The sequence below is a fragment of the Aquila chrysaetos genome, chromosome 8 (genome assembly GCF_900496995.4).
Source record: "Aquila chrysaetos chrysaetos chromosome 8, bAquChr1.4, whole genome shotgun sequence".
In the NCBI taxonomy this organism is placed as follows: Eukaryota; Metazoa; Chordata; class Aves; order Accipitriformes; family Accipitridae; genus Aquila; species Aquila chrysaetos.
Window position 1 is genome coordinate 3,141,863 of NC_044011.1, and position 133,762 is coordinate 3,275,624.

Genomic DNA, 133,762 nt, shown 5'->3' on the forward strand with positions numbered 1-133,762 from the left:
TAAATAAAGCCCTGAGCAAGCTTGCCAGATCTCATAGGTGACCCTGTTTTGAGCAGGTTGGACTAGATGATGTCCTGAAGTCCCAACCCAAATTACCCTGTGATCCTAAGATCTCATCTATGTATGGGTCTTCTCTTCTAATTTGTAATGGTTTGCAACCAGAGCAAAATTTTCATTGTTAGTAGTCCTTAATTACTCGAATGTTTGTAGAGAAGTTTATCCAGAACTAGCCTTTCTTTCCTGCCGGTTTCAGTCTCATCTTAGAGTGAATTAATACAATTACACACAAAGCACCCCAATAACCAAATTAGCTAGGTTACATGATACATATCACAGCTACACTTACTGAAATGAAAGATGCAAAGTCTTTTTATCTCATATCTCATTCTCTCACATGAAAAATGCTGCATCTCATAGCACAATTGGTCCTGTACACTAGGCTGCCACATTCATCCACTACTGACTCGGAGAATATTCCCTGTTTTATTGCTAACATTTTCTGCAGTGTCCTGGGTTTTCCTGGCAAGTATCTCATCCAAGTCATGACCAATTCTTGGACCCTGCTTCATTCCTTCATTTCACAAACTGCTGCCTATGGTGACAAAACAGCAGGTAATGCTGCATTGATAATGAAGAAATGCCATAAAACTGCCTCTTGGGAAGTACAGAATTGGTATCAGCATTCCTATTCTGGCTACACGTTTCTCCTAGAAACTTATTTTCATACCCTATCCATTATCCTGGATTTTATATTCTCAATACAAACTGTGGATTTTTACTGATGTATTTATCCTCTCACAGTTGAAATACAAAAGGAAATTACAGCACCAGTTTTAGAGAAAACAGAGAGATTTCCCCCCTCCCCTCCTGCATTAGAGCACTTAGGCTGCAGACTTTTGATACAAGGGCTTTCTAGATAGAACAAACAGAAACGTCTCCTTTAATTCAACACTGGCCATGTGTCACTTAGCGGTAGGGAGGTCAACCTCTTTTGCAGTTTATGACGTTCTCCTGATCAAAATTCTCTTGTTCCCAGGAAGTAGAAAATTAAATCGTGTATCTGTGAAAATGAAGGATCGAATTTCACTCTCCCTCATATGAAAAAGTTATTTAGGGTCAATTCTGCCCTCATAAGTGACAGATAGAAGTGAAATGCTGTCACTTACTCTTCACAAACACTACCACCTTCTATCTTTAATACAATTCTGTAATAAAATTACTGGACAATTCCTAGGTGCAGGTACTGCTTGAACCTTGAAAACTTGCATGGGGATACGCTGATGTGTGTGTGTTTTGACACTACTGTCCACGTAAGAGTACCAAATTATCAAATGCATTCATTTGGGGGATAATTCTCAGTATCATCTGAGTGATACAAGACAGGTTGTTTTTTCTGCATGAAAAGAACCAGTAAATGCTAATGTACATATAGGTTTGTAGGTGTTACTTTTGTGTATATGTAAGTTTGATTTTTATGTGAAGCTGATTAAACTGATGTCCATGAAAGTCGTGTGCAAGAATTTTAAATAGCTCCTGCTTTTTAATATTCACTTCCTCTTTGGTTTTAATTATTTTGTTCCTACGTTTTCCCTTTCAATTTACTAAAAATCTAGAAATGTAATTAGAGAGAGGCTGAACTCAGAGAAAGCTGCCAGCATTTCTACATCATGATTAAATATATCAGCCATCCCTTTAGTGAGAAACTGAAAAACAGGATTCTCATAATTATCTCCCTGTTATCCAGGAAAGAATCTGCAACACGTACGGATACAGAGTTATTGAAAATGCAGCACTAATTAAAATCTCATATAGGCTCCTGATGATTGGGAGAGTATGAAAACACAGTTATTTAATTATTTCCTGTATTTGCTATCTTTGTTACAAAAACAAACAAAACCATTCTAAACAAAACCCATCTCCAATCACTGGGGAGACTTAATGAAGCTTTTATATATGCAACAGTCACACAGACATGGCAAGTTGCTTGATTCACCTCTCCTTGCACCAGTGAGACATCTATGTAACTCATTTTCCATATGTAACGCAAAAGGAATGCTGTGGTATATTCACAAACAGTAATGCAATTGTTGCTTGGTTTGAGGATATGGTTACTGTTTGTTTGTTTGTTTGAAATTTAAGACATAAAAAGAATCTTGGTATTATAGGCTTTTATGGTTTCATTGTGAAATAGTAATATTTGTGTCATAGCCAATTAAAAATCTAGTATCTAATAGGTTATCCTTGCGGTCTGACTTCTGCTAGGGTATCTCCATCCTCTTGAAAATGTCATGCTCTCACCTAGCCCAGTACAAAGCCTACATTATTATTTATCTTGTCGAAGGAGTCTAAGCTTTGGCACTAGCAGAGCACACTAGAGGACAGTTAAGTGCCGATATGGTTTGTGATGAAAGGAAAAGCTTCTGAGATACTGGCTGCTTTGAACTATGTAAGTCTGAGCATCCTCCAGGGAAAGGAAACTGGTGAGTTTTTTCTTTTGCAACCCTTTTCCTCAAAATTTAATTTGCAACAGAATAGCAAGTACTGAGCTAGATAGCGTCCAGTATCCTCACATTTCCTTCACTATAAATTAAGTCATCTTCAGTGTTGGATGGAGTAGGAGGGTAAGTTGAATGTTACCCATCTTTTAAAACTTTTAAAAGTGTAAAGAAGTTAAGCAGCTTACTCATATTAAAAAAAAAAAAAAGACAAAATTGGAAAACCAGTTGCTTCCAGTTTCAAAGCAGAAATCCAGAAGAGTATAGGAATTAGGTGGGTTTTAGGCATCCAGATTCAAAACTATGACTAAAACCAGTTCTTCTTCAACAGGTGTATAAAATCACAGGTACCTAAATTTTTCAGGTACTGCCCTTTCTTACCTGAAAGTTCACTTAAGTGTTGTCAGTTTCTGGTTATGCATGTGCTCAAAACCATCATTGCCTGAGCATTTAAGCAATTAGCTTCTACTTTCATTACATTCGGATCCAGTAGCACCTATGTCCCTTGGAGCATGAAAGGATAAATTTGCTCTAGCACAGCCACCACATACATACAGCGTTAAATTCAGTAGAAAATACAATAGTGATCAGCACTTCTATGAGAAAGTGCCTGCTGGTAGTGGTGGGATACTCTCCTTTTTCACATACAAACCATTCTGAGTTTCCTGCTATGCATATTTCTTGTCCAAATTTGCTTTCCTGACTTCAAAATACTGTAAGATAACTTAGTCATTGTTGCTGTGATTAAAAACTACTTTTATTTGTGAGAAAACAAACATTGTTTAACAAAATCTTGACCTCCTTTGGAAAAACTCTGACTTAGAGATTTTAATTGCAGGGAATCTATTCATGGTGCTATTTTTGCATGTATTGGAAAAGTATCAAAGCTAATTTTTTAGAAGAGGAAATTATACTTTAAAATGCACTATTGTGAGAAAGTGACTCCCTAACGTCTTTGAGTTGGTGCTTTGTTTCTCGTTAGAAGCATCTCCTGTCTTCCCTGATGAGCCTGCTCTTGTTTTCAGTGCTGGTTTGCTTTAAGATGCTTTTGATCCTGTATTCATTAAAACCTGATCCTGCTGCTTCCCACCAGCCCTAATGGTCTGTGAAATTATTTTCCTTTCTCCAAGATGCTGTTAACTCTGCTAGCACCTGCAGAGTAGAGGAGCTCAGAACATTGTCAAAAGTCCTCCGATTTATTCAAACCAGCTTTTCTCCACAAACAAGAATTAATCTTCAATGTTATCACAGCAATCTTCCTTAGTGGAGAAGTGGGAACGGACTGTAAGAGAGTCTGAAGGTTTTTTATCACTGCTGTTTTCCCCTTCTAGAGGTACAGAGAGATAATTGGACAAAAGAGTTGAAAATCGAGGATAAGATTCACTCTGTATAACAGAGCATGAAAGTATGAATGAGCATAAAGGGCTCAAACAGCTGAAGGGGGGGAAAAAAAGAAAAAGAGAAAGAGAGGAAGTAAATCCAGTATGAAAAAAGTAGGGAACAATGAAGAGAAGTGATGTAGTAAAGGGAGAATGTAAAAGTGCATATGCAGCCTGGACCTTGCAGGGAATAACACCAGTTAAGGGAAAAGCAGCATTTTTAAGGTATCCACAAACTAAGAATTTTTCAATTACTCAGCATCAGGATTCATAACTAGATGACAGTTTAGTCTTGTTCTGTTTTTTTAATGCTGGTGGAAGAGAGCTCTCTAAGTTTGTGCTTTCAACACAATGATAAATATTAGCTGTCAATATGCACTTTATTACACAAATTCTAGCAAGTATTGTGACTTAAATATTGCTACTCTAGAACATCCTTACAGAACTCAAGAGCTTAATGTGGAGCTAATCAGTTCTTTGTTTTTGCCTTCTCATTAGCAATGCCCTGCAATGACTATTATGGCATTAAGTTACTGCAACCAAAATGGCAGTAATGAGTATTCAGATGTTTAATTTCATTTGAAGATGCATTCAGTTATTGCATAGAAAATTGTTTTCTAGAACAGTGATTTCAAAACCAAGCATTCAGAAGCCATAAAGATCAGCCAAAAGTAAGGTTGTCCATGCAATATTTTGGTCTTATTGTAGAGATCTGTATGCTGTAGTCTTTAATTGCACGAACACATTATCTTTAACCTGATTTCCTAAGAAGACAAAGCTTAGGTTGTTCCTATCTTTCTACCCCATCCCTCAATAACTTCTAATTCAGCAGTGTTTTCCAACCAAATTAAAAAAAAAAAGAAGTAGAGGTCTCAAAGATCATTGCATTCTACCACATTCCATCAAAGTAAGGGTTGGGTAGAGAAAAGGGACCTCCCCAAGCGCTCTAAGACATTACACTACAGTTTAATAACCACTAGTGTGTCCGCATGGGGGAGAAACTCTGAATATGCTGCATATGGAGAAAGCTTAAATGGGAGCCACAATCAACCACAAACCTCAAATCTGTAGGAAACTAGGTGTTGCTAATTCCAGTATTTACAGAACTACTTTTTTCACTGGACTGTGCTATCCCTTTCTGTGACTGGGTAAGTTTATAGATAATGAAATGAAATGTTGCATCCTGTATGGGTTCCCAAGATTTATGTAACTCACACTTCCTAAAATATTTACTGACTGCAAAAATAATTGATTTCTTCCTGGGCATTTCCTGAATTATCAGCTAATGGTGTCTTGCTGCTTAGGAATATTAATGAAGTTATCTTAACCAGTACCTCTGTGATTTTAAGTGATAATATGCTTCATGCAATATAGACAGAAGGGAAAAAAAAAAAGACATCTTAGAATTTATCAAACCAGAGAAAATAAGGCTTATGTCAAAACTATGGACTAATTTGAAGTGCCCAACTTGATACATCTCAGGCCTTGTTATTTAAAGAAGTTGGTAATTCAGTTGTGCTTAGTGTGTTCAGATCCGAATTTTACACCTCTCCAGATGTGGCTGGGAACACTCCCTTTTTGCAGATCTAGTCTAGTTGTTCATACAAAAATAACAAACTTCGTAATCATTGGAACACTTTAGGTTATTGGAGTGCCACACAGGTCCTAAGGCAGGGGCAGAATCTGCTAATCCAAAATGGTGGTGTTTTTTAATCCCAAGACAAGGATTTTGTTTTTCTTGCCACATTCACTGTAAAACTAATTAACAAATTATAGCCTATCACGTTCACTGAATGAGATCTCTCAAGACCTTGGGAGAAAGTGACACTACAATTCTGAGAATAAACTAAATCAGAGCAGGCTTCAAATTTGTCTGGAAAGCAGACTCCACTCCTCAAAGCTGATAAGGAATAAGAGAGGCAGCCTTTGCCTGGAAAACAGTTTGCATTGTTCTGAGAAGTGATTTTTAGAAGTTTAGCTAATGAATGTCAGGCAGTCATGCTGCCAGAGGACACACACTCAACTGTCTACTTTTTCCACTACCACAGAAACTGGAGACAATGATCCCTACTGTGTGAGTGTACTTGAGAGGGCTGAGATTGTTATTGCCTTATAATGTTTAATTTTAGGTGGGAAATAGTCCTTTGGAGGACAGTTTTCTGCTGTTGATGGGAAAAGGCCATTACAGATGGGCCTTGTATGCCCTCTATTCTTGTTCCAGGGCCACTGCAAGATTCCTTTGTGTTGTCTTTAAACTGGCTATTGTAAAGGGGAAATTACAACAACATTGGATTAAAAAGTGGGGGGTGCTAGTCCCACCTGCAGAAAACCAAATCACTATGTACAAGCACCATTATGGAAATCTTTCCTTGCTGTCCCCAAAATTATGTATGCCTATTAAAATATTTCACTCCATTCATTCCCATTTTCAAGTTTCAGTCAAGCAAAAGACTTAGTCCTCATTCCAAGTAATGGAAGGTTTCCATGACTGACCTGGCTGGATTTTAACTTTTATGGATTCTTCAGCAACTGGTCGGTGCTAATAGAACTGCTCTTGGGAATGCCTAATGCTGCACATTTGTGCTGCTCTTGGAGTAACTGAAGACCGAGTAAAGGACCCGAACCTACTTCCAGGAAAAAACACACCACCATCCCTGACTCTGGCAGTCTTTTTTTGCATTCTTATAGCAAAACACCTCTAATGAATGAGTCAGTATTTCAACAAGTACTGTGTATGAAAACCATGCTGTCTTCTGAACAATTTTTTCCTTTAGAACAGGTTAATTGCTGATAAAAACTTTGAAAATAGGCTGTGAGCTTGCCAAAGTAACTCAACTGTGATGACAAAGGTGGTATTAAGTGTTCAGGATCCTATACGTGCATAAATATACAAAAAGAATGAAAATGACATTGCAAGCACTGCAGAAAAGCATAGCAAGAAAAAGGAAAAAAGCCATATGACCATTTTTGCTAATTTAATTCTGAAGCTTTAAATGCACTTTTCATCTTATTTTTTTCCTTAAAATATTTAGAGCCTTAAATACCTCATTCCAGTGTGACATCCAGCTCAGTTTCAGTCTGAGGCAAATATTGTTTTTCCTGTTCATTAGATGCATCCCTGGATCACTGTTGCTGAAATTCTGTTAGGTATGAACTGTAAATCTAAGTATGAAACTGTTTATTATAAGAGTATATATTTCAAATGCATATCTCATCCCTATTGGCCTTACAAACTTCTTCCTACTACTAGTGAGCATAAACTTACTATATGCTAAAGTGGGACTCTAAAGCTAGCATGTGTTTTCCCCGATGGGTGCTATTCTGATTCTCATGTGCTTTTTGGTCCATGAAATCTGATAGGAATTCCCATTTCCTTTGCAAGACTGTGTGGAATCCAGTAGATTAAGCTCACATAATCACCGACTCTTAACTGAGTGGCACAGCATAAATCCTAGTTGTTCTTAAGAACGACTGTTAGGGTTGGGGTTTTTAACTGGTATCTTCAAGATTGCCAATTTATTGATTTCAAAGCAGTAATGGCAACGTCCTTATCCCTTAAGCTGTTGTCATTTGAGCATCAGTCTTTACTATGCTGTGACCAGAAAATGATCACTGTTATACAATTATATCCACCTCTACAAGATATACACGCATACAGTATCATCTACCTTATTCTATGTGTTCTCTAAACATTTGGGGTTTTTTAAACAGCTGCTGATGGAGTTGCAGAAGGAGCTCTTAAAAACAAGGAGGATGAAAGGAAAAGGAATGCAGCTGCCAAATTCTCCCCCCTGTGGATGCCATGTCTCAGTTAGCTATGAAATAAAACTTCACCTTTCTTAGCTGATACATCAGCGAGTTCCTCCTGGAGGGACAACAGGCACAAACACTGCAGCAATGTAATCTGCTGTTTATTCTCAGTACGTGCGTGACTCTTCTCATCTCCCTGGAACCACCAAGAACTGACAAGGTTCCTAGGAGAATTCTGGCAGAAATGTTTTCAAAAACATCGACTTTGATGCCAATGGCTGCTGCTGTGCAGGAAGCCAGCTCTTTGTGTTACACGAGGACAAGAGGACATGCAGGTGTGCACATACTTATTTATACCCATGCTATCTGTACTGAAGGCCATTCTGCAGAAGAGATGGTGATTGTCCTAAAGCTTCTAACGACTTAGCTTCAATGTAGTCTCTGCTGATGGTCAAAAAGAATTAAGCAGAATAAAAATGGAAGACCTTGATTTCCACATTATGTTTTTACTGTAAGCACAAAGACTCGAAGTACAGTTATATCACTAATTAAAGAGGAACTGCTTTTTTGTTGTTTTTCTCCTTGTATTTCTAGAAAATGATTGAAATAAGAGTTCCCCCTGCTGGTAACTAGCTGAGTCATAAATGGACTCAGAGTTGGGACTCCGGAGCCAACAAAAAGCAGAGGAGAGGAAGGTGGAATCTCTTCCTAACTTCTCAGTCTGACCTTCATGTTTTGCACTTGCAGGGCTTTGTCTAAGGCACTTAATAAACTAATCTCCTACTCAACTGATTTCCCTTCCTCTTCTACTCAGAGAAAGACCAGTCACATCCGCTAAGGAAGGAGCAAACCACAAGCATTCCGTTTAGTAACTCCTTGGCAAGTCAGCCCAAACTCAAAACATTACACAGTGAGTGTTCAAAGCACCTACCATCTTGGCTGCAGAGGGTGATTGCACTTTACTAAAACTCTTCATTTTGGAAAATATGGCATTTTCACAAAACTATTGCTTGCTTACAGCTAGGGAAAGAAAGACAGATCAAGCACACAAGACTAAAAAGAACAAGGTAGTCTTTTTTTATTTAACTAGATTTGCGCCCTTCTAATAAACTGGAGAATGTCTAAAAAAAAAAAGCAGAGATGAACTGAGTCATAGCAGAACCAGTGAAGCCCAGACTGTTGGTAGAGAACCTGGGCACTGTGCTTTGATTCCTTGAAACCTCTGAGCTGCTTATAGGTACACATGCTACAACAGAACACTTCCTTCTTTGAATAAACAAAATATAACTTGCCAGCAGTAGTTAGAGATTCCTTTGCACAGCCATACCCTAGATGTTATGCAGTAAGTTCTGTCAACACATTGTATGTCACTAATCTCTTACTTGAAGACAGAAAGCCTTTCCTGATACTTCACGAAAAATTCAAACATTGCCTCTGAAGACACTTGCGCTGTTTATAAAAAAAAGAACAAAGCCAAAAAATTATTAAACATAATTATCACACTGCAAAAGGTGCCTCGAAGAAGAGCTACCATTTCTAATAGGAAAAAGTAACACGGAGGATGAAAATGTTACTGGATCCTAACCCAGTTCCCTTGGAGTTTACCTGTCTTTATTTAAAGGGACAGGTGAACTCAAGCAGGAACATACACCAAAAGCCACCAGGCAGGCTTCTCAAAATGTGGCAACCAGTCTGTCACTGGGGAGAGGTATTAGAGCAATCCTCCCAGCAGCTCAAAGCTGGGGACCTGTTTTGTGGCAGTGTTGTTAGAACTGTCCAAGAAGAAAAGGCAGTGCCAATTTGAAAATAGCTTCTTGAATTGCTTTTGTAGCCTCCTCGGGGATCTAGCAGTACGTGAGGTCTGGAGAGAAGACAGCAAGCTGTCCAAGGAAATCCAAAGGATTCAGGCTCAAGGTAGGTACAAGAGCTGCCTTTGTTTTAAGAAATTCTTACCAAGAGTCAGAGGTGCAGCAAGAACCAAGCTGGAGCAATACCAGGAATAGACTTTAGAGCTAAAGTGGGTCAAGGGAGCCTGCAGCAATCAGGAGAGAGAAAATCTCCTTTATTTTCTTTCTTTTTGGCAGACTGATCTTTAAATCTGTGCTCTGAATACAGACAAGTTGGAGATATTGGTAAAGACAGATCTTGGCTTAGAAAATAGATTCTAGGAAGCTCTCAGCTTCTTTCTTTCTGCTGGTCGTCTAGGCTGCTGCAGTGTGGGGAAGGGGGCAGACCTTTGGCTTTGGGCAAGAGCTCGCTTGAAACTATATTGGCTTCTTTTCAGTGGTTAAGAAAAGAATTAACAAAGTCTTTTTTTTTTTTTTTTTTTAAGACACAGTATCTCCTAGAGCTACTAGGGGGAGAAGAGTTCAGGAAGAGCAGTCTCTGTACACAGAAGAGGCAATTTGGTTTGAGATGCTGTAAATAAAAAGGAAATCACCAATAACAGACTGACAACATGGTGGAAAAAGGTTGCTGCTATCTCACTCCCTCAATTTCTGATCATATACTTTCCCAAGAGTTTTAGTGAGTATTGAATTATTGCTAATAAGCAATTCTGCTTCTGTGGAATCAAAATAGAGTGATTTCCCTTTGATTTGTAGCACACAATTTGTAGCTCTAGAATAGAGTAGTGGTTTGTAACAGCAATGACTCAAATATTCTTAACAGGCGACATGTTTGAACAGAAATTCCAAGATTATCACAAGGAAGTGGATGGTTGAGGGAGTAAGTGATTTATAATGCATTTTTCAGGTGTTTGTATTTGCACACCAACAGGGGAGCTGGGTCTACTCCTACATTAGATGACTAATTTCATAGAAGGGAAAACAAGTCTGCAAAACTAACAGAATGGAGAGTTTGCCTAGAATCTTTTTGCTGCTTTTTGTTGCCGAGTTTGAGAATTGGTTAAATTTAAGATAGTGCTAAGAGATAGAGGAGTGCAAGTCACATAAACACAGAGAAAAGATAGTTTTATGATTAAATCACACAAAAGATAATTAATTAATTCTTATCTCTGCCACAGTGTTCATGAACAAGTCATGCCATTTCTCTGCTCCCTTTTATAAAATGGAAATAGTATTCATTACCTTAGAGATACTGGAAAGCGTAACTGTCTTCAGGGAAGCCAGAATCTCCATACAGTACCAGATGCCAGCACACGGTGTTCACCAGGCAGTATTCATGGAGTTAAGTCACAGAAACTTTTACTTCAGGATTCTCTACTACTGAGAGCATGTTTGTTTGCTACTTATCACTTGACCTTTAAGACAATGTAAGTTAGCCAAGAGGCGAAGGTGGCAAAGAAAAATCTTTTAATACCCTGGGGTTTAATTTTCCACAAAATGTGTTGTTTGAGCAGAACTATAGGATAGTAAGACAGATTAAATGAAAACGAAATCTGAGGCCAAAAAAGTTGTAAGAAACTCTGGAGGGGTGGGGGAAGCAGGGGATGGAGAGAGAAAGACTGACAACAGCCGCTCAGGAAAGAGATCAAGATCCCATCTGGAGGGGCAAAAGGCCAAAGCCACAGAACAGATGGAGACCAAGTGACAGCTGGTAGAAACATGCTTTCATGTGTAAAGTTTGCTCTTCAGAGAATTTTGCTCCCCAACTCTGAAGGCATCATTATGATAATAACTCCTCCCCATACAACACTGGGGAGCTAGCCTGTGCTCAGGAGCGGGTGTTCGAAAGCTCACCATGATGGTGGGTAATTAACAAGGGCCCTTTCAACATTTAGAAGCTGTTGTCACACAACCTTGGCACGGTTTTAGCAGCAGAGGGTCCTGTTCCTTCATCAGCAGGGGGGATGAAAAGAATTAATTTGGGCCCCACTGGTTAAACAGGTTTCCTGTAAACTTTTACAGATGCCAAGAGTTGCTTCTGTTTTAGAAGGGCTCAGCTGAAGGATATAATGCATCTCGGTGTTTACACATATTGTCTTAATGGAAGAATGTCCAACTGGCTGCTCCACCAACTCAGTTATGGAAAAATCATACAATCAATCAGAAGAGGGGGTTGTCTTCAACAACAGGCATTTAATCCAGGGATCCTGCCAGGCTGCACCAAAGAACTAACATAATTCTAAGACGAGCCCTCTCCTTGGAGAGAGGTGTGCTGTTTCTCCCCAAGATCAGCCAACGATACTGAAATTAAAGTTGTGGAAAAGTGGCCATTGTCACTTTTTCTTTAATAAAGATATGAAGGTTTTTTTTCCTGTTAAGGCAAGAATTTCATCCTGCTGCTAGGATCTAGTAATGCAGCCTTGATTACAGAAGAAAAAAAAAAAAAAAAGCTTAATTACAATTAAAACTAAAGTATTACACTTTTAAGACAATTCAGAATTAAAAAACTAAACCAAAAAAAATCCAAACACTCTCCTTCTGATTACCTATCCTGAGTCCAGTTTCATAACAGATTTTGAGGTACAAGACAATAAATTAAAAGTTCATTCCAACTGCGGAGATCAACCATTTCCTCAATGCGATGTCTTCTTTACTCCCTTTCCAAATTTGGCATCGAGTCCAAGGCCTGCAAAGAGATAAAATAATCCATGTGCATAGAAAGTTTCTTCACATTCTTCAAACAAACATAACACAAGGAACTTTGTGAAAAATCAGCTTAACAGCAGCGATTTACTAACGGGCACTCAGAGGCAGTGACTCACCCAGTGTGGGGTTGAGGAAAGACCTAATAGATCTGCTAGAAGTCACACTCCTCTTTCCGTGCACTGGTAAGGCTACTAACTCAGTATTCCATCCAGACTGTTCTAGTACTATTAGATTTTTTTTGACCAGTGTCTTTTTTTAGCTCTCCCCTCGCTATACATCACCTCTATTTAAGTTAACAGGGGAAAGGCCTCAGGTGTTTGCTTCCCAGACTTACCCAAGAACACCAGGACTGTCCCCACCCACTGCATTGTACTGATGGGATTGGCAAATAGAATGACGGATGCTAAAATGGTGAAGAACTTGCGGGTCGTGGTGATGATGGAACAAGTCAGAGGTCCGAAGTATACCACAGTCATGAAAATAAAACTCTGTAAAAAACAAACAGACACCTTTTGTCAGTCTGACTGGAAAAAGTACAACACGGATCCTCTTTTCAGATGAAAAGCCATTGAGCCAGAGCCGAAAGAATCTTATTTCAAATCCTGACTATTTGCATACAAACTTAAACCTGTTTCAGTCTGAAGGTAGCCTGTACAGAAAGCAAGCAACAGCCAAAGCAACAGAAAGTGAAGCAGCCTTACTTTGCTCTCTCTGAACTGGCCAAACACATCCCCATGAAGACTGCAGAACACGGGAAGTGTATTTACCTGACCCAGTGCGCTTGTCAGGCCAAACAGTAAGATGTTGTAAATGATGCTGGGGTAGCGTTCTGTAAAACTCAAGAACTCCCAGAGCTCTCCAGTGAACAGTATCCCTGGAAGAAAGATCAAGATGAAAAGCATGAACTACGAGCCGAGGCAGCCCGAGCAGTAGTGTTAATTTCAGTTTACGCATAATTTCAGTTTACGTTTGTAACCCAACAGCAGCTACTAAAAGCAAAGACTAAATTCCACACAGTGGAAAACAAAAAGAACAGGAGAAAATGTGATCACCTTCCTAGTTAATTAATGAAAAAAGCAATCATTAACTGCAGATCCAATTCTGACAAAACAGTCCCCAGCAATCAATTAGATGCGCTACTCCCTAATTGGAGCCAAAAGCTACACTGGTACGGTTTGCTTCTCTGCCAGCATGAGAGAGCCATCAGGTAGAAACCCGGGAGCACAGAGCTAGCCTGACTTCTCACAAGTGAGCAAGCGTTGGGCAGCTGCACTCTGCGTGAAGCGGTGTCCTCTAGTGGGCATGAGCAGAGCTACACTGGACAACCCCGGCTTTTTATATACAAAGAAAAACAAACAAACAAACAAAAAAAAACCACAAAGGAAATTGCAAAAAGTGTTCTAGGCCCATTTTTGGAGCTTGACGCAACACCTCTTCCCACAGGGTGTCTGTCCCAGGGCGGTCTCTGGGCGCGGTGGCTGTGGTTTTTGCAGGGTGTTCCTTACCAGCCCCCAGGAACAAGGTGGACCATAGATTAACGTTCAGCATCATGTGATTGGAACCCGTTTGGTAGTGAGCTCTCATGTGGTCCTGAGATACACCAGTCAGCCCATCCAAGGTCAGGGACAGCAGCTAAGAAAAGACGAGACAGAGATAAGAGACAGCAAAGAAAACCTTCATTCTTTATTTCCTCTCTATGGGGAAGATCTTGAACATTCATTCTCCCTCTTTTTTAAACACCCCAATCACCTATCAAATGGCGATTCTGTGGCCTCAAAACACATGCTAAGAGGGATGCGTGTGTATTCGTGCACTGATCTCATACCACAGCTTAAGAGCGCACCCCTCAAACCCAGGCGTCCTTCTGCAGAAGTGTTTCCACATCAGCTTTAGGGTACGCTTGAGGTACAAAGGACGCGGCCTTATCGGTGTTGCAACTGTTTGTTCCTCCTCACCCCTGCCAGGGTTGTCTGTGCCTTGGCAGTGCTCACCAGAAGGAGTTCTCCGTAGCCAAAGACGTGGTCATCGCTCCCAGCCCCCTTTTTAGGTTTGTACAGAAACAGGGCCACGCCTGCGACTATCAAGAGGACGCAGAGATACTTGGCCGGTGGATACTTCTTCCGCAGCAAAGTCACTCCTAAAAGCATGACTGTAAAGAAGCAACGTCACAAACCACTCCCAGAACCCTCGCATGGGAATTTGACTTGGCCCAACAGAACGACACACAGATAAAGCACCACTTGCTTTTCCCATGGCGGAGCAGACAGGAGGGGAGATGCACTATTTTGACAACAACCGAGGTCCTCGTTGAGGGCATGAGTAATGCACACAAACGCATGAGAAGAAATGTGAAATTTGCTTACCTGGAATGGGCTTACAAGATTTACCTAGGACCTGCAAAAGAAAAATTGTAGTAACTATTCACATATCATCGCGTGCTGGCGATGAAAGAGATCACAGCAATACAGGGGTGACCCTACGGGATCAGACCACCCTGCTGCACCCTTCCAACAAAACATACCCAATACTTCAAAAAAGGACATGCAAAAAAAAAAAAACCCCAACCCCACCACACAGCAACTGCTAAATGAATGGTGAAGGTTTCAGAAATCGTTTCAAGCCCTCCAACGTTAGTGCCGACTCCCAGTTAGCAAATTCCCATCATCTCTAGGGATTGTTATTCTCTTTCTGTAACAGTCGGAGCTCTCTTAACCCCTCTCTACACACCCAGTGCTGACTGAAACACGGCGCTACAGCCCCACAGATGCGGCTACAGGAAAATAAGTCAAAATCACAGTTTCCCTCCACATCATTTCACCAGCCGGTTCTTCCACAGCATTAGCTTCCCCTGCACGGTGCCTGTTTTTGGGGTACCCCCAGCATTAGGGGGTAACGGAATGCTAAGCCGTACACACGAACACCCTCCGCCCCCCTCCCCGGCCCCGCTCCACCTGAGTGGGGTAGCTGACGAACTGCAGAGCCGAATTGCTGGAAACCATGGCGCCCAGGTAGGAGAGCGAGCAGGCGGCGTAGAGCCAGCTCCGGGTGCGATCCGCTTTGACGGCGTCGAAAAACCGGATCACTGCAAGGACAACGACGAAGAAGAAAGTCAGGAGAAGCTGCCACAACGGCCAAACCTCTAGGAGAACGTCACCGGGGACGCGAGGGATGCTTGATGCTGATGCTCTGCCCGAAGAGCGGCCGCGACCGTCCCCTCCGGGGCAGGGCGCGGGGGGAGAACCCCGGACTAGTGACCCAGAGCGGAGCCCACCCCCGGGGGGTGTCAAGTCCCGGTTGGCCGCTCCCGAGACCCGACTTACGGAGCTTGGCGAAGGCGGCGTTGATGACGCACTGGATGAAGACCAGGGTCAGGGCGTACTTGAACTTCTCCTGCTCGGCGCCTTCCCCGTACCGTCCCCGTGTGCTGAAAGAACGCGACACGGTCAAGACAGCGGCGGGTGCCCGGCCCGGAGCCGCCTCCCTCCCTCCCTCTCCCGGGGACGCGCCGAGACACCGGGCGGGACTCAGCCCGGGGCAGGCTCCCCCGGGGCCGGGACCCGGAGCGAAGACGGCCGCCCCCGGGGCTCCCTCTCCCCGGCGCTCACATGCTCTCCTGCAGGATGCCGTAGTAGAAGTAGCAGGCGAAGACGCCCAGGAAGCAGACGGGTAGGCGGAGGCGCTCGGGCAGAGCGGTACCGTTCGCGTTCGCTCCCATGGCGGCGGCTCGGCCGCTCAGCGCCGGGGCCACGTCCAGCGCCACATCCCGCAGCGCGGCCGGCGGCTGCGGCGGCGGCGGAGCGGGCTGCCTCATACGCCCGGCCTGCGCCCGCCGGTCGATCAGGACCCGCCCGGTCTCGGCCGCGATCGCCCGCCTCCCTGCCGGGCTCGCCGCCGGGGGGAGCGGGAAGCGGGCGGCGCTGGGCGCCGGGCGGGGACGGTCCGGGGGGGAAGCACCGAGACCCCCCCCCGAGGTCTCCCCCGCCGCGGCTGGGCCGCGGTCCGGTCACGGCCGCGGGGTGCCCCCGCCGGGGCAGGCGGCGCCCGGGGCACCCCCGGCCTGGGGACCTTCGCTGAGCGCGGCCCTTGCGGTGACGCAACCCGATGTGGAGCGCGGGGATTGGCTGCACCAGCGGGGGCGGAGCTAACGGGCGGGACCTGGTTGGCGTTCCCGCCGTCGCCTGAGCGACTCGGCGAGGGGAAGAAGGCGCGCGCGTGCCCCACCCTCCGGCAACGCCGCGCCCCGCGGGTGGGCGGGGCCTGGGAAGCTCCTCCCCTCCGCGCCTCGCCCCGCCCACCCTCAGGCTTTTACTCTGCCGGCCCGGTCGACGCTCCAGCATCTCTCTTACTGAACTCTCCCCCCAGTTTAAACTCGATATCCATTAAATCCCAAAGAAGTACTGCGGATGCCCGAAATATTTATTTTGTTTCCTTTTAACTGGCAATACCAGCATCTGCAAACAACCCCTCTAAACGCAAGACAAGAACTCCAAAGCTAACATTCCTCCTTTAAGCTTCGCACTACGTACATAAAATACAAACTTCAAAACAGCTGCAAAAATAGTGTCTTTGGAAGAAAATAGAGTTTCTACATCAGATACAAGAAAATAGGCTTCTTTAGTACAACCCCCAGCCTTTGCAACAAACACAAAATCAAATACTTTTGTTGTCAGGAGGCTTTACAATCAACGTTCCCGTGTTATCGCTTCACTTTCTAAGGCATCACGTCGGGACAGCGCTGCTGGAGGCGGCCGTGCTTCAGACTCCTGCCCAGCTGCAGCTCCCTACACAAATTCTAGCCCCTCAGTGAGGCGGGGGGGGGGGCGAAAATCCACCCCAGGGAGCCAGCCCCAGCCAGGCTGCCCAGGCTCGTGGCTGGAAAGCAGCAGGTAGTTTCTCTACAGCAGCAACAACACCCCCCCCACACACAGCAGGGACCTTTGTGTCAATGCCAGTTTTCACTTCCCTCCCTGCTTCCCACGGCACGGCCAAGGCACCTGAGAGACTTCTGCCCACACGCAGGGAAACCAGACAGGCAGCTCGCATCTCAGGTGCCTCCTTCACCCTCGGTCACGCGAGCTTTCCAGAGCACAGATCCGTGGAAGCCTGCCGTCAGTCACCTGCGCTCTCCCCATTTGCACAGCATCCTTAAAGCTCCAGCCGTGTTCCGAGGCGGGGGTAGAGGTGTCCAGGGGAGGCATGGTCAGGGATCCACTGCTCTCCAGCCCGCTCTGAGGGAGATGAGCTGTCTTCACAGTGCAGGTACACAACATTTTCTGCTCCAATACATCCCAGGGCAGCTGTCCTACAGACCCCTCTTCCCCCATCCCACTCCCCGCGGTTCAGCAGTCCCAGACAGCCGCAGGGCTGAGGGGATGCCGAGGAATCCCTAACCTGAATTCTCCCAGCTCAACCTCGCTCACAGAGCCACAGAGCCTGAGTTTGCCTCGGCTCCCCGCAGCACTGCCCGGCTGCTCTTCACCAGCAAAACAATCACACAGGAAACAAAAGACAATTAGAACACAGGAAAGTGCTTTGAACAGGGGAGGCTCAGAGAAACAAGCCTCTCCAGCAGTGCGGAGTCCCGTGGCACACTGAACTTCACAGTTTCTATCATCCTCGGGAGGAAGCCTGTTGTCATTCTCAATCCCAGGGCTGCCTCTTAGCCGTCACATCCCACCTTCAAGGCACACGTCTCCACAGGCTGGCAGAGACACACTGAGGAGCCAGAGCTGCTGTTGCTGGCTAAGCTTTCCCAAAGGCTTCACACCACGAGAGAGCTGTGGAAGACGACGTTCTCCTCTGGCTGGCCGCGCTTCCAGTGTTCGTAATTCAGTGAAGGAGACTTGGACACCTCGCTGAAGCTATCTACTGCAGCGTCCTTCCGCACCCCGAGGAAGGGGCTGGGGGCTGTGGGCTGGCAGGATGTAAATGTGCCCGTGCCAGGGCTGGAAGAAGCTGGAAAGCCCCTGAAGAGGAGGCCCACGTTTGGGAAGAGAGGCTTCACCAGGCTGACGGGGCAGAAGGCAGAACCGGTGGGGTTGAAGTGCACTTTGTTCTTATCTGGGCAGGAAGGCTGAAAAGGCTGATCAGGGCTGGGAGAGCTGAAGGAGAGAGACAGAGTGGACATGATTAGGAACAGACACTCACGAGGGCACCGAGCAGCCACTGGGAAACCACCTGGAGTTGTGCACTCTTCAAAGAGCCTGACTAAAACCCAAACTGCCTCTGTGAGCTGGACAGCTCTTCAAGTACAGAGCAGCATGAAGAGCCTGTTCTGTTTTGAAAGCACACTTATTCATAGGAGAACCACCCCTTCTCCTCCACAGGCTCTGCTGGCCGAGAAAAACCTACTGCCTGGGAAGGGCAAGGACTCACAAGATCCTTCCGAGCATGTCCGAGGGTTAGCAATTCAGCTTTCAACTCTTCTCACCAGGGCCTGAACAGCCATGTTTTTGTTGGGAGTTTCTCCTAGAGGCTGCTCCCTACTTTTAGAACAGGGCAGGGCTGGCAATTGCAGCAACAGAACTCTCTCCTGCCCCTACCCCAGCATCCTCCCGTAAGGCCAACCTCACACGAGTTCTCTTCTGCCAACAACTCCTCATACTTACGAAGCTTCTTCAAAGGCCCGGACCTTCTCGCATCCCTCGGGAGGTTCCCGTTTAAACATGTAGCTGTGGTTGGGTCGAGGAGAAGAAGCAAAGGCCAGGACTGGTGAAGGGCTGCCCTCGTCTAGCAGGGAAAAGATACTTTTTGAGAAATTTTTAAAAGAATCCAACAGCACTCTAACTCAACACCAGACATGCTTTTAGATCCTGGGGCTGCAGGCTACAATACCCCAAAGCTGCAGCATTTTATCTGTGTAGCTCCCAGCTCACATCCTCCATCTAGTACTGAAAACCACCCACCTGGAAGGGTAGTTACTGGAGCTTTAAAAGTCCACTCCAATTTAGCCAAATTGGCCGAGACTCTCTCTCCCATCTCAGCTGCAGCTTCCAACCCAGCACACAGACAGGGAGGAGCCATTGCACCGAGGTTTTCGTAGCGCTGGCCCCCTTTGTCCCCCCTGACCTACCAGCCCCTCCGCTTTCAGTGTTTACCTTTCTCCTTTGGATCTGGCTGCACCTCGTCCGCCGCAGAGGAGGGCTCTTCTGCTGCCAGCCTCACCGGGGTGTGTGGAGAAAGACGGAGAGGCACGGAAGGGGAAGGAGAAAGAGAGAGGCTGCTGCAGCTGCCACTGCTGGGCTCCAGAGTCAGGGACGCATCTCCAGAGCCTCTCTGGGCAGGCGCTGGCGCCCTGTGGCCGTCTGGGACATCCAGTATCTAGGGAGGAAGCAAAGTCTTAGAGGAGCAAGAAACCCCTGTCACCGGTGAAGAGGTTTAACAGCAGTTGCGCCTACAGAGCAGCTACTTGGGGTGCTGGATCCAGATAGAGGTAGAGCCTCCACTTCAGGGAGCGAGGCAGCCTTCTGCAACCGGGAGAACATCGGGTTCTGCACCCCGTAATGCACTTCAGTTCATAAGCTGCCTGGGATCACTTCTCCCACAACTGCACAGCACGAAGTAGCCTTTGGATGCCAGTCTAAGTGTCTTAAAGCTGTCAGTGAGATGTCATCTATCCTGAGATTACTACTGGCTGATCTCTCATAGCACCAGCAAGTTTTAAGGAGGGAAGCCAGCAGCCACTTGACCCAATTTAGACAGTTACATGCCTAGAACAAGCTAAAACTAGACACAGAGACCATCCCCATGGCCAAGAAACAGATATGGGCAGTGTCTTTAGAGGAAAGGATTTCCAAAACCACTCAGAAGTTTCAGGGCAATCCTGTGACCTTCGCTTACCCGCAAAAGCTCTTCATCTCCCTGTTCCTTCACAAACGCTTCCTCCAGTTCCTGGTTTAGCCCCTCCAGGCTCCTATGCAAGCAGGGGCTGAGCCTCAAAATGGGAGATGGAGAAAGGAAGCCTGAAGGAGAGTCCTGTAACAATCCAGAATCGATGAAATTAGAGTTCTATCTGCACAAACTCAGCAGTTACACCCTGTTCCCACAGCTCTCCAGGGCTCACCCAAAGCCTTCCACGAGGCTGACGGGAGAAGACTTGACAGCAGAGTCATGCAGACTCACTAACTGCAGATCAAAGCAGAGGGACATGTGGAAGAGGTGGGAGAAGAAGAGAAAAAAAAAAAAGATTCTCCCTTCTCAGGCATGAGAGCAGAAGTCTGAGAACAGCTTGGACACCTGCCCAAAGGGTTTGCTCTCCACCTCACTAGGACACACGATGACAGCAGAGCAGGGGGAGACATGAACGTACCCTGAGCGATCCAAGGACAGCATGGTCCCCCTGGAGCGGGGAGCTCTTCTCCTTTTCTTTGCCACTTCTGCCATTTAGCTTTGTTCGCTGGAGCTGCTGCTTCAGTTTGGCAATCTAGCAAACAAAGTTTCAGCTACAGAACCAGACAAGCCAACACACCTCCACCAAAAAGGATCATGCCTTGTCTCTCTCCTCCCCCGCTTTTCCAACCCACAAGGAAGTACCAAAATAGCAACGGTTTCAATCACACAAGCAGCAGCTCCGGCCACCTCTCAAAGGGTGGACCAGAAGTACTTGCAAGGCCTCATCACAAACTCCCCCGCTGCGAAGTGGCCAGTGCCTTTCCTCTAGTAGATCTGGGTTATCCTCCACCTACAGAGCATTAGGAACCAGGCCCCGCCGGAACCCCCATACGCCTCGACACCGACGAGCAACACACTGGGTTTCAGTGGAGCTACTTTACAATAGCTGCCTGCTAGAGGAAGCCAACAAAATCAGTCTTTAGTTGAATCACAGAGCGTCAGAGATGAGAACAAGGGCTAAAGTCTCATCTTCAGTAGTATCCTGTCCTCCCACTCCCCTCCCATGCAAGCAGGAGCCTCCTGTACATTACTACCACAGATCTTGCTCAAGCATTGGGAGTGGTCTATTTTACCTCTCTGCGGTGATCTGTGCTACCCCAAGAAGCAGAACGCTTGTGAGCACTGGAGCTGGCTTTCCCCACTTCTGCGTCATGCCAGGACACTGGAGTCTGAAGTGATGAGAAACACGGCTGAGGATAATCACAACATTTACCACCAGTCTCTAAACCAGTAGAGTCCTAAGAATAAGTGATCAACTACTGCCTGTTCACAGTCCTATTCCACTCTACCCCCATTAATACAATACTCTGTAATGTGCATCAGGAGATAGCCATTGTTTGCCAAAACAAAGTCGTTTTGGCCAGATTTGTGCCTATCTGGAAACTGGACCTCATAGACCTACATGGCAAGTGACTTCTGGGAAGTCAGTGGCTTAATCACCACAAGTACCTGACGAGATAAAGGGCACCAAGCTGTTACTGCAGAGAAACAACCACAACCGCCCCTGTACTGCTTGCACAGGCTCCCGTCTGATGAACAGTGACGTAGGGTTTCAGGCACTCATTGTACGAAGAAGCATTACCGAGAGGAAAAGCCTCACCCAACTGTGAGAACACACAACTTGCTTCTGAGACCTCAGGCTCCCGTATCGGAGTTCAAAGGCGTAACCAAAACCAGAGTTTGGCCTGCAGACTGACTGCTGCTGCTGCTGGAGCACTGGAAGAACCCAGCTGCCTCTCCAGCTCACATCCCTCCATCTGCAGGGCTGGCAGTTCTCAGCTGACTCTCTTCATGCAGAAAAACAGCCTCAGCACCACATTACACAGCTGTTTTCCAAGCAACAGCTACATTTTGAATATCAATGGAAATCAGAAAGGGCTGTTAATCTGATCAGCAAAGGGTGTGAACTTCCTTCCACTGAACTCAGCCATCTCAGCAGACACTCCAGGATCTTAACACTCCCAAGGCACACCATTTTCAAGACCAGCCATCATTTTTTCCCAACATCACATTTCAGTGCCTCTCAAAACACTCACCCTGTGTCACTGTTGCCTGCCATTTCTGTGGGAGGCTTTGGATGATACTTCTCTCCTCCATCCTCAGCAACAGGCTGCCAGAAGGTGCAAGGGCCTGAGAACAGTTACTCTCCAAGCAGCTTAACTGATCTCCCCAGAGGCTACTGCAAGAACAGCAGCTGTTCTAAACAACCCTGTTGAGTCACAGGGATGACAGAAGCCTCTTCTCTCAAAACAGGTTTTAAAATCTATTTAAACCAAAGGAACAAGGCAAGTTACCTAGAGAGGTACCAGGTTTCCCTTCTGTAAAGGGATACAGGTGATTTCTAGGCAGAAATCCAAGCCTCTCCTGACTTAACAGGCTCTGAATGAAACCCCTCCTTACACACACCACTGTAAGCAGAGCACACCGCGTTCCCTACAGCTAAAACCATTTGTTGTCTAGATCTTCGTTTTGCAACGCCTGTAAGCAGCAGACATCCTGGCACAGTTCTTTTCAACTTAGTGTTCAGTTTGGTTTGAGAGAAGAAATCCATTCAGTGTGAACCATTGCTCTGAAGTCCTGCTAAGCTCAGAGCAGTTGGTCGCAGCCATCCCCGTGCCACCCCTGAACCGTGCCAGACAGAGCTGAGGAACAGACCAATGCGATAGGAAATCCTACGGCAAAGACCAACCTTGCAGTTTCACACATGGCACATCTGATCTCATTTCCTACCTCAAATATTCTCTCCTAAACAACTCAAACATCATTATTTGGCCGTTATCCCAAAACATTGTGTCATTTTATATCCCAGTAGATCACACATAAGAACACTAAGGAGAAGAGGCAAAGGTCTAAAAGACAAGACCACAGCCCTATCCCACATCACTGCAAGAAGCAAGTCCGTGGGAAGCTGAACTCCAGCTGCTAACAACAGTCCCGCTTTGCAGGACGTGACAGAAACTCTCCACAACTCGCTGGAAACCTCCTGAGCCCTGTTTGAGAAGTCACTTATTGCAGCCTATTGCTGTGACACTCAGAGAACTGAGCACTGCACCAGTGCTAACAAAAAACTAGGGCCTAAAAAGGAAGAAAAGACACTGTGTGCAATAGGAAGGCCCGAAAATGAAGAGCACATACGCGTCCCACCTCTCGCAGGCGGACTGTCAAGGCAGAAGGAAATTACAGAACCTTTTGTACTAACTGTGGCAAAACCGCTTCCTCAGAAAAAGGAGAGAAAAAAATGCTTTGCACATCAAGATAAAGCCACAAGCTCCAATCATGTATAGTGCTGCCATCCTCACCCCCACACTGAGCACCTGCAGTTGTATCTCTCACTTAACCACCTTATGATAGCAAATCTACAGAGCTCTGCAAAACAGCTGATCAGTAGCTGAATAAGGAAGGAAGTAAACATGTACTGGCTAGCAGAGAAAGTCCCAAGTTTGATAACTATTGAGCCTGAAAACATGGAAGGAGTGGCAAAGTCCTGGAGGTTACGATGAGGAACATTTTATTAATACACAGGGAAGTCTAGAACCAAGGACTTTATTCCCACCTTTCAACAGACAAGTCATTTGCCACACAGAGGTTTGTGTGAAACAGTGGAGATCACTGCTCATTTCACAGGCATGTTGCAAGGTAAAATTAGCATTTGCAAGACACTTGTAGATAACTGATGAAAGACTGCGGCACACCTGGCCTATTCACTGCAGAGAGGAGTGACCAGCTCCATGCTCAGCAGAGTCTGAATTAACATAGTGGTATCTTCCATTCTGGGAAGAAGGAGGTGCCCCTCTTCTCCAACTCTTTCCCCAAAAGGGCCACATGCAGAAAAACTAATTAGCCCCAGAACACTGGGGTTAAGTGTTCCCACCATTGCTGATGAAGACAGAAAGGAAGAGTGTGCTTCCCTGACTCAGAAATAAAGTTAGACAAATTCTTTCCCTTCCTTTCCAGCATGCCCTCTGCCCTCAGCAGTGCACTTGGGCACTAGAACTGAAACAAAAGCAGGCAAGAATACTTTGGAAAAGGACAATGGAAGTTGGAATCCAATTGAGAATTTCCTGCAAACAGCCCAGTAATAAATTGTTGAATAGCAAAGATCAAACAGCAAGTTAACAGAGATTGAATGTGCTAAATAAACGACTTGTTAAGCAAACGGATGCTCTTATCCTTCTAAATTCTTTCACCTCTGCAGATAGGCAAGCACTATTTGCTGCCACAGAGTAATATTTACAGGTTGCTAAGAGTTCCTAGAGGTCTGGAGCTTTTCCATTCTACAGTGGAGAGCTGTGCCGTTCGTGCTCACGATCCCTTCTGCGGGAGCACCCCTGACTTCTCGCAGCGTGTGGCACACAGCCTGCGAGTGTTATATAAGGACTTGGCCCAGAACTGCAAGCCAGAAAAAAAAAAAAGTAGCATTGAGCCAGTACTGGAGAAGAAAGCCAGAGGCCATCTGCCTCCAAACAAGGCCAAGGAAATTCTAACTCTGCACCAAAGTGGAATCAATTGAAGCTGAGAAGCAAAAGGGGAAAAAAAGCCTTCCTAGAAAGTTGCAGCTGGACGGATGGAAATTTAATGCCTTCCCTATTCACCCCCCATTTACACAGTTTGTTTCAGTTCTGCAACCCTCTCCTGGCCCAGAGACTTCATAGGCAGTCTGCAGGTGCTTATACCTGGGTAGCTTTGTCATTCATGCACGAAGTGGAAGCTCCTTCAGCATCCCTTGGCCACTGTCCCAACAGGTACGAGCCCACAATGGTGTCTAGTGAAGAGGTGCGCCGCACGCGGGGCTGCCGGGGACGGCAAGTCTTCTCAACAGCAGCAGCACAGGGAACGCTAGCTAGACAAGGGGGAAAAGAAAAGAAAATTAGGCTTCCAAAGCCAAGATTCAGCAACAGCTATCACAATTAACAAGCCCACATGCATTGCAAAGATCACAAGAAGGGAACTAGCACATAGAGCCTGGCCTGGAAAAGTCCATTTATTTTTCAGAAACCAGAGTCCTATTGCTTCTAACGTGCCCAGTGAGTTCCCACTCTCACAACAGCAGCAGCTCTTCCCTGTCAAGGCCATGCGGCTGCCCAGCCTCAGTGCAGGCAGATCTGCTGCTTCAGGTCAGCCATCGAAAACCAAGCAGCAACAGAACCACCACTTCAGTAGAGTGGGCCAGCAAGTGCTGGTAGATTGACTGCCCAATCTGCCCTCCTACTCACTCCTCCACTCCACTGCAGAGCTGTATTCACGCTTATCACCAAGAGATTGCTTCTCTAGAAGCAGAGATTTTATTGCAGTCCTTAAGCGCCTGCTTGAAATCATTGATCAGATATTCCAGTTGAAGTCAAGGGAGCTGCTACACAACCAAGTGACATACTCAGCATGTCCACATTGCTTTTGCACGAGCACTGTAGAAAAAAAACACACCCCACTACGCTGTCTATAAGGCCATATTTCTTACTAGCTGGAGCACAGTGCTTAGTCAGAGAACCCAGGCTCTTACTCATGGTAAGACCCAACAGCAAAAGGGAAGCTGCGTGCCTCAGTTTCCCCCAAGGAAGCATGCTCGCTTCCAGTTTCAAGGAGGCCAAGAGAACACATCTGAAGATCTGGATCCTCCAGCAGGACTGCAGGGGTGCTTGGTGTCATTTGTACGTGCGCGCATTCATTCAGCAAAGATCAGAAAGTAAGATGTGCAACCTGTTGACTGTCATAACCCGTCGTTGGCAGGGCCCAAGCTCAAATCCAGGAGCTCTGGATCTGCCCAGCTTCCACGAGATGGCCGCACTGCCTGTTCAGACATTACTTTCATAACAGTAGCTAGAAACATGATTAACAGCAACGCTTTGTAAATAAGACTAGTTTAAGTTTGCGTGTCAGCAATGATGCACACCAGCGCAATCCCATCGCAAGGATGGAGAGCCAAGTGTCTCTTGGCAGGCTACAGCAAAGGGAGACACGCAGCATGCACTTTGCTGCGCCCTCCCCGTCTCCTCCATTGCATCCTGGCCGGCTCCAAACTAGATGTGATCAACGCATGGCCCATAGGCAGGCAGCACAGCTGCCCTTTTCTGCAACCCTGTCGTCACCCCTGCAGCTGAAAAAAGGTGTTATTGCCAAAACCAAAAAGGTAGCAAGAAAGAGGCGAGTTCAAGCCAGCAGGAAGGTTAGTTTGCATTTCATTTTGATTAGACATGCAAATTACCACGCACATTAGAACCAGCCCTGTGGCCTCCTGGCAAGGTATTAAGGCCATGCACAGCTCTGCTCCAGGTGGTTTGTGTACAGATATTCTCTCCCTTCCTCCCCAAAACGAGGGCATAGCAGGCAGGTAGCGAGTTAACCACACTAAAACCAGCATTAAAACTGTTAAGCACTATGTTGTGTTTGCCAAATACCTCTGTATACAAATGTGCTGGGGCACCCACTGCAGGCTCATGGCTGAGACTGTTCCAGGGACATGGCCTGTTAAATACATCTTTTTATCAGCTAAAATACCATTTGAGCAGTGGAATTTGAGTTCTAGGTGAGAAAAGGGTAGGAACAAAAAGCCACGTGGGAGGGCAAGAGAAGCATTAGTCCTTGCATGACAGCCACACCTCGGAAGGTCCACACTGGATTAAAGGCTTATTGTGTTGGGTCCAGCTGGCATTTCAAGGCACACTCCCTGCTCCCAACAGCTAACAGTAAGACAGCTACCACTAACTCTAATTTAGAAACTCATTAGTATTTGCAGCTTCCTCTTCAGTGCCTCATTGCCCCCACAGGCTATGTTACTTGCATCTCCATTACGTATGACTTCAGCTGTCTCTTCCTCTCACGCTGCTCTCCCCAACTAGACTGCTGGCAGAAGAACTGAAAGCTGCTGTGATACGGCAGTCCCTCTCCCACAATGCTTTGGCAGCACACGTCCCCCACAAAGCTCTCCAAGAGGCCCCCTTTGATATAACCATCGCATCCAGAGTGAGTGGAGTCACCTTTGTACTCCAAACCTTCAAGAGGGCAACACAGTCAAAACCAGCCTGAAAGGACCTCGAGAACAGACGTGACCAAGAGCAGAGGAGACGTGGCCTCCTACGGTAACAACTGCATCAATTGTGTATGATGGCTGACAGACACCTAAAGCTATTAATGTATGAACAGCAAGAACTGTCATTCCTTTTCATGAAGTACAACTCACGTACTTGCTACCCAACAATTCAGTTTGTTTTTAAGCAGCACCGGGAAGCCCGAAGGGCAGGGGGCAGCTGGGAGATGCAGGGCACTGCTGGAAGCAGGTTGCCCCTCCTTATGGTGCAAAGGCTGCATGCACAGCACGGTGCGAGGCGCCGAGGCAGGGTGGAGCGTCCTGTTTACAGCTCCGTGCTATTATCATCCCTCCGCACTGAGCCTGCACAGCTGCCACCTGGCCACGAGCTCTGGAGTTGGTCCAAGCCAGCTCCACAGCTGAGAAGTGTCAGGTTGTGGCACTTTTACTTTTCATGTGACAGTAAAGCTGCTGCAGATAACAGAACCGTCGTCGTATCTCCAGGAGCCATTTGGCTGCCTCCAATTGCTGCATGAGGCTTTCATGCAGCCACAAGTTAGAGACTGGTGCAATGCATTCATTTAGAAGCAACAAGTTGTCAGTACTGGAGTTCTAGATTTGCAGCGTCCCTAGTCTTTCCCAAACACATCAACGTCAGTGAGCTCAGAGCTTCCTAAACAGTCTCTCTAGGCCAGCCAATCTCTGCATCTAAAAAGAGAAAACAGAAGTCTTCAGTAAACTTTTAAAAATTTCTGGGGTCACTTTTCAATAAAGAATACTTACAGCTGAATCAAAAAAACAATGGTAAGCAAAAATAAAGTTCCCATTATTACTTTCTCTAGAGCTGTAAAATTTATTTCCTTCCCTCTCCAGATGTCACCCTGGGGAAACTGACCCTTTAATATCAGAAGAACATTTAGAAATTTAGGGACATACTGTTCAGACCCTGACATTTTCTGAATATGCCCCTTCAAAGGTCTATCTTAAAGTGATGAAGCATAAAATAACAGTCCATGTTTAAATATAATCAGCTTTCAAGTTAACCATGGAACAATGGGCTGCCTGAGGCTTCACCATGCAGGGAAGCTTTCCCTGCATTCTGTAATATCAAGGCGTACCTAATGGTTTTTGGATGCAGTTTTCAGTTTATTGGCTCAAGCAAGAGTTGTAAGCTCTCAAGTGAGAATTTGTCAGGATGAGTTTAGCTGAGATGGAACCTAAGCAATTCTGTCAATAACTAACTTATGCAAATATCTTCTACCCCAGTGTAACAGAAATTACTGCTAATTATTTAAGTTCTGTATCAGCTTCCCCCATCTACAACTTTTAATGCTCTTTACAACACATCATCTTTTTCAGATGATGCTCCTGATTTGGGGGATAGGGGCAGTAAGATAACATAAATGCCTAAGTTGAATTTCTCACGGGCCTGTCAAACCACAGCAGGACTCTGTGACACAGAAAAGTCTCTTTTAGACAAAATATTCACACCAAACCGGGCTGCTGGATGTGTATCAGTGTCCCCTACTGCACCCCAGCACTGCTTCCTTGATCTTTAGCATCTTCCTAGACAATCTAGATGGGAGATCTCTATACGAAACATTTTTTTGCACAACAGCTACCCAGACACAGTTCAGGTGGCACAAGCAGAAGGGACACAATGCTGGCATTGCTGTGGTGGTTACCAGGGCAGGAGTTCCTACAGCAGAAAAGAAATAAGCTATCTGATCATGCCAGAGCACTAAGAGCATCTTGTGTTCATCTTACGGACTGTACTGCTTAATGAGTTACAGCTCTAACCAACAGTTTTGGTGTAGAGCAGGTCTTGGCCATAGCATCACCCCGAGCTCGCTGGCTCCCATCTGACAGAGCAGGAGGTAAAGGCTGGTACACAGCAAGAAATCCAGTATCTTCCCTTCTCCTCTTCTCGTTTTAAAATTTAACTGGACAAGAGACATGCACAGGGCTTCCAGATGATGTCAAGAACAGTGATCCACAATCCACGTCAGGGAATCGCACTTCATCTAACCTCACTCCACAAGATGGTACTTGATCAGAAAACATATCTCCTCTGAGGATCAAAACCACTTTAACCAGGCATTTCCAGTGGAGTGACAAGCAGAAATGTTAGTGAAATAAAGATCAGAACTGAAGCTTCAACATTATAACCCATTTAAATCTCATTTCAATTTCTCTGCAGTTTCATCATGGTGAATCAAGTTACCTGACAGGTTGTTGCCAAATAGGACAAAAATTCTCAGCAGCAAACAAGCTTCAGAAAGATATCCTCAGTTTTAATTTAATTTTTTTTTTTTTTTCCAGATGGAGCAGGTAAAGGAAAGCATATGTCCTGACTGCTGCACTGAGGAAACGCAACAGAATCAGTTATTTTTGAACAATCCCAATCTTTAACATAGCAAAGACTAAAAATCTTTACAGGTAAAGAATTGCCTTTTCTCAGCATTGTGCCTTTACTGCACTCTCTCCACATTCAGAAGAAATGTGGAGATTTAAGAAACCATGCTTGCAACCATCACAGTCAGCCCAGGCACTTCCTTGCGGCACACCAAAGTGCTGCTATTGCATGCTACTTCTGCAAAAGCACTCCGTGAGAGGACCTTAATCTATCACACAATCTGAAACCAACACAGGATTATGCAACGAATAAATGCTTTTGCTCTGGGAATCCCAGAAAGACTAAAAGGAGATGAACAGGCAGTTTTACCTGTTCTTAATGAAATTTAAAATCCTGTGCTTAGTACACTACAGAAACCTACAAACGTGCTAGAAAATAGAAGCATTTCACAGGAGCTCACGGCATCGTCACAGTTAGCTACCAAGACAGGAACAAAAGCACGATCAAGAGTTGGAGAGGTGCTGGGATGAAAGTTCAAAGAAGCTGGAGGGAAAAAGAATATCCTCTCCACAAAGACAGCTACAGACAGGTCTTTTTAAGTGGAGAAGACGAGGGGAAGATCCCAAGCTTTAACCAGAACTGGAGTAGGAGATCCAGAGAAGCCTGCCAGAACATGCTTACTTAAGGTACCAAAAGACAAGGGAGGCTATAAATCCACACCATCTGAGCGGTCTCCACAAAAACCCCCACCAGAAAACAAAGCCAAGCAGGGATGCAGAGAGTATCTCCAGTACAAGACGGGCAGCAGGATGACTACAAGCAACCTTTGAAGGCTGGACACGGTTTGCATTTTCTAGGAAAAGAAAAATCTCACTTTATCGCAAAAGCAAGAAAGGAAAGTTATGTTCAGTAGTTGTGCAACAGGAAAGAAGAATGCAGTAAGACAACCAGTTGCAATTGATATGTATGGGTAGAGAAAAAGAACAATTGGAATGTTAAGGGTCTTCAAAGAGGAAAATGAACCTGGAATTTATAGGCAGATTAAAAGGTAACAATACACACAACCCTCAGCCACTCCTGCAAAAAGAGTTAACACGTCCACAGCGGTAACTTCCGACACCAAGTCTTTTCACCTCAAGTCTCTGCAAAGGAAGTATTCTACATATCTCTCTCAATATTTTAAAATTATAATCCCTTTAAAGAAGATTTACAACTGAAGGGAAATTCACACCCATGCCAGGATGGGATTTCATAGCTCTTTGCTCATTTCAGTAAACATTAATACAGAAATGCAAAACCCTCAGAGCACTGAAATCCATTGCACTTTCCGGTGAATAGGCAGAAGCTGTGGTTAAACCACACTACCCCTCATGACTCTTGCTCAAACTGTACACACACAGCCCAAGACACCCAAAAAAGTACCTGCTGTTCCCAAAGCACAGCCCTCTATGAAACCCCACAAGAACCTTTCTCCGCTTCAGCGCTTGACTGACGCAGAAAGGAGCAACCCACAGAGGGGGAGCATCAGGAAAGAAAAAAAACCCAAGGGCAAAGAGGATCCTACACCAGGTTGGGGAGCTGGATTCCCATCTGATACAACCCAGCAATGACTTGCCCTGCAGCCTTCGCTGAACCGGCCCCGAGGGCTTCACGACTGGCCTGGGAGCACAAGGGAAGAAATTCCAGGCTTTGTAATCACTCCCCTGGTTACAAGCTGCGTTAAGAGTACAGCTGGAGAGCGCTGCCCAAAGGACACAGCATCTGCAGATATCATTGAAGGAAATTAATAGGGGACACTAGCAGTTCAAGCTTTTTTTTTTTTTTTTTGGACACAGACATTGTTAAACAGCAACTCCCTCCAACAAGGCTCAAGGTCTGAAGCTGAACACCCAGCTGATGGAGTAAAAGAGCTGAACTCTTCACCTTTAACTCAATTCTTTCAAAGTTTGTTTTTCAAATGATAAAAAAATGTGAAGAATTTCAACATTCTCAAAGTCTTTGGTTGAAGTGCACATTTCCTAAATCTAGCCTGATGGAAGTCACCACTTTGGTGGGACCTTCAAGCAAGCCCATCTCTTATCCACTGATACAGGCTGGGAGTGCTTCTGGGCTGGCTTTACACTCTGAAATTTAAGTAAGAACTAGGAAAAAAACAGGTGGGCAGGAAGCCTCTCATGAACAATAAGAGTGGTTTAGAAACAAGCAAAAACTTGTTCAAACATTAGATCTTTAGGACTTGTTCACTCTGATCCTGGAGAATACAGATGACTAAGGAGCTACCAGGATCATCCATGTCACCCGTATCAGAAGAGTGAAACCCAAGCAATGAAGATAAAGCTGTGGGTTTGGGTTTTTTCCCTTTTTTGTTAACTCTATGTAAATCAATTCTTGATAAGCATCTAGGAATCAAGATCACTGCAAAAGGCAGGGCTCTCACTCTCAAGATGAGAAACTTTTGATTCTCAAGCCCTTGGAAATCTTCCAATACAGATAAAGTAAACCAAAAACAGAGTAAGACATCCTTGATATTTCTACAGTTACAGATAAGGTGGAAAACAAGGAAGAAGGCTTCCTGTCCTTTATAGACATATAACTACATAAGTCACATCAACACTTTATGACAAGCCCTCCTCCCATACTCACAGTCATCTTTATGGCTAGTTGCAGTTAAGCCATCTGCCTGGAGGGCCCAACATGAAGCTACTGAAACAACTTTTCAGCAAGGAAAAACAACCCCACAACATCTGATACACCTTCTGATTACCCTCCTAGTGCCTCTTCTAACTGGGAAGCAGGATACCAAAGCTAGTATTAGCTCAGTGTTACAGCTAGCCTAAACAGTGTAAGCACAACAGCATTATGCATACAAGAGTTGCACACAGCAGCCTCAGGCTCAAGCATGCCAGGAACTGTACAAGCTCTGTAATTCCTGTTCTTGAATGCTTCCAGCCTTAAAGGATGGCACACAAACTATGAGAAACTGAGGCACGGGGAGGAGAAGCAGCTTGCCCAGAGTCATGAACCAGGTTCCAGGCAAGCATGGAAACAATTATCTCCCGTTATTTTCAAAGAATGGGCTAACCACACAACCTTCTTTGATATTTTCCTCATTTCCTGTACAGTCAACCCTGCATTATCAGGTGGTTTGAATGGCAGCACCACAAGCTTAATTTCTAATGCAAAAAGGCCTGTTTAATATAAATTCCAAGAGGGAATATTTTTACAGGCTCAACACTATTGGTCTTTCTTGGAGATCCTTCTTGTACAACTGTGAATCCCACTAAATCAGTATTGTCATCTTAAACTGCAGGAGCTGTGAGGGAAGTGCCAAGATCAGCTCGATGTAGTCAACGCTGCCATTTACACAGTATTTCAACATCCAAGCTTTGCATAGAGAACTCATTGCACTTGGTGCTTGACATTATTTCTCTCACAGGGTTAGGCCAAGTTCTTGTTTTTTCTTTTGCACCACGCAGTCAGACAGTAAAACGTTTACCACACCTGCAACAGAACTGCTGCTTCTCTACACAAATAGGTGCCCAGGTTCCTTCCTCACCCAACAAATGTTGAAAAAACTTCGCTATGGTCCGTGCAATTGTGTTAGATAAGCCCCAGCTGAAAAAGATTCACAAATAAAAATCTATCCATGGTAAATGATCTGAGAGCTTCCTAGTTCCTCTGGAGCATTCTGCTATAGAAGGGACAGATCAAACTGACTGCACAGTCCCATCCCTTCCCCCCTGCAAATCTGTTTTTAAATGTCATCTCCAGCATTTTAAAGCAGGGAAAAACTTGTTTCACCCACAGAATGTCAACACAAGTCAAGATTAGTTATAGATGTGTCCTTTGTTTCCCCTTTCCCACACCCCTATCCAGAGGCTAACGAACTGGGAGCAGCAAGTTTAGATTGAAGGCATGATCTGTATCAGCTGAGGACTGCAATACCATGAATGGGCTCCAATTACTGTGCGAGAAACTAGTTCTACGTTAAACAAAGCCACCTGCAATGCTTTGCCTCCAAACCTGAGCCATGTATTGTATTCAACTATGTTTTGCACAAAGACTGATTTGATTCCATAGGACAGAGGCAGGATTCTTCCTGGCTAGTGCTACAGCAGGACATCTTCAAGACTTTCCCATCCCTCAACCAGTCCTACATGACTATTTTTCCCCATTACATCTCCCTACCTGCGCTTAACCCTTTAATTCTAGGGTTTTGCTGGGGGTAAGCAGGCTGATAAAGGCAAAAGCAGAATTACTTAATAGCAATGAATCCCAAAATTTGGAAATGCAGAGTTTGTCCAAGCAGCTGTTTGCACGGTGCAGCAGCACAATTTTCCCATGACAGTACCCTGCATCCCTGCTTGAGGGTTTTTGTTTCTCTTTTGGAGAGTTAATACCAACTGAGCTGCTACTTCTACTGAGATACCCCTTCTCTAAGATGGACTTTTTCACTTTCAAGTTGGGCACAGGATATAAACGTTATGAACCTGTGTGTCCCTTGTTCATTTGCTTAAGCACCCCCTGAAAAACTACAGGTGTTAAACAGCGAAAAAGAAAACTCAAGAGCAAACACCCCAAACATCTGGACCACTATTTCAGTAATGAAAGCCTTTATACCCATCCCTCAGGACACAAAACCCCATCAGATACCAACTGTTAAAGCAAACACAGTAAGGCCTGAAGCACTTAAGATATTCAACTAATAAGACGGAGGAGGGGAGGAGACCCCCACGCTCATTACGTGATGCCTGCAGCAAAGGAAAGCAGCAGAGAAAGATATTGTTAACAGCTCTGCTGCATCACTACCACATAAGCAGCAATCCCACAGCACTTTCAAGTGGCAAACAGACATTTTTACTCCTAAAGAAACATTTTCATTTTGCTAAACATATACTCAGACAGTATTGCCTATGAATAGCGTCCCACTCGTCTGCCTCTATAATATAGACCAGGCACGGGTTTAATTCAGATACCAAATAAAGATATTTGGCAGACTGCTCACTTAGTCTCTCTAGCAGGATCCACACAGCAAAAACAACTGGACATCTCAAAAACAGGCAAGTTCAGCAGGCAAGCAACAAAATCCCATCTAGATGAGTCAGCTCAGCCAACAGTAACTTCCTGAAAAGCTAAAAGGCACCACATAATTCTGGGGTTGTAGGGATGGTGGTGGGAAAACTGGTGAATTTATCTGAATTTTATTGAAGAGAGACTATCAATAAAGCTTTGGTTTCACAGAGGATTAATGTGAAATACATGAAGCGCAAGACACAGGTCTTGTCAAAACCATTCATGAAACCTCCCAATCAACCATACAGGTTTACAGATGAAGACTTGTATTTCTGCACCTCACTGTTGTTCCTCTTCTATGCCACACTGTCATTGATAAACAGGTAGCATTTGGAAAGCAGACAGGCAGCTACCCTTTCTCCTCCTAAGAAATCTACTCCAATGCTATTCAGAAAAGCAGTTGGTAGGTAACTCCTGGTACAGCTATTCATCCCATCCTACCCCCTACACATTTAATGAGTGCACTGAAGGAGTCTGCTCAACTAGTAACATGACGTGACTTTGCTTTTCCACCATATTCCACCTTCTCCCTCTCTGCGCATGAACCAATTTAGATGACTAAGACTACTTACCTGTTCATGTTCACAAAATGCTATGTTCACCAATGGGTCTGTAAATTAAAGTTTGAGCTGCAATTTAAATAATCCTATTTTTTCTAGTGTCATACTGAAAAAAAGGCATAAAGACTTTTCCATGTCTTGCTTGAGAAAATCAGGTTTCAGACCTGCAATGCTTGATGAGGACTGAGGTTAGACTCAGGCAGTAGATTCCTGAGCGCGAAGGCATAAGTCTCAGGGAGGCTGAAGTCTGGATGCAAGGATGGAAACTCTCAGACCAGCATGTGCTCCGGTGTGGGCTTTGGAGGAAACAACCAAGGCCACAAACAGCACCAGCATTGCCGTTAACCGATTTAAACTTCAAAGTCTCCACAAAGCTCATCCCACCCCAGAGAATACATAACCTTGCCAGTGTTACAGCACCTGCAGAGCTCTGACTACCCCAGCAGCTGCCTCCGAGCCACCTAACCTGGCATAAATGGATGCAACAGGGATGGGTCTGGGCTGCACCTGAGGAGGATCAAACACTAACACATTATCTACTTCACCACCAAAAGCCACATCACTGAAGAGATAAGGAATTTAAAAAAAATTGACCCCAATGACATACACAAGATTCATCACTCTTACTCCTGACATCTTGTATTTCTAAACAGCAAGTCAACTCCTTTTAAAATATTCTTAGACCTCATTCCTGGCATCCCCCAGCTCTAGCTCTTCCTTTTAACAGAAGCCCTTTGAGACACTCAGCAGCTGCTCCTCATCTCAATGGGATCCTCTATTATCAGAGCAGCTGCAGGATCAGACCCCAGATCACTCTACCTCTTCTTCTAAAACCCCAAGCCAGAACCACAGAGATCCCCAGCAGACAGCCGCCATGAGGCTTGAGAGCAATTCAGAAAGTCAGCAGTCAAACGAGGAAAGATGTGATAAAGCAACGGATTTCCATGCTGAGCTCCCAAAAGGTAGGAGCAAAAGTGTTAGATTATGAATCACCAGGATACCAGTTTTCAGTTAAACCCTGCCAGTTTACTGCTACAGCTCCCACACATGCAGGGAACAAATTGAAGCTTACGAAGAGCAATGAGGCAGAGAGCAATGGAAATTTCAACACTTCTAAAACTGTAGATGAAATTACTATGATCAAGAGGAAAAATTCAAGCTCCTAGAGCCTGAACAGTGAGGCACAGAGCCAGGAAGAAATGAAGACCAGCAATTCTGGTTCATCTCAGTGGCGGTCCAGCCGTTTTGCCCTCAGAAAGCTGCATGGTATTCGCCACGCTTTGGAGTAGGTACAGTACAGAGCTCTAATGCAACCAAGAGATCACAGGCAGCCTGGCGCTCCTTTCTTTGAGATTCGCTTTATTTTCTTCATAAGGTCTGAAGCTACTGACTAATTGCCCTCTTCACAGCAACTTCACTACACTGTTGAGTGAGAAGGAGAGGCTAGCACTCCAAAGAATTTATTTCATTAACTTGTTTCAAGTGTAAATTGAGCAAAAAGCTTTTTAATAGCTTCCCTGATCGATACCAACCCTGCCAGTGGCAGGAATGACTCTAAGTCTCAAGCAGTGAAACGCAGGACACTTCAGGAAGGACCATTAATTCTCATTGTAGGATGGGCTGCAGCACTGTCCTCTGCAAAGCAGATTAAGTAGCCACTGTGTTAAACAAGAGACCAGCACTCTGAACAGATGCCACCAAGATCAGCTGGCGCAAAGCTTAACAAATATTTCTCTCTGTTCCAGAGGTCTGTTTAATCTTACATTTAACCCAAAAAGTGTTTCATTGCTATTTTAATACTGGAGATAATGAACAGCCAAGCAAGAACCCAACATCCAAAAGCAGTCTCATGAACAGCCAAAAGTAATATGTCCATAAAGCCAAAGACTATTATTAGGTCACCAAAAAGTTATATTTAAATAAGCATTCCAGAAGTGGTCAGAAAAATCTCGGTAATGCAATTAGGGACAAATAGCCATTAGCGCCAATCAAATTATTGCTTCTTTATCAAGCCAGATCAGCTGCATAAAACACAGGGCTCCGTTTTTTTGGGAAGCCACCTCCAAATAGGCAACTCATTGTCACGGGAGACCGCAAGCAGGGACACGTCCTGCCTGCAAGGAAGCCAGCACGGAAGGGAGATCTGTTGACCCCACGGGGCCGGAGATCAAAGCTCAACCCCTCGTGTGTGTGACCACAGCCCATGGGCAGCGTTTTAAGCAGCTCGGCTGTTTTGGGGTTTGAAGTTTTCCTTCGCTCATTGTCTTTGGTGTCGTGTCCTCCCCCACTTCGTTTTCTTTTCCCCTCTCCTCTGCCCTTGGTTCTCTCCTTTCTCTTTCACTTCCACCCACGCAGCATCAGTTAGGAGAAGCCTCCCGAGCACACGGTAGTTTTCTCTAATTAATCCCAGCACTGCCTCCGCGGCCCCGGGGAGAACGGGAGGTGTCGGCGCGCACAGCACCGGGTCCCCCCCGCCGCAGGGACCGAGGACGGCTCCGCCTCGGCCCCATCTCAGCCGCCGAGGCCCGGGGCGAAGAGACGCTCCCCCGCGGGGGCACGCTGCGGGGCGGTTCGCACCAGGACCGGCCGCTGCAAGCCCCCGGGAGGTGCCGCTGGGAACCGGCGGAGCGGCTCTTTGCTACCGGTTCGGAACCCGAGCCCGGCTGCAGGAGACACGCGGGGCTTCCCTCCCGCCGCAGCCCCGAGGCTGCCCGTGGACCCGGCTGCGCACCGGGGGCGGGTCGCCCACCTCCTCCCTCCCTCCCACCGTTACCTGCCCGGCCCCCGTCTCCGCGGCGCTGCTGGAGCTGGAAGGGGACGGTGGCGCGGAGCGGCTGGAGCCCCCCCGCCCCGCCGCGGCAGCAGCAGGAGGCGCCGGCCGCCCCCGCCATGCCCGTCCCGCCCGCGCCAGCCGCCGCACTGACTCCCCCAGCTCCGCCAACGCCGCTTATCAGCGCTCCGGGGGCGGTGCCGGCGGGAGGAGCCCGGCGATCATTGGGTGTCCGCAGCCAACCGATGCCCCCTCGTTAACGAAAGCCAATGAGAGCTCTCTGCAAGCTCCTCCCACCCCGCACGCGCTGTAAGGCTTAGCCAATCAGAAATGCGGTCACCCTTAAGAGGCGTTATGCCTCGCGTCAGAGCCAATCAAAAGAGGAAAGAGATGCTCAAGCCGTGCCCTCTCTCCCGCCCCGTAGCGGCGCCGGAACCAATCGCAACAGGGGACAGCCGCCCTTCTGCAAGGGAACCAATCGCAAGCCTCCTCTTACGCCCCGCCCCTTCCCCGCGAAGACAAATCAGAGACGCCTGGCAGTGTTTGTGTTCCGCGCCGGCGGATCACGTGGCCGGGCCCGGTTTCTCTTTCACCTTGGGAGGGAGGAGGAGGAGGAGGAGGAGGAGGAAGGCGGGCGGCGGCCGCCGCACCGGGACGGGTCCCCCCTCCGCCCCCCCCCACCGGCCTCCCTCCCCGCCTCACCCCCGGGGCACGGCGGCAGCGGGAAGCGCAAGGCCCAGCCGTCCCGGGACTTTGCAACCCGTCCTTCCCCCCCCCCCGCCGCATGAGACGAAAGAGAAAGGTAGAAAGAAGCAGAAAGCTTAAAAATAATCAAGATTAGAGTGCAGGTTTCCAGCACTAAGCTCTCGGGTCCCCCGATCCACACCCCCTCCCGAAAGCAGGCAAGGATTTTATCAGCTTTTAGGGTTTGGGGTTCCACCCCCACTTTTACCTGAGCTCTGCTCTAAGCAAAGCAAACACCGCAATTGTTGTTCGCTTTTAAACTAGAAAAACCTGTTGTGGAAAATTCTACTACAAGTTTTACTGCTGAGTGAACTTCTAATTTTGTGTGCCCCTCAGACATCCGAAATTCAAGATACCACAACCCCTCCCAGGCTGAATTAAGAGTTTAAAAAAAATATATAGCTGGAAAAAGGAGAACAGAAATCAAAATGTTGAAGTTGGGGGTTTTTGTGCTGGTCGTACAGCATGACTAGTTCGGTCAGACACAGGTACGGGCTGGCTGATGTGGTTTCACGGTGCCGGTGGAGCTCGACGGGTGCAGTCCCTCACGGAGCTGGGGCAGGATCAGGCACCCGGCCTTGCTGCTCGTGTTCCGCGTTTTGTACCAAAGAGGTGACTCGCTTCCCAGCCTGCTTGTGGGATCTGACACTTGGGAACACCAGCTTCAACGGGAGCTGGATGAGGACCCTTCTCCTTTGGTTCCCCATCTTTCCCACCACCAAAAAGCCTTTGACTCAAGCGAGCTTTGCTGAGCTCATGTTTCCAGAAAACTTCTGTTCCTTCCGCTATCTCCCATCTCATGTCACCTGCAGGAATCAACTGCTACTTAAAAGAGAGGGATAAAAAAACCTGAGAACACAGACCCGTTTGTAGGCCCAGAAGGGAGGCTATGGGGGAATATGGTTTCAGGAATGACAAAGCCAAAGCTCTGGATAGGGCCATAGGAAGAAAAATTGAACGCTCAGGATATGGGGTGCCAAGGATTTTGGGGGAGGCAAAGTTGAAGCCATAAGTACTAAAGATACAGTTTTTCACCAGTGCTAAGCGTTTGGGAATCTGGCCCTGCTTTCAAGAGTAGGTTCCTCCAAGGTGCCTCACACCTCCATTTGTCCCTGCAGTCTCACACCTGGCAGGTGCAGAGGAAAAAAGGTCCTTCCACCCACCCAGGACTCTCAGCAGCCCGTTGTTCACCATTCTCTGACCTTCTGTTCCTCAAGTATCATTTCTGATCATCCATTTAAATCTTGTAATTATACCATGTTATTTGATTTCTTTAACAGACATTGCAACACGGAGGCTTTTTTTCCTTGTTCTAGTCCCATAAAGCATAGTCTAACCAGTCCTCAAATGAAGGTCATTACACTCCACCCTTTCCACTCGCCCTACCTCTAGTAAACCTACAAGCAGACTCCACCTGCTCCGGGTCCTGGCCTATACTCTGCCTCCAGACGGACACAGTTACGTGGGTTTAGGGAAAGGAAGCATCTGTCCAAGTGAAAAGGGTAGGGCTGATCTATCTAACCCAGGAGCCTGGGAAGCTGTGGCATGGCTAGATAAGAAGAGGGGGAAAGGCATGAGGTGGCAAAGTAGCCCGGGCTTCGTGCCAACCTCTCTGGAGAGGAGCGGTTGTGACAGCAGCAGCAGACAGTTGGTCTCCCCCAGTGGCTATCGCAGCAGAGCAGCACTCCCCGTCTTCTTCCTGTATATCTCTGCTCACAAGGCCGGCTGTTGCTATTTGCATGTAATCAGGCAACAGATGGGAAACAAGACAGTGCCATCTTGCTTCTAGAAAAACCCTGGGGGGTCGGGCCAGGGGGGGAGAGGTGGCATATATTGCAACACTGCAGTGTGGAAGGAAAAGACAGAACATACCTCCTGATGGAAGCAAAGATGAGACAGAAACCACAGCTTTGGTTATTAGATCTTAGTGAATAAACAAAATGCCACCCATCAAACTAATCATCCCTATCTCTTCCAGCAAGGAGTGCTGCGAGGTCTCTGCTAAGGTGGAAACCTGGTCACACAAGGAGGCACAACGATCTCTGCTCAGGACTGTCCTAAGGGTAGGGGAACATTCCAGAACAGCAATAGTGTTAGGGGGCATTTCTGAGAGTTAACAGCATTCACCAGAAGACAGTTCAAGCATTTCTCTGTTCATGTAATCTTACAACCTAAAATTAAGTTTTAAACTAAACAAGGGTCCTCAAGTGTCTGTTCTCCTAACAGTTCTTCCTATCCCAGCTCCCACTGCAGCAACAAGGTAAAACCATACCTAGCTGATCTTGGAAACCTTGCTGCTACTCTGTACACAGAAATTTCTTCAAGTCAAAGACACTTTTCCTGAAAATATTTCCTTCCCAAGTCCACAGTAGCTATTAGCAAAGAAACAGGAAATTAAATGTAAGAAAATGAAATGGAGAGCAAACTACCAAAGTACAGGTGTTCAAAAGAACATAAAACTGCAGTGAAAAATAGTTATAAATGCCAAATAGAGGAGTTTTGACCATATTCATTTTCTTTGACGGACTGGTAGCTCAACTTTTCTAGGAACCCTTCAGAGTCAGTCCTTCCAACCTAGAAATTCAAATTCACCTTTCAGTTTCTCTGCCACGCTGCCTTTTTAAGGCACTGCAATTTGAACCCAATACCCACAGCTGGAACAAACTAAAAATATTCACTCCTCTGTGCTGCTTTGTTTTAGCATAAAGGAGGTCACACCTGTGCCTCTGATTGTTCTCACCATATCTCATGCTATAAATACAGCAAGGAATACTGAGAAAAAAAAAAAATGAAGTGGTTCGGCACAACTAAGCAAAGCACCACTCTGTCTGAAGTCCAAGTTCTGCTTTCACCAAACGCCTCCCTCAAGGTTTAAAAACCCACATTTTGCTTTAATATGTAGGAAGAGGCAAGAAAGCACCAGCTGTTACCTGTCAAATGGGCTACAGCCATTCTAGCCGAGTTGCACATTATCAGCCAGCCAAGTTTACTTGCAACAAGAACAGGCCTTTCTGTATCCTTCCCCAACAAAGACACACACCACAGAGTAAGCGTTATAAAAGCTCCTATGTTCCTGCAGGCTACGCTCTAGCCTACGCAGTGCAGTCATCTCCCCGTAATTAAGGTTCCTAATGATGTGCTGCATAGTAGCAGAAGTAACACGATCTTTTACAACTGCTCAAGGGCTGCAGGTCAAGGATCCAACTTCATATCATACTCTGCTTGCTTGTTTCCATTGCTTCAGCCGCAGCAGTTTCTTGTAGCCTTCTTGCACGGGAGGAGAGCTGACCTACCACACCACCAGTTAACTATTCTGTTTTCAGAGCCTCAGAAAGCCGGTCATTTCATCACAATTAGCAAACACCACAAAGCTTCAGAATTATCAAATGCATCTCATGGCTATGAACCAACCTATTCAGTGTGTTCCAGAAAGCCACCTTTTAACACTACAGCACTGTCCGGTTCCTCAGTATTTACAGGCATGCAGGAGAGTATTTTTGTGTAACAGGCCTGGCCTTCCCTTCCCCATTGGACCTCTCCGAGTACACCCTACTACACATCCCAGAACTGCTACCCACCATTCTTTAGCTTTATGTCAGCATCACTTGAGGAAGTGACAGGCAAATAGGAAACATGTAAGGCTGAACAGTTACCATTGCAGTCCTGTCATTCTGGTCCAGTGCTCAAGTCCTAAATGAGATTATATTTCTGGCTGTTTGCTATGGGTAGGAGGGAGACAGAGCTTAGATTTAAAGTCCTGATCAGCTGAGCATGAACGTGGAAGATCAAAGGGTCATTCAGCATACAAGCTAAGCTTTCCCTCATTGTCCTTGAACAAAATTCCTCTCACTCTAAACTGTGGAGTAAAATGCCTGCCTGTCTGCCTCCCACTCTTATCCCCAAGAGAGATGGCTGCATTTCACTACCGGACAGTTTCTGCACTCAAATGTTTTGAGATGAAAAGCTCTAAAGAGCAGCAAGATAAATAAAACTGCAGTTTATTAAAAGAGACTAACAGATTATTCACCAGACCAGCCAAGCTATTTCACAGTCTGGTCATGCTTGCAGTGAAAACAGTGGGAGTTTTGGGAACAGAGCACAAGCCCTGCTAAGAGTAAGGAGACATTATGAAATAGATCATTTTCACAAAGTCATGGAAAGGCAGGAAGCCTCTCCTAATAGTATGAATCATCAATATACCAGAAAGAAAGAGTGCACTTAAAAGTAATCACGGATATCCAGCACTGCCAACATCGTAATAGAGCATGTAAATGAGTACAAGGAGACCAAGGAGAGCAAGTCAGTCAAGTACCGACAGATCAATTCAAAACAGACAAGGGACTCAAAACTACAGCTATAATAAAGCATGTCTCATACCTGCTGCTGCAACATCCTCCGCTGCTGCTTGGATTCCTTCTACCCACTACAAGAGCCATCTGATCATCCCACTGCTGTGACCCTGCAGCTTCTCCTGCTGGGAAACAGACACAGCAGGGATGAAGTTTATTATCTTCTTTGGGATCCTGTCATCATACACTTGCAGAAGTTTGGGTACATGATTTCCAGTTTTCTTTTATAGTGCTGATGGCATTCAGGGCAATCCCTTGCTTTGTGCCAGGCCGTGCATCTATGCAGGAGCTGGCATTTGACTGTTCGAAGTGACACACAAAGGTTGTCTGCAGCAGGACACAACACATCTAGGGGACGGGGGACACCAGGACTTGTGATCTATGCTGTTAGATCCCACCTATCTCATCCCGAGAGATGATCTTGTTTCTCCTCCCATGCCCAACCACATGGATTCAGCAGTTAGCCAACATCAGAGACTTAGTAAGATTTCCCAGAATAACATGGGCTGCATTAGACGTAAAACATTCACCATTAAGGAATGGCAGCTTGCTTAGGAGAATGTGTGTTAAAGCAAGTGTTATGTTTTTAGGACACTTTGCCCAGAAGAGTGTCAGCAATTAGAGCTCTAGTTCACCCATCAGCTACTGTCTGGCAAAGCATGGCAGCTCAGTCACACAGCACTACCTTTCTACTTCCTGAAACCGAGTTAGATTAGAAAGTGTTAGAAACATGATATAGAAAAAAAAGTTTACATAAAGGGCTGTATTTGGCACAAGAATATTATTCCCTCATAGATACAAGGCAGTCCCAAGACAAGCTCCCCAAGAAGCGCTGCTGAACTTTTCCAGAACATGGAACTGAACGAATTTGGAAGCACAGGTACATAAAACTCTGTGGTAACAACTGGCACAATGTAATTAGGAAAAAATGCAGACACTGAAGAAAATAACCTACTTGGCTCACCTCGGAGCTCAGCAAGCCAGAAGTTCATATGGGAAGAAACTTTTTTTTTTTGCCATGAATAATTACAAAAACAGGAGTTTCAAAGGAAATCAGCAGTTCCAGCTGGCACATAAACCTTATCCTAGGAACAGCCATTTTGCAGCAGCGCACTTCTAACAGGACACAAGCCCCCAGAAAGCAATAACACTGCTCACCCCAATCTTTACTCATCTGACAAATTTCTCCAAGTAAGACTATGTTTTTTAATAATTAGAGGTATAAAGGACAGTGACCATATCGCAGAATACAAACTGCTGTAAAAGCTACTGCTCCCATCTTGCGATATGCTTCCTCCAGATATATCCTCCCATTCTCCATCCATTCTGTATTGTCAATTTGCACTCATTTTGGTGTTTCTTTGGCTCCTTCGGTGTTAAGGCACAGAGCTAACCAGTCTCCTAGGAAACTAAGGGAAAGAAAAACCTGCCTAAACAGAGAAGCTGCCAAATTGATGCATATTTGATATTGGAGTCAATCAGACCATCCCAGCAATGGTGTTGCTCAATGTACCAAACTGGTAGTAGTCTGTTTTTCTCAAAATCATTTTGCCTAGCTCTGGTTCTTAATTCTACCTTGTCTTTCTACAATTCTCTCTTACTCTTGTCTTAAGGCTTATTTTCTTGACCTTTGGCTGAGCCTCCAAGTATACTCCACCCTTTAGTTTGGGGTGACATTTGGTTTCTGTTACCTGCCTCCTATTTTCACTTTGGATCTAAACAGTAGGCACATCCTACATTATCCCTCTACCTCCACTATTGCAGGCAGATACCCAAGGCACAGAATATGGTGATTAGGGATCACTCTTTAATTAGCAGAGCAAGCAACGACAAATTCTGTCCCTACTATACTCACACATAACCTGTTCTTAATATCCCCAAAGTTCTTACTACAATCAAGATATTCATGTCAGCTGGAAACTGAGCTACAAAGTCTGTGGCTAGTTGCCCACAGTACCACAGTCAGTTTTACAAAAAAGAACTGCCCACAGGATGGGCTCAGAAATGCCAAACAGGATAAAGTTTCTCCTTCACTTCCCACATCAGTGTCATCTTTGGTGACAAATGTTTCTTACACCTATGAAAGTTTGTGTCACTGGGCTGAACAACATGAGCAGAGTTTTCCTTTAAGGAAGCATGCAGAGGACTTGATTGATTAGGAAGCAAGGCATTAACATCAGTGCCAGGCAGTTGGAGAGCACTGCCTAGACTGGAAGGAATGTATTAAAGGAGCAGATCACAAATCCAAAAGCAGACAAGAGAATCCAAAAAATAACCCATTTTGGCAGGAACAGGACGAGGATGGCATAAAAATATCTGGCCTATCAATAGGCTTTAGTCCTGCCAGGGCAAAATGTACTTTTATTGCAACTATTTAATAATTAGATTATACTATGAGACCCAGGGGAGGGAGGGAACCAGGAAGTGCAGCTATATTCGGCTGTAACTAAGTGAAAAACTTCTGCTTTCAGCAAAACTCAGACTGGATTTTTTTCCCCTTATAATTTAAAAGAAAAAAAAAAAAAAAAAAAAAAGTAGGCCAAACTGGATTGACCTTGCTCCTGATGCCAGAAAACACAGACTCCACTCAGATGTCTGCATGCCAGAGCCCGGGGGAAAGAGCGAGTGCATAGATTCTGTTCAAGTTTACTGAAACACCCTTATCCATCTACAGCTAGTTGTGCTCTGCAAGACCTTCAGCTCAATGCATGGTACATGGCCACGATTCTCCATACAGGGGCTTCTGTGACTATTTATACTACAAGTCAGTATCCATTCAAATCTAAACTAGCTTCAGGCTTTAAAAAAATAAACACATACACCCCCCAGCCCAAAGCTGTTTGCTGAACTGTCTGCAAACACATCCTCTCAAAACTGGAGTCTTCCTGATATGCAACAGCTGATGAATTTTTTTTTTTTAGTGTGAAAGTAAAAAAATACTATGCCAATCTGGAAATAAATCCCACAGGCTAGGCTAGCTTCAGCACTATGATTATCTGAATTAAATACACTGCTGTTGGGTTTGCTTCTGAAGTGTACCAAGGCCCACTGGAGAGCTGGCCTCTTCAGCTGTAAACAGAAGTAAAGACTCAAAAATGTATCAGGTCAAGCTCGTTGCTAGCCCAGGTTCCACAGTAGATTTTCTACCACACTAAATTCTGTGCCTTGCACCTTCTACCATTTGTATACACATATCTGCATTTAACCTGTCTGCACATCACTGACTATACTTTGTCAAGAACCGACGAAGTTCAAGCTTCTCAGCTAGTGACAGTCAGAATAATTTAGGCTCCAACCCCCACTCAGAGCCAGGCCAACATAGATCAGGTTGCTCAGGCCCTGTCCAAAAATACAGCCAGCAAACAGCAGCTAGCCCTCAGTTACTCTACAGTAAAAGTGCCCTTGTGAGAGACAGTGACCCACTCCCATATGGGTCTTTAAGACACATCAAATTGGATCAGGAATTCTTCAAGGTTTACATGCTTGGGTCAAGAGGTTCTCTGATGCTGCTCTACCATCTAGACCTACCACACCTAAAACCCAAACATTTAAAAATATTAAGCTGGAACCCAAACCAGAGGGAAGCCACCTCTACTTACCTTCTGAAAATGTGAAGGTAAAAGAAGCAGCCATCCTGGATCTTCATATCTGTGTAACAGCGCTCTGGATATTTGTAGCACTTTGTCATTATTCTAGTCTTTCTGTAACTCTAGCCCCCAGAGCTGGACTGAGATGATACCTAAAAGCAAGTAAGATTTATTCAAGTACGGCACTTCAGATATTTTTCTGGTGTATTTTCATTATACAGCGTTTCTCTCACTTGCTTTAAAACAAGCTTAAGTAGGTAAAGTAGCCCTGCAGGAATGCATCATAGCAAATAACACACAAAGCAATTAAAGTGAATGCTTTAACATTTATAAAGCACTTAGCAACTGAAAAACCTGAAGTACTTTACAAGCATTTATTCTGCTTCATAACAATTCCTACATAAGCAAGCCTACTTTATATTATCATTAATATAAGTGATGGCTACATTAAGGTCCCACAGGCAGTTCACTCAATGCCATGTCTCCACAGCAAGTGGGAACCAAGCCAGGAGATGAGAGTTTTAAACCTAATTTCAACCTATTGATGCTTCTACCTGTTTATGGAGATTGGTTTTACTGAATACTCCCTTTTCATTGCCTGTATTTTCTAAGATTCAGCAAGAGATACTTTTTTTTTTTTAAATACAACAGTGAATGTACCTAAGCCAAAGTTCCAAACAGTTTTAGTGATGCTAAAGGCCTACAGAGATTTCAACAGATTCAGTGAGATCTTCAGGGCTAAGAGATTTCAGGTAGCTAACTCTGCTGACATCAATGGCAATCTGGCACCTACATATATTCAATAACCAAGAATTTAAAAACCAAAAATCACTTTTGTGTGATTTAACACTTAATTTCAAGTCATTAAGCACTTGCTAAACTTTCTTCTGGTGTAGCGTCAGGAAATTCCTCATTTCCTACTTGGAAAATTCTGACAGAGTTAAGAGACTGCAAGTCTGTCTTAAAACCTTATTAAAGGGAGCTTAACCCGAGTAGGGATCTTGTAAGCTGAAGCTACACCGGTGTTGCACCCTGAAGAAATCACTCCCTCTTCCCAAGCCGATTCCCAATTTCAGTAGCTCGCTCAGGGTGAAGAAGTAGTTTCATGCACTGACATCTAGTGGTGACGCCAATACGGAAGGCACCTGCCGGCATACACAGCCTCTCAAGCGTCACATCCCTTTGTGTTTTTCCTTAGAACAGACTTGCAGTTCCAGCTCCGACAAATGCCAGGGCTGGAGCTTCTTTGGTACCGACCGCTGGCACATGGCCAAGGGCTGTACACATCCTTCACATACAAATTAATGAAAAAATAGATTTTTATTTCTGCCATAAGCCTCCTAAGTCTGGGCTGAATGTTGAACTGAAGTGTAGCAGCAGTAAGTTAAATCCTTGCAGTCTGTTCTACTGGTAGATACACACATACAGAAACGTTCTTGCAAGCTCTGCTGTGATCATAACGTGATCTGATTGTTGCTCTTCTGAAAGCATCACACAGCTTAGCAAATGTTAAGGCCATCTTCCCTTCTTGTTGCCCCCTTCCTCTACACACAGTGGATACTGTAGAGTTATGTCAATTCAGTGTTCAAACTGCACAGAGGACTTACAGTTTGCATTACCTTTTTAATTATCAGGTGATGATAAGGCAGCATGGGGAACTGGATTCCTGGCTTCTGTTCAAGTACTGCCACCTCTAGGAAAGTTATTAAACACCACCCACTTCTGTTTGCTTTGTTTTTCCAATAACATCCTGTTGGTGGTGGCAAGTCCTGCTAGTATCTATTAACATAAACAACTTATTTCAGACATAAGCTTCGCTAACACCTAGAAGGTCTAATTAATATTTTATTTGTTTGATAAAATTAAGCACTATAGCTTTCGATGCAGAGTTTTTGAAAGAGGAGTCCTTTAGCTATCACCAACAGGCAACTATTTCAATGGGATGTGGTAACGTGCAACTTTTCACACAGTCATCGTATACTTTAGTCTTTTTCATTCAAGCAAATCTGCAATTGAATTTGGATATTTGAAAGGTCCAAATATGTTATGTCAGAACCAGTCTTCAAGCTACCTGTCATTTTTCTACCACAGGCAGATTCCATTTAATGCAAGAAGGAGATAAAAGATGAAGAACTTGCAGTCTGCAAGCTCTTTGACATCTTTTTTATTGCTCCTAACTGCCCCACATTTCCATTAGAGCCCTTCATAAGTTTGCAACATTAGACATATTTACTCTTGTGAGGCCTGAGCTTTGTCTCATAGAAAATACACGGGAGACGAGCAACTACAAAGTGTTCAGACTAACTCCTCCCTTTTCTTTCCATTAAGGAATACTGCTCTACTTTTCTTTGTTCTCATTCCTCTTGCTCTTTGAGGTGATGGTTTAGTTCATCCCAAATTTACCTTAAATTAAACATTTCAAGTCAGTCTAATAACCTGAAAGCATAACGTTCATTAGCCTAGCACTAGATTTTGGCTCAACTGCAATTTGAAATTCTATTGCAATTCTAAATTCCAGGCAGTGTTTTCTTTTTCTTATAAAGTAGGAATAATTCATGCATCTGCACAGCAGTGTTTTCTCCTGCAGCCACCTTTCAGTAGGTTTGCAAATTGGTTCACTGAAATAACCACAGTTACTAATGAGTCTTTCATGCGCCCACAGTTCTCCTGGGCTTAAAGTGTACAATTTTTAGATCAAATGTATGCTTATTTGCAACCAATACGTACACTCCCACTTCACATACCACACATACTGCTTCCCATTCCTCCCTGCTTGGACAAAAGCAGAGGTATTTCATCTTGACTTCTTCAGAAGGTTTGCCTTTCAACATTTCACAGGAGACTGGCTACACCTAGGAGCAACAACAATTTGGAATGAGAAAAACTGTATTACTTGTATGACTAAGGATGACATGCACTCACGAGGATTATAGGATTAGGCTCTGAGAACTTCATAATCCCTAAAGATAACCATAGTTGGAAAGAAATCATGTGTTCCACTCAATACCCATACTTTTCCCCCAGTTTTCACATAAAGCAAGATACTGTTGCTCACAGACAGTGTTACCACATTAACATTATTGATATATTATGTTTAACCAGCCATCAGCCTAATCACAACCAGGGAAGCAGCTCCCACAGAGTGCCTGGCTGGTGTGGGGGACCACACAGGGGTGAACTCGCTGCCCCTCTGCTCCAGGCCAGCCAGAGGCCCGAGTTAGCGAGAGCCGCCTCCGGGGAACTACAAGGTGCCTCATCAGCTCAGGGCAGAAACACGACCAGCTCACATTCACCCGTGAGAGAACTACACAGGCAAAGCGTCACCAAAAAAATCCCCCCCCCCCCCCCCCCCGCCGATATTTCGAGAGCGGAAAGATTAACTAACGACAATAGCCTTTCCGAATGAGAGCCCAAAGCAGCACAGCCCTGCGAGGCCCGCCCAGGCCCGTTAGGCCCCTGCCACGGCCCGCCCCGGGCCGGCCCAGCGCGGAGCCAGGGCCCGGCAAAGGCCTCTCCCTCCAGCAGGCCGCACACAGGGCGGACGGCGGCACCCCCCTCAGCAGGAAGGGGGGCCGGGAGCCGGGGGCGCGGCGCTCCCTGCCTCCGCCTCAAGAGCAACGGGGACTCACCGCCTTCCTCCACCCAATCACTCCATAGACCCGGCGCCGCGCCTCTGCCCGGCCCCAAGATGGCCCCAGCGGGGAGGGCTCAAGGCTGCCCGAACCCAACATGGCTCCCTAGGGGAAAAAACACCCGCTCCGGTCCCCGGGCGCCGCCGGGAGCCCGCTGACTTCAAACCCGGACCCAAGATGGCCGCCGCCCCCGCCCTGCCAAAAGCCCTCAAGCCCGAACCCAAGATGGCCGCCGGCAGCTTCACCGTCAGCGGCGCCGCCGGGATACCTGTCCGAATCCAAGATGGCAGCCCCCGCTGGCTGTGAGGCTGGCTCGGGGATCACGTGACGGAGGGGGGGTGTGGACCGTGTCCCGGCGGAAGCGTGAGGGACCGAGCAGGGAACAGGGACTGGCGGCGGCGGGAGCGGGCTGGCGCCGCCGGAGCAGACGTGCCGCAGGACGGGAGACACGGCTGTCACCACGGAGCCCGCCAGCGCTAACACGGCGGCGACGGCCGCTTCGCGGGCCGGGGGCGCCGGGGACCAGCCAACCTCGCTGCCCCCGCCCCCGCCGAGGATGCCGCGCAGGAAGGTGAGCGCGGCCGGGGAACTGGGGAAGCGCCGGCGGGAGAACCGGCGAGCTCGGGCCGCAGCTTTTTTTCCCCTTCCCCACCCCCTCCGCTACCTCTCACGGGCACAAAACCGGGGGGAAAATAGCGGCCTTCAGCCCCCAGCGCCCGCCCCGCTCGCTCCCTGAGTGGCTCCCGCACGGGAACGCTGGGCGCTGATTGGCCGCCTTGCTAGTCACTCATCGCCCCCAACGGTTACCGTTTCCCTTCCCCCGCGCCTGCATCGCGGTCCGCCTGTTGGCTTTTCCGATTGGGCAGGCGGTTGGAGAGCTGGTCACGTATTGGTCGGACTGCCTTGCCGGGCTGGCCGCTGATTGGGTTCCGCCGCTGCCCATCTACGCCCCCCCCAACGGTCACCTCCCCGCGCGTGCCTTGTTTCTCCCTCTCTCCCTTCCCCCATTCCCACCCCGCCCCTCCCCGGGTTGATGTTTCTGTGGGAGCAAGGCTTGCACGGATAGGCTGGCGCCTGCCGTCACTCACGGCCGGCGGCCACGCCCTTTTGCTCTCCAAGCTGGCATTGGCGCGCTCTCCCTTTCGGCCCTTCCCACTCGCCTTGTGATTGGCCGGGACCGGCGAGTCTCCGCTGGGTGCAAAACAAAGCGGCGCGGGGGCCGCGCTCGCGCCGCCGTGCGCGCGGGGCCTCGGCGGCAGCCGTCCCCGCCCTTCCCCTCAGGCGGGCGCCGGCACCTGCCTCGGCCTCGTCGCCATCTCAGGGCCGGCGGCCGCCCTGGGCTGCCGGCGGCCGCCCTGACCGAGACCTATCGACGCCCCCACACCCTAGCTGTCCAGGCAGGGCTGCCGGGCAGGGGAGGGATCTTCAGTGGGCTGGTGGCTGCCCGCCAATTCCTGAGGCCTCCTTCCCTCAGACAGCCGCCCAGTCCCCTGCGTGGTGCAGGGGCCGCTCTGGTGGTCCAAGACAGGTGAATACAAACGGCATTCGCGGCCTCTTTTGGCCCAGCCTCTTCACCGAGTGCCTTTGTTTTCTCTGCCTTGCTTCCACCGGGGAGCCCTGACGCTGCCCTGAATTGCTGAGTGGTGAAGAGTCAGTTTGGCCGTTGCTGGAGCCCATCTGTTTTCTCCAGCCCCTGCTCCCGTGGTGCCTTGTGCTCTGCTGAGCTGCCTCTGCTGTTTTGAACAGGCAGATGGTGCGGGAGTGCTGTTGGCTTGGCGGGGTGAACCGAGAACGGTCAGCTCAGGATATCCTGTCCAGCCTTGAAACTTCATTTACCTTTTGCTTTAAATAAAATCAGGTGCTACTGTGATCTTTCTTAGTGGATCAGTTTGCAGAAACTTTTTATTATTGAAGGCACTGTCTGACACTGCATATTTATTAAACTAAGATATTTTCTCCAGAGTAATACACCTGACGCTTACTAGTTTGCATATGTCATTATGTCAGCTTGACTTTTATCTGTCTAGCATCAAATATTTTCTCTCTTTTTTTTTCTATACAATATGCAAGTTTAAGTACTCCTGTGCTAATATCTGGGTCTGTGGTGTTGCAGAGGAATGCGGGCAGTAGCTCAGATGGAACAGAAGACTCCGATTTCTCCACTGATCCTGAGCATACGGACAGCTCTGAAAGCGATGGCACATCACGACGATCCGCCCGTGTGACCCGTTCCTCAGCCAGACTCAGTCAAAGCTCTCAAGGTAAATGCTTTATTTTCTTAAACAAGGAAAAGAAAAGCAGCCTCTTAAGCAACAAAAGGCTCAATGTACTCCATATTCCTGACCTTTAGAACTTAAATGTGTGGAGTTTATACCTAAGTAAAAATATTTAACTTTTTTCATTGGCTATTAATGTACCACAGCAAAAAGCGGTCTTTATATGTGCATATCACACAAATGAGGTAATATAATCTAAAGATTACACTGGTGGTGGAAGTCAAAACTTGAGTATGCTCTGTTCAAAAAGTAAAGCTATCTTCTTGTTAAAGGAAGTAGGAATCAAACACCATGATTCTGCTGCCAGCTTTGCCTAATTTTTCTAAGAACTCTAAAAATCTAGGCAGTTGTATTGGTACTGGAGCCAAACTAGAGAGAGGGTGTTTAGAGGTGTAACTTGTTTTTGTTTTATTTGTTTGTTTGGGGTTTTCTGTACTGCAAGGAAAGATGTATTTTCATGAGTTGCTGACGCTGACCCTGCTCTGCAATAAATGTAATCAACATATTGCCAGTTATTTTGTATGCTTCTACTTTGGCATCAAGATCGTAAGAGGAAACATTGAATGTGTCCACCTCCTCATTTTTCGTGTTAGTGTAGTCATTTCTTGGCTGTTAGTTAATAAGCTGCCATCTGGCATCAAGGGGAGGAAATGGCAGTAGATAATAACTTCTTTCCATTGCTCCGTGTGTACACTTTAATAAAGAATCTGTTCTGCGACAAATTTTATTGCAGGTAAGAAATATACATGCATGATCATCTGGTAATTTGGTCTTAAAAACAAAAGGAAAGGTGGTTTGGATATGTATGGGATGCCTGTGATATTCCTAGGTTATGAAAGCATTATTTTCTTGCAAAATAATTATTTTATAGTCTTATGAGCAGCATAGGATCACAAAACAACACACAGGGTCCCAAACATAGCTCCACACCAGAAGCAGTCTTGCTATTCCCAAGGGTTATCTAAACACTGATAGTTCTTAGCTAAACTAAAAGTTCTTTAGCTTTCCAAATGGGATCTGGTTTGTAATTGCTAGTTAATTAAGTAATTAAGTCCAGAGAAAGCTGATCTAATTCCAGATTCCCAGTGGCGGTGGTTTTTTAAATCTTAAAAAAGATTTAAGCTCGGAAGAACAGAGCATATCTTTGTGATGATGTGCAGTGGTGAGGGGTAGGACAGAACTCTGTGTTGATACCCAGCTACCAGACGTTGGTATTACAGACTTCAGAGCACGTGCGAGGCAAGTCTCTGACTTAAGAGTAGTTATTGTGGGTGTAATTATGGTGTTTCTGTGGAATTAGATTCCAGCCCAGTTCGTAATCCGCCATCGTTTGGAGCAGAAGAGCCTGTCTATTCTACAAGGAGGGTAACCCGCAGCCAACAGCAGCCTACTCCTGTGACTCCAAAGAAATACCCACTCCGGCAGACTCGTTCATCTGGATCAGAGACTGAGCAAGTGGTTGACTTTTCTGACAGAGGTATGTAGGGCACAGCGAGGTGTTGAAAGTTTGCAAAATGCTGTTGGAAAGAGTATGCGACTCCATTCTCTGAGGGCACAGTATAATATCCTGAGGATAGAGGGTTTGAGACAGCTGTCCGGAGTTGCTTTACATATTTTTTTGAAAGCTTTCTTTCAGGCAAATTTGTAACATCTTGATCCTTATTCAGACACTAAAAATGCAGCGGATCACGATGAGTCTCCACCTCGTACCCCCACCGGGAATGCCCCTTCCTCAGAGTCTGATATTGATATCTCCAGTCCAAATGTATCCCATGATGAGAGCATTGCCAAGGACATGTCCATGAAGGATTCTGGAAGTGACCTGTCTCACCGCCCTAAGCGCCGCCGCTTCCATGAAAGCTACAATTTCAACATGAAATGTCCCACTCCTGGTTGTAACTCTTTAGGTAATTTCAGCTCCAGGATTAATCTGTTGGTTTTTGCCTTCCTGCTGTGATATTCAAAGTCCCGCTCAGTTGAGTTATACATCCTAACAATATGCACTTAATTAGGATCACAAGTATTACTGAGAAGTGGGTATAGAGAAGGGATATGAAGCATATCTGCAGGTATATTCTTCCTGGAGGTGTTTTCTGGCTAGGAGTGTTTGGGGGATGATAGGGTAAAGAACAAGTTAGGAGTATGAGCACAGGCGTGGGAGGAAAATGCAGAGTCTTGCAGGTAGGGTACTGGTGTCTGCCAGAAGCAGGTTTTCAGAAACGAATTATTGCAGACCTCTAGTATACCTGGCTGCTTGCATGGAGTGCAGCTTCTGAGTTAGTGTGAAAAAGATTTTCCACCTTTGTTCTTAAAGCTTGTGCCATGAACCATGAAGTGTGCTCCTTCTGTCACACTGGTAATAAACTGAGCATGCTCCTTGAGAAGCTCATATGAGGGATCTGCCCATCTGGGATACTTTTTAAACCTCTTTATGATCATATGTTAAAAGTTCTGGGGTTTTTTTTCTGATCCTTTGCAGGACACCTAACTGGAAAACACGAGCGACACTTCTCCATATCGGGATGTCCACTGTATCATAATCTCTCAGCAGATGAGTGCAAGGTAAATGAGTCTTCTGTTTCATCTTCCTTACGGTTTTTTGGAACAAAATGCCAAGACCTGTCATTTGTGAACAGAAAATACGAGTTAACATGTTTCAGCTGATGTCTTTAGCTGTAAGGCAGCAGCATTTGTGTGTCAAATCATCTGTGAATTACGGTTCAGAAAATTCACCTAAATGAGGAAAGGAAAAGGTGAAAGCTTTGATAGTAGTTTGCTGCAGCATTGACAGGTGAGGTTTGGCTTCCAGGTGCGAGCACAGAGCCGGGATAAGCAGATTGAGGAGAGAATGCTGGCCCATCGGCAGGATGACAACAACAGGCATGCCACCAGACACCAGGTAGGGAATCTACACATATGGCTGCTCAGTTAAAAGGGGAAAAACCTCAGTTTGTGGTTTCCAGTGACAATGATTTTAACTTGATCTCCCTTTTTCACTTCTCAGATAAGCTATTATACTGAGTCCTGATGCTCCCCACTTGTCATCTCCAATTTGTTTCAGGAAGGGCAATTCATTGTAATCAAGGGCAATTTGTTTCAGCGAGGGCAATCCCTTAAATGAGAGACTGGAGCAGCTATTGAGAGCAGAGAGGTGGCATTGGCCAGTAATATTACAAAGGAGGCTGGAGCTTTTCTCGGGATGATCTTTTTTATGTGCTTTGATGTCTAGGAGAAGAGAATTCCTGCAGAACTGTAAACTACAATTTTACTCTGACTAAATAGAAAAGAATAACACCAGGGGAATTACATTTTTCAGTTCATGAGTCTTGGACTTGAGTCAAGATGACTTAATGAGTCAGCTCTGAGCTTTTCCCCATGATTAAGCAGTGCATAAGGAGCGCACCCTGTCTTGTGGGACCGAGGTACATTGGCAAAGGCAAGCTGCGGTAGGAAGAAAAATTTCCTATTTTACATACCTGTGTTGTACCTGCAGTGCCCTCTTATTAGCACAGGATTTGGTTCAGAGGCAACAAACTTCATAAAATGAAAGCCAGGACAGAGGTCCTTTAGGGTGGGAAGGTGAAGAAAAATGTTTGAAGTGGATGAAGCCTAGTGAAGGTTTCCACCTCTGGTTTCTTTCAGGCACCAACAGAGAGACAGCTGCGATACAAAGAGAAAGTAGCTGAGCTCAGGAAGAAGAGGAACTCAGGACTAAGCAAGGAGCAAAAAGAAAAATATATGGTAAAAGCAATAACTTTATTCTTTCATTCCCTGCTGTCTGCAATGAGACCACTAAGAGGAAGTTTGGCTTTCCCAGTCATTCTGCAACATTCTCAGCTAAAATGCTGCAAGATCCAACAGCTTAGTAGTGGCATGGCAGCAAAACCTCCTATTATTTTATTGTTCTAGGAGCACAGACAAACCTATGGCAATACTAGGGAACCTCTACTTGAAAACCTGACGAGTGAGTATGACCTCGAGCTTTTCCGAAGAGCACAAGCACGGGCATCTGAGGACCTGGTGAGACTTCTAACTCAAGCAAATGTCTTTGTTAGAAACGTGAATGCTTTCTGGGTTTTGTTGTGCTTGTACAGATAGAATCAGAGTTTATAAGAGCAGCTACATCCCAGCCAAGTCAGCAACATTACACTAGGGATGTTTAAGTGCCAGTCATTCAGAGGGTTTGCTGGAAGTACAGCTGGAGCTAAGCATTTGCAGTCATGAATGCTGCAGTGCCTGCAAGAGGAATAATTAGTAACAGTTGCATTTAATAGGTGTTTGTTTTCAGTGAAAGAATGGACAGCTTCACCTGCTGAAAGAATGGCTAAGGAGCGATGATAACAAAAGACAAAAGCCATCTTGACAGTAGCCGGTGACTGTGGAGTGGAGTTCAAAACCTTGTATTGCTTGAGGCTTCTGTAGGTGCTTTCCAAAGCTACCTTCCATCTCCAGAGATGAACCAAAAGATACGTGATGCTTACCAGTGACAACTGCATCTGGGATATCTAAGGCAGAGCATTAGGCTGTGCCCTCTTCCTAAAGATTAGGAAAGCAGCATGAAGTGGCAAGGAGCTTACATGGCTTTCGTGACAGAAAGAGTATGATCCTAGTGTTAGCATGCTGCTACATACAGATTCACAAGACACTTCCTGATGAAAGGAACAGTCAATAACTGTACTGCTTGTCGACAGCGCTCAGACTGGGGAGAGGTCTGTGGGAGGCGTCATTAGACATGGTCACACTGAAAGATGAATTTAGAAGACTTGAAGTAAATTATTTCCTTGAGGGAAATAAATAGGGCCCTCTTCCTCTCTACCTACTTTTTAATTTTTTAAAAAATAATCATCCATATTTTTTCATTCGTAGGAAAAGTTGCGGCTCCAGGGCCAGATCACAGAAGGCAGCAATATGATTAAAACAATCGCTTTTGGCCGTTATGAGCTGGATACCTGGTATCATTCTCCCTACCCAGAGGAGTATGCTCGTCTGGGACGTCTCTACATGTGTGAGTTCTGTCTCAAGTATATGAAGAGCCAGACAATACTGCGCAGACACATGGTAAGGGCTAGGGCAGAGCTGATTCCTTAGTTTTAAATCTGATTTCGGCATGTAAATGTTTTAAAACATTACTGTTGTTAGCTCAGTTGCTAGCTTTAGGAGGTGAGACGACTGCATGTTTCCTGGTATATCCAGTAGCTGTTGTGTAACCTTTTCCACCCTTAAAATAGTAGTGTCACCCTAACTTTGTTTTCCTGTCATAGGCGAAATGTGTTTGGAAACATCCACCGGGTGATGAAATCTACCGCAAAGGCTCCATTTCCGTGTTTGAAGTGGATGGGAAAAAGAACAAGGTAACTAACTGTGATCATTAGGCCAGTCTTGAGTGTGGAGTCTATCTTTCAAATGTGCCAGGCACTGCTTTTCCAGTAGAGATACAGGATGCAGATGACCCTTTCTCCCTCTAATTACAGAAAGGCTACTAGAGTCTGATCTGTCCATTCTTGCAATTCTGGCAGTAGTTTTGTTTGCATTTTTGTTATGGTTATTCCTCAGCCCTGTTGTGCTCCAGCAGTTCCATCTGTTGTCTCATACTGTGCTTGGAGTTGTGTGTCAAGATCCGTTTCTGAAAATGGGGAGACTTCTGTGCTTGGCCTCAGTAGCTTGCTACTGCCCATCTCCCATTCACTGTGAACACTCAGTCAAATTTGTGTCAGAGTGGGAAGCAGCCCAATGTTATTGAGGGTGACCTCCTTAACCCTGAATTGAAGGGTAGAACGTGAATCCGCAACTGCAGATTCAGGGCTGGGTAGTAGCACCATGTTTGTGCCCTGTCTCTAGTTGTGTCCGGTCTTGAAGGCTTCAGAGGAAAGAACAAAAAAACAAATTCAAAAGCTAAATTCTGCACTGCCGGAAGTTGGGAGGAGTCTTTTCTAGTTACCAGAGATAACCTTGAGGCACGAGATTAATACAATACAGTGCAAGCAAGCAGAGATCCAACCTTCTGCTCCCTTTCACTGAGGATGTGATGTTTTGGGCATTCAGAGATTGATATCACAAACGTCAGTTCCCACCCTTAGGAAGCTAGGCTTATCAAGTTTTATCACAAATGGAATTGTTTCCTGGCCCAGCTGCTCTGTTTGAAAGACTGTACGTCATTTCTCAGATGATTCAGAATTTTCTTGTCATTTCCCACGTATGCCTGGTTTTGTCTACTCTTGGGATGTTCCACTGTAATAAACAGGTGTATCCTATTCTCCTTTTGCTTCTAGATCTACTGTCAAAACCTGTGTCTGCTGGCAAAACTTTTCTTGGACCATAAAACACTGTATTATGATGTTGAACCCTTCCTGTTCTATGTCATGACAGAAGCTGACAACACTGGCTGTCACCTGATAGGATATTTCTCCAAGGTTAGTTGAAAATACATACATACACATTATACTACCTTGCTAGAATGACATTTAGGACACCAATTATCAGTACTGAATCTCCTGTCGTGAGTTTTTGCAGTCTCAGGATTTGTTGCTTTTAGGAGTAGATAAAGTTTCAAACCTGATCTGCATGAATTGTTCTTGCTGTTTGCTGCAGGATTTGCAGGTGCTTTGCTGTAGCATCTTTCCTCATTACTAGCAAAAAACAAATCAGCTCAAATGAACTATTGTTGCTACGAAGCATGGTCGTGTCTTAAATGTAGGCAAAAGTAATGATAAAGAAAATGTAAAGAAATGTAGAGAAAAATACATTAAAATAAGTATTAGTCACCATGTGGTTTTGTTATTTTTTTTAATAAAGTACTTGAAAGAATAAAAATTCTTAGGTGGAGAAGCTGAGACATAACTCAAGTAACTTAAGCAGATCCCACAAGTAAGTCACTGGCCAGGCTTAGAGTAGGAGGCAGTTTTCTTAACTGTTTGCTCAGACATGTTGCCTATCTAAAAAACAGCCAATCTGTTTGTTTAATCTCTGCTGCACATTGGTGAAATAAATTTCCTGGTTGTTCTTACTTCAGTACAGAAAAGGTGATTACCCTTCTGGACATGGTGATATCATGCAATGCCTTATCAGTTTCGATATTTCAGTCAGTGAAATTCTATAGGTAGGAGAATACTCTCCCAAATAAAGTGCAGGGAACTATATTCCTTAAATCACCTGAATTAAAACTGAATAAATATCTAAAAAAAAAAAAAAAATGCTCTAAAGAAAAATCTGCATTGATCTGAGTGTGTCTGAGTCTCTTCTTTGACTGAACATCTCAATATACACCATGTGCTTATAGTGCTGCTGTTACATGCAAAAAGAAAACAACATAAACCTGGTAGATGACAGAGGTGGTAGTGAGAGTGTTACTGGCTCCTTCTCGGGTACAACTCCATGGCCAGCCATCCTAGGCTTGAAATTGTGCACCAAACACCCAATTTAATGGCTAATAAAGTAAGACACTAAGCCAGGTTGGTAGCTGAAGGATGATCGTGTTACTTGTTGTTAGGCAGGTTTTTCTGCTGTTGTTCCTTTCACCTTGTATCAGTTGCACAGGCTTGTTCAGTCTGTTGGGATTATGATATACCCACTGTTTGTACAGATCTAGACCTGTTAATCTATCCTCTCTGTTCTTGTTTTTAGGAGAAGAACTCTTTTCTCAACTATAATGTTTCTTGTATCCTGACAATGCCTCAATATATGAGGCAAGGTTACGGCAAAATGCTCATTGACTTCAGTAAGTAGAGAAAGAGAGAAATTCTGGAAGCGTATCCTGTCCAACATGACAATTTCACCAAGAAATCTAACATACCTATGGTGGTGGTTGAGCAGTTTTCATTGTAACTGATTTCTGCATGTGGTAAAGAGGCTGAAAGTCAGGAGAGAGTAGCTTAGGAAGGATAACTAGGTTTTCGTTCCTTTACAGGCTATTTGCTTTCTAAAGTAGAAGAGAAAGTTGGCTCTCCGGAACGCCCTCTGTCTGATTTAGGCCTCATCAGCTACCGTAGTTACTGGAAGGAAGTTCTTCTTCGTTACCTGCATAATTTCCAAGGAAAAGAGATCTCTATAAAAGGTATGTTTTTAAGCTAAATAAGCTTGTAGTGAAGTGGTTCAGAAATATACCTATGCATCTCACTCACTCATTTTCCTCAAATATGAGACAGGTCATGCTTGACTCATTCATATAAGTGTTTGTGTAGCAGCACAGTTAGTAGAATATTCCTGTAGTTGGGTATGGTTCCTTTCCAGTCCTGCCACCATTGAAGATAAGCCAGCTTGCAGAGTTTTGAAAGTATGTGCTGGCTGCTTCTTTTAAAAAATACATTTTTAAAAAAGATTCAGCATCTTAATTTATCCATCTGTAGATTAGAATGTTAATTTTAAAAAGAAAAATGGCTCCCCTGAGAGGCTTTCAAATGCTTTGGAAAAATACTAAGACTGTTTGGACTTCTTTTAATAGCATCTTTATGTTTATGGCACCTAGGAGTATGGGGCATTTCACAGAGATATCAAGGTAGTTCTGAAGAAGTGGCTACGTCTTCTTTCAGAGGATTACACCTTACTAACTTGGATCCTAAAATCAGTATCACTAAATCATTGTGATGTCTAGGCTGGCTTTCAGTTTTTGGGTGAGCCGGGCTGTTTCTGTTCTGCATGGCTTGCATCCATAGGCTGTGGCTATTCAAGCTATTTGCAGTCAGTCAGTCCTCAAGAGTGAAATAAACAAAGGCATGTTGTATAGCAATGCCACAGATAACCAGGGTGGTCAAAGGGTACAAGTACAGCAGCAGCAGTAATACTGCATGTACCTCCTTCGTATGTGGAAGGCATTTTGTGTATATCACTTCAAAAGGAGTTGCATAAAACTTGTAGTTGAAAACTAACAATTGTAGGCTGTTGCGGAGGAATTTGTTTCTATTCTAACATAAACTGATACTGGTTTGCAGAAATCAGCCAGGAGACTGCAGTAAATCCTGTCGACATTGTTAGCACGTTGCAGGCGCTTCAGATGCTCAAGTACTGGAAGGGAAAACACCTGGTCCTAAAAAGACAGGTAAGATTTGTGGTGGCTATTTCTGTATTGTTTCCTTATATTTAGCTCTTAGATTCATATGAACTTGCTGAAATCAGTATTTCTTTTGCATTGTGCTGGCTTTTCCAGCCTTTTCATTCTAGTGGGGGAGTGCTGTAATTTTCAAATGTAGTAACTGATAAAATACGACATGGGCATCCAGCCTGATTCTTCAGTAGTGTAGAAATACGCTGTATTGACCTTCCTCTTCTGATGTGTGGAATAACATTGCTCACTGTAAGTGGCTTTTTAGGGAAGCAATGGATCAACATTCCCATCATGGTCCTCATCACGCCTGCCCTTTATTGGGTAAATGGATGACATAGAAGTGAACTGAATTAATGGAATCCTGAATGTGTCCTGTTTGTACCCTCATTAGGTATAAGACAAGTGGTTTATAAATCCCCAAATGTGACAGATTCTCTCTTTTGTTTTCTCTCTGAGAAGACTTCACTTTGTAGCTAGAAGTAGCCTTATCAGTGTGATTGGAAGGGCTTCTAGAAAGCACTGTGGAGAAAATGGTATTTTTGTCATGTTAAGCAGTTAGTAAGCTAGTCATCTACAGATTTGTGGACTTAGATGTGTGGTGGTGTACCATGGATAATTCTCCATCATGGATCATTTGTTTTAACCTGTCCTTTCATGCTCTTTTCCTTAGGATCTGATTGATGAATGGATAGCCAAAGAGGCAAAAAGATCCAACAGCAATAAGATAATGGATCCCAGCTGTTTGAAATGGACCCCTCCTAAGGGAACTTAACTGTCTATCACTCCTGAAGCCAGTGAACCCCAGCAGTAGGAAGTACCCTAGGGATCTCTGTTGTATCTGTTGCTGTTGTGATTGGCTGGTACAGTACCCTCCCAAAAGATCAGTTCCCCTTGGTACTGTTCTGGCCCAGATCTTTTGTGCACACCACAGACGCTAGTTCTGAGGAACTTTATGTTTCGGCCTCAATGAGGTTGCAAGGATTGGATCTGTATAGGACCCAAACGAAGCTCCTAGCAGCACTGGCCCAAGGAGTTCTGATATCTGGTACTGTACCTGTCCAGTCACTGGTCTTACCCTCATGTTCTTATTCCAATGAGGTTGTGTTGTGTCCTATAATCTGGTTGTTTCTTCCTTCAGGTTCCTTGCGTTCTAAGTAATGGAGAAAACTTCTGTGGCTTTTGAACAAGGTCTAATAATGCTTGTTTGGGCAAAGTCTGGTTTTCCAACGAGCTGCAGTTACTCTGACTTCAGCGTTTTTAACTAGTCCTGTCTGATGGACTGTTCCATTCCATGTATCAAATAGTTTTAGTAAGATAACATGCCACCTCTTTCAGCAGTGTTTTCCATATAATATAGCAGGTCTTCACATAGTTAATACTGTACAGTCAGAAGCTTGCATATGAGTGGTGTGATTGTTAGTGTTACCTTGGAGGAGTCAAGGCTAAGTGTGTGAGAACATCATGGTCTGAGATGTTTCATAGAGTTGCTCTTGGTATATGCTCCTGGAGCTACTACAGTACCATGCCTGTTGGAGAGACCTCTTTGATTATAAGTTACTGTTTTTTCCTAGTTTATCTCTTGGAGTTAGTAGGTTCCTTTACACAGAAGCAGCCTGTTTGGTATATTTCACTGGAGATACTTTTCCCAGAGCAGTCTTCCTTGAATTGTAGGTGTCTCTGTATTGGAGAGGATTTTTTTCCTCTAGACTGAAGAAATAAAAACTTTAGACAGATTTTTGCTAGCCTTGTCCAAACAGCCACAGAAACTCTACAATGCAAATATCGTCAGTTGTTGGATTGCCTACAGTGTACGTTCTGTGCATCAGTGGCAGCTCCAGTTAGCTGTGTGGGTGGTTTGCTTCTCTGACAGTGCATTCTTGTTTGTCTTTGTAAAACAAAAAAGCTTTTACTTCCTCTCTCCCATCAGCACCACCGGAAGAAACTATCGTACAATGGCTTTCAAGTATAACCACTGTCCTTGTGCCACAAGTTTCCTATATGGCTCCAGTGTAATTAAAAGGGGGGACAATCTTGGGGTAGATGATGGCAGCATCATATAGTGCCGATTTCATTTAAACCTTCCAATGCTTCCTCACTGAATGTTGTCTGAAATGAAGCACTTGCAATGTACCAGTAGGTGGGAGCCATTTCCTGTTAACCACTGACCCATCCTAATGTGGAAAAGTTCTCTACTACTCTTCTGATGGTTGTCTGCCTTTCTCTGCCTCCTTAAAAAAAGAAAAAGAAAAAAGATCATCAGTACATGGTGTATACCTTGTGGGCATTACTGAATTTTGCTGTTTCATGCCCTTTGCTCCTGTATTGTAACTAACTACAGATACTCATGAAACTATCCAACAAAGTAGATCTCTTGTGGAGTAGGGAAGAAGGCCATTCTTGTGCAGAAGCTAAACCCTGTTCCCATGATGTGGTAGAATGTGCTATTCTTGTATCTACTTCTCAATAAAGCATGTTCTCTGCTCAAGTTTATGCCTTCTTTTTATTTTTTTCAGTCAGATGCTATTCAGCATCTCCAGTTAAGTGAATCTGCTGCTTTATGTTGCAGGGGACTAATTCTGAACCCATCTTTGTGCCTGGTGTATTAAGGATTGTTACTAGAGCGGCCTTTAGGTTGAACCTTTTGGAAATAGCCTGTATTATGTATTTAGTCTAGAGCTTACTGTACACAGGAGGCTACCATGAGGAATATGTGGATGTTGCCAGATACTGGCAACTTAAGTATGTCATGCAAAACTGGGATAGCAACTGTCAACCTGAAGTTCACTGAAGAAGGAAGGAGTTATCCTAAAAGTGATGGCCCTAGATTTTTAGCCTTGCCTTCTGTGCTTCCATGACCAGGCCTTCTTGTACTGTGGGAGGACTTGGGGCAGTGAAGTCTCTTATCTTCAAAAAACAGTGTTTGAAGTTCAGCACATCTCAAAACATTTTGAGTCTTTGATATAATCTCTGATATAAAATGGTTAATGACACATACCTGCTCCAGCTCCCTCCAGAGATTCTGCTTTTCTGCATAACTCAAATGGGAGTTAAAAAAGAATAGGGAATGGTTTTGGACTCTGGGCTCTAAGCTGCAGAGAAGCCAGGGTGCTGTTAAGAGTAAGGCTGACATGTTGGTGATCGTGGCCTGGGACTCGGGATGCTCAGCTTACAAAGCAAGAGCAAACTAATTGAGATGGAATACCTTGCTAGTCTTGTTCTGATTAAGATGAAAATCAAGGACACTTCCCTGAACAATGATGCTTGTTTACCCAAGTCACATCAAGGCTTTTCCTAATTCTGTCTTGTTTTCCTTAATGAGACAATTTTTTAAGCATTTGATTTGGGAGCATTGCTCTTACTTATTTGAGCACAGTTTTGTACAATACCAGTTGCCTTTTTTTGCTTTCTTTTTTGTTTGGTTTTTTTGTTTGTTTGTTTTTCTTGCAAGTACAGAAAGATGCAGTGTGATTTAGTTTGTTGATAACTGGAAAGAGAGACAAGAGGATAAAGGTTTTATTTCCTACACTGCTCTGCTGTGTGACAGCCAGCCCCTCTCTAAGCTTTTGTTTCCCTCCAGTCCTTATTCTGTCAAGTCTGTTTATGTTGTGACTTCTCTGAGGCAGTGACTGTCTCTGTATATGTACAGTTCTTAACCTGATGGGGTCCCACGCTTGACTGAGACCTCTGGGTGCTTTGGTAATGCAAACACTAATTAAGTAGTGAGTCATACAGATAGCCATAAACATCTCTGGGTAACCAAAGGATGAGACACGCTTACAGTTTCACCCACAGTTTATTCATAACAACTGCAAACTTGCAGATGTTATATTCTGTATGGGCAGTTTGAAGCCCACCTAAAAATTACGACAATACCAAAAAGCAGCCGGTGCTTTCAGTAAATTTTCCTAGATTGATGCCTTCTTGCCCCCTTCTTTTCTCATTTATAAAAAAAAACAACCCACATTTAGCCTCGACCTAACATAGATTATGTAATTTTAAGCACACTGGTAACCCTACAAGAGTTCTTTGCTGTGATAGACCCAAATAAACCCTAGCACAAACACAAATTCAGTGCAAGACTGAGTGAAAAGTTGAGAGCCAGACCACCTCACCTCTTAATGCCCAGAAACAAGAACTGACTGTGGAACTGAAAGTCATATAAATCAAATAAGATTTTGAATGCCAGTAAAGGTGAGTGGGTACAACCTCATAAGGAACTGCCTCTTTTTTAAAGCCCCAGGTTATGTGCCCAAAATCAGAGAGGTACCCTACCAAAGAATGAGAACAAAGCCAGGTCTTCCAATGCCCAGTCCCAATGCTTTAGCATCACTGTCATCCTTCTTTCCATGGGCCAACAATGAAGTGTGTTTTGTTTAGGTGTCATCTAATGCACTTCTCGTATGTGTTTTCCAAAAAGATTATAATTCAGCAGAGCCAAGGTTAAAAAACCTTTATGTCTCTCTGCTGTCAGTAAATGAGAAATAGCCCTTTGAGAGCTTTATGGGCACAGTAGTAGCCAGTGTGTGTGCTTCTATAACAGTATTGTTTCCTGTTGAGTTTGTTTCCCAGAGAACTTTCCATGACTTCTGCCCCTTTGCTTAAATTCCAGCTATCCTGTAGCTGTTTTACTGACAGTCCTTCTAGTCTGCAACTTTTTCCCTGTTTGTTTTGCTGTTTCTGGCTTTCCAGATGTCATAGTTAAAACAACTTAACTTTCTATTTTAGTCTCCATATTAAAGTACAGGTGTGATAGCACAAACTGCAGACAAGTATAACGGGGCCATATGCTTTCCAGAGGATTTCACCCACACATCTCTGCTTTGGATCATGCACTGCTATTCCAGGGTTAAAGCTTCACTACACACAGTTACTGTGTTTCAGGCTGAACACACACAAACAGCATGGGCATATCTTTTGCTCTTGAGCTGGACTCACAATTGTTTCAGCTTTAGGAAGCTGAACTGAAGAGAAGTTAATTGATCTAGTTAGTGCACAACTTGTGTATTTAAGAATCCCTCCAAACCACTCCCAAGTTTCTCCATGTAGTTTTAAGATTTCAGAGCAAGAGGGATTCTTAGCTCTTGTGCCAACTAGCGTAGGAACTGCTTGTCTGGATCAAATCTAAGATCAGCTGAACCCAATAAAGTGTCTGACAGGAGTCAGAGGTTCATGTTCAAGGTTAATGACTGCCTCAACAATGTATGTCATCATTAATTATGGTATCTACATACCTCGTTAAAGAAATATCTCTGTAAATTATGTATCCTCCTCAGGTGTTCAATTATGGTTTACCAGTGCATTCTGAAGCCATCCAGGGCCCTACTTTTTCCTCTGCTCATCCCAGTGTATATCAGAGCAGCCTCAGGGCTGCTTTAATAGTATGCTATCTCAAAACTTCCATCAGTCTTGGGAAACAGAGAATAGTTAAAACACACAATACTTCAGCCTCTCCCCAACCTCGTCCTTGAATCCACAGTCTGGAAGCACAATGGATATGAAGACCTCAGATGTGCTGACCCTGACAAAGACCAAGCCCTGCAAAGGGCTTTCTCAGGAGCAGTCAAACGCACTTTAACTGCTACTCCAGCCTAGCATGAGTGAGGCCAGGACTTTCTCAGAATCTGCCACTGGAAAATGGTCTTTTGACCTTGGACATAGCTAAATTATTTTTTCCTCTGAATTTCTTCAAAAGAAGGAAAGTAAAGCTGCCAGCATGGAAGCATTCCAAGTTGAACTTCTGCCCAGGGCAAGGCAAGTTTTTATAGTTAAAACCCCAAAAATGAGAATTTAGAATGGGTATGACAATAGACTGTGAACTACTGCCTTATATGGGGAATGGTCTCATTTACTCATCACACTCTTTGTGCTTTGGAGATCCAGTTTTTGTTAACGAGCAGGCGAACTCTCTGAGTCCTTTGGGGGCCTGCTGTTCCATAAACTTTCATTTTGCAGTGTGGAAAACTGAGACAAAGGGAACAGGCTTAGGGATCCCACGGCTGCTATTCTTACCACCAGCTGCTTAGTCTTAATCCAGCACTTCATTGTGCTGCCCTCAGTTGTACTGGTACAGTGTTCATAGGGACTGCACTGAACCAGATCTCTGACATGATCCAAACCTCTACGTCTTTCACTCATTCTGTCCCTGGACCATTTCATTTGGCAAATCACAAGGCCCCTCCTTGTGACACGTTTTTTTCCAGACTTCTGCAATATTAGTACAATAAGAGTTTTCACCGCAATGAGGCAAGCTGGTGCTTCTTTTTGTTCACTGAGAAGATCTTCTGCGTGCATCTCCAGGAACTGGTCCGTCGCGGCTGTTCCTTTTCCCCGGCTGAGCACTGGCAGTTCTGCTGGCTTTTCCTTTTTGATGTAATTGTTTAGGGCAGGATGTGGTCATGTTGTGGCCACACTGAGGATCTGCAGGGAAGGAATAGGTGGTTGATATTCCTATAAAGAACGCTAGAGGGAAAAGAGACAACAGGGAAGCAGGAAGGAAAGGAAGCTAAATATGTAAAATTACTTCAGTTGTTTCTATTGTGATGGCTGTGTAACTCTTGAGCTTAGTTTAAACCCATGTAAGACAGTCCATCTGCCAGTAACTCCGCCCTCCTGTTGTTCCAAAACTATGGAAAGAACTAGAACACCTACCTCTCACACCAGCTCACAGACAAGGGGAAAAGCAACTCTATTTTTGAGAGCATCCCCTGTAATTAGGTCTGCTTCCCCCCTCCTCCCCGGGCTCCTGCCCACACACCACAAGAAAACACTCAGACCCGAGTCTGGGATGACAGCAGAGGTGTAGCAAAAAGGGAGAAAACAAAAGGAAAAGAAAACATCCCCAGGAAGTGAATGGATCTCAAAGGCTCCTGCGAGCTACAGTAAAAGATTTCAAATTCAAAGACAGCTGTTAAACCGGACTTGACACCCTTCTTCAGCGTCACAGTTAACTCATGTGCTCAACAGGGGTAAAACACTTCTTAATTTGTGCCTACTCTGTACACGTATCCAGAAGATCCACAAATTACAATAGTCCTTCATCATGTATTAGTAGTAGGAAGTAAAAAAAAGATAGGCTTCTGGAGCTAGATTACATATTCTGTTATTGGTAGAAATAAATCAGTAAAAGAATGAACATGCGGAGCTATATAAGGCACTAGACAACTGTCAATCTTTAGAAGTAAATATGCTTTAGCACTACTCATTCAGTGGGGGTGGTTGAAAGGGAGCTGTCTGAACAGAGGGAAATGTCGATGACTTTCATTTTCTTTGTATTCAATTCCCCTGGTGCTTGGGGACGTGATCATAGATCAGGTTCTTTCATAGCTAGTGTTTTTAGGTGGAGATTAATGAGGAGTCTGAGTTAGGGCTTATAACTGAGACCAATCTTTAACATAATAACAGGTATGCTAACAAGTGTAGGAAGAGATCGTGTAGGAGGTCAAGGGATCTGTATGCTTGTCAGCCACTATCACCCACTCTTACCCATCAGTCGGTCTGAACCAGGAAGTTCAGTGGTTTTACATTTCAGCCAAAGCATTGTCTAAAAGGATGTTACCTGTACAGCTCTTGGTTTTCACATCTGTCACAAAAAGGAGATCAGTGGGTTTCAGCTCTGCTGGGCGTTATTTATCTAAAGTAACAGAAACTAACCACTGCAAATTCTGTTGAGAGATTATAAGAACATTTCTATTCATATGAAAAAACCCTCTAAGGAGCTCTTCACTGCTTCTCCTGAGACAAACATTACCAGAACTGCAGCTCAGGGAAAAAGAAGTGGCAAAGGCGGCTTTAGATCCCATTTTTGTATGAGATGGGCAAAATGGTTCTAACTTAATATAGTTTTCTGCAGGCTACTGAGCAAATCTCTGGCATGGTCCAACTGCCTGTAACTTCTGTCCTCTGCGGTAAAAGAACGGTCTGATTCTTTCTTTGTATCAGGAGCACTGGTGCTGGTTTTGTTTACAGAGCTCTCCTATTTTGTCAATGCTGAGTCCTTGATCCCTTCTCAGTGAATTAACCTCAGCTGCACATCCCTCCTGTTTCTACTGTCCTCTTAACATCAGGTTAGAGATTAATACTGCGCTGGGAAGTCTTTGCTACCCTGTGTAGTGGGCTGTGTCAGGCTAACACTCACAAACTAATTGCTAGTCACTTGGTCTTGTGATGACTCAGAGAAAGAAAGGGAACCTCCCCCCTAGATCTGGAGTTAAAATGGAGAAACAATGCCCTCTGATGTGAGACACTTGGGGTGTCTCACACATCCCTTGCTGGGAGCTCCTGGTTAGCAATTACAAATCCCATCTCCCCATGGCACAGTTTCGAGAGTGGGGCACCAGCTACTTTCCACTCGAAAACCAAAAACTCAAACCCACTTCCATTTCACTCCAGAACTGGGTTCTCCTAGCTCAGCCACTGATTGATTAATTCTGGCAACTGCTGAGTCTTCTGCAGAGGAGTCAATGTAGTATGGACTCATCTGTAGAGGGTTGTATCTCAGCAGAGGTGTTTGAGAGTTATATGAAGGCAATCACAGCCTTGGTTTGACCAGGGATCAACGGCATAGCCATGCAACTGTAGCTACATAGTGCAGCGTAGTACGTCACACTAGCCAGGGCTAAAGAAGACGCAGAGGTACCGTCTACTCTTCCCAGGGTTCCCTCAGTTAATGCACACCTGGGACACCTTCGTCTGGCTGTGCATCCTTTCACCACTCTGACCCGAGGACAGTTTCTTGGGCAGAGAAGTGGAAACAGGAAGCTTTAGTCGTGTTTTTCCCACCTCTGGAGATGCAGTTTGACCCCTTTGAGCAGCCAGAAAGAAACAGGATGTCAGTAAACTGTGTTTGTTGGCAACTTCAGTGTGTTCCTGATGAGCCAATACACTGCATCAAGATACTTGTTTGCTTTCCATCCCACTAGGGAGTTTTCCATGCAGACCAATTACTCTCCTTCCAGTGAGATAAATCACTTGCTGCTTGAGCCATTCTGTTTATTATTTAATGCTGGCATTGGAAACCGGCAATCAAAAGTCTATAAGCAATCTTTCTTTCACAGACTAGTCCTCGTGTATGAGAAAAACAGAAATCAGATGGGGAACAACAACAAAATTCAGTGACTAAGTTTAATATTGGCCAAGACTACTCCTCTTCTGACTGATTTTAACATCTTGGGTGCTGCTGTTTTAGAGAATGGCTTTGCTATACTTTGCTCCCAGAAACACGCAGAGATATGGCTTGTAGCCAGTAGGCAATAAATTTGTATCATCTGGCTTACTACTTTCTTGTAGTTAGGTTTTCAGTGGTCCTTTTGCAGAGAGGTATTTGTGTGTTTTCTAGAGTAGGAAAAAGGCCAAGTTGAGGTTGTCTTATCTGATCCTATGTCCACTTTCCAAGGACAAACCTTAGATACACAAGGATACTTTCAACATTGTCCTGGATCATATGTAGTCATTTACACTAATGCCAAGCAGAGGTAGCAGGCTACCTGCTTGTTTAGGAGGAGCTTGCTATTCACACTGCCCTGTGGCATAAAGGCACCATATATTAAATCACTGGAAATCAGAAGAGATATGTCTGTTAGAAACCAAGATGCAGGTGAAGCTGGATTTACTTTGTGTCTGTTTGTTAACCTTTAGCAAGCTCTTCGTTGATCAGATAATGCTGTTGTCTAACAGTGAGAAGATGTTATACGCAGGTCTTAAATACTTCTTTCTTCTTTTCCTCATTTTTGGTATTTTGTTAATTTGGCTAATTCAACCACATATAGATAAGGAATTCTATAATTCCAAGAAAGTCTGTAGGGTTGGAAGCAGAAAGGTTTTGCCATTTTGTGAAAATTTTGCAATTTAACATCACCTGTTTAAGCTCACCATGACAGTTAATTCTTCTCAAGTTTTCCACTTAAAAGCAGACACTTGCTTGGTGGGGCTGTGCGAAATCCATTTCCCAGATGAGTTTGATTCAGATCACATTTAAGAATCCTAAAATCTGGTTCCCCCCCACCAGATGAGGGACGTATTTATTAAAGTATTACATTGCCAGTCCAGGAGTTCCACTCTGATTGTGCACTGCCTTGTTTTCTAGAATCACAAGCTGTTGATTAAAAGGGTTTTAAAAGTTCCTGGATTTTTTTCTCAGTTAAATCTGATAATTCATCATGCTTAGCTAGTAGAAGAGGCATTGCATACATGACTGAATCCAAGCAACCGCAAACTCCCTGGAAATCCCCAGCAAAATGTCAGTGAAGTCCAGGAGGTTTTATAGCAAGGTCTGGTTTGCTCTGAGAGGGCAGCAGAGGGTGCTGCCTTCCCAGGGCAAGGAAGGTCACTGTGCAAAGGCACTGCCAAACGGGCACAGAAACCCATCTACGCTTCTCCTGGGAGCTCAGTTTTACTTTTATCTATCCATCTATCTATATTTTCTGGGCAAAAATAACCGTTCACGTTCAGGCTTATTTGGTTTGCAGGAAGGGCATGGTGAGAGTAACCACTTCAGCACTGTCCAGTGCATGTTTTTAACTATCTCCAGCTTTAGAGGATGTCAGTATAGGATCATGCTTTAGGAAAGGTGCAAACTTACTTAGAGCATTGACTGGTGCTCGGGAGAAAACCTTGGGTTTCCTTCCCAGGTTTGGCACAGGCAGATGGCTGAATGTGACAGACGGCTTTACCACTGTGTGCCTTAGTTGCTCTGTTTTCACAACAGATACCGCTCTTCTTGTCCTCTGCTGTGAGTTTGGGGGTGCCTACTGCCCCCATAACTCGCAGGGATGGGACATCTATTTTTCTCCCATCGGGAAGGTTTCCATATTGTCCCAGACACTTCAACTAGAAGCCAGTCTGCCGGATGGGAACCCAGGTGGGTGCCTCTGCTGCAAGGGGACATGACCCACCTCTTTTCCCATCACCGCAAGTGACAGCTTCTCTGCTAGCACGGTCTGAACCCATCTGGCTGGGCACTCCCTTTGCATGCATCAGTTTCCCCTGTTCTTAGCTGACTGATGACAGCTCAGAGCAGCAGTCCCTTGAGACTGACCCGTCCCCACTCTTGTCCCTTGTCCCAGATCAGCACGGAGAGAGGCCAGGGCAGGATATGGCCCATAGATGGCACTGGCCTTCCACCGTCAGTGTCCCTGGGCAGTGCATCTGCCCCTGGCCCTGCCCGGACATGACTAACCCAGCTTAACCCTTGGACTGCCAGCAACACCTACGGCCCCGCAGTTCTTATGTCACCATTTGGCAGTGGAAGTGGGTGGCTAAAGATGTCACCAGTAGGCTGCAAATTTTTATTTATTTATTTTAATATTGTGTCGTGCACTTAATGAGCGAGCGCTTTAATAATCTGCTGCCTGCAATATATGCAACCAGCAACAGGAGGCTCTCTGCCTCCTACACCAAAAAGGGACTTTGAGGTTGATCAATTCAAGGCAAGCTTCTCTGGTTTTGCAGTTTTCGCTAAAATCAACTAGACCTGCCCCAGAGCTCTGCAAGTGTATGAAAACAATGCTCAGGATTTTCCCCTTTTGGAGAAGGACTCTCAGTCTGAATGCAGGATCTGTTACAGCTAAAGAAGTCATGGTTTTCTTTTTTTATTTCCATTATGTTAGCACCTTGGTGCCCTATTTAAGATACAGACTTCACTGTACCACTATATGAACGAGCAGTGAAACATGCTGTGGGACGTGAAGGCGTCTGTGCATTGGTGTCGGGAGGTGGGAGAGACCTGACGTATTTTCCAAAGGACCTACGTCTTATCTCATCCCCGAAGGAATAAATGGCTTTTTCGTTGTGACCAGCTCCAAGCTGATGTGCTGCATGTTGTTGAAAATCTGGTTCTGACTGTGGGCAGTAAACCCTGTGGAAAATTTTAGCCTTCCGGCCGGAAGATGACCACTGACAGAGTTCAGAGGACAGTAGTAAACTGGTCCAGAGCTTGAGGGACTGGTTTGTGACAAAAGGCTGAATGAATCAGATGGTGGGGAGGGGCTGATACACATTCTTAGAAGATGCCCAAGGAGGGAGAAAGATTTTTTAGGGGACTGAGAGAGGTAAATAACTGGAACTAAAGGGATGAAAGAGAGGGGGAATATAGGATGACCGTCATGAAAAACACAGCCCTCTGAGCCTTTGGTATGTTCCTGTAGCCCTGGGAGAAATCCCATCACCAGGGTCACTAGCAAAAAGCCTGAGGAGACTGTCTTCTGTTAACGCTAGAGAGATGAGCTGGATAGGACTCCGAGAGTCTTCTCTTTCACTGCCTTTCCTGTGATTATTTCTGTCATCTGGGGGACAGAGTGAGGTCTGCTTTAGAGTAACAATGCTAACCTGCTGCTTTTGAAAAACAAGTGTTGAGGCTGCACTGGTGAGAGTGGGAACTACATGAAGTCAGGCTTTGGTCTCATCACTTGCATCAACCACAACCTGCTGGAGTCAGTGGGCTCTGCCTGAGGTGGCTGAGACCCCTGGGGTTGAGGCAGATGGGCTGCAGCCGTTGTAGCCTAAGAGCAATAATTCCTCAACAGTGGTCTGCAGATCAGTGATCAGTGGTGAGTCCAGCATTTTCAGCCCACAAGTTTCAATGTACACAGTAATGAGAAAGGTGCAAGGTGAGCCATGAAGAGTTCAGCCATGACTTTGGCCAACTCCAAAGAAGGACAGGTCACTGGCTGGACAATCAGCTGAGGTTTCACTGACTTGCATTTGTCCCTCCACAGAATACCAGTAGCCCACCTTGGCCATAGCATTGTCTGTTTCAACTTCCCTGTGTAGTACATGGCCTCACACAGGAATTAGGGGGTGCTCTGTATGGTAGTGAGGACTGGGTGAGATCTCCTTCATCAGCAACCATCAGATCAGACTATTTTCTAGTTTAATGTTTTTTATTTTTCTGCTTTTCCTGTCCTGGGAATGACTTCCATGATCCCACCTCAGCTCCCAGCAGGATCCCAACATTGCAAAGCCTGGTGGAAAATGCCTGCCCTAAAGCACTCATTGGAGAAAAAGGGCTGGATAAAAGCGGGGTGGGTCTTATTCTGAAAGTCATCATTGGGGCATATACCTTTCTTACTGACAAAGGGCCCCCTTTAGTGTTGCCTGCATCTAGTAAAGCCATAATACCACTGCAAAACAAGCTTGCTACTTGAGGTTACAAGCTTTCACCCACTTTGCACCATTAGATCCAGGCCCACAATCCATATTGCTGCTGTTTTTGACTGGCCCTGCTTCTGGCACGTGCAGATTTACCGTGGTCTGAGGGAGGGTGGCACTGGAGATACCATCCCTGCCTGGTTTTGCAAATCTGCATTCATGTTGCATGATGTGGTCACAGCTGCACAAGTGCCCAGCTCTCCAGCCAGGGGTTGTGCCTGCCCCTGCTTCGGGGCCAGGCAGGTTCTCCATCTCCCAAGGCTGGGTAAGGGTGCTGTAGCATCCGGTTTGTGTCGTGTTAAACTCTTGAGCTCTTCCCTTATTCCACCACCTCCTCCCACACATGGAGAGATGCTGCCAGAACGCCAGAGGCACGGCAGCGGGGAGCCAGGCTTGCTCTCCTGAGCGGGGAGACAGGCAGACAGAGACAGTGCTGGGAGCAGTCAATGGAACAAGGGAGAGCCAAGGCTGCCAGACAGACTCAGACAATGTGCAGTCAACAGGCAGAGCTTCTGTCCTGCCCAGACGGACAGACGGAGACTATCAGGCTGAGGAGACGAGATAACCAAGCCTCCTCAGGCAAAGGGAAAGGATGTGGCATGGGGGAAGCACTGCCTGTGCTATCTTGTCCCTGCTGTGAAACCACCAATGGGTTGCAGTGGGAGCAGGAGTGCACCTTGAATGCCCAACGTGGCAGAATTCAGCTGGAGGCTGTAATGTCTGCAGGATTGAACACAGGCCTGGAGACGGGTGATGCGGGGAGGTGGGTGCTCTTCTGAGCTCAGCCTGCAGCTGGCTGTGCAACCTCAGGCAAGTCACTTCTCCCTGTGCTTCGGTTCCCCTCCATCTGTCGGGAAGGGGCTGTCTCTGACAGATTTGTACAACAGCTAGCACAAAGCTAATTCCCTGAATACCCTGGGGTCTTTACATGCTTGCTAATCACAGTTGGGCCCATATTAAGTCGGGAAACCCCGACGAACAAGAAATCCCTCCATCAGGAGCGTTACTGAGCAGAGACACCCAGGGCAGGCCCCATCATTTCTTGGCCAGCCGCCCTGCAGCTCCCACAGGCAAAGCCGTGTTTGGCTTGGTCAGTTGATTTCTGCATGGGAGTTCTCCCCATGGAGCCGGCTTGTGCAGGAAGTTTTGCTGATGATTCAGCAGGTGATGCTGTTCCCTCTGAGTCACTCCCAGGCGGGCTAGGAGAGGGGGAGATGATGCTAGTGGAGATGCTCTTAGCCAGACCAGATTCAAACCTGATGGCTTAGGTCATTAATTGCGCTGTGATAGCTTAGGATACTACTTATCTGAAACTGATAAGAGGAATTGCTGCATGGCTCCTGTGCTTCATCCCAAAGGTGGATTCATTTCAGTGGGAGAAGGAAGGAGTGTGGATTTGCAGTCAGTGCAAAGGGCCTCAGGACTACTTTTTCTTGTCATCCACTGAAAAAGACACTTGTTTCCCCCCTGGAGTTCATCACCTGTAAAAAGGAGATGGGACTAGATGCTGAGAAAGACATTCATTAAGTTTTGGTGGTTGGACCACCTCAGAGGGACAATTAGGTAGCAGGACAATATCTAAATTATAACAGAGTAGCAGCAAATAGGACTTAAATGCTGAAAACTTATTGTTGCCCTGCACCTGCCTGTGATCCTTAGAAGCAGGAGCCTCTGTGCTGCCTTTTCATCTTTGTATCCAAGGCTTCAGGGCCAAACATGGTCCTGGTGTAACTGTACGTTAGCTCTATAGGCAACATTCACAGATGACAGCAAATTCCCAATTCCTCTTCAGCTCAGTGGAATCACATTTGCTTACACCAGCAGGGCTGGATCTGGGCCCCCACTGGGAAATCCCTTTAGTGTGTTGTTTTGGTGGCAGGCATAGGCTGCTGCTTCTGTCCTCCTTGCTCTAGCCCTCTGCCCTGAAAAGTCTGAACTCCTTGATCCTGCAGGTTATTGGAGGGGTCAGGGGCTCAGTAAACCCCTTCCCTGCATGGAGTAGCCAGTTGGGCATTGAGCTTTTCCTTCACCAGCTGTGGTTGCACACGAGTAGAGAAATGTCTTTCATCACCTTTGGTTCTCTGTCAGGCTCGGGTAAGGACAGGCACTGGGCAGAGGACTCTAGCTGCCTCAGATTCAGCCCGTGTCTTGCTCTCATGTTCCCCAGAAACTGGTAGAAACTCTTCATGCCCCACACATGTAAATGGAGGGAGTGAGGCAGGTAACGTCCATCCCAAGGGCAGTATTGATAAACCTTGCTAAGGCTGTTGCCCATCCTTTCACCCTATTTTAGCTCTGGGTTGTTATCTTGGGACACTCCAAGAGCAGCCTGCTGTACTACTTGTAGAAGGTGTCCCAAAGGGATGAAGTGAGCTCTCTGCTCACTCAGGACAGGACAGTGTGCGTTTGGCTGGTATAGACACCTCGCAGAGCTCTAGCAGGGGTTGCTAGTATCTCTGACTGCCACAGGGCTTCCCCGCAGGCACATTTGGGCTTTCGGGGCTCAAGGCAGCTACTGGTATCTAGGATCTTTCCTGAGAGGTTAAAATCTGCCCATCTATATAGGAACAGTAAGCCTGGAGCCTCAGTTATTGCTTACCAGCAGGGCCAAGAGCTCTGAACTCCAAACACCCTTTCCCTCTGTAATTATGTTTTATTTTTAGGTGTCCCTTCCTTTTTCTATTTCAAGCCTGCATCCTCCGCAGAGTAAACCGGAGAAGGTGCACTGAGCCGAACCCGCTGTGTTTGGGAAGCAGTAAAACGAGGCTTCTAAACTGGGCTCAGAGGCGTAGGAGCCATTGGCGAAGGCTGGCAGGGAGCCCTGGCACAGCGCAGACCACAGCTCTCCCTGCATGAGGCTGCGAGAGCGCCAGTCACTTTGGTGGTTGAGGGTGGGGAGAGCGGGGCGAGGAAGGCAGGGGGAGTGGGTGGACTGGGCTGTGGCTGGCACGGAAGAACGGTGCCGTCTGGTCTTTTTGCGAAGCAGGTGGATCTGTGCACTGTGGACCTCTTACTTTCCCAGATGGGTCTAATCCTCAGGTGGTTTGCACTAAAGAACCAAGTTGGATGCCTAAATGTGCAGAGACTCATGGCTTTAGTGGTGGGCCCAGTTCCGTCTTTGGAGCACCAGTGAAGCTGGTGGTTGTCCTAGTTCCACAGACCTGCACTGAAAATGAAGCTTCTCTTTCTTTAAAGCGACTTGCAAGTCCCTTCATTTTGCATTTGTATTTGTATGACCTGGCATTGGGCTTGCTTAGCCCTTCGTGGGTTGAATAACAGTGTGATAGGGACAGAACATTTTCTGAACAGCAGCAAGAGGTCATGAGAGCTTCCTTCCACCGCAGACCGGTCATATCCAAGCCCTGGGAGGGCTCTTACCTAACTGACCATCCTCAGGTCTTTCCCATGTCCCTGCAGTAAGGGTACTCATTCCACCACAGTATCACCACAAGCTGTTGGTAGAATGAGGCAGGTTTCTCCTAGCTGCTTTTGGCTAAACCAGATCTCTCATTGTACTGCACCTCAGGGCTGATAAATGCTTATTAGCCCCAGATTCCTCTACAGATTTCCTTTAACAGACTCACTAGGTCAGCCCTGACTTCCAGGAAACCCCTTACTGCTGAGTTGAGCTGCAGGGGGGATTCAATGCTGGAGTCCCTCCACTTTGTTTTGCCAGAAGACTTCAACTCTGGCCGACCCAGTGTAGACTCTAACTCTGCTTGCTTCCCAAGCAAACAGCCTCTGCAGAAACAAGGGGAGAAAGGGAAGAGGTCTTGAGCTGCTTTTGTATTCCCCCAAGCCATATTCAGGCTAAACCAGCCCCTTACTCTCAGCATGAATTTAAACTGCCTTGGGAGTGCCCTGTGTTGGAGCTAGCTCCCACGGGACACTGCGGAGCCTGGAGCAGCCCAGAGTCTCTGCTGCATCACGACCTGGGCTGCATCTCCGTCCCGTTCCCATCTTTGTCAGCCTAGCCTGTTGCAGGCTTCTGGAGCTTCCAGGGTCCGGAGCTGCATGTGAGACAATGGTTGGGCCCAGGATAGCAGATTTACCATTGCAGATGGTTTTAGTTAGTGCTCAAGACACATTAAAGCCAACAAGGGTTTATATTTAGCTGGGCTTCTTTAAGAGGAAAGCCTTTTATCCTCCTGGCTGGTCATCCATCAAGCCCTTGGGAGGGCGGGGTCGTGTCTCCAAATAGATCCCACGGACAAGCAGCCACTGTGAAACCACATTTCCTCCTGGGAGGGCCCTCCAGAGACAGGCGCTTACTGTGGCTAGGCCTCTGGTCGCCAGCGTTAGAGCAGGCTGGTCACGGGAGCTGGCAGGAATACAAAGCAGAGGCAGGGACATGACCAACTCGGGTACTGTCTTGGCATCATGGCATTTAAGCTGCCTCGTAGCCCTCATCCTACAGTTCTTGCTTCTACTGCCTGGAAGGGCAATTGCAGTTGGAAATTTTCATCTCTGGTTTTAACCAACAAATAACACTTGGAGCTGATCTAGTCATGAATCTAGCAGCTATTGGGGTGGAAACCCACTGGTCTACTGGAGGGACAAGCAGTTGCACCACTGTGATGGACTCCTCTGAGATGCCCACTGCAGCTGACAGCAGTTTTGCTGTTTCTCGGGGCTGTGAGGCTTATGCCATCTTACTGGTCGTAGTGTCACTGGCATCAAAATTTAAGTGGTAGCTAAAGGGAAGATGCTGATGGTAAGGAAAATTTTATAATGCAATGCAAGGTAGCTCTGCTGCAAAGGCCCCTGGAGTCCGAGCTGTGAGTTCTTCATTAGGCATTTACCTCTGAACACAGCCCTCTTGACAGCTTTGTTGCAGTTCTGGATCTTCAGGTAGCATAGATACATCATTGCTATGTGGATCTTCAAACTAAACTCCATGGCATTCCTCTTGGGGAGGCTTGCTCTGCCAGGGTCCTCCCGACATTGCCAGGGCATTGCTGCATGAAGTTCACAGTGCTAATGCTTTAGCCATGACAGAAAAATTCAGTGAAGGAGAAACCTGCTGTCAAGGACAGGAAAAGTTACTTGGCTGGAAGCTCCTTTTACTCATGCCAGTATAAATTTTAGTGGATTTACTTCAGGTTTATATTGGCATTGATGCGAGGGGAGTTGGACCCTGTTTCTGTGTTTCACAGCCCTTGTGAGAGCATGAGTGCATTTGATCATTACAATTCCCTTGGCTTTTCCGAGGACTGTGTATCACTGGTGTTGTTTTAATTGCCACAGATGAATATGGAACCCCAAATTGTCCTGGTTCATTCTAGCAATTGCAATTCCCACCACCACCAGCATGGTGCTCTACCCCAACAGTAGCAAAGGATGATTTTTTGGGCTCTAAGGACATTCATGTCTGAAGTACATAGGGTAAATTACAGCTCTGGGGCAGCAGGACCCATCTTGAATTACACTGCTGATTCTAAAGAGGTTCCCTCCCCTGGGAAACTACCAGGGCACTTGGGAGGGGCTCAGTGTTGTGCACAAGCAAAACCAGTTTGGAACTGGAACCAGTCTTAGATTAAACCATTTCCTTTGCTCTCTTTCCAAGAATGAACTTTATTTTTCCAGTTGATCTGAAACAGGGAATATTGGGACTTGGTTGTTTTTTTTTTCTCCTTCCTTGTGTCTGGATGCTTTCCCAGAAAAACACAGAAAATGAAACATTTATTTCTCTTCCCAGTGAGAAAGTTTCTTCTTTTCTGGGAAGAGGTGCAAGGGTCGGACTAGAACTACTATCATCCTTGCTTTGTGAGGAGCAAATACAGATAGGAAACGCATAGCCTGGCCACACAGCCCACCGTCTGGTGAAAGAGGCTAAAGGGCAAGGTTGTGAACATGCCAGAAAGTCTGCGCTTGTGACTAGAGAGTGTATTCATTCATGACAGCTCCGCACACTTGGAGCCCTTCAGATTGCAAGGCCTCTGCGCTTTGGGGAGAAGAAAAGGGACAACTTTCCCACTGGAGGAAATAGGGAGATGCACAGGAAGGAATATGTTGATTTAACCCTCACTGGATCAAGCAGCGTTTCAATTCCAGTTTCCAGGCACGACCCAGTGCCAAGCCAAGTGGATGCTGCAGAGGAGGTGTCATTGACTCAGGAATGGTCTTACCATAATGCCTCCTGGTCAGCCTTGGGGGTGGCTCACCTAGTTTGGCCTCCAGTCCTTTCCAGGGGAGAAAAATGAAGGCTCTGCAGCTGTGTGTCCTATTATAGTTCTCTGCCTTCCTGGGATGGAGATGGTGCAGCTTACTAGGGAAGGTAATGGCCTAGGACTCAGGAGATATAGCACCTCATTCTCTCTGTGCTTTGCTCAGATGGTTTGCTTTCCAGGTTCCCATTTCATGTTTTGTCTCTAAGGTAGGGGCAGTCTCTTAGCTGAGGGCCTGTAAGTGCCTCTGCAATGCAAAGAACAGTAGCGTTACTAACTATTCCAATATTATCCTACAATTTTGCCCAAAACCAAGTGACGGTGACCCAGCCAGTGAGCAGGTCCAGCTCTCGAGGACCACACAGGCCTGTGGTGCATGCTTTCCAGGGGAGGCCACGCTGCCTTGGCTCCCTTCTCTCTAGGATCAGTTTGCTGCGACAACCAGTGCAGTAGAGGAAGGGGCTGACAATTCTGTTTTGCTCCCCACCTCCACTCTTCTGCTTTGAAGACCTCCCAGTAAGTAACCCAAGCCCAGAGCTGTGGTGGCAGACACTTCTGGGGAGGAACTTCCAGTCTCCGAGGCTCTAACCGCCCAAGGAACCAGCCTCTTCATCCCCACAAATTACAGGCTCCTGCCTGCCCTTTAAGGACGAGCAGGGAAATGAATGAGAGAGAACATGAAACAATCCCCCTACCACGAACCAGCCCCCCGCACACCCCTCCTCTCCTGAAACCCGTTATCTTGGTTGTGAGACGAAGCTCTCAGCAAGGCTAATGTGGTCTTCTCTGTGTGTGTGTGGATTAACCACCCCCAGGAAAGGGCTGCACTGATGTGTGAGTGCTGGAGCCAGCGGGAGACAGCTGTAAGCGCTAGCTTACCACAGTCTCCCCTTCTTCCACCCTTCTCTCCAAGGGCTCAGACACAGGCGTGTTGTGACACCTCCACAGCAGCTGAGGAAAGAGTTTGAAAAGTAACAGGCATGATACAGGAAAAAAGCTCATGTCAGGAAGGATCCCAGCAGATGCTCAGGGGGCCTGTTTGCTCCCAGTCCCCCAGGAGCAGAGCGGATCAATGTGCTGGGGAGGGTGGTGGGTGTTTTCTCTTGCTTCTGCCAGCAAGCTGCAGCCCTGCATAGCTGCAGAGTCTGGGCATTAGCTCATCCTGTGCAGATGGGCAGCATGAAAGTCTCTTGTGGTTAAGGTATTGTGCTGAATTCAGGAGATCTGGATCCAAAGTCTAGCTTTGCTGTGGACTCTCTAGGTCATCCCGATGCCCAGTTCCTACCTGTGAAATGGGGTAATAATTCAGCTTTTTCACTGTTCTTTCTAAGGCCCAAATCTTCAAGTGTGCTTGGGCTCCAACTTCCCATTACCCCATGAAGTCAAAACGTGCCTTCCAAGAATCTGGATCCAAGTTCTTTAGATGGGGACTCTCTCCACTCTGTGTCTTGCGCAATGGCCTCTTCCCCTCAATAAACAGCTATGGGCAGAACCATAACCCCACTAAATAATAACACAGATACAGATCAGTTGATAAATGCTGGTCTCCAGCTCTGGCAATGCAAATTAAATTCAGCTCCATATGAAAGATGTTGAACTGCATAAAGCCTCAGAATAGTCTGTAAGTGGCAGCAGCATAGTGTACATGGGCAAACCAGCACCAGACCTGTGTCCCAGGACAGTTATCTGTGTAAGAAACCTCAATCTAGGGATCAAACCCATAAGGCTGGTGAGAAAACTCAAGAACTAGTGAGAGAAAGGTGGGTGGCAAGGCCAAAACTTGGAAAAGGTGATACTGAAACTGTAAAAAGCTTGGATGAAGTGGCACAGGAGAGAAAGGCTGGTGCTAGTGAAGGAGCTTTTGATGGCGTATCGGTGTCTGAATCAGCAGCTTTGAAACCAACTGGAGGTCTGGCTGGCTGTGCTCTGTGTTGATGGGTTCCTCTGGAGTCAGACTCCACAACAAGCAAGCTCGGATACTTTGCTGACTCTTTTCTCCAAGCTCTGGTTGTAGCAAGCACTGCTCTTCCCTGGAGTTCAGCTCAGGTCCCCTGGGAGCTCCCCCATTCATTTGGAAGCTGGGGGGAGGGAGGAATGTTTAATAAGGGCAATGTCCAAATTAGGAGGTGAAGGAGGGCTGCAGATGCTCATAAATACTGCCCTGCTTGTCAGAAATGCTGTTCTTCGGCTGTTATTGCAGCCCCTGATTTACGAGCTGGGCTGAGTGCCAGACAGTGTGTTGCTGCCAGGCAGGAGGAGATGCATGCGTGTGTGTATGTATGTGTGTGTGCACACCTTCATATGGGCAAGTTCAGTAGCGTGCCGCAGGTATGACTCTGGCTTCAAATTGCTTCTCTCCTGTCATTCAGAGAATTTCCAGCCTGTCTGAAAGGCCAGGCTTTACAGGCTAGATTGGGACAAAATTTTTACTGCATACTGGACTCCTCTCAGCTGGTCAGTCAATTTGCCTGCCTTATCTCTTTTTCAATACCCTGTCACTGCTTTGCCCATGCACTGTTGGGGAAGTTCCCTGTGTGTAAGAAGTACAAGATCAGTGGTTTTGTGGAATACATACACAGTGCAGTTGCATCAAATCCTTTAGATTAAACTGCTCTCTCCCAGAAATGAAAATATCCTTGATATTTTGGCATTCTCAGACTGCCTGAGCTAGTTTTAAATTTGCAAGTGAATAAGGTATTATTTAATGCAGGGATTTGTCCTGAATACAGAGGTTGTCCTAAGCCATATCCACTCTCCAAGTCCAGTGCTATTGTACAGTCATCTTGTAGACAAGCAAAATCACTAAAAGTGGTTTTGGTAGTTCTCAGCAGTACCCTAATTTAACTCTCACTGAAGTCAGTGGGAGGTTTTCCAGTAGCCTCTCCTTTGGTGGCAGCAGGGACAAGCTGACACTGAACACTTGCAAAGACCTTTTTGGTTTCACACCAGCAGGGCTGCACCGGCTTGAAAATTGGATTAACTTCAAGACTGCCAATTGTGGCTTATTGATTGCCAATTGTGGGCAAGACTGCCTGCCTAAAGGATGGGGTAAACATCTACTAAAGAACAAGAAATGAGACCTTCGTCTTCCTCTTGCTGGAGTTAATGAGCTGTCAGTAGGGTGCTATGGCTTGAGCTGAAGAGCTGAACCCCTAAAACTGTAAGGTTATCAACCAGACTGGAGATTTTCTGTGGGGCAGTCTCATCCTGATTTACACTCACTTCCCTCTGCTGACTGGTAGGAGATGTTTGCAGGTGGCTGCCAGTTGGGAGGAATGTCTACAGCACGACATTAGGGAAGTGTGTACTCTTGGCTTTTCCTTGTCCTTGGACCCTTCAGTCCTGGGACAGAGCTGTGCAAAAAGAGCACCAAAAGAAACCCTCTATGCCTTCGCTTCTCAGGGGGCAGTTCTGCTCCCCAGACTGACTCTAGATGGAAAGATTAACAGAGAGAGCAAGAGATTTTACTATTTACAACAGCTCCTGGAAAGAATTAGCATCACGAAACAACAGCCAAGCGTTTTGCCAAGCCTGAGCAGTGTTTACATGCCTGAGTAGGGCTCACTGAAACAAACCTGTAAGGCAACGTGGGACAGCGCCGTCTGCTGACTCCAGCCATAAAGTCTCCAAGAGATGGCCAATTTGCCACATCCTTTGGTAACATGTAGTAACTTAATTACCTTCTTTGTTAACAATTTGCAGTAGTTATTTATTCATAAAATCCACTTACTGTGCCATAAATTTACACAGTCAAGCAGCAACCGTGAGGAGGTTTTTTTCCCTTAACATCCCCCTAGGGTTACCCTCAAGCATGCTTCCTACATGGAGACTAGCCCACCAGTGCCTCAGTGACTGCTGGGCTGAGTTTCACTGAGTCATCACTACCAGCCACATTCATATTCCCATCTCAGTTTGCCAATTCACGTTTTATTTAGCAACTGGCATGACTCACCCATAGGATGATGACAGTGAGGAGATGAAGTGATACTGACATTTAATGCTCAGTTTCTTAGGGCCAAACACTTCCTATACTTCTTTGCTTACATCATGGGCTGAAGAATTAGGTTTGCCATTTACCATTGCCCCGGAGAGGAAAGCATGGATGCCTTCAAGAATGCACAGAAGGAGCCTCAGCCACTGCTCTGGGGCAGGGGAGAGAAGGACGCATCAAGCACAGAACCCATGTGGCTGAGCATTAGCCAAAGCTGTGCAACATCAGTTACAAAACATGAAACTGGGCTGAACTTTCCTGGTTTCAGGTTTCACATCATGCTTTGGGCTTCAGCCAGATACCTTGAGCCTGGACTGGGGAATTTTGGGGGGTGACTTCCAGCAGCTCTGGCAATGTTAGTGGAGTCTTGCGGGGTTTAATATTTGTCTTACAACTCTTCTTTTTGGAAATCAGCCTATTGAATCTGCAGCTTCTGTAATGCAACATCAAGCAAACAAGTTTTTCACCATCATAAAGTAGAAAAAACTCTCAAAACCAGCATCTAGTGTACATTCTGTAAGTTGACAAGGAAGAAACAAGGAGTCTATTAGTAATTAATTTTATAGAAACACTCAGGATTGCTTTGCCATTTTGCCTGGCTAGACTGATGCCATCTGATTAAGTGTGGATGGGAGGCCTATGATCATATAAGATTTATATTTTTTAAGCAACTTAACCAGCTGGAATTTAGTTGCATCCACCTAAAGGGCTTATAAGATGGGCATTTCATCAGTACTGAAACATTTTCCTGATTTCAACTATATTTTTACTGCAAGATGCTTCATCTTGATTTTATTGTATCTGACCTCACTTTAATTTGATTTTTATAAAAAATGCCATTTTAATCATATATTTTATTTATAGCAATGTTTTATATTTGTATATATTGCATAATGCCTTGTATCATATTACATTCTGATGTTCTGACATGAGATGCTTCCAAGGAAAGTAACTTTGATATCCAAAATCTGTGTTTTTTCAAAGATCAAGAACATGTTTTTCTCTGGTTTGAGATGTAGTTTGGAGAGGAATGGTTTGACATCATTTCCCATGCGATGGAAAATTGGTCTACTTCACCAAATGCAAGCTCTGTTTGCGTTTCCTAGGTGCAGTGGGATCTTCATTTCAGGGCACTCCTCCCAGTGCCTTAATCCTAAATTCTTAACCTTAACCTCTACATGGTGAAGATACCTGCCCCACTTCTCCTGTGCTGGCAGAGTTGCCTGGAAGCTGTTCCCAGGATCAGAGGCAAGAGATCCTGATGTTCAGCGAGCGCTTGAGGTGGCAGGTGTAAAATGCCTGTAGGTTTGTTCTTCTTGACACTATGGGATGTGCCTGCAGTGGCTCCTACCCTCCTTCTCCAGCTCCTGCAAGGCGCTCCCCTTTGATGCCGCTCTGCTCTGAGCTACTTCAAACAGCCTGGGAGGGTGGTTCAGCCAGGGCGGTAATTACACCCTTTTGCAGCTCACTGGTACTGCAGCCCCTTTGAAGTGATTTTACCACCCAGCCTCGTCGCCAGGAGCCACACGCACACACACATACCATAGAGTTCAGTCTCCCTAGCAGCTCTCCCCTAGGGGCCCTATGGGAAGGTGGGAGTAGATGGGGGACAAGGAAACGAGATGAATGAAGGCTTTAAAAAAAACCAAGAAAGCCCAGAAACCATCTACCAAATATTTTATTAACCCTTCGAGTGCCCAAGCACACCCCTGGTGGGGCCTGTGCATGTGCAACCAGCTGTTTCCACTCCTGAGCAATACTAGACTGTGTCAAGATGTTCCTCATCAATTGGAAGGAATTGGGGATCTCTCCCTAATCTGGCTGACCCTGACCAGCTCCATCCTCTGGCCAGAGTGGCCTGGGACCACCTGCCACCCTTGGATGGACACATTCCCTATCATCTCTCAGCAGGCTGAGTGCTCCTATTGCTCCCTGAAACTATTCTGTGTATAGGCAAGGTGACTTCACTGGTTGCAATGCTTTGAAAGAGATCCTGCTCATGACATCTTCTTGTTAGCATGCTATATTCCTGCTTCCATTTGTACAGCCTCCCTATAGACTCATTTATCTACCTTACATCTTTGTATGTTGCTTGTGACCACAAAGTCTGAGGTTAGGTTATGTTGCTGTCCTCAGCCTGCCTCTCTGAGCTCAGTCTGGGCTCTCTTTTACATCACTCACCCAAAGTGGCAAAGATGACTGTAGCACAGCAGGCTATAAAGTGGGGCCATCCAAACCCGAGATTAATGCAAAAGTGCTGGATTACACTCTTCTCTTTGTAGGCTGAGCTGCAGGCTGTGGTGTAAATACAAAGAGCAAAGGAAACAGAGACCAGGATGCCCCAAGCCTGCTCTTGCTTCAGTGTGAGCACCTTTAGACATGCTGACTGTTGAGCACCGGTAGCACCTGTTCATCTGTGAGAAATGTTGAAAACTGACAGTAATCCACAGACCTGAAAAGATTGGAAGCAACCGCTCTGAAGCACCTGGCACCAGCTGCTCTTGGAGTCAGGAGGCTGAGCAAAATGGGCTCTCGTTGGAGCTTGGAAAAGTCCATGTTCTACCTGGCCAGGAGCTTGTGATGGCAAACAAGGATTGCAAGGGCCCCTCCCTCCCTCGCTTTGTTTGGTGGAGATCACAAACCTGGATGTTTATCCTCTCCTTCAGCTGCAGCCGAGTGTCTCCCTGATTACAGACCAATTTCTTTTGGCTTGGAAGTAATTTGACTGTGCCCTGGCAAACCCTCCTGGAGCCACATAGTCCTAGACAACTGCACATCCCTCCTCCCCCCTCACCACCACCTTAATCACCAAGTCTACCATCAGCAGTGCTCAAACATGCAATTGTCTGGCAGACACACTGCTGTTTTGAGGGCTGGTGAGGGGTAGCTGGAGGGAGCAAAGACATATGTGTGTGAACTGCAGCCTTCTGGATTTTCGTCTCCAGAAACACCACAAGTACCACTGCATAATGCAGAAATGATCTTCGTTAGCAGCTGGCATTCCAACAATTTCGGTTTATCCCAGCTTTTCCCATTAACCTGGGACTGCTGGGGCAACTAGTGATAGTTTGGGTTTGGAGGGTCATCATATTCCAATTTTCTTGAAACTGGGGCTGAAAGCTTATTGTCATTTTCCAGTCCTCCATTGCTTCCTTGAGAAGGGCTGGCATAGACCTCCATGTGAAAGACTGAATGCAGCCATGCAAAAGACAGGCCCTACCCAAAGGAAAACTTCCTGCCTCTCCCATCAAGGTCAACAGTATTTTGGAGGTTGTTCCACCAATGTCGAGGCAAGGCTGGTGAATCTCTGTGCTCATTTGAATTTTGAAGGTCTGGATGAGCCTGAAACTGATTTGAATTTGTTTTTACAAACCCAAACATCGATGTATTGATTAACTAATGTCTTCCCATGAACCTGATCTGCACTGTCTATGAGACCACCAAAGACGCTTCAATATTTGCTTACTCATTTAATCCCAGTATAGTTACTATTAAAGACTGGCTCAAGCCAAAGACCTCATTCCCTTGAACATGGACATATCCTGATCTGGATTGTATAGCTTGGGGCCATCTCATGTTAGTTGTATTATATTTGCTTGTGCAATGAGCTTGCTTCCTTAAAAGAGATGTTGCAGCTATGAAATGCAGCTGTTTTTCAAATTGCTGGTAGTGTATTTGCTCCTTAACAGTCAGAGGATACAAACAGCATGTGCACACTGTCCTGACAGGCACAAGCCGGGTAATGGCTGTTGCTATGACTAAAACGTGACCAGTATGACTGGAGCTGGGAATTGGCTTCCATATGGGAAGAGGCAAAATAAGAGTCTCCTGCTTGGAGAAGGGATTTGAAAGAAGGTATGAGAAAGGTCTACAAAATCAAGTTTGTCTCAAAACCACAAGAAGTAGGGGGTACCTAATGCAATTATCAGGCACATATTTAAAACAACAAAAATAAAGCAGAAGAAGCTGAGAGGGTGTACCAGGGGAAGGACTGCTCCACACAGGCGTATTCCTCCCCTCCTTGCATCAACTGCTGATCCTTGAGAGAATATAACCAGCATCCAGGGATCCCTTGGTCCAGGCCGATATGATTGTTTTTACAGCTCACACTGCTGAGTGTCTGTTGCACCCAGAGCCAGGCTGCTGCACAGCACTCATCAATAGTTCTCTTCCTGGCATGGAGATTTTTGTTATTTTTGTTTGTTTTAATCTCTAGCAAGAAAACAGGCGGGAGTTGGGCTGGGAAAGATTTTGCAAAGGCCAGAGAGACAGTGCAGGGCAGTTTTAATAACATTGCTCACTGTAATTTATGGCCACTGAGAAAGGCCCTTTTTGCTTCCTTGCGATCAGTAGGAAAACTGAACTGTAGAGGAGGCTTGGCAGCTTCTCACAATTTTAGTCTGAGTGAGATTCCTGCTCCTGTTTCTGCTCCCAGGATGCCATTGATGCATGAAATTGATAAGTATGTCATCTGAGGTCATAAGCTCTCGAGGACTGCCTTTCTGCTTTGCTTATAGGCAGCAACAATATCTGTGTTTGGGTCTCCTAGGCATTATTGCAACACACCATTAGTTCTAATAGCTACTACTAAAACGAGAACTGTGGCTTTGATTATTCAATAGTTGGGACATACTGGAAAACAAGGGGCATTTCCACAGCTATGGAAAGAAGTTCTTAGTTCCAGGCATCAGAGGTACCATAACGTCTAGTCAGCAACATTAAGGGAGGAGAGAAGGCAGGGCACAGAGGAGATTGCAAGAGGGGTTGTGGGACAAAACAAGGGCAGGGACATCAGAGGGGTGGAGGAGATCAGAGCCTGGAGGGTGGAGACTAGCTTAGGCAGCAGAACAACTTCCAGTGTTGTTTTCTGCATTTTGCACCTCTGAGTTTTTAGGAGTCTTCCGGCTGCAGAGAAAGCTGAAATGGTGTCAGGCAACCCAGATGCAGCAGGTGAAAGATGCATCATGCTCCCTCCCTGGAGAAAGTTGTCTTTTGTTTGACATCATGACAAACAGCCCTCAAATCATCGTAATTGAAACAGAATTACTCTCTTCTGTTCTTTTGCTGAGTGCCCAGCTCCAAAGTATCTCTGTGCAAAGGCAGATGGGCTGTTTCCCCTGTCTGAACTAATCCCTGATCCCAAACTCGCTGAAATCAACAGGAAAACTTCCATCTTTCATTTTAGCCTGGGCTTCAGGTTAGCTTCCCTTGTTTGCATTCTTTTGTATGCTGATAAAGGGCAAAGATAAACCTTTACAAATAATTAGGAAAATGCAAAGCCCTAATTAGGAAAATGCAAAACATTAACAAGTTAGGAGGACTCCAGGAGGGTCATAAGGGACAAAGAGAGTCTGAACTAATGAATGGAACTGCAGGCTGGTGTTCCTGCACAAACAAACTGTCTATGGTTGCTGTTGGTGGCTTAGACAAAAAGATGAAGCCAAACTGGATGTAGAAGGAGCGTGGAAGCCTATTAAGGAGTGGGAAGTGCCAAGGATGTGTGCTCAGTAGAACAGCAAGCGTGACACCTAGGGATTACCCCCTTACATCAAACCAATGCCTGCCTACAGCACAGTCACACCAGACCCTTAGTCCTTGCAACTTTCTTTGGGGTGCGAAGAGCCATTTTCTCTAGCAGGCACCATGAAGCGCAACTCTGAGATTTACCGCGGACTAACACATCCTCTTGTGCCCGTTTTTCCACCAGCATCTCCTCCTGCCGTGCCACTGGGGCCGTGGCAGCTCGCAAGAGGGCTGGGACATTTTGGGGGAACGGCGGAGGCGGTGTGTGGGAGACTGTGCAAGCAGGGAGCCGGAGCACTCACCTGTCTGATGTGTCAGCCTTTGATGCACACGCCTGAGGACAGATGGCTCAGCTCCTATTAGGACAGCAGGGAGCCGTACCAAACAGCCTGCCGTCTTCTCCTCCCAGCCCACCCTCCTACCTCTGACTGTCAAAAGCACCGTACCCACCACCCCTCCCAGCGCTGGCACTCCACGGCTCCTCGCTGATTTACCAGCTCCGTCAGCGACTTGGCAGCCGTGGGATGCCGAGTGCCCGCAGGGGTACGTGGGGGTGTGGTGAGCTGGAGACGCCCCGCTTGTTTATTTGGTTACCGTTTTGTGGTTTTCGAAAGGTGCCTGCAGGTCTGCAGGAGAATCTGCTGCGAGATGGGCCTCGCCCTGTTCCCGTCTCGTCTTTGGGCCCAGCCGGTGCCGTACGGGCTCCGGGTTTCCGCGTGTGTGTGTGTGTGTGTGTGTGTGTGTACATGCGTGTGTGTGAGAAAGAGCAAGTGAGAGCAAACCCTGCAGAGGCAGAGACATGCAGAGCTGCATGGGGTTACTTCCATCTCCTTGCACATTCTTCGACTTTGCCATGCGGCAGATAGCAAGGGCTCCCAGGCATCCCATAATTAACCCTGTCCCTGCCAGGATCTTTTGCAAGGTTAGAAAGAGGAGAGGACTCTTTTAACTTTCTTAATAATTGTGAAATCCCTTGTGCAAGGTTGGAAGAGCAGGGTATCTCCAGGGCTGAACTTCAGTGCAATGGAAGTGTCAGGCTATATACAGCTGCTCCGCTTCCTACCATCTAGAGTTTGCACCACACTTTGGCAGATAATAACAAAGGCTGCATCTTTGTCCCCTTTCTTGTTCCTCATAAGAAATCCATCTCCAAATATTATTTTTGGCTTAGCATAAGATACAAAGTGGTCTTAAAACATAACAGTTAATTATGGCAAGAATTGCAGTTACGAATATTTGCATGATGCAGTACTAGCTTATCCCATTTTGCATTTCTATTCCTCTTACCTGTGTGATGATCACACATAGGGCCTCAAGCCGAGAGCAGAGATTCCTTATGATAAAAATTCCACAGACTGCAAGAAACAGTTGCCCACCTGAGAACTCCCTAGAAAAGACAAGAAAGCGTGATCGCTCCCACTCGTGCTGTTTGGAGCACACAGCAAGGACATGTTTCCCATAGACCTCACAGCTGAGAAGTGATGCAGATTTTTTGATTCCTGCTTGAGAAACTGATCCACAAAATCATCCTTTTCCTCTGTTGCAAAACATGCTTGCAGCACCACTGACGTGCAGACCCTTCTGGGGTGAAGGCTTGCGCAGTAGCACTGCCTAACAGTTTAGTAACACCTGATCCGAAAACTGAAAATAGAGGAGAGATCTCTGCAACATGCCATCTGCTGAGCTGGAACCTGGCCCACGCGCTGCATCAGGTACTGCTTTTCCTACAGAGAGCAACAGGGCCGTATCAGCAAGCAGGTCCGGGGAGCCACACCGAGTTAGGAGTTTCACACTGCCCAGAGGGGAGAACCCCACCTACTGAATCACCCTCCGTGCTTCCTGCAGCACCTCACTCTTCCCGGTGTATCTCCCGCCAGAGACTGACCCAGCCCAGGCCTGCTGAGCTGCTTTGGCTGCAAACTCCACACATGAGATCAGGGGCAGATTTTCAGATCGTGTGCTGGAAGCACTGGGGGCAGAGAACCTGCTGCTTCGTCATAAGGCCACCGCTTAGACGCATTTGCCTGATGTCACTCAAACCCAGCGCAGCGTCAAGCTACCATGCCGTGATGTCAGCTCTGAGAATGAGTTGCAGGGCTTAAACGTGGTTTCAGGACCCACAACACCGAGCCAGCTGGCAGAGAGGAGAAGGGATGGTTCCTGGTTCCTTCTGTGACGACCTGCCCGTTTACAGGCTCCTAGCGCTTCCTTTTCCTCTTGTCTGGGCAAAAACAGTTGGCATCTAGGCTTGGGGCTGTATGGGCTGTGTAGGTGTTGCACGCCCTGCTCTGGGAGGCAGAATGGGGGTGGAGGAAGTATGTGATAGCATCCAAGACTGCCAAGTGTGGAAACATCTTCTGTTGCCACTAAGGGATTGCTAGTGATCACAGCTGGTTCAGAAAGGTGGCACCTTTAATGCTGGTTTAATGTTAACCTAGAAGGGGAGTTGTACCACCTACAGAGAAATTTTCTCTTCTTGGGAACCAGATTTGGGGCTCTTCTTTGGAGGGCTTGACTGCTGTAGGCATGAGATGGGCAAGCCCTTCATTCGTGACCTGACATTAAGAATGGGCACCGTCTTTACTTTGGCTTTTTGCAATGCCAGCAGCATGGGATCGTCATCTCTGACTGCAGATCCAAGGCTTTACTGTTCAACAGATAATTGTAATACTAATGAATAAACATTGCATCTGACCAGTCAAAGGGCCTCTGGCTATGAGGAGGATCTCCGTTCTATGAGCTGCATTAGCAGAGTGCCATTGTGCGGACCTGATCCTGCCTTCCTTGCTCATATGAAATCAGTAGGTTGCACCTGCTGAGAAAACTGGGCTGGAAAAGAAAACCGTAAAATAACCTGATCCATTTTCCCCTGGTGACTGCCTGCTGAGTTTAGGGGCTCCATGTGAGCTGACAGGAGCCTCTCCTGGATTATTTATCAGGTGTTCATACAGGGTATTTATTTGCTGGTTTTACAAATAGACATGCATATTGGGAAGGTTCAGCTTGGTTGAACTCTCAACTAGTGCAGCTGCAGTTTGGAAGAGGGGGTGGCATGGCCACCAGCAAGAAAGGTCAGAGGTGCTGATCTCTTAGCTCCGATCACTGTCCAATATTGATCCTTTATCTGTGTGAGAGCCAGACTCAGTGTCTGCAGAGGAATCAGGATACACCCAGTACCCACCCAGTTTGAGTCTTCATTCAGGGTAGGACTGAATTCATCAGGTTTGCCTTTCAAACAGGGCCAGGCCCAGTTTGGGGCTGTTCTCATGCAGGGCCTGGGGGCAGGAACTGCACAAGTTGAAATTTAATTTGCTCTTTCTGTACACAGACTTGCAGAATTGAGAAAGTTCATCTTGGCTGGACATTCAGATTTTGAGATTTGTCGGAAGCCAGATCATAAAGTGAATACTTCAAGGGGAAGAGGGTGTGAGCAGGGAAGGTAGGGGAACCCATCAGTGATGAAGCAGGAAAACATTTTCCTGTGCTGGAAAGCAGTGAAAGAACACGATTCTTTTATAGCTCTTTGTTTTCTAATTACCATGCAGTTTTATTGCATATATACCTGCTGTGAGTACCTGACCAATCCTTTAATCCCCACTGCTCTCTGGTATAAATCATTATTAAGACAGAGCTAGACATGAGAAAAGAAAAAGTTCTTTGGTCTTGCATGGTTGTGCATGACTCCTCTGATATCTTCCTTGGCTTCACGCACTTCTCAGCTTTGGATAGCTCAGACTTGGGATGGGACCTGGGTGACCAAAGTTTCTTTACTTAACATCTTGTGTTTATCTAGTGCCTTTCTGCTAACGAGCACAAACACACTTTGCAAAAAATTGGTGATTTAAACTGTGGTCCTGCAGCTATGAGTCAGAACAGCATCATTTTTATTTTCCCCTTTTCAGACATGAGTGGAAACAGAAGCTATTTGCTTGGTGTCATGTTGTGGGGCAGTGGGATAGCCAGAAATGCAGCCCAGGAGTCTCCACTTCTTATCGCCATCTCTAACCACTAAGTGACAGTTGCAGTGATAGCTGAGAACAAGATCCAAGGACCAGGTGACTGGTCCCTTTGCTGCAAGTCCCCCAAGCCAGGAGCAGAGTCCGACATCCTGACTCTGAATTCCCTTCCTATCTCACACTCCCACCCACAGCTGGAAATAGAGCCGAGAAGCCCTGGCCAACAGCCTCTGCTCCAGCCACCAGTGCCTCCTCCACTCCCTGTAGAACATGTTTAGTCCTTGTCCCAGTGAGAACATCATGGTTGTCTGCGAGTCACCCTAAGTTGTTTTTTTTGGTCATTTCCTTAGCACTGCCCACTCCCAGAGCAGGGCTGGTTTTTGCCCTTTAATCCTTTAATACATAGCCTTGGCAGTACGTGGGGAGGCAGGAACTGTGCCGGGTCAGGAGAACAAGAAGGCGTTGACGGGGAGGCAGATCCAGTTCATGAAATCACATCTGAACTGAGCAGTGCTCTCCCTGGTGACTGAGGGAAACAAAATGATAGATTGCTGTCTCCTTGAAGGCTACAATTTAGTCCTCTCATTGCGATATTCCCCTGCAGTTAATAAGCACCCTGCCTACTCTGAGGAGGCTACTGTGGCTGGGGAATATGTAAACCCAGAGAGACTGGAGCTTTCTAGGATTCAGGGGAAGGCGTCTGGTAGGACCAGGGATTGGTCAGGAGCTGAGCCAAGCATGACCCAAAGAAGTGGAACTTAGTTCGGACAGACCGTTCAGAGTTACTCGTGGCAGATGCTCTGTGCTCAGCTTGGGCCTGATTCATCTCCGTACACTGCATGAACTCATCTTTGAAGTGCTGCAGCATGGCAGACTGGCTGGTGCACAGCAGTCTTGTGTCTCTGTTTCATCCCAGGTCTTCAGGAGAGCTGGTGGGGGCTTGCAGAGTTCAATGGGAGGCTGCTTTATTTTTGGAGACCAAGAAACCCATAGCAAAATCCTACCTCCATTAAATTTAATGACAAAACACCCCTTGACGTTGCTGGGTCTAGAATCCTGTCCTGTTATTTAGTTCTTTATTGTGTTGCCAACTCTCACATCTGATGATATTTGCCATTTTCTTCTGGAGCCAGGTTCTGGAGTGGTGTGATGACTTGGGGAGCTCAACTTTCATTTAAAACTGAGAAGTATGTTACTAACCCTCATTACAGTGGAGCAAACCTGAAAAAACATCAACCCAACAAGCTCAAAAGCCACAATGCAAACACAGAGAATAAAAGTAATATTTTGATAAATCTTTAAAACTAATCCATGGTTTGGAGGCACAGCTCACGATGTCTTAACAACTGTGTTGGACAGTCCTACTTTTAGCTAAAGTCTTGCTTGTAGTCTCTTACTCTAATTAGGAGAGTCTCTGAGAGCCTATGTGTTAAGGGAGGTCAGTTCCCAAAGAATTCCCCGCTTCCTCTCCTACCACATGATCAGCATCTCAGGATATCCGACATCTCAGAGACAGTTGTCAATTTGTTCCAGTGTCTGCAGCTATTGATCTTGGTTCCAGAATGCAAATGGTTTTGACTAAAAGGAAAGAGAGCACCTCTACTCACTGCTACGCCTGCTAAACGTGATTCATACACCCAGCTGTGTCCAGAACTTAGAGGCTAGTCTTCGTGTTTTAGAGGCAAAAAATGTGGCTAATCAGTGGTCTGAGTTTGTACAGATCTATTCACTAAAATAAACCCGTCCTCTGCCTAGTGCAGAATATAAATAAATAAATATTATTTTAGATAAAATCAAGCCATCACTCATGATTCAGCCTCCTGGGTCCATTTCTGTATCTTCAGTTTGGCTGTAGCACCAATGGGCACATCAGTCCTTTTAGCATGGCCAGCACCAGTGCAACAAGGCTCAGCAAGCAGCACACCCACAGAAGCTAATGGAAAGATGCCATGTGGATGGAGAGAGAGTTTTGCCCTTGATGTAGAGGATGGCTTAAGGCCAAATTCTCTCCTGAATGAACTCAATGTGCTTACAGATGCTGGAAGGTAAGCCTGGCCTGAGCTTTGGGCTGAAGGTTTGAAAAATGATGGCATAATTATTGCCATTGGAGTCAGTAGGAATTTTCTTGTTTTACTTCTGGCTTTAGTGGGAGCAGAATGAGGCCAGGGCTGGTAGTTTTTTAAAAACTCGTATGCTGTTCAGCTTGGGTTTCTTCACAGGTTTCTCTGCCTTGGCCATGATACTCACAGATTGCTTAAGTTCAGGAAGGAAATCTCTATGAATTCAAGTTATTTGGTAAATTTGGCTTCAGAGAGAAAGAATTGTAATTCCCTGTTCTGAGTGTCTTATTCTTTCTCCAGTCAGAATTTGAACATAGTTCTTTACAAAATCATCCTGCAAATGTTTGGCTTGAAATTGTCACTACATGTAGTCACATAAATGGAACCTCCTGGTCCTGCTTGCATGGAAGCAAATGGGAGTAATGCAAATGAAGACAAGATTTCCACTGTGATCAGTTTTGCCCACCTGCGTTAGACTGGTTATCAGGTATCTTCATTGCAGCAGCCTGTGTAATCTGGCTTTGGATGAATTGTGAGACAATTCTTGGTGTCATTAGAGCCCATTCTATAGGAGCTATAGGAGGCCTCAGCCCCACTGTCTAGGCTGTTTTGCACCAGGGGTGGTTGCATTCTGTCTCCCTGACTCCTCACTCTGCTTCCTGAAGAAACCTTCATCTCCCTTTCTGTCCCTGCTTGCACAAAAGTATTCCTTGCCAGCTCCAACACAAAACACAGCTGAGGGTTAATGCTGGATCAGGTAAGTGCTTTTTGATGTGCTTCTGGTGAGCAGCACAGTGTGCAACAAAACACGGGGGATCTTTCTGGCAAGTGTTAATGCCCTCTGCTTAGCATTTCACATGTATTCTAGCGACTTCCTTCTTACAGCTCCTTGCACGCAGAGGAGTTTGCAGTTGTTTTGCAATGTGTTTAGGGTCTTGATTTGGCCAAGTATTTAAGCACGTGATAAAAGTGTTGTAAGCAATTACTTAAAGTTAAGCTTGTGTTTAATTCCCATTTAAGTCAATAATTAAGACTATCTATACTTAAAGTCAGGCATATATGCGAGTGGGGTTTTTTTTGGATCAGAGCTCAGCCTTGTAGGATTGAGGTTTCCTGGATTTAGCCCAGGCCACAGGAAGCTGCGGGGGCAGCGGGGTTTGAAGTGCAACTTCCTCGAAGTTCGTAGTTATCAGGTGTGTGCTCTGTCCTCTAGTAATAAGGTGATATTGCTAAACTCTGGCTCTTTCATGGCAATTTTATTGGTAGGTCTCAAAGCCTTAGTAAAAGAGCATCGATACCCATGCACTGAACTGGAAACAGGAGTCCTGAGTCCCTGGCCAGGGCTCTGGTCTCTGCCTCCAAGCATTATATATTATTGTTAATTGCTTACTGTTAATTGTTTCGCATTTGATCACAATAAATCGAGAAAGAAAATGCATTGAACAGTTGTAGTGCCAAGCATTTGAAATGGAAAGGCATTTCAGCCATTCCCGACTGTACAATACAGACTGTTTATAGTGCCTTCAAGTACTTGCTCATTTCATTATCCTTGCAGATGTCTCTGTAGCCTCAGTCCCAACCTGAATATAGAATCTGATGACAAGGTCCCTAGGAGCACTGAGACAGGCTATGCAGTCCTGGAAAATGGGGTTTAACTGCAGCATCCTCTGTGCCTGCTTCTTGGGCAGAAGGGACGGAAGGGACCCCAGCATGGGCTATCGTCCTGCAGCAGGGTGTTCTGCACAAGGCTGCCCTTCCTGAGAGCTGAGGAGTGGACAGAGCTGGTGTTAGTGGGACATTGCACAGCTGAACTGGCACAGAAGGAGAAATGCACTAGGAAATGGCTGGAACAGCTGATAAATTGGATAATCTAATGTATTCCAGGCATCTCCTGCTGACCTTCACCTTCAGATCAGCATGTACAACAAGATTTGTCTGAAAACTCCCACCTGAATTAGCTTTCCATAGGAAAGTTGTTTTAAAGTGTGCTTTTACTGTGGAAATGTTTCCTCGCTAATCCACAAATTTTAATTCCAAAACTTTTGGAAGTCAACAATGTTTTCCATCAGAAAGTGAAGGAAATTTCCATGGGAAATTTGAGAGATGTGAAAGAATGTTTTTAAATTGTGTGAGAAAATATATCTGGAGCAAGGTCTGATCTATCCCCTGACTCTCTGACTAGCACTGAAGGACAGCGTTACTCCAAGAAGTCAATACTCAGCTCTTTGGAGAGAAAATGGTTTGAGGCTCTCAATATGATCTCCAAACATACATTCTTGTAAAACTAATTTTGTGAGGATGCTATGTATTCCTGGCCCTACTAGAGTTGATGTGTTTGGGGTTTTTTTCTGTGCCATGGAGTCCTGGATTTCAGTATTTAATATTAGGTACTCTGATTGGAAAATTGTATTTGCTGGCCCTAATTCTCAAATTTGGGTCTTTAAAATTAGGTACATAACCAGAGACCTGATTCCCTAGAATGTGAGCATCCCATCCCACATCACCACCACTGGACACAACAGGAATGCCAGGGCTTTAAAGGTTTGCATGGAGACTCTAAAGGCATTTGCTTGTGAGGCATAAGACCCCCTCCAGAAAGTGATATTTGTTGAACAAGGGAAGAGACAATGAACCCTGTACAGCAAAACAGCGAGGCATCTGTATGGGGAAGTAATGGGAGACTCTTCCCAGGTTAGGGATTCCTATGGAGCGGCTGCTAGTGTTGTAGCTTGACAGGTCTGAAGCTATAAATCCTGCAGATGAATTTGAGTCAGAGAGGGAACACTGGCACCTCTTGAACATGTTCTACTGCTGAAGGGGGTTATTTAGGTCTCTGCCACCCACGATGTATGATGTGAAAGACATCACCCAGGTTCCTGTGGAAACATTAAAAGAAATATGGGGGCTGGCTCACTTTCGTTTGCCAATTACAATTTAGCTGAGTTGCATTTGCAGGTAGGTGCAGGCTCAGGAGAGAGGGAGAAAGAGAGCGAACGCAGTCTTGGAATGAATACCTTGTAGCCCAGGGCCTCTTTGCAAATCAGGGGGATCATAAACCCTGGGGATGGTGTATTGCACTGCTTGGGCTTTACCCCCTCCAACCAGAGAAGCTCAGATTTTAGCACAGAAAGTCCACAGCTCAATCCCCAAAGGCTGTAGTGGCTTTGGCATTGGATTCTGCACTACATATTGCTGCCCAGATTAGGAACTTTCTGAAAATCAAGATGTCTGATATTGGAAATGAGAGTCGGACCCCCCCTGTGCAAAGTGCTGGAGACCGGGGAGGGATGGTCCCAAACCTGGAAAGTTTAAACAGAGGAACCAGAATGGACACAACATGTGGGAAATCTCTCGTATTACCGATATGCAAACAAAGCACAAAGAAGGCAAATGAATTTGCTCAAGGCTATGCAGGAAGCCAGTGACGGAGCCAGGAAGCACAGTCACATCCCCGAGCCCCATTCCATCACTCCAGCTGTTCCCCTCTCAAATATGCAGCGTTCCCTGCATCTAGACCATCCTTGTTTATGCAACAACATGAAAGACTGGGTTCTCCTGGTGGCTGAAGGCAGGAACCCATGGCCCGAGGGGATAGTGGCAGGGGAAGAAATTCCCAGGGGATCTGTGCTTCTGCCTTGGATGGGATAAGGGCTGGGATCACGGGAGCAGCTGTGTCCCTGGTGAAGAGGAGCGCCGCGCTTTGTTCTCGGCGGCCCCGTGGGCAGAGAGAAGGAGCAGCACTGGGCTGCGGAGGGAGCCAAGACCAATCCTCCCTGCTGGAGGGGAGATTCTTTATGAATGTGAGGAAGGAAAAAAGGAGGATTAATGAGTGCGAAGGGTGGGGATAGGGCCCAGGGCCCGAAGATTCCCAAGCAATAATGTCTCAGGTGTGTACATATATATTTATATAAATATATGGGAACTGTTCTGAAGGTTGAATGAAGGTTCAGTGCTTTACAGAAGGAGGGATGACCCTGCAGTTAACGTATTGGCCTGGATTTCAGAAAACCTGCTCTCCTTCCACAGTTCTTGGTGCAGCTTTAGACAAGTTGTCAAGCTTTTCCCTGCCTCAGTTTCCCAAACTTCTGTTTATGCACTGCATCCCTTTCTATCCCGCATTCCTTGGAGGAAGGGACCGCATCTTCCTTTGTATCCCCAGTGCTACACGTAGTAGGGCTCCAGTCAGGTAACTCATCTAGATACTGTTGTAACCTTGCAGGTAGTGAGATATACTGGGAAATGTCCGTACAATAGTGAGAAAAAAGTTAAAGACTTGGGGAAATGGACTATGGAAGCTTCAGGCTTCCGAGGCGGCCATCCTAATTAAAGTTTCTGTAGCTGAAAACTCTGGTGGAGATGGGGGAAAAATGAAATCTTCTGGAATTTTTTCTGTTTTGGTTAAGTTTTGCTTTGCAAGTTTTCTGCATGGAGAAAAATATTTTTTTCTGCCAGTTCTAGATTCTGTATTTCAATAACTCTGGGGCACCAAAGGAGGCAGGGAGCTGAGGTTCAGGCTACTCTTAGACATCTAGAAAGCAGAAAAGCTGTAGTGATGTTTAACTTGTTCAGTCACACTGTACAGTGTCACAAGGGGCTGGGGTTCAATGAGGTCTTCTCAGCAGTGCCCGGTGGCGAAAGGAGAGGTGCTCCAAGAGCAAAGTAGCCACCTCCTCCAGACAGGAGATTAAAGGGACAGGCAGAGACAGGGCATTGACAGCTGGACAGAGGTAATCATTATTTCAGCAAATCTTAAAAGCTTTGATAATCCTGATCTCCCCTCTTTTGTCCCCATCTCTTTGAGTCTTCCCTGGATGCAAAAGGTAGATTTCCTAACAGATAGGCATTCCCAAGAAATTATGTCCCCTGGCTTTCCTGTGTTTTGATACCTTTTCCATCACTCACCCACCCATGGCAGAGCTGTGACTCCAGATTAACCACTTTTGCATGCCAAAATGCCCCTGCAATAGGGTTCCTTTCTGTGGCCATCCCCTCCTTGGCTTCAGACAAGGCTTCCAGGAGTTGAGTTCAGTCTCCATGCCCATCCAACCCCCAGTCTAACCATGGAGCCTGCCAGCAAGGATGTTTTTACAGTTCCCATAAGCATAAAGTACATGGCTACCAAGCAATGGACAGCACTGATTTCCTATCGGCCTGGCTGGCATTCAAACCAGGGAAGAGAAGAAACATCTTCAGGCTCATTCCCATCCTCTTTAGCCATCTGGTCCTATGTTGCTGGAGCCTTCCCTGCCTTAGAAGGAGGCCCAGATCGGCTCTTTGTGGTATCTTCCCTTCTGCCAGGCTCCGTCTCTGCTTTCATCCTCGGTGCCATGCCCGCCCCCTCATCCCCTTTGATTCTAGGACCTGAAGAGAAGACTGGTTTAGGGAATGTCTTGTCAAGTCCACCTCCCCCCTCCTCCTCCCCAAGGGCCTTCTGCATTGTCTCACTGTGGTGCAGACGGAGCCCATAGATCAAAGCCCAACCGTCTTTTTTTAGCTCGGGGAGGAATGCACAATGCCTCCTGCGCTGCGAGCTGTCGCCAGCTCTAGCAGAGTGTTCCTCTCCGTAACTCGAGACTCCCATCCCTGGAGGCGGCTCCAGGATTGACAGGTGACACAGAGCTGCTCTGAGCAGGCAGGTCCTTTGCAACAAGTCTGACTTTGCACGGAGAGCTTTCCGTCAAGGATTTGAAGATGTCTGCGGTTAAGATGGGATGTGCCTCATAATAATTCAGCTTTGAAAGAACTTACCTGGATGGAATTAACCCTTTCCAGGGCTTAGTCTTGCTTTTCTGCTCCAAGTTAGAGTGATGCATGGCCTCCTACTGTTATTTAATTGTGAACTGTTTTCTTTCTCTCCTCCTTATGCTTGCCCATCACACAACTCCCATCAGCCCTGTCTCCCTGTTTCTCAAGACTGCCGTGATATTGTGGAACTGCTCGCCGATGGGTTCGTGATGGGCAGGTTTGCTGAGGTGACACCTGCATGCATGCTTCATCAGCAGACAACTGCAGCTGCGATCTTACTAGAAGCATAAACTGCCATCCCTTGAGCTGAAAAATCACTCCGGCGTTTCCCACAGTAGCAGAAGACTCTGAGTCACCTGTTGAAAAAGTTCATGACCCATTTTGACCTTGAGGGTTACATCGAACCAATATCTTTTGCTGCGAAGAGCGCTGAGCCTGGGAGAAGATGTGTCTAGTATGACTGATATCTTCGTTGAGGCAGATTCAGACTCACAGTTTCTACACGTGAATTTTTCCCAGCTCCAGAACCATTCTGGGCAGGGACTGTTGGCATCCATAAGGTAGCAAAGATGGGATTCCTAAAACCCTCGAGCCTCAGGCAGGTTTTCTGTGCCTCTGTTGCTGGCAGGGAACGCTGTGAGCTGCCAGTAAAACTCAGATAAAGACTTTGCTCAAAGGGATTGTTCGTTGAATAAATGGAAAGGAAACAGCATGAGTAGATGGGGAGGAGGTAAATTCACTGCCCTTATCACGCCCTGATTAACAGAGACCTCAGCCAGAGGAGAAGTGTGTACAATGAAGCAATCATACATGTTTATAATGTTTATGCATATCGTTAGGGCGTTTTTCTTGGACTGCTGGAGTCAAGTTATTCATTCCTCTGGTACATTCCCTTCAGTATATCAGGCAAGTCATCTCTTCCCCCTGGACCCCTTTGTTCGTCTTCTCTGTTTAGACTGGGGAGCTCTTTAGACAAGGGTTGTCTTGTTCTGGGCATGTGCCAAGCCTAGTGCGAGGGGCACAGCACTACCACATTTGAAGCAAGGAACAAACCTTTGAACTCGAAGGGTTTGCATTCTCCATCCAAAGGACTCGCTGAGCCTTTGAGACGCTCTAACCAGCCCCACATGGCAGATCCTCAGTCTGATTTCTCCAGTGGGGAAACTGAGGCACAGAACAGCACTCCGGGGTCATATGCTGATTCTGTGGCTGAGCAGGGAATGCAGACAAGGTCTCTTGCCTGCTGGGCCTGTGCTCTAGCCACAATCCATCTCCCTGCCCAAGGCCCTTTCTGTGTTCAAAGTGTTCCACAAACAATTGAGGTCTTTGAACTCCTCCTCATCCTGGTTAGTTTGAAAGTGGAGGCAGGGAAGGAAACACCTTCCTAAACTTAGCCCCCAGCCAGCCAATACTTTTGCGAACTGTGTTTGATTAGGCCTGGGGAGCAGTAATTTTGTCTGAGGTTTATAAAAAAATCCTTTCCTCTCTGGTTAGAAGGCTGCTTCTTATGAACAGTAGAAGGATTAGGTACTGTCTTCTCTAAAGCAGAGCTTGCTTGCTGCTCAGCGAGAATTATTCATACTTCCTCCATCACACCTCCTCCTGTGCTTGTGACGTGCCCCTCTCTGCCAAACCAGTATTTCCCCTGGCCTCGATCCCTGGCATTTCTCTGTTTGATGCACAGCAAGCATAGGAGAGAGGAAAGCAGGGGCCATGCTATGTTTTGGAGCTGTTGTCAGTCCTAAAGCAGTGACACAGGCTCTCAGGTGCTGGACAGAGAGGATGGACCATAGGAAACGGCTAAGTCTTCCCCAAGGATGCTCACTGATCAGCCTGACTCCTATGCAACAACATAAACAGGTCTGAAAAAAGCTATTTTTTTCATGGAGAAAATGAATTGCAAAAGAAAGAGTGGGGCAGGACAACCCCTAAGTTGAAGTAAGGGTGGATGCCTGCTTAACCTGCCATGCCTTTCTAACCAAGCCTTTCCGTGAGCTTCCCCAGCACTTCCAAATGTCCTGTCTTTTCAGCTTCCTGCCAGAGCCGAGAGGGAAAGGACTGAAGCTTGATGGGAAAAGCTGATCTTGTGGTATTTCCTGCTTGGACTGGAAGCTAGCCACGCGTGAGTCTTTGCATGAGATTCACAGCCCAGGAAAACACACAAGTCAGATAGTTCAGATTGAGAGTCGTGTAGTTCCTTCACGCTCTGGAGGCCGGCGAGCTGCCAGCCCCACACACCCATGTGTCTAAAGCACTTCGAGATTATTGTGAAAAGCCAGGACTGAAGGCAATTATATAGCAAGCAAAAGTGAACTTGATTTCTTGATTTTACTGCACAGGACTCAGTGCAAGGCTCTCAGCTGATGAGTCTGGTTGTTTACCAAAAATGTGATATTATGTGCTTCCTCTACCAGTCCAGTGACAATCTTCCCTAGACTTTGGGGTCTTTATCCAGCGCCCAGGCTTATGCATGGCCCAGGCACCAAATGTCCGGATATTGGGCAAAAAGAAAATACTAAAAATTTGCCTACAAATCCAGAGACTGCTCAAGCTTCCCATCATCTTTCATTGATGCAGAAAACTTCCCGTGTGTGATTCTGAGCAGGAGTGCCGGGAAAGTGGCAAAATGGATGTCAGAGGAGAGGGACCGGGTCTTCTGCACATGGTGGGGAAGGTGAGCTCCGTATCAAACAAGGCATTAAACAAATCACCAAACCTATGTGACTGTCTGTGGCTTATCGTGTGCTGCAATATCTGACCACCGAGAATGGCAGCAGCAAAGAGCAGGGCTGGCTGGGAGGGACTGGTGGTTCCCACCTCTCCCTGAACACCCTGGGAGCTCTGATAGCCGTGTAATATGCAGGAGATGTGTGTGGGTGTCTGTGCACATGCATGTGCATGTGTGACTTCCACCTTCAAAGTGACTAGAAAAATGCAACAAATTAGATTACAACAGGCAGGTGTTACCATTGGTTAGTAGTTCCAGCTGTCAAAGACGTGTATTCACTTCAAGTGCTTTGGGAAATCTTAATAATGGATGATCTTAGCAAAAGGAAACCACGGAAAGTAAGGTAGATCCGGCTTTGAAGTAATGCCTGATTAATTATAAAGTATCAAATGGTTTGCTTTTTGCAAATAGTTTTTCCATAACAACACAAGCTTTAACTACAATCTTTTGCTATTATTTCACAATTTATGTTCCCACTTCCAATGCCATATTCTGAACTGAAGACCAGGTTTTGAGGTTTTTTGCTTCATCTTTTCAGCAGATGGAAATGCACATGACTTCGCTGAGATGAATTCAACTGTTGTTGGTTATTAGCAGCTGAAGTTCCGCTCCCGTGTTTTTAAATAATAATAACAATTGTGATGCTTTAAAGATGCCCTCAGGCCCCTGAGCATAATTTATCTTTTCATCTGTGTTTACACAGCAGTTAGAACAATGGGATCTATATTCTGATAAGGGGTTTTGGTCATTGCAGTAGTACTTACAAGTAATATGAGATGATTGGGAAGAAAAAGGGGAGCTTGTAGGAAAATAGTTGGAATGCCTTCTCTTTTTATTGATTTCAAAGTCTGTAATATTAAGACATCTTCAGTGTTTAGTTTAGAAAATTGCAGCTGGCTCTTATAAAGACAGTTTGCTCCGCCTGATCAGGCTCCCAGCCACAGGCTGTGTTTGCTGCTGTCCATGCCACTAAGATGCCAACAAGACTAGATGCAAAGAAAGCCAAGTGTTCCATCACTGTGCTACCAAAAAATGTTAGAGCTGTTCTAATGTCAACTGTTGGGGAATGATTTTTTAAAGCTCTAGCATCTCAGTATTTCTTACAATTAATTACAAACATTTTAGTGAGTCTTGCTGGCACACCAGCAGGATGGAGACAGAGCTTGTCTGTGGGTGGAAAAGGGGGAGCACTTGGTGCCTTTATGCTATCCTAATAGATTTTGGACACTAAGCCTATTTCCTAGCCTCACCTCCTGTTTGTTAGCCATTACCCATTACACCAAAGATAAAGGCGCGAGTCCCAGGGCAGCTGTGTGCAGGCAGGCTCTCAAAGGACAGCAGTGCACCCATGTTGGACAACGCAGTAATTCTGTGCTGCAGAACATCCCCTATGGCAGCGGCAAGAAATTGTTTGTGTAGGGTCACAGGAGGGGAATTTTGCAGGGGAATGAGTCACTGCAGGGAAAAGGCAGCGCTGTGGGGAGGGTACTGACCGCCCAGAGTGCAGCTTTTGGCTTGGTTGTAGGTTTTCTGGCTGGCTTGGATAGGACACGTCTCTCCACAGTGCCTTAACACCTCCCAGTCCCCTTCCCACCGTCTATGAATTTAGGATACTGGTTCTTCCTTGCCTCGCAGGCAATTCAGTTAGTGCTGGCAAGGCGTGCAGGTCTGTAGGTACCATAAACCCAGATCACAGAAGCTGATCCTGATTGTCAATATTTACCCCACCAGTATCCCTGGCAGCCATCTCCCGTGCAGCACTGCAGCCTTTCCTACCACAGGTAAGAGTTTTCCCCATCCGACAGGTCTGTTTGCACTTCTCGGGCCCAAGGGAAGACTTTCCTTCCCTTCCCCAGTGCCGAGTGCCTCATTACCGCAAGATGTCTCTGTTCAGCTGCGCCAAGGCAGAGCCCAACATTTTTGCAGAGGGATGGGTGGGGGGAACTTCAACCAGATGAGGGAGATCTTGTTTGGCTTAGAGGGAATTAAGGTAGAAAATCTCAGCAACTTCCCCAAGATCTCTTACTTGATCTCGCTGGCGTCCCCTTTCATGTGCCGTGCTAAGCTTCTCGGTGGGCCGCACCCTTCTCCGGAGAGCTGTGCATCCCGCTGGCACTGTGGCCGGAGCCTCCCAGAGCTTGAGATTTCCTTCAGAAAGACTTTCTTGAAGCCCTTGAGCAAGCAGTTTTGCTGGGGGATCACACAGCTCTGGGTGCCTTTGCATCTCCCCACATGCCTGAGAGACTTCAAGAGATCTTGCCTGGACCAAAATAACTCCTCAGCAGGGTTGTCAGTGAGAAATAAGAGGTTACTCATCCTGCAGGAGCTTTGAGGTTCCCGAGTCCCTGCCCTCTTCTCCGGGATGGTGCGGTGCAATGGCTGCAAGAGACCTGGGGAGTCCACCAGCTGCAGTTATGTGGTCCCAGCAGCGAGAACCAGGGTAGGGGACAGCCAAGGCTGTTCATGGACACAAGCCTCTCCCATGAACATTACAAGGAAAAAAGCCATGAGGCTGGAAGTTTTTGGTCACCCACTTTGCTTTCAGGAGGGGCACCCAACTGACCTTGCTCCACAGCCCTAAAGGCAGCGCCAGTTATGTTCCTGGTTGTCAGCACTGCTTGGTGCGCTCGGACCCTGGAGCCACCCAAGGGAGAGGGACTGGCTGGGTTAAAAGTACATGGGGCACGATGCCATGCGGCTGTGTCATTCAGCTGGCTCCTGCCTCATCTGCGTGTGTGGGTGGGTGGCAGAAGGAGGAGGCACACAGCTGACGGGGGGGTGGTGGTGCAAGGGGTTTGCAGACCAGCATGGACCCAGCTAATTAGGTCCCTGGGGAAAACGGAGAGCATTACATTATTTGGCAGAAGGCAGGCGGTCGATTCTGCGGGTGCCACCTCTGTTGTGAGTGGGGAGCCTGATACAACTTTTTGCATCCAAAGGGTTTCTGTGGAGCATCCTTCTGCTTATTGCTGAGAGGAGCAGGGAGGTACAGAGATCCCTGAGCTGTAGCAGAGCAACCACCACCCTGTCTCAGCCACTGCTGCTGGGGTGGACAGAAGATGGTGCTGTCACCCTTTGTGGCTGTCCTGGGGCTAGCCCTGGGGCTCACACATGTTGCCATGTGGACTGTCTCTAATTCTGTTTCAGTGGTAGCAGCAATCCCCTGGTGGCAATTGCTCCAAATCCCAAACTGGTCAGAAATGACCATGAAGTTCACTATTCTGGAGTTCAATGGCCTCCACCCCCTCCTCTTCTGTTTCTTTAGACATCCTCTTAGCAAAAGCCTTGAGAAAATATAGTCTCCACCTCTGCCTTCCATGGCCCAGAGCCATCTCACTGCTGGGAATGAGTGATGCCTGGAAATGGGGGGTATTACTTTGACTTTGCTGATCTGCTCCCAGCAACCAGAGGGACCAGGTCCATCTTAATTATGTGCCCATTTGTGATCTGAATGTCAAAGAATTTGGCTGGAGTGCAGCTGAGGTGTGGGGATGGGATGTGACCAGGACAAGGTCCCTTACATCCATCTCGGTTCTAACACAGTATCACTCATTGACAGGCTTCAAAACGAGTCTGAGAAGCCAAAGAATTGCAAAGGGTGAGGTGACACACTCAGGGACAACACAAGTGGCAGTGGCAAAGCCTACACTGAGTGCTGTGCTGTAACCACTGGGGAAGACTGTCACAGTATTTGTTCTCTGCTCTGGGCCTCAGTTTCCCCACCTGGAAGTCATTCTGACCTCCACATGTAAAGGAAGGTAAGTTGGATGAAAAGCACAGACCCACATGTGCTAAGGATTGTTCTTATAAAGAGTGTTGCTGGTGCATGATCCTGCTATGCCAGTTTGCCACTGCCAGTTTGGATCTTGCCAGAGATGATGCCAACAGAGATGAAGTGCCAGCTGCTGGCACGTCTGGGGGCATGTTGGAGGGAGCCCCTTTGGGAAATGAACCTCCCAGACTCTGAGACAAGATAAGGGGATCCAGGCAGAGGGTGCAGTTCAGACTGCGTCTGGAGCAATGTTTTCATTCCTGCTTGGTGGAGCATACGTGGTAGGGAGAACCTCAATAGGTGGCCTTGCTGGGGTGGAGGATGTTGCTGGAGTGAGTGCGAGGTGCTGAGAGCTCCCAGGCAACTGAGCAAGGCAGCCTAAGCAAATAACTCTTTGGGGAGAGGAGCCAGGGAAAATTCTCTGATCGCTGCATATTAAAGCCACATGGTGCCGAAACCCTTATTAGCACATACAATCCTAATTGTGTTGTTTGCATGTGCTGTTCTGTACTTGCCTTTCTAACAACAAGGGAACTGACAGGAAAAGCAATAGGGATGCCCACGGCAGTCTGGGCTTGGATCAGCTGCAGAGATTTTGATTTCTGATAAGGTAAAGCCGTGGTGATTTATACCCCCTCCACTTCCTTCCTCGTGGGGATGAAGACATCCCGGAGGAGTCCTCTTCTTCCCAGGACATTCTTGGGTGATCTCATCTTGCTCTGCCCCTGCCTGTGCTGGCACCAGCAAAACCAATGCTTGTGCTTTGCGCATGATCCCAGCTTCATGGTGGCGGGGAAACTGAGTCAGGAAGAAGTTAGGGATGGGCATGAGGGTTATCCAGGGTATATCAAAGAGACCTGATCCAGCATTAACTGAGCTCACGGAAAGACTCTCTCAGTGACTTTAGCAGGCTTTAGACAGGGCGCTTGGACAAAGAGGAGTCCTGCCATTCCCCTCTTTTCTGCCCCACATAGTGGAGCAGGAGACAAAGGACCTTCTTTTAGCTTGTGGCATCATTCAACGCAATGAAGTCATGACAGATTTGGCTACTTGGGAATTTAGCTTAAGGCAATAGAGCATAGGCTGAAGGTGGAAACCCTCTGTGACCCTGGGCACTTCCCTGAGTCTTTCTGGACTGCTCCTCAAAGTGGGGGTGATGGGCATAATAATATTTCCTTTGTCTAGTGAGACTGGAAGCCTTGCAGGGCTGGGCTCTCTCCATGAGCATGTCTGTGCAGTGCTCAGCACAGTGGGGCTTGGAGCTGGGTGAAGGCCCCCGGGCGCTATCCTAATATAAATAATAATGAAGCATGGCTAGAGATAAAGTTTAACCGAGAACACCAGAATGAAAACAAAGCACAGGGCTCATTAGGAGGCACTGGAGCCCCAGAGAAGATGAGCTTGAGTATGATCTTCCTGATTTCTGACTCATCTTTAAATGCAGTGGGCTTCTTAAGCTTCACAAAATACTTGGGATCTCTACTTCACACCAAAGCCTGAATGTTTTTCCCGAGGAATATCGCTCTAGTGTTGTCTCCTTCTCCTTCTCTTCTGTGGATGCATGGACAGAATCTGTTAGAGAAGATACCTCAGTCTAGAGATGGGCATGATCAAAACCCGTTATCAAACTTCTCCCAAAACTCTGTGTCATGTGTTTCCTTATGGATTTAGATTAGCCAAACTCAGCTTGCAATTTAGTCTGCAACTACATTCAGAGCTAGGATAGAGTGCCCAGTGCAGGTACAATGACTTTATACTCCAAGAAGAAAGAAGCTCCTTGGAAGAGTGACTTCAGCATCCTGCTGAGGAAAGAACTTAAAGGTTGGAGACTTGCCCTGTGATACCCAGAGCAGAGCTGTGTAACTCTGTGGGGCATCATGCTACTTCCAGAAGATGTGACAGCTGCTCTAAGATTCACACTGCCACCGTTTTGAGATTTTGTGTTATATCTTCTTTATAAGAGCCACTCAATTGCTCTGGATAGCATTGGGATCTCAGTATTTCAGACCCAATCCAAACTGGGTCATGGGTTCCTTAGCACGCTGTGCAGAACTGCTGCTTTTCTCAATCTGTAGGGTCTTTTATCAATTTCAGTAGTCGTTGTCAAAGCAGCTAACTTTGCTGAGTTTTGCTTGGGCTGAATGTATAGCTATAAGACCCCTGCTGTTTGCCGGCCAAAATGGTGGGAGATACCTGTGGGGCGAGTGTGCTGTGGTTGTCTGGCTGTAGGGGAAGGCTCCAGGCATCGGGCATGATGGTCCACGTCAGCTGTCCGCAGTGGGCTGTATGTCAGAGCAGATCATAGCGCAGAGTACTGTTATGCTGGGAGATGCTGTCGGTAACATTGTGATCTCTGGAACAGGCAGAGATGTTTTTTCGAGAACTGAACAAAGCCTTTTTCGTGAAAGCAAATGCACCAGGAATGATGTTTCAGGGCATGATGATCAAAAGAGAGACCAAAACTACTCATGAATTTGGATTGAATTTGGCAGTTTAGTTTGGAGTAGGCAGGAGGGAAAATCTGGAGGAAGTTCAAATGTTTGCTTTGTTTCAAAAAGATCAGAAATGAAATTAAATTTTGGGGGTTCAAAGCAGTGTTTTGATTTCAAATTAATCTGGGTTTTTTTCAAGGTGAAAAAGACAATAAAATAACTTTAGGTGAAGGTTATGCTCCAGCACAGAACATTTTTCCTTTTTGTTCAGCCAGCAAACATGAATCCCATACATGGACTGCTATGTAGAAAAGTGGAGGGGACTCCTGGCCACCTTGGGTTCAAAGATAATGGAAGAAATTACTAAGTGCCTCTTCAGCCAGTAACAGCTGAAATAAGAGCATGTCCCAGGGCTTAAGCTGGTAGCCTCATGGCACGCCTGATCACATTATGCTTGAATATACAGCAAACACAGAGACGACTGTGTCCTTTGGGCAAGGGAAGGAGCAAGAGAAAGATGTATTTTGAGGGCATAGCACACCTGGAAAAGTAGATACGAGTGTCTGAAAGAGGCAGCTGTCTCTCTGGGAGCTCTGTAAATAACCAGAATTGTACCAAAGAAACACCTGACTCATGTAATCAGTTTCCCCTTCTAACGGAAACACCCTGGCAAGGCCCCAAAAATTGGCTAACCACTCAGGCCAGAAGGGAGCAAGAGCAGCATCACTCCCAGACACTGCGAGTTGGCTGGAAGGTATCATTTTATTGGCGCTTTTTTTTTTTTTTTTTTAAATGCTTTCAAGTTTGTTGGTAAAGAAATGTGAATCTTCTCCATAAATATTTGCGTGCGCGCGTGTGCGATGGTGTGGTGAGATGCCGGCTGCTCGGGATTGTGCAGCGGTATGACTGTGTGGTGGGGCAATTATGTCAGGCGAACACGTGGGGCCGGGATGCAGGGTGCCGGGGTGGAGCACGCTGGGGCTCTGCGGTTGTGGGGAGGGTGAGGCTAACCCGGCTGGAGGGAAGGCACAGAAAGAGCTAAATCCTGCTTCCGAGGCCCGAGGAGGGACCACGTATCCTCCCCAACTCTTGGTCCATCTGTGCATCCTGCACGGAGACAGCAGAAGGGCTCTCCTTGTCCAGGAGCTAGGCATCTGCAGAATATCCTGTGGTAGCTCAGCTCTTAGGGCTGGAGAATGGGATCAGAGCTGGGATCAGTACCAAACTTGCCCTCTTCAAGCCTGTCTGAAACCCATTTCTCTGCAACTTCATGCCTACGTGGTCGTTTCCCCAAAGCTCCGAGCCTGCCAGACACAAAGTCGCTCCAATCCCACAGCCAGATAAGTGGGTTAGCGTGGTACCAAGATGGAATAAGTACACCCAGGCCAGCTAGCCTGGGCTTAGCCCTGTGCTAGCATTACTGAGTGGCTCCCAGCTGGTGCCCGTGTGGCTCAGAGCATGGGTGTCCTCTGCCAAACACACGAGCCCTTTGCATCGCTGGTCCTTCTCCCTCCCGAATCCCCGTGGTTCATCCCAGCCCCGCATTGCCAGGGGATGGCTCGGGTGCGGAGGTGACATCCGAGGGAGGAACTCCTACACCCCGGGTCCCACTGCTCCCCTCGCCTCCTCCCTCACACCCTCTCCTCTTTCTCAACCGCGGAGCCGGCTGTTCTGTGCAACCTCGTACAAACAGACCGTCCCCACGCTCCCGTTCGGGCGGCAGCCCCGACCTGTTCTTCCAACCCACACCACTCTGGCACCTTCAGGATTTAGGAGCGGTCTGGCCCGGGGCCTTCCCACTTCACAGGGCATCTCGTGCCCTGGAATGCAGCTGATCTGGCTCTCGCCTCCCTGCGAGTGCTGGGGCAGGCTCCTCCACGGAGCCAGCCGGGAGCCCAGGGCTCCCTCTCCCCTGCCACAGCCCTCCCAGGTAGACCGCATCTCCGGCAGAGATGGTGGTGGGAGAACGAACAGAAGGAGAAAGAGACACTGAGCCCCAAGCTGGGGTCTGGGCGGGGGGAGCCTGGCCATCCTCTCCTCGTTATTTCCAGAGAGATGAGGCTCAGAGGTGGAGTTTACTGGGACTTCTGGCAAGCCCTGGGTTCACAAGTGCTGACAGAGCACTTCCAGCCCGTGCTGGAGCCCGGGGGTGCGCGGTGCTGTGCAAAACCAGTCCCTTTCGTGCCAGGCAGCTCCTGTGCTCATTTAGGGCTGGTTTGTGCACAAGAGAAAGGTAGTTTCTATGTGACCGCATCAGCAGCGCGCCTTGCCGGGCAGGCTGGCCTTGTAGATAGAAAGGTATGAAGTGTAACGTGTATCAGGTTACCAGCAGGGATTGATTTACTGCTCCCAGCAAAGTGCCCGAGAGAAATTCCCTGATGGTGATGGAAGGTCAGGCCATGGAAACTTGCAAGACTCTTCATCCTGCTGGAATGAAGAGCAGCGTGTCAGCTCCCCCAGGCCAGGGTGGACCCATGATGCTTGTGGACACAAGGTGCTTGCACAGCTCGGAGCAGGCAGCAGAGCAGCTGGACGGGCTCCGAGCAGGGTGAAGGGTTGCTGGGGTCCATGGAGCAACATGGTCAGTGGCATTGTTGAGGCTGGGAGGGGACAAGGAATGACTATGACAAAGCTTAGCAAATGGTTTGGGTGATATTAAAGCCCGTATGGTGGAGGGCTGAAGGACTGCTGGGGTTTGGGCACCATCCTGTAAAGAGCCAGAGTGAAGAACAAGAACACGCCTCAGCCCTTGCACACAATTTCCATTCTGCATAGGGAAATGGGGGCAGAAAGCAGCATGTCGTTTCCATCACGATCATCCCCCTACTAACAGGAGCTAGGAGGAGATCTCAGCTCTCCTAAATCCTCATCCATGGCTGTATCGCCCTGTCTGGGGGAGTGGAGGAGCGGAGGTAACATGGGAGTAAGACGGCATTAAGAGCAAAGCAGGTGCTGCACCACAAATGGAGGCTGACACGGGCAGGTCTGTGCTTGGCAGTGGGCAGCGGAGCAGATGATGTTGCACAGGGAGGACTGGGGAGGCCAGGAGTGAATGTGAGCTAAAGGGAGAAACCACCCCTGCAGGAGCCTGAGTTCAGAGGAGCCCTGGGAAGTGATGCATTAGACCTTGGATATCACCTGAACTGGTAGCCCATGCTCTTGTCCCTGGCTCAGCCTTGCAGTGGGGACCAGGGAGAGGAATTCACAGGAGCAGGGCAGGAGTAAAGCTGGGAGTCAAACTGCTATTTTTAACATAATGCATGGGAAACAGCACGTTTGACGGCAAAAGCTACATTTGCTCTCTGTGCTGTGTATGCGTCTCTTCCCTTCGCCATGCTCTCGCTGGGTTTGTACCACGCGGTTTTCGCTGCTCCTTGGAGCCGTGTGTCTCTGTGTGTGTCCTGATCCGTGTGTCTCTCGTGACACCTGTGCGTTGGCGTATCTCTCCGGGTCAGTGACACATCCCGGTGCTATGCTGCTTTCCCAGTCTGGAGGAGGGGAACCCAGGGCTGCGTGCTCCCAAGGGGGTGCAAGGAGACGCTTCCCTGGTGCCAAAACTGTGGAGGGTGAGGGTTGAGCCTTGCCCAGCTGCTGGATCCCAGGGGCTCGTAGTCAGCCGAGGGGACTGGCAAGAAGGTGACAGGACCCTCCGGCAGTGTCTACAGGAATCAGACTTGTTTTTCTCTCTCCTCTCACCCACCCTTAACCACTTTGCCACAATATCAACAGCAGGAACCACCAGCCAGCCCCAGCTCCTAGCTGATAAAGATCTTCTCTCCTAATTACTCAGCAGCCCACAAATCCAGCCTCAGCTAAGCCCCTGAGAAGCAGATACCCTGGGCTACCTCTTCTCCCTATCCTCCATCCTTCTTGTCCTTGCTCTGGTGGGCAGACTTGCAGCTGCCGGGGCTGATTGAGGCAGAGGTCCATGCTTTGGGGACTGTAACCAGTTTCCCAGACATTGGAGGTACAGGGTGGCTGCGGGACTCGTGGTGCTGTGATCTGTGAGTAGTCAAGGGAAAAAACCATGGAGGGAAAATCTCCCTGCTCCCTTGTGGGATAGACAGGGATAAGGAGAGGCTTGGGAGAGAACGGCTGGGTGCCTAAAGTCGTGTAAAGTCCAAGCTGCATGTCTGGGGTGAGGGGAGGCATGTAGCAGAAATTATGTATGTATGCAAAGAAATACATGATCTGCGTGGGCTCACTGTGCCCGTGCAAGGAGGGTTTATATGAGATGGGACCCGATCAGAGGCAAAGTTCAAGCTAGCGTGCAGCCGTGTGCTGTGAAAACCAACTCAGGGTGAGAAGCCTGTAGCTGGATAGCATCTGTGAAGTTATAACTTTACCAGAGCTCCTGTTCAGGTCAGAAACTGTGCAGCTCAGGGGATAGCTCTGATTCTGCACTGACACGAGGCTGACATTCCCCTTCTGGGATTCCTTCTGTGCAGCCTGAAAGGGAAAGGTAATGTGAGGGCAATTAATGGCATTACCTACTGAATGCAGAGCTATTATTTATGTGTGGGGTTAAGTATACACTGGCACAAAATCACTGTGAATCTTGTGTGCATAGAAAGCACCTTGGCACTAAGCCCAGCCTGAATATAAAAAGGGACTAACCCCCAGACTTTGCTTTCCAAGCCCTCAGCCATGCTGCTTCCAGTTGCAGGACCCTGTGGTGTCAGGGGTGCTGAGTGAGCAGAAATCTGGGGAGGGAATGGTGCCCCCTCGGTCCCTCACCTTCCTCATAGGGACTGGGAGCTGATTTCCTCATGACTCGGATGTCAGAGCAAACCATGGAAGAGGTTTTGCGTCAGAAATATAGCTGGTGGTCACATGGGTCCTGGCTTAGCAGAACGGCCATGGATTGTATGGAATAAAGTGACTGATGTTTTTTTAGAAGGAATGGAGCATGCTGGAAAAATGTCCTAGGATAAGACTTTTCTGCTCTTGGAAGTGTTCAGGGCTGCCTGTCTGATACCTTTGAACCAGTTTGAGGTCTGGATTTCTAGGAGACCTCAACATCCATCACCCCCGGGCTTTGCATTTTCAAAGAGCTCCTTTCTTAAGCAGCTACACAAAGGCCTGAGCTTCCTAGCCAGCTCAGCGTCGAAGAGCCAGGCGCTGGGCTCCTTGGGAGCGCTTGGAGCTGAGCGGGAGCATCTGGCCCCATGAACCTTGTGCTGAGCTGAATGATCCCCTGTAGATGGCATCACAGCATCTCGGCTGTCCCTGCAGGGATGCTTCCACCACAGCCAGCTCGGAATGAGTACTGCCCATACCTGTTCTGCCCCATGAACAAAACCCACCGGGATGACGTGGCAGCATGGGCTGCAGCTCAGCCCAACAATCCGAGGGTCCCTGGCAGCCTGTGCATCCCCGTTGAAGCCTGCAGCCTTCGTTAGCCTCGCTGGCTGGATTACAGTTACTGGGCTACTGGATGGCGCTGCTGTCGGACCTGAAATTGCAGTGTGGACATATCTGGGAGAGAGCGTTAAATTACAGCTTGGTCCTAGTCCAGATCAAAACTCTTGATCGGTTTTGTTGGTGGACTTAAATTGCGTCTTTGCTTCCTATAGCAGGGTTTGTCTACCTGGGGACATTCAGGAAGGTTAATCTGCATTCACTTTGAAAGTGGATAAATTAAACCACATTAAACATGCTTATTGAGAATTAAAATAGCTTTAATGTGGTTTAGTTTAATTTACTTTGAGAGTGTGTTGAACTAGATTAAATTAAAACCATTTTAATTCTGAAATCTGAATCATGAGTTTAACGGGCTTTAACTGATCAACTTTAAATTCATACTTTTAATTAATTTGAATTAATTTTCCGGAGTGGCTCCATGTCGACAAGCCTGGTAGTGAGAGAAAACCGCAGAGACACAGCCGGGTTCTGTGTAATCACGTTTACTATCTGCGGCAATGTCTATATTGTAGTTGCTGCTGGGACAGTAGCATGCTAGAGATAGACCTGAACGAGCTTTAAAGGAGTTAGCTCGAGACGAGGAGCCAGCTAGCCCATATTTTAGTCCGTTGGAGTCCTGGGCCGGCTCTGGTGCAGCAAGATGCAAACACGTGGAGCCTTGCCAGGCTGTTGGTTTGCTGGGATTTGGATGTCCCCCAGAACGCAGAAAGTATTTAAGGAAACGCCGTCCTCTGATCCTCATGTGGGCAGTGGTGGGGCAGGAGAAGCCCTGCAAGAACTCGCTGGCAGCAGATTTTGCGAGCCTGTTTTGCCCATTTTGAGGTTTTTTCCCTTTGTCCCTAAATCCAGAGGGGTCGTCCCACTTTGGGGACGCTGGCGGTCACTGCTCAGCCCCGGATGCCTGCTGCATTCCTTCCATCTGATGGCTGGCTGAGCTGGTCAAAGGCTGGGGTTTTAACGACCTTGTAGACCACGCGTCACGTCTGACCAGGCTGCCACATGCGACCGTGTGGCATGCGTGTGGAGGCTGGCTTCCAGTAAACAGTGCTTCCCCTGGATTTCAACATGCCTGTTCCTCCAGCCTGAGGTGCCTCAGAAATCCAGGTCATGGTGTTGTGGACGCGGGCAGGGACCAAAACGGGGATACGGTGTGGGCAGAGGCCGGCTTTGAAGGCAGAAGTCCTCAGGCTCCAGCGCTGACCCTGCTTCTGCTGGGCTCTGCAGCCTTGGGCAAGGCACAGCTGTCAGCTTCCCCATCTCTGGAGAGAAGATAACATTTAGATGGCCATTATAAGAATTAATTGATGTTTGATTAGTTCTTTGGAATTATAAAGCACCAGATAACCATTAAGGATTATTATAACCCAGTTTACCCTAATGTTGCTTATCACTCAGTGCGATTTCGTGGCACTCGAGGTAGTTTAATACTGACATCTGGGGCAAAGACCAGAAAATCAAAGATTATTTTCCACTCAGCTCTCTTTGTCCCAAATGGATAGAAACTCCCAAGACAGGAAAACTTAGGCTGGGAAAATCCCTTGCTCTTGGGAATAAGTCACTAGGGCCCTGTTTGGATCAGGTCTTAAGCACGGTCTACAGAATTGGAGTGCATGCACACATAGCACAGAACAGACTTGTGCTATTTCTGCGGTATCACTGAGAGGTGAAGCAAGACCAAGACCCAGACAGAGCAGCAGTCAGTGCCAGGAGGAGCAGTGCTGTTATTCCAGATTTTAAAGAAAGAGAAATGGATATTACTGAGATTTGCATAAGGCCAAAGAGTGAACATGTGGAGGAAACCAACTCCTCTGTTGCTCACTCCCATTCCCTTCTTGGCAAATTTGCTCTCCTGTATTTTTATAACCATGTCAGCTCGTAACATGCAATAAAGAGCACGGGATTCTTGTTTGTTTTCCATTCACCACAGCATCATTGGGCAAGGACGTCCCAGAGGCAGCGTGTCACCCAGGGAGTGTTCCCCACGCTCAGCAGCACTGGGGCCAGGCGCGATGGCAGGTACAGAGCATTCTCCTCGGTGGAAGAACCAGGTGGGCAGGGGAAGGGATGCACCCCACCCTCGGTGGGCATTCCCATTACCAAACCTCCCCAAGCTTGTAGGGCCTGGCCAGCTTGATTGGGGTTCAAGAGCCGCCTTCCTCCTGCCCAGAGATCCCAGCTGTGATTGGAGCCAGGCCAGGAGCAAGGGAAGGCAATGGTGAGTTGTATGGAGGAGAGGGAAGGGCTGGCGTTTTAATCTAGCTCCACAGGGACAAATACGCCCTTCCCTGAAAGCGCCAAAGAGTGTCTCTGCTAGTCTGGCAGCATTCAGCAAAAATCCTTGTGCCCTTCTGCGTCTCACGCATTCCCACTGCAAAGCCTCCTTGTCCCCCTTGCTCCACGAGCCGCAGGCCAGAGGCAACCGGCTGGGGCATTGCTGCTCCCCTGCGTCCAGCTGGGTCTGGAGCAAAGGGGTAGGGGAGGATTTGTGGTGCTGCATTTACCTGCAGGGTGTTAAGGGCAGAATGTGTTGCCCTGAGTGTGGCCCCATATTTAAAAATGTCCTGCAAACAGGCAGAGTGTCAGGTATCAGAACTTCCACGGGGAGGTCCTCACACCACTGCCCTATTTACTGAAAAGCAGCATCTTCACGGTTCTAATCTAACTAGTGTCCCCGCTCTACTCCTTCTCTTCATCCTTCTGCTTAGAGGTATTTGCTTACAATATGACTCACAACTATCTTTATTTATGGTGTCTCAATCCTTTCCATCTCGGTCCTTCTCTTTTGTCAATCTCCATGTTCTCTCTGTCTAATTTGGATGACAAGGCCTTCCAGGCAGGAACAGTATCTTTCTTAATCTCTCTAAAATGCCAGCCACTAGTTACAATGCTAGATAAATATTTAATGATAATAATTGAACTTGACATTAACAATACTCAGCCACACTTACATTTTCTAAGCCCTTTCAGACACAGGCTAATTAATTAATTGCAAATTTACAAACAGGATAATTAAAGGATGCCCTGGCTGAGCAAGAAAATATGCTGAAAGCAGTACAGGGCTTTTGGAGAGTTCACCATAAATCATGGTGGGGAAAGTTGTAAAGGGTGCACCCTTCTCCTAGAGCTGTGTTAAGCCCATGGAGTAGAAGGTCTGAGGACATTCTCAACAATTTGGTTTACAAAACTGGATCCAGTTCATGATCCTACCCCTCTCCCCACCTCCCTCGTATAATTGCATCATTTCTCCTCCCTCCCCTAAGGGTGAGTCAATTAAAATAGTTGGGTTTGATTTTTTTTCTTCTTCTTTGAAAGGCAACCCGTGCCCTTTATTTGATGTAAAAGTTGTCAGATTTGGAACAGCAGAAACAAGCTCCTTTCATCCCCTACTGAAACAGCAGACCAGCCTCCCTAAGTCTGAGCTCTGCTTTGCACAGGGAACCCCCATCCAGGAGCCAGCTGTAATCCCCTTTATCTCTCCCAGGCTGGAGCATAGCCACAGCACTGCTCTGATGTTTGTCACACAAGGTGAGAGAGGCCGGGGCAGAGCACCGGCAGGATGGGGTGCACAGGGCTGGGAGCACCTCTGCCAGCTTCAGAGCTGGGAGACGTTCCCCCCCAAAAAGTGGGATTCTCCAGCAAGAGCTCACTGGGCCACACGAGCGGTGTGAAATAGCCAGACCACAACAAGGAATCTAATATTTTCATTGCATCTTCTCTTTTCATTGCAATGCTTTTTCTTCTTCACTTGTTTAGTATTTTTAGCCCTGTTTCTCTGACTTTTTGGATGGGAAAATTTCTAGCTTGTGAGTATCCATGCCCGTTCCTTTTCCACAGTCTCCCCGACAGAATATGAATGAGTTGAAAATTTAGGCCCCCAGCAATTGCTATAACATTTAAACCAAGCCCTATTCACAAATGTATTAGCAAATAAAAGAAACAAAAGCAGCTCTCGCTGAACTTTGAGATCATTGTTTTGTTGTTTCTCAGTAGGATTTGGATGTCGATCAGGTATTTATGCAGATGTTCATAATCTGTGTCATTTTCCCTCATTTCAATGCTAGTGTTTGTTCGCTTGAAAATATATTTCCGGAAAGTAATGGGGGAAAGTGAGTTGCCCAGGGCCATGCTCAGAGTCCGTGGCAGAGCCAGGAACATATCGCTCACTTCCCGCTCCTGTGTTTTAACCACAAGATAATCTTAATGAATAATAATAATTCATGTAAACACCGGGCCAAATTCATCCCAGGAGCAGCTCCAGTGCAGCAATTGGCGTTGTATCAGAAGAAAAATTAGCTGGTGCGTCGACTCTCTCTCTGCATGTTCCCTCCTACACAGGAGGAAGAAGGTGAATGTTTGCAGTGGATTTCCTCTTCTGTCCTCCTCCTTCTCGTCCTAGTTCACGGGGATAAGTGAGGCCCATGCTGGGCTGGATAGGACGGTGATTCCAGCCAAGCCACTCCTACGTCAGCTGCTCTGAGCCCAGCATAATTATTATTTATTATTTGTGTTGTGGCAGCACCAGGAAGCCTCAGTCACGGACCAGGGTCACGTTGCTCTCCACGCCGTACAAATCCGATGCAGATATCCCGAAGAGCACCCAATCAAAGCAGAAGATGACAAGCAACGGGTGATGACAGGCAGCCAGGGGATGCTGGGGTAATGTGGCAGCATCCGTGCTGCCTGCAGAAGCCCGCACAGCACCAACCGCAGCCAGGCTACGCTCCAGCTCTGGCCTCTTCGGTGTGGCACGGATGCGTACCTCCTCGAGACATTCGTCACCAGCTGCTGGGTGACCGACACCAAAGCCCTGAGCCCTCCCTTTGCAGGCAGTGCGGTCCCTGCCTCCTGGACACACCGGGAGCTTGCCGATGGCAGGCAGCAGCAGGGTCTGAGGGGCTGATTCGGATTTTTGGGAACACAAAAAAACAGAAGCGGAGAGGTCATATGACCAAAACTGCCTGGCAGAAAACGCTGAAGTTACCAGAAGAACGAGGTGCACAGGAAAGGCTCGGCTGTGAGGAAAACTGGTTGTACCAGAGCTGGTGCGACTTCCTGAGCTGCCCAGGCACTGCCTGGCTTGCCACAGCCAGGAGAGCCATCCCTCCACGCCAGCGTGGCACCGGGAGGTTTTCCTTACAGAGGGACCGATGTGCCGGCAGTGCCCTGGACGTGGGTGTGAATTGGGCTCTCTCCTTCACTTCCCCTTTCCTAAGCTTCTAAAATGCCGGGGAGATAAGCTGGCCAGTAGTAACTCGTGGCTGGCGGTGAGGTTTCTGAGTCTCCAAGCGCTGAGGTCTAGAGCAGCATCCAAGTCAGTATAGGAGGGGGCGAAACCCCACGATGGCACGTAGGAAAAGGATTACACAGCAGGGTGCCTGCTGTATCTTCACACTGCACGTGGTGGCCCAGAAGGTCCCTTCTCATGTGCCTGGTGGGCAACAGGTTTCCCCTCCTACCCTGCAGGTTTGCTCTTATTCTCATGGGACACCTACCTCCACCTCTATCTTAACATTTTCCCCTTGGATTTAATCTACAGATTATTTTAGCCAGGAAAGGCAAAATTCACAATGGCACCAATGTGCACGTTTCCTCCTCCTTGTTAAAATCTTGGGGGACCCATCGGGGAGCCAGAAGCCTCTGCACCAGGTGCAGGGTTGTGTAACTCTCTTGTAAAACACGTTCCCTGACTCCTCCCTTCACCCACCCCGCCACCGATCCTGTTCCTCGTCCACACTGCCGGCACTACTGCTGCAGCTGCAATGCCTGAGTCAGTCCTGTGACGGCTCCAGCTTCGAGCTTCGTTGCTTTACCAGGGTCCGCATATAAGCAGGAAAAAAGGTCTTATCAGGAATTTTACTGTACGGTGTGGAAATGGCCCGTGGGAATCTCCATGGAGGATTGGTCTGGGGCACCAGCATGGCTCGGTGAGCTGGAGGACCATCCTGATCTGGTCAGCCTGTCTGCTCCTGCAAGAACATCAGGACTGCCTTGACCACTGCTGCTCTGAGCTTTTCCCTTTGATACGGCCTTACCTATAGCTGGCTGCAACAATTTTTGACTTGAAAACCTCCACATAAGCAGCAGTAGCTGCCATAGGGTTTCTCTGACCTCCTTCAAGACCTGTGAAACTCCAGCACCGTGCACTTCTGGTAGAGGATCTAACATGATGGAGACTGGGAAGGTACCTGGCAGGAGCAGTGCCCGTTTGGTGACGCCAGCCCACGAGCAGAAGCTTTGCAAATCCTTTCCCACTTAAGCAGAGCCAGGACAGTTCACAGTTCTTGAGACCTAACCTGGCTCTCTCCTCTTTGTCCTGGTCACATTTCAGCCCAATTTTTCTTGGCCCTTTTCGATGCCTGGATGAGCAAGAGCAATGACTAACGGTGACCAGTGCTCGCACCTCTCTCGGTGTAAGCAGCTGCTGGCTGGCATGCCTCCCGTCTGGCAGCAATTCTTCCAGCCCTGCTGAATGTGCTCAGGACTTTCTCCAGGTGCAGAAATGCCTGAGTCTCACGCTGACCGCTCTGGCTGAAGGGCTAACTCAGGACCTTGCAGGATCAGGCCCTGGGGCGACATGCGTGTCACGTAGCAGGTGCATGGTGCAGCACATCCCGGTCCGTGGGCTGCCAAGCCAGGGGCCCAGCCGGGGAGGGTGGCAAGCCAAGACTTGGAGCCAAGGAACCTTCCTGGGTTGTGAGACAGCTGGAGTGATGCAGCGCTAGGCCTGAGCTTTGCAGACCTAATGGAAAATCCAGGGCAGTCCATGGGAGTCTTTCCATGAGTGTTGACGTATTTTGGGCCAAGCCTTTGATTCTGGAGCTAGCCTCAAACTTTTCCAGCTTTTTCAGGTGTTTGCAAATGGTATTTTGTTTCAGCTCCTCTTCCAGCCCGATTCACTTGGATAGCAGTTCACTGGAGACAGACACCTACATTTGCACTGTGCTGAGCTCAGACTTTTGTCCGCTCGGGGAAACACGTGTGGGATGGTGTGGCCCATCACACTCAGCATCCGAACAGAAACAAATCCACCGCTTCCCCTATCACCCGATCCATTTTGCGGTGTCCAGCACTGAACATTTTTCAGTGAAAGAGGGAATTACAGGCGTGTTGGGACACACACTTACGCACAGACTCGTCTCTTTAGGTTATTGAGGATGTGCATTAGTTGAGCGGTGCTGTTGAACAACAATGATTAAGGGCTCAGAGGAAAAGCTGAGTCACCCCAAGGGCATGCTGTTACTCCTTACCAGCAAGGGAGCTGTGTGGGGAATTTGCCTGGCACTGGTTCACAACACGTGAACTTACATCCTCATGTGACACGATATGGCAAGTGCTGTGCTGCTGATTGTGCTTTCTTCCTAGAACCCTGGTCTAGACCAAAGGAAAAGGCAAAGGACCCTAGGAATCCCTCTCTGCTGTTAGGCTGGGCTCCATGCATCCTCAGATAAGTCTATGAGATCCTGCTCTGTAACCCTGATGCAATCAGAAAATCCCAGTTTCTGTATTTACCCATCTCAGGGCCTTGATTTAAGGTTCTCCCAGGCGTTTGTGTCAAAACACTTCTGGAGACCTACTGCCCAGCTTCTCAGGCTGAGGTGGACACCAGGGCTCAGACCTTGAGTGCTATGTGTTACCCAGCCATCAGCATCACTCCTCGTGGTGGAGCTGAGGTTCCATCCTGGAAATCTGAATTGCAACTGCAGTTCCCATAACGTGCATGTTCCTGCTCCATCTCAGCATTGCTGAGCAGCAAACGAAGGTGGAAGAGAGGGGGCAGGGAGGCAGAATTTATGTAATTACCTGCAGGAACCTTTCTGCCTCTGCATTGAATGGAGAAACCAGAATGCAGCCAAGGTTTCTGCAAGCTGGGCAAACATCCCGACCAGAGAAGGCTTTCTTGAAACTCCACTCTTCCAGGCGGTGCCGTTCTTGGCTGTTGCTTTGGCAGCACCCGGCCAGAATGTCTGGAGGCTGTTACAGGGCAGGACTGCTGCCTCCTCTGTTTTCTTATGAAATACACCCACAAAGCAACCTGCAGAGGCTCCAGTCTGCCAAATCAAAGGGATCGCAGTTGTCCCAGGGCTACACACTCAGCAGCATTCCAAGCAAAGCTGCATTTCTAAAACCTGGGCTGCAGAAATTAAAGGCACAGGCGGCCTTTCCTTCCCCCATCCCCACTGACTGGATCCCATCCCATCCTTCCTTTGCTCCCCTATTCCCCAAAATCGACACGAACTAAACAAATCAACAACTTTTCCAGCCCGCACCAAAATCCTGGCCCCTGCAGCCACAGTTGGTATCGATTCCCTGGCGACGAGTCCCTTGTGATTATGTTCTCCCACACAATCAGATTAAGTCTGTCTCTTCTCCCTTTCCAGGCTTATTAACGTAGAGATTTTGTTCTTTTTTAAGTACCTCTCTCTTCTACTTGAAGTTTTCCAGTATTCTTTGCATGGGCAAAGGGGCATGAGTAAGTGTATCCTCTTGTCAGCAAAGAGATTTCCAGTATGACCCTGCCCCGGGGCAAGGGTGCATGGACTGGTGCGGAGCATCTGCAGTGCAACTCAGCTGCAGTGCTGGGATGCCATAGCGTTGCTGTGTCTGCAAAGGTTCTCAGCTGAGCCCCGCTCGCCAGCGGTGCGGGACCAGAGGGCTCACATCCCTTTTGTGAAACAGGTGGAAACCTCCCCTGAGCCAAGGAATTGTGAAAGAGGAGGGGAATACCCTTTCATGGGATCTGGATTTCTGTATCGCAGGCTGGACTCCATTGCCACTTGATTTTCTTCATAGAGGTGACCGAGTTAGGAGCATAGCTTCTGTAGACTCTTTCTAGCACCCATGGATGGAGAAGGACACCTTCAAAGGGTGGTTCATCCCACTTCATATCCTCTGCACTGGATGCTAGGGGAAGCCTGGGGACCACTTCTATCTAGGCATCTCAGGTGGGACAGATCTTGCCTTCCTTCTCTAGTCCTCTTGGGGACTGTAGGCAAACCCAGGGCTGCTTTCTGTCCCACTGCTTCTGCACCTTCTTGGTAAGGGTGGGCCATGTCAGTCCACTCCGTTTTGCACAGTGGACATGCTTCTTCACTTTCTTGCACCTCTGCAACAATAGCACTTTTCAGCCTCTTTGCCCAAGGCTAAATGGCAGTTTCTGGCATGAGGACACACAAAATCTTTCCTCATATATTGTGTTTTCTTAATCCTCTTTATTGTTTGTGTTGTGTTTTTGGATTCACTTATGTAGTCTCTTAAAGTGCAGTGCCTAGAAGCGGATACAATGAGGTTTAAGTAAGTGTTCCCCTTTTTCAGAATTCAAACATTCTCTTGAAATCAGTGTTTGCTGAAGAAAAATAACAGTATTGAAGGAAACGCATCATCTGGAGAAGCTTTTGCAGGTAAAAAATGTTGACTAACTCTCCAGTTTTCTGTTACTTTAATGTCTGAGCATTTTTTCCTGCAAGATTAGTGGGTCATAACCAAGTCCCTCCGGGACATTTTGTTTTCTTTTTTCTTTTCTCTCTTGGCTCTTTCTTCTTCTCTCCTATTCAAGGTGGAAGAAGCTTATCTGAAAGAAAAGGAGACAATATAGGGAAGCATAGAGAACATGCCAAGCCTTGGCAACTATGTAAAAGCTGTGGATTTCAAAAGAGCAGGAAGATGAGGGTGGAAGGAAAGGAAGAAAAACTGGCAAAAAAGAAGGTACCAAATAGGAAAGACCTGGTCCCAGAGAGTGCATGGTGCAAGCCTGAATCCAGACAGGGCACAGCGGAGCTGGCCTCGCAGCGATTTCTCTCCCAGCCATGAGCCTCAGCTTTGAACTCCGCATGGATGGGGAAGTTTTTAAATTGCAGTCCCTGGAGCTCTTGGGAAGGATGATGCAGCAAAGCCAGACTGTCCTTCTCTACAGATTGCGAGGCCCTCCAGGCTGGAGCTGGGCTGAAATCTCTACATCTTTCTGCATGCAATGAGGCAGGAGATCTCAGTATTGAGGGCACCTCTGTCGTGGGTCTCATCAGCATGCAAACAAGGAGAAAACATATCTCTTCCTTAGCTTGTAGAAGCTAAAGCACTTCGGCTGCTTTCTTAATCTGTTTCAGGTTTCTGGGATGAGGGAGGTTGGGCAGGAGTGAGGCAGAGACCCTCACTGCAGAGTGCTCAGAGACAGATTCACTGCTGGGCACCTAGCATGAGGCTTTTCAGTCTGTAGAGTCCTTAAATGAGTGCCCTCATTTTTCAAAGCTTTCAGCTCCCATTGCACCAAATTCTTATGAAAATTTGCTTCCCAGTTTGGGTGCTCTTGATCCCTTTTTCTCTCATAAGCTCTGGCCAGACGCGGTGAGAGATGTCTCCAACGCAGTCTTCAGGACCTCACTTGCAGTTGCCTGTGATGGCTTTTGCAGAATGACTCTGGACCACATGAATGGTGATGTCCTCCCAGGAGATCTTTGAGTGCAGCAGATCCTACCATCAAGTTGAAAAGACCCGAGCTGGCCATGGCTGGAGTTTAAAAGCCAAGGGTTATAAATCAATAGAAGACTCAGCATCTTGCTCAGAAAGAGCCAGAAGGACACAAGGCATTAGCCGGGACTGCACTGATACATCTGCCCAGTACTTGACCCAGAAGGGTGATAGCTTGTTTTCCAGGAGGCCCAGTGGCCATCTATGCTGTTACACTGCTCTTGTTTCTAGTGGGACTTGCAGAGTCTTCAATGGTTTGATAGTTAATAAGAAAGTTAAAAAAAAACCCCAAAAACAACAAAACAAAAAACAATCCAAGAGAGAATCCTTTCAGTGCCTTAGAGCAGCCACGAGTGGTGAATATCCCAGGAGAGCAGGACTGTAATTCCTGCTAGCTTAGCATCAAAGGATGCTCCGAAACTTTACCTTCCTGGTGACGTCTCTTCTTCCCAATGAAAGATGACCCAGGTGACCTTTGATTGAATGTCTTGATAGTCCAGAAGGCAGGGAGCAAGATAATTAGAGCCATAACATCTGATCACAGGAGAGAGGTGAAGGCAAGGTAGGGGCAGAACAATGCTTCTTTTCAATAGCGGGTGTGACTGCTGAGATGGTCACAGAGGGGCTGGGGAGGGGGTAGGAGTGCAGGGTTTAAAAGGGGGGTTAAGTAGCTTATTTTTGAATAAAGGGTGCAGGAAGCTGGTTGTTATCTTCCTAGTGCCATTCAGACTGCAGGTGTGACTTAATCTCCTGGCTGGGGCAGATGGGTGCTCTGGGTATCAGCCATCTTCCTGAGGTCTGCAGGAGAGCACGGCATCCTGGCTGCCGACTCTCTCGTGCACATGAACGACCTTGCCTTTCCATCAGCCGAGCTGAGGGAGTTTGATTGCTGTGTTTTACGGATGGGGAAGCTAACACAGAAAGGGCCTCCCTGCTTGGCCCAGGCTCACTGTATTGCCCTGGCACAAATGGGAGTTTCAATCCAAATTTCTCAAATTTCAGTATTAGGCATTCAAAGAAACCTATAAATGCTTTCTCTCTCCCCCAAAAGACAAGATCTTTTTAAAATCCACATCTCTGGGGTGTGTTCTTAGTGTGCATAAGCCTCATCTGCAAGCTTTAGAGATGCCAGAAACAGAAATTCTCCTCTCAACAAGTGTCTCCAGGAGCTGGGGCTTTCAGAGACAGCATGAGACTCACAATACAATTTCAAGATGTAGCATCAATCCGCCCTGTGCATCAGTGTCCCAGCATCAATTCCTCGTGGACATCCTTGCGCCCGTGAAAGTTCTTCCTTAAGGCTCATTTTTCCCGATATTCCTTTTTTTATAACTTCCCCTTCACCTCAGCCTCCCCAGCTCTGTTTCACGTGGAGTTCTCATGGGTAGGGTCTCATTCTGCAAGCAGTAAAGCACAGTGTGTTTCCAGTGCTAGATCAAGGCTATTATTAGCCATCACCTGGAACCTCACTGTCTCATTCATTCACATCCAATCTCTTTAGATCCTTGTCTTTTTTTTCCTCCTGAAGACAAGGAGCATTAAGTGAAAAATGATGAAAAGCCCCAGTCATACAGCTGAAAGCTCCCGCTTCCTCTTTGCCGCTTCTTTTTTTCCCCATTTTTGCTGGAGCCCCAGGAAGCATCCACACAAGTGCAAAATTATTTCCATGCAGGGCTCTGCTCATGTTAAAACTCTATGGCTGCTGGTGCACAAGTCCCTACACAGCTCTCGAACAAATTGGACCAATTTGGAGTGATTAGTGAAGAATTCACATATGGTGCCCAGCCAGCACACCGACCAATTGCCTTCTGCAGCCCATTAAGAGCCATTTACTATGATGGGCCCATTTGTCTTTGTTGTTAGTTCTGGCAGGGCCGGTGACAGATCTTTGGCTGGCCACTGGGCCAACCTCTCCCTGACATCATCTCAGGGGTAAGAGGGCAAGGCTGAGACACACATCGAGTCTGACACCAGCTGATGGATGTCCCAAGGAGCCATGCCAGGCAGGGCTGTGGGGCCTTTCCAAGGAACGGGAAGAGGAATTGCCATTTGGGGTTGCACGTTGGGTACCGATGGCAGCACGCAACCATGGGGTGGATGTGAGACCTTCTCTGCTGTTGGGTACCATGGCTGTACTGTGATAACGGTATGGCTGGGGAGACGGGGACAGACTGCTCCCTTTGTGCTGTATGTGCCCTGATGCATATGGAGGCTTGGATAGAGAGCCAAAGTTGAAGCCCATGGATCCTGAGGGCGAATGGATGGTCTGCTGGGTATACATCAAAGCAAGCGAGCTTGTCAAAGACATGGTCCTCCGTGCTTCCTGTAGCTCCAGCAAAAATATGGAAAGAAAGGAGCAGCAAAGAGCAGGACCCTAGAAATGTATTTCCCTGTTATTAGAGTTGAACAGTGGGACCTGTTGACTGTGGGCACATTTCTAGTGGCAAGAGATGCTTTCTGCTGCCATAATGATATTGCTAAAGGAAGGTGAATAGGCCATGTTGGTTAAAGTATGTTTACACCGGTGTAATGATAACCAGACTAGTGATTATATGTACATGAGTACAGAGGTAAAAAATTTAACTGACACAGTTATCACACTTAAAACTGTCAACAGGGCTGAGAAACAAATCCAGTTCCACATTAAATTCAAGTGCATTTTACAGGTTTGGTTTTAGAGAGCTGGAATATGTGATGTGAGGAAGGATGAGCCAGCCTGGAGAAACCGCCCACAACTGGAGCTTTGCAAATGTCTGATACTTTCACTCTCTGGCAGTTCAAGGATTTTTTCCCCCTTTGTTTTGGGTTAGGCCAAAGTGAGTTTTCTGTGAGACTACAAGGAAAAAAAAAGAATTGGTGCCAGCTGAAACTTTTCTTTCAAAAATGAAGATTTTGAGGTGTACCTCATTTCCATACACAATCAAAATCAATCTTTTAATGGCACATGATTTGGGATAGGAAGAAAACTGTAAGACCTTAATATCTTAAACAAATATCTTCATTCTTTAAATTATTGTTCTGATGAAGGTAATCACCTAGAATTGCCATGAAACCCTGTGATTGATGAGAATTTACGATTACTCGTAAACAAGACATATATTTTTGCCTCCTACCAGTGCCCAGGTCTCCTTTGAAATGGCACTTATGAAGTTTGACCTGGTTTTAACCTTTTTGTAAAGGAAAAAGCCAGACCAATACTATCCCCCTCCCCAGTAGTCAACTTTCTCTGGCAAAGCCGAGCGGTATTTTAACACTTTGGTCCCTTTGACAATGCCAGCCTATGAGTTGTTGTGTGCTGACAGCCTCTATTGTGTCCGTCCAGGGTAATTAAGAATTTGATCCAGAGCTTTTAAACTTCTTGGACTGACAGATACTCTCTGAAGTAATATGCTGTCAGTGCTCTTTGGAGGGAAGACAGGGGTGCTAAAAGGTTTCTGTCCTGGGCCATAGGGCACCAGGACACCTGGGTCCGTTCTGAGCGTATTTGGAGACTGCTATTTAGCCATCTCCTCGGCAATTGGGGCTATTTGAGGAATTGGGGTCAATTATAACCAGCCTTCACCTGTCTTGCTTCCACAGAGAACTGGAGCCAGATGGCAACCTGTAGGACTGGCCTCTCCCATTCCCATTCCTGCTGGACAGATGAACTCGGAGCTTGCAGTGTTACAAACCGCCATTCAACGTTGGTTTAAATACAACGATAGAGGTGGAACAAATGGAAAAGGAGACACCCATTCTGGTCCAAGTCTATCTGCTTAATATCTTACAGAGCAATAATCTCAGTGAATGGTAGGAGCCTGACCCCAAGCACCCCAAAATCCCCTCTTGGTTGTTTCTGCCCAAATTACAAGGCTGGTAAGTAAGTTTCAGTGATTCAGGCTGGAATTCCATGACCACTTTGAGATTAAATCTGCCGTAAATCTGGACATGTCCAGCCTGCAGCTACTCAAAGGGGTTTTTCAATTACACAAGTGGATTTAGGGGTTTGTTTATGGGAATTAGGCTCTGAAATGCCATTTCTGCTTTCAGTAATCTCCCTAGCAGACTTCATCAACACTATTGTGACTTGGACACCAAAATCCCATGATGTGATGTCACCCTTTTCCTTATTAATCATATAGCATTGGAGAGCATGGTAAGACTGAGCTGAGCCTGTTAGCCTCACCAGGACCTCCTGTCTGCTCCTCAGAGTCTCTTGATGGCATTGCATCACGGAATGCTTTAGTTTTAGGAGAGCCTTACAAAAAAAAAAAAAAAAAGTGGTGAGTTATGGCAGGACCAGCAAACCTTACAGAGAAAGTGAAGCATCTGTATTTCCAAAGTAAAACTTTGGGTAATGCTGCTGGAGAATTTCGAGAGCAGGGACCAGAGGGACCTGCAGTTTTGGTGAGGCTGGAACATGTGGAGTTATAACACATGCCCTCCTTTTTGATTCAAAGCCATGAAATCTCCTGAGGAGGCAAAACTACTGGTGACCCTCCAGCTGGTAAAAAGCAGGATTGGTCTAGATGTTTGCCTTCCTCTGCAGCACTCTCTATGTATACATCACTCCAATAATTCCTTCCCACTGCCAGTATCTTACCCTTTAGCAACTCCTGTTCTTTCTCATGGGGTACTTGGGTGCAACCTGTCAGATATCAGTACACCAGAGGCTTCAGATTTTTGCTAGTAATTTCAGAAGAGCCAAAATTTCATCCGTGTATCTGATTTTCTCCTGCCCTCTTGTGTTGTCATTGCACCCTTTGCAAATGTACTTAACCAGAGCAACGCTGTTTGGCACCTTGTGTCCTCTTTTTTCCCTGCTGCCAAAAGTGACATAAAATGCGGTGGCCTTACCCTTAGCACAGACTCATCAGCTCTTGGATTTGCCAGCCTCTGGTATGATTCAGCAGCAGATGACACACTCACTGTGCCCTTTCAGGGTGATGTGCACAACAAACGAGCAAAGTAAGCGAAACTGGCCAAGTGCTCCCAGCTGAGGATCTGACCCACAATTCTATCGCAGTGTGCAGTCCAGCCTTCCCCGTGTCACTCGAGCCTGGCGTCTCCCAAGCAGCCTCTCTCAGTTGCGCAAAAGAAAACAAAAGAAGAGTGGAAGACGTGAAATTAGCACCATCTTCCTTGGGTAATGTGCCAGTTGCAGTGACATTGCCTGGACTCAGAGAGGCTGTCACTGGAATTAGTTTTTGGTCAAAGAATGTGAGATGGTTTTCAACAGTTTGAAGAATGTGTCAGTTCTGAGGAAATTGTCTTTCCAGCCTTTCCATGTAAGGGAGCTTTCCCATGCCCTTGATGGTGTTGGTTGCCCTTCTCTGGGTGCCCTTCTGTAACTCCACGTCTTGAGACACGGTGGCCAGAACCGCGCATGGTACTCCAAACGTGGGCACATCAAGGTTTTCTATAGCAGCAAAACAGCACACACTGCATTATCCTCAGTACCACCTGCCTGGTGATACCCAGTTCTCTTGGCTTTTTTTGGCTGCCACTGTACATTAAGATAATGGTTTCAGAGAGTTGCCAGTGATGACTCCAGGATGACTCTCTTCTCTGAGCTGTATCTACCAGTTCTGACTTCAGCACTGTGTAGGCATGGTTTAGATTACTTTTTCCTAGGTATATTGATGTTATGTACACTTAGATAATTTGCCTGATTTTTGCCCACTTATTTAGCTTTGTGAGTCCCTTCTGGAGTTCCTCCCTATTGGTGCAGTGTTTGAAAAAGAGCCTAGTGCCATCCTCAAACTGTTTCAGAATGAAGAAAGAATCAATTTACCTTTTTCTTCCATTCTGTTAGAAATTCTGAAGGTTTCTTGCCTTCATTCCCCTTAAGAGGACTATTTATTTATTCATTTTTAGTTTCACTGTTTTCCATTAAGTAGGAAAAAAAAAGTTTTACTGTACTCTTCTTGTAACGTCAGCTCTTGACATGATTCAACAGAAACAGATTTGGGGGTGAAATTTTGTTTTGGAATGTTTCCATTTTTCTTGTCATGTCCACATTGATCTGGAATGGGGAACAGGGGCATAAAAGGGAAGAGCCTGTGCTCTTTGGGTTGGTTCCCAGCAAATGATTTAATTTATGAACACAAAGCCAGCCTTGCTTTCCTTGACAGTGTCCAGACCTCACCAGGAATCACAGGTGTAGTTAAAAAGTAATTGGATAAAACTACTCTATAGTCCCCAGGAGTCCCTTTGGCAAAGTGTTTCCTGCAAACATGAATGAACTGAGGTCTGAAGAGTGAAGGGAAGCCAGGGGGAATAAGCATTTCTATGTTAACTGGCAAAAGCTGGAACCACCAATTTCGGCTCTGATCTTCTCCATCTGTCAGGGGTGCAGCACTGAGATAAAATTAAGATAGCAATTTGGTCCTCTGTTGGAGGGAGGGTCACAGTGTTCAGACAGGGTGGGGAAAGCCAACTGCTTTATGCAAGACCAAGTAAATCAGATTTCCCCACCTGTGATAGGGCTAGAAGAGAGGACACTGCACGGGCAGAGGGTTGCCACCAGCCAAACTCAGCTCCTTCCAGAGAGTCCTGTAGCACTTCTTGAGCAGAAAATGTATGAGGGAGGTCATGTATCACTGATCAAGGGAAAGGGTCTTCTATGAGACCACTTTTCGTCAGCCCTGACCTCAAACCTTTGGGGTAGTCCAAGAGCCACTCCTGCCTGGGATCCCGGTAGTCCAGGTTTCACCACCTTTGTCTCTTAGAAACCCTCCTGAAGCCACACTAGGTTACAGCCAGCCTTTAGCACTTTTAGCTATTGCTTCCTTAATTCCTTGGTGGATGTAGGCAGATCAAACAAGCCTGACATGATCAGAAGAGCAGAGCTTCCTGAAAGCTCCCATACCAGACGCATCCTTACATGGCTGATAGGGTCTTTGTACC

General features: G+C 46.6%; 3 protein-coding genes across 12 annotated transcripts; 1 reads left to right on the forward strand and 2 right to left on the reverse strand.

Moving 5' to 3' along the window:
* Nucleotides 1-11,644: 11,644 nt before the first annotated feature.
* SLC35B1 (solute carrier family 35 member B1) lies at nt 11,645-16,017 on the reverse strand. Its single transcript, XM_030021572.2, has 9 exons — nt 15,783-16,017; nt 15,498-15,601; nt 15,129-15,259; nt 14,541-14,571; nt 14,169-14,326; nt 13,683-13,809; nt 12,945-13,051; nt 12,512-12,665; nt 11,645-12,157 (listed from the first exon to the last, which is right to left on the reverse strand). The coding sequence occupies exons 1-9, from the start codon at nt 15,986-15,988 to the stop codon at nt 12,105-12,107; spliced, it is 1,071 nt and encodes a 356-aa protein (XP_029877432.1). The 5' UTR covers nt 15,989-16,017; the 3' UTR covers nt 11,645-12,104.
* Nucleotides 16,018-16,575: 558 nt separating this feature from the next.
* FAM117A (family with sequence similarity 117 member A) lies at nt 16,576-50,512 on the reverse strand. Of its 10 annotated transcripts, XM_030021541.2 has the most exons (11): nt 50,157-50,396; nt 49,272-49,379; nt 48,147-48,306; nt 46,540-46,679; nt 24,741-24,907; nt 21,141-21,257; nt 20,486-20,599; nt 20,017-20,151; nt 19,275-19,497; nt 18,786-18,906; nt 16,576-18,278 (listed from the first exon to the last, which is right to left on the reverse strand). In XM_030021541.2, exons 4-11 carry the CDS (start codon nt 46,571-46,573, stop codon nt 17,939-17,941), a joined length of 1,251 nt encoding a protein of 416 aa, XP_029877401.1. In that variant the 5' UTR covers nt 46,574-46,679; nt 48,147-48,306; nt 49,272-49,379; nt 50,157-50,396; the 3' UTR covers nt 16,576-17,938. The 10 variants fall into 10 exon arrangements, with proteins under 10 accessions (XP_029877401.1, XP_029877403.1, XP_029877400.1 ...); XM_030021543.2 differs by lacking the exons at nt 48,147-48,306; nt 50,157-50,396 and adding an exon at nt 50,428-50,512; XM_030021540.2 differs by lacking the exon at nt 48,147-48,306.
* On the forward strand, nt 50,502-63,957 carry KAT7 (lysine acetyltransferase 7). The gene is made up of 15 exons (XM_030021510.2): nt 50,502-50,730; nt 52,273-52,420; nt 53,736-53,912; nt 54,103-54,342; nt 54,915-54,997; nt 55,245-55,334; nt 56,078-56,176; nt 56,345-56,455; nt 57,302-57,493; nt 57,697-57,786; nt 58,705-58,845; nt 60,056-60,149; nt 60,339-60,485; nt 61,360-61,466; nt 62,143-63,957. Exons 1-15 carry the CDS (start codon nt 50,716-50,718, stop codon nt 62,242-62,244), a joined length of 1,836 nt encoding a protein of 611 aa, XP_029877370.1. The 5' UTR covers nt 50,502-50,715; the 3' UTR covers nt 62,245-63,957.
* Nucleotides 63,958-133,762: the final 69,805 nt, after the last annotated feature.

What these genes read in the sequence shown, in the direction of transcription:
- KAT7 (XM_030021510.2), top strand. An exon ending in TGATAGGATATTTCTCCAAG is followed by an intron (nt 58,846 to 60,055) that starts GTTAGTTGAAAA and finishes TCTTGTTTTTAG; the next exon opens with GAGAAGAACTCTTTTCTCAA. An exon ending in AAAAGAGATCTCTATAAAAG is followed by an intron (nt 60,486 to 61,359) that starts GTATGTTTTTAA and finishes ACTGGTTTGCAG; the next exon opens with AAATCAGCCAGGAGACTGCA.
- FAM117A (XM_030021538.2), bottom strand. Translation starts at nt 37,968, where the DNA reads ATGGCGGGGGCGGCCGGCGCCTCCTGCTGCTGCCGCGGCGGGGCGGGG. An exon ending in GCACAGATCACCGCAGAGAG is followed by an intron (nt 20,600 to 21,140) that starts GTAAAATAGACC and finishes TTTGTTTGCTAG; the next exon opens with ATTGCCAAACTGAAGCAGCA. An exon ending in CTGTCCTTGGATCGCTCAGG is followed by an intron (nt 20,152 to 20,485) that starts GTACGTTCATGT and finishes GGATTGTTACAG; the next exon opens with GACTCTCCTTCAGGCTTCCT.
- SLC35B1 (XM_030021572.2), bottom strand. Translation starts at nt 15,988, where the DNA reads ATGAGGCAGCCCGCTCCGCCGCCGCCGCAGCCGCCGGCCGCGCTGCGG. An exon ending in TGACAAGCGCACTGGGTCAG is followed by an intron (nt 12,666 to 12,944) that starts GTAAATACACTT and finishes TGTTTTTTACAG; the next exon opens with AGTTTTATTTTCATGACTGT. An exon ending in GACAGTCCTGGTGTTCTTGG is followed by an intron (nt 12,158 to 12,511) that starts GTAAGTCTGGGA and finishes ATCTCTTTGCAG; the next exon opens with GCCTTGGACTCGATGCCAAA.